The sequence below is a fragment of the Chanos chanos genome, chromosome 8 (genome assembly GCF_902362185.1).
Source record: "Chanos chanos chromosome 8, fChaCha1.1, whole genome shotgun sequence".
In the NCBI taxonomy this organism is placed as follows: Eukaryota; Metazoa; Chordata; class Actinopteri; order Gonorynchiformes; family Chanidae; genus Chanos; species Chanos chanos.
In genome coordinates, this window is record NC_044502.1 from 35,319,020 (window position 1) to 35,455,937 (window position 136,918).

The window sequence follows — 136,918 nt, forward strand, 5'->3', positions numbered from 1 at the left end:
TGGAAAAGTGGAAGAGGTATAGATCGCTTTTCCTTTGGATAAAGGGACTGATTTATTATCCCATAACTATGGGATCTATTCCTGTCAGGCCTACAGACAGCTGCCCTAAACACCCCCCAACTGCTGAGAGGTTACATACTTGTTTAACAGGGTGACGTGCAGAAAAACAGTTCCCACCACTCAAAAGACAACTTAGTTTTTCAAAAACATCAGATTGTTTTTCCTTTGTCCCTCCATGTTTGCTTAAATTTCACATGATCTAGGCTGTGTCTAAATGGGTAAACATAACGACAAAGTCACTGTATTTACTTTTTAAATGAACACATTTAACTGTAGAAAAAAGGTCATGAATATCACTGTTGCAAGCTTTTTTTTTTTTCTTTCTGAATCACTGTCACTGCTTCAAGAAACATAAAACCGTGCATGATACTTATTGTGGGTAGAACTAATCACCCAAATCTCAGCATTTCCAGTGGGGAGATTTAAGTTCTGAGGCCATAATCCTTCAGTTCCTTCCTCATGTCAATTTTAGAAATCAGGGCTTTGCCCATAACTGGTCACTAGTGCACTCAGGATTGCATGCAAGGGCCATATCTGAAGGAAATTCCTTATTATGTAAATTACAAGGACATGGGCTAGTTCTTCTGCAGCCTAGAAAGCCAGAAGTGGTTATATGAGTGAATCATTCAGTCTCTGCATGTATTGAAAGTAACCAGCAGTTTGAATGAAGTAGGCCCATGTATTCATACCGTAACTTAAACTGTTGTATATCAACCCTAGTTCTAAGGCTTAAAAAGGCAAAATGACAAGACTCTCATGTATGAAATGGGGCTACAATATTTTTAGCCATTTTTATTAACAGTGCACTACTTTATGGATGAGTGAAACATATCCAAGAGAGATATGCTAAATGGTTGTAGGCTTGATAAAATTGGTTTTGGACCACCTTCCTTCTTAAGTCTTGTTTGGTCTCAAACATAAGATCAGGACTCAGATGTGATCTCTTAGATCTGTTTTGTTTACATGACTAGACGATGCAAAAACGTTTTTTCCACCGTTTACTTTGCAGCTCAGTCTGCAAACATCCTTTCTGAATGTCTGAGCACAGTCTCAGTGCTTTGGTCTAAATTATTTAATCAGAAAACATAGTATTTCATTCCTTGATTTTGCACATCACCACATTTTTGGAGTTGCTTTACAATACAGAATACTGGTTTACAACATGACAAATCTCTCTAACGGGGCTGACATGCTGCTCTTTCTTATGTCTCAGTTGTGTGGTCCTGTGCAGACTTTGGAATTCAAGAGGGAGAAAAGTTACAGATAATACAGCACGACGATCAAAACACGCCCCTCACAGGTCTTACCGAAAAGAAGTTACTCCTACCTAGTAATGCTGAGATCTCCAGCACTGGGCCCTGTGGAAGGAAATACTAAAGAAAATTAACAGTTATTTCCATGAATGTGGTGATGTAAATACCTCAGTTACTGCAAGTTACTTGTTGAAGAAAACTTCAGAAATAAAAACTCTAAAACATTTGATTTAATTTTAGCATTCTCTTTAACAACAAAATTAGACCGAAAATGCTGTGTGCCAAATAGCATCTGTATATGGTTTTCACTTTATAATACGACTATTCTACCTTCTCCATCGAAACATTTCAACACTGCAATAATTTTAGTAAATAAAACAACGTAAAATAAACAATTGTGCATTTATGCAGTTTCATTATTCAAATTACCATATTCACACTGCTAGCCAATAAAAATAGTACATGTGCATAGTGTTTCATGCGCCGAATTAGGGCTATTAACATTCATTAACTGGTGGGCAAAAAGCAGCATCCACTCAATGTGTAGGTCCATGCAATTTAATGTCTTTCACGAGACAGTGCTGTAATTCTTCCTTCATGCACTTCTCTAGAATCCCCTAAAGACTTCGAAACGCAAATGTAAAATACTGCCGTAGCAAATTTCATTCTGATAATTTCATTTCAAACACTAAAAATTCTTATGACTATGTTCACAGCACATCCCACCACAACAAAACGCAAACAGGTCTGCTCCGCATGAATAAAAGGTAATAACATACAACACTGGATTTAAAAATACATAGAGCTGAACACGTAGAATTTGAACATTAATCGTTTAATTAGTTATTTTTTGTCTTTTTTAATAATGCAACTTTATGGGTTTTGCGATACATATAGCTGGGACAGAACAAAGAGCGTGCATAAATCAGTTTACTTACGTGGGACTGGTGTGTAGCTGGACCGACCCAGAAAACCAAAACCCTTTTAGACAGACCCAGACTATCCATGCATTAATATTAGTGGCCACTCCTGACACCCCGCCCCGATCAGTTTGTCCCAGTGTTTTTCTGAAATCTGTATTACATCCGATAATGAGATCTCAAAACTACCGCCCACGGATGTGCACCTGGTTTTGATCAAATCAAAGAATACCCCACAAAGCAAAATTCGAAAAAAAGACGTTGAAAACACGTTGAAAAGACGACTTCGCCTGACGTCTAAACACCGTCGAGATTTGGTTGAAAAGTAAAAGGTGAAAAGCCGTCTTTTTCAGATCATTGAAAAGACGTCCCTCTACGTCTAAATTTGGTTTCAAAAAGACGTCTTTTTCAAGCTGTCTCAACGACTTGAATTCAACCTAATTTCAACCATGAATTCATAAATATATATTATATTCATTACATTATTATATCATCGTATTATATTCATTTACTGAAAATAAGACAACTGACAAAAAGTACTAATAAAACGTTTATTTACGTCAGATACATCCGCCAGACCGTTCAGTCGTATGTTGTATATGGGAAAAAAACACATTTGCTTCCCTCTTAATGGTATGTCAAATACTGCAAAAACAAACAAGCCAACAAACAACAAAAAGTCTAAAAGCCTGCACAAACAACGCAACATGAAAACATTAAACGAATGTCAGCATACAATGAAGTATAACTACAGCAGTGAAAATAATTATTTAAGGTTGGAGGTATAGCCTCCACCGCCAGACCGTCCAGGGGCATGTTTAAGGTGGTCTGGTACGGCACGGGAAACATCACGTTCTGACCTGTCATCCCACTTGTCCGCAGCTGCAATGACAAAGAAAAAGATTTTAATAGACCTCGAAATGGACGTAAATCGGGCATGTGTTCATGCGCGCTTACCAAACGGCAACTGAGAGCGAGAACTGAGAGATACTGTGATGTACAATATATATTAGTATACAAGACAAGTTAATTACTTACTTAAAATGGACACTCGAAAGACATCAAAGTTGTGGCCAGCTGGAGCCCTTGTTTCTGAAAGAAATATTTTGAGCTCAATTTATATCAAGAGAAAAAACTATTTTAGCTGTATATTTAATAGTGCCTTTGCAAGACAGGTATGTGTTTTGTATTGTATTTTAAAAATGGGGGCACAAACACCACGCACCGCCTGCCTACCTGTGCTCAATTAAAACGGACCAACTTCAGACTACAAACCCAGCTGGAGCCTCAGAAATCCAGTGTGCTGGCTAGGCTAACATGACGCTAGCATTAGCTGGAAACGGAAACCTCGACTCTTTAGCTTCCCTTGCGACTGATTAGCAGTCAAACACGCGTTTCGGTATTGTCCAAATAGAGTTTAATTACGGTATTGTCAAACACACGTTTCTGTTTTATCCAAATAAATGGTAATTACTACTTACCCAGTTCAACGTGTCTCTCCGTCTCCGTTGCTCTCGATTTCGATCTGACAGACGACCGTCATTTGTCCGCCCTCTCTTCTTCTACGCCTATGTACGTGTAAACCTTTGTTCCCACCAAACATGTAATTTAGTTCCCAGCACAACGGAGGACAGTTTGATCATAGCCATTGCGGGTTGAAATGTTGAAATTTCACTTAGCATTCTTAGCATGTTAGCACTTAGCATCACCGCAAAAGTCACACCACACAAATGGCTTATAATTTATTTCGTTAGTTTATTTTGTTACCAAACTTCAAACTGTTCATTTCTTTCCTGAATCGATCAAATTCTCAGCTTCACATTTAAAAGATTTCACTTAGAGTTAACTTATACCCTACTTGTGGTCAGCATATATTGGTCTACACGTTTGTTTGCCTATCAGCCCCTACAGGTTTGCATGACCAAGCATTCCCAATGAACTTGTACCCGCCTGTTTCATCAACGTCAGAGTGTCCACAATGTTCGATAGCGTTGTTGGCAGGGCGGCTTGAGTGAATTTTGACGCTCTCACCGCTCCTGTACGTTCACACTGAACGCGGCGAGAGCGTCAAAGTGACCGGAAGTCATTCATTTTCAATGAGAGCCAGCGTCTTTAAGCGGCGAAGAGCGTCGCGGCGAGGGTGGTTTGGGCGTCAAAATACAGTTGAAGTTCGGTTAACTTTATGGTAATGAGATATGACGCGGTTGGGCGGCAACCAATAGAAACTTGGAAGTGCTCCGCTCTAGAGAATTGTAGAGAACACGACAGTATAAACTATTGTTCCCACAAAACTTTTGGTCCTAAGCAAAATGGAGGAGAAACTGATTATATCGGTGGTGGGTTTCCCCATGTTGTACTGTAATGTAGGTTATGCACGAACGTTAGTGTTAATTAAAGACCAAGGCTAGTAAACGTATCCTATAAACTCCATGCTGGAATTTGACCTAGCCTATCATTAACACAAAAGACACACAACAACAAAAAGCTTTTACGTAGTGTTTTTCATTAGTTAATTTTGTTACGAAATATGTAATTAGCATTGTTTATTTATTTCTGTCATCGGTCGATTTCGCACCTTCACATTTAAAATATCTCATAAGGTTAACTTATAGCCTACTGGTGGTCAGTCAGCACAAAGGTACCGCTCGACCTGTTTGTTTGCTTTATAGCCCCTTTAAAAACATTTGCATAACCAAGCTTTCCGAAGGACTAGTACCCGCCTATTTCATCAACGGCAGAGCGTCCACAGTGTTCAACAGCGTCGCTGGCAGGGAGGTTTGGGCGACTCTTGACGCTCTCGCCGCGCTCAGTGTGAACGTACAGTTACAATCATATTCGCCGCAGTAGATATGAGATTCGACTTGAAAATCGCCATTATTTGTCAGTGTGTGACGAATCTGGTGACAGAGGCAGACCAGAACTGGTATTGTTAACACAGTGTGAACACATATGGAAACCAGTTAGCTTGAAAACCATTTGGGACATAACACCTGTTCCTGTGTCAATGCATTGCTGAGGCATACTAATAGTTAGCTAGTGAAAATGCTATGGCAAGGTTACTGACAAAAGTCCTCAGAAATATATGTTTTAATCTTGCCAGAGAAACACAGTACTATCAGTAAGGTCAGACGAAGGCAGTGGATTCATGTAAGTCCTGGTCCCGGTCCCAATGGGGGGGGGGGGGGGGTGTCAAGCGGTGCTGAGGGTCATCCAGCTGTTTCACATTTCAGCCAATGCTATGTAGTAGAAGTAAAATGAACGTGGCCTACAACACTATGACATGTTTTTCCTTTTAAGGCTAATCTGAGTTAACGTAGGGTCTATTTAACTAGCTATACATTGGCTTGTGGAATATTTTTAGTTTGTTGAATTTAAACATCAAATATGAAAATAAAACATAACACTGGCCACACAGTGTAAACAGCATTGTAAAACAGCACTTTGACTCTAATTCATAAACTGACCTCCTGAACAGTGGCAAATAGCACAAACATGACAACATGTCTATCAAATAATGTCTAATGTAGTTTAATAAACTGGCACAAACAACTACCCAGATCATTGGGTAAAATGTATTTAAGGCACTACAGTAACTAAAGCCTGAGTTTTATAACATATCTGTGTCAATTCGTTGAAAACTGATAAGTATGAATATTGCATAAACAACTAAAATGTACCGAAGGCACTACAGTAACTAAAGCTTGAGTTTTACACCACATCTGTGTCAACTCATTGAACACGGATGAGCATGAATATTGCAGTTGAGATACTACTGTACATATCAAAACATCTAAACAAGCTAGAGATGCTCATGTTAATACATTTGGCAATGTTTATGAACAATGATCTTATATTATGTTCATGGCAAAGAAGTTAGCAGATAGAACATTATCAAACTCTGTTTGGAATTCTGGGTAGGAGCTATAGGTATAAGGAACCTCAATTATGGTTCTGCATGTATACGCAACAATCCTTCGACCAAAACCAGATTCAGCACTGAAGGTTACTTAAATTTGTTTTGTGCAAAGCACAGAGGAGCCTGTGTAAAAGTGCAAAAAGTTTTCCAGCTTGCGTTGGTCAGCATTCCTGATGTAGCGCTGCAAGTGGTTAAATATGGTCTGCTCTTTCTGAGACGGAACCACTGTTTCTGTTTGCAGTATTTCAATCACCTTCTTATTTGTTGCCTTTTTTGATTCATACAATGACAGCACATTAGCTTTATGAGGCAGATTCAACTGCACACCTGTCAGGCTGCGAGAAAAACAGTCTATTATATATTTTGGTTCTTGCAGAATGGCTTTATGGGCCATTGTTTTAATGGCTATGTGTTTTGCTCAGAAGGGAGGCAATGTGAACCCATTCTTGAGAACAGGTCAAGTAAATGATCTTTTTCACTTTCCTCCAGTGTGCCCTGAATTGCCTTCTCAAGAGTTAGCCGCTCACCATCAGACAAGTAGTCAGAGAAAGATGACATAAGTACTGCATTATCCACTGAATTGACACCAAGGACACAGGCCAAAATAAAAGCCTTTGACAGTCTCACTGGGATCACACCATGGTCTAGGAGTTCCTTTGCCCAAATCCTTCCCAGAGCTTGCCACTGCACCTCTGAAAAATCAGGTCTCAGCCTTGGCACGCTCTCCTCTTCACCTTCACAGGAATTGCTCCCAGAAAGCAGTGTATACTTCTCTTGAGACCCCACTGTCACCAACAGCCATCTCATTGTTGAACTCCATCTTTAAATCCATTTTATCACTTTTCTGTCCATGAAAACTTCCAGAAGATCATCCACAATCATAACTCGGCGAATGTGTGCATATCTTGTCGCTCTTGGATTTTGTGATCCCTCTACTGAAAAGAGAGGTAGTGAATCGACTCCAGCTGCAAAAGGCCCATTGACCAATGGGACATTCATTTCTGGGACCTGAATAATTAAAAAACAGAACATAAACCATTAGTTGCAACATTTAACGTAAACATTAACATTGAAAATAATATTTGTTCAAAGCAGACATTAAACCTATCAACCTACCGCTGAGAAGCCCTTATCCACCTTATTTGGTGGAAAGATCACATTAATATTAAAATAGATATGAAAAACATTAACATCTGTGATGCCTACAGCAAAACCTTCAATAAAATTGCTACAACTTCAAGAGAGTAGTATTCGTTTTATGCAGTTCATTTATATGCCACTGCTAACATCCATGCATTAGCGTTAGTTAATTTGCTTCCACAAATTTAGCGCTTTTAGCTAGGTTAGTTTGTCCACCATTAACAAAACGACGATAACAAATCACTTCAAGAGATGACATTCCGTTTTTATCAACATTATACATTACAACTGTGTTTACCTGAAAAGGTCCATGCCACATCACCGTCCAAAATAGCCAGGGCAAGATGAGCTACCAGAATTGCATGGTAGCCTGCGTGTAACTGTCCTGAATAAAGCTTTCTGAGTGAACGCAAAAGTATTGCGAGGGAACGCAAAAGCAGCTCCAAAAAAGGAAAAAAAAATCATGAACCTTGGGGGCTCCGTACCTATGGTAGGTTATTCTTGCCAAAATTAAAATAAAAATGCTAAAATGAAAGTTCAAACCCTGTTTTGCCATTTCTTTTTCAATACCTATGCGCACATATCCTGCAAAAATGAAATGAGATAACTCAAATTTCATTTTCATTTTCTTACTAAAATAAAATAAAATTAAAATATCTTTTTGTCATTTCACTTCATTAGGCTTTTCCTTTCAACAGACTTTGCGGTACAAGTTAGACAAAATGCAAACGAAAAGACAAAGTACAACCCTATAGCAAAGTCCCGGTTTGCGCTGTATCTGACAATATGAAAAGACAAATAGGCTATAAATGAGCATTGCGTTATCATTTCCCACTTTGTCTTTCCGGCTTCGAGTTCGCCTACACATAAATATATGTAAATAGCCAAATAATGTTAATTAGAAATTGGCGTTGCCTACGAAGGCACGGATGGTACAATGGCGGACACATTCTCAGAGACCGCACGCGTCCATTGCAGTGAATTTCGCTTCGCTCTCATAGATTGTATAGGGGCGATCTTCGCACTGATTGGGCAAGATCTGAGCAAATTCGCCAAACCGAGAGAAACTGAGATGGCGAATTTCCAACTTTATGCAAATGAGAACCGCGCGAGAACCAATCAGTTCAGTGTATGATGTGTTTGCCAACCTTCGACTTTTGAATTTTGAGTGACCAATCAATCAAAACAAGCCACTCTGGCCTTCTGTACTGCTATCACAAGAATGGCATATTTTAGACATATTTATATAATTGTACTTTTTCATCAGCAGTGATTATGTTCAAAAATGTTCAGAAAGACCAATTTGGGTGTAGTGTACACAGCTAAACACATGTTTTCATCAAAATGTAATTGTCCATTTGCTGGTATGTGATCTTATTTTCATGGCTGTATTAGGGCTATACGTGGCCCGAAACGGATGTCCATCTTGGGCTAAATTTGGATCAAATCAGCAAGACTAAACACAGCCCAATTTTCCAACAACTATTTTTGGGCTAAATAAAGACCAAGACGGGTCGATCAAATTTAGCCCAAAAAGCAACGTCCGTGGACTTCTGTGCTTGGTGGGAAATATCAGTAAATGAATCTGGCAAAATACCAAATTCAGAGTGGGGAATTCTAAATTAGCCAGCACAACATGAATACCCAGACCTTCCCATATCTGTTCTTTAGGTAATAAACCACAGCTGAACATCCAACAGAATACGACAATAATGAATACTGTTAGTTACTGTTATTACTGTTAATTGTTAGTAAAACTTTTAAAATTTGTAATAAAAACAATGTGGTATTGGACTGGTCTGTATTCTCCATCAGTTGTAAAATATGTACCATTTGTTTACACAGAAAGAATTCTTTTTACAGAAAGTTTTTACATGTTGTTTCACATAAAATACCTAAGACCTAAGTTACTCGGAAGTTTCGTTTTGACAAGCACATTGGACTATGACATGAGAGTAAAAGGGGAAAAAGTTGATGAACACCTTTCAAATCCGCAATGATGAGTCTACTTGTATTCATAGTCTTAATTAGGATATTAAAGCATATCAAGTTGAGACACGGTTGTTTACCCTCTTGATAGTTTTTGTGATTGAAGTCTTTGCCTTGAATGATAGGCAGAAAAAAATTCTTCATAATATTGCCAAGCAGCTGTCATTTATCTGTGTGGAGGGAGACTTCAGCCAAATATGAACTTGCCAAATGGTGGTAACCAAGCATCACCTCAAGCATCCCCTCCTGTGTAAAGGAGTGATCTTCATTTAGTCAGACATGCAAAAAGTACACGCTGATACACATTTATCAGTAGAAGCTGACACATTCCTGATTGGATATGCCACTGGAAAACATCCTACTTCACCAGTAGTAGAGAAACACTAATATTTAAATGTAATCCAGTGGAGCCATGAAAGAAAGCCATGCCAAGAAATAAATGTTAGAACACCTTGAGCACTACTGAGCTTGGCCAAAATGAAGATTCACAGATGAAATTTGACATTTAATTTGTGTTCAGCCTTGGAAGTGAGGAGACTGCTAACAGGTCTGTTTGCTCAGTTTTGAATGGGCAGTTATTCCACTACAACATGCATTGGGATAAAGATAAGGACATATTAGGTCCACTGCTAAGGTTTTGCCCCCTCCCCCCTCTCCTTACCATAAATTCTGGGGCTCTGCCTAAAGACATGACACTTTCGCAATCCTCTGTGTCTGTGCTGCTTTCACTCAATTCCTTCACTCCCTCAGTGTACTTGCCATTACACTGATTGCAAAAGGTATGACTCAGTAGCGTGCAAAGAAGAGCATGACGTTCTGTACAAAGTATTTGCATAGGTTTGATAAAATAACAAGAAGAACAGAATATTGAGCAGTGTTGCTTGCCTGTAGGCAGGCATTTTGAGAAACATGATGCTTATATGGTTGATCTGTTGAAAGTGAGAGCATCTACCACTCAGAGCAAATTTGAATGTGCAAGAGGCAACGGAGAAGAATCCTTTTACACTCCAAGAAAAACAAGACTGGACAGAGTGTTCAAGGGGAGATGAATTTGCACGCTTGAATTTTAGTGTACAGCTTGACAGAGAACTTGCTTCAACCAGAAAATGCATTAGAGCAGAAAATATGCCCAAGGTGTGCCCAATGAAGAAGCCAGCAAAAAAAAAAAAAAAAAGCTAGAAACCTACCCTCATATCATCCCCTTCACACCTCACACCTTCACTCATTCTAAGCTCTGGGGCTTGCACTGAATTTGACAAGTTCTAGCCTGTCAGAGGACCTAAAGCTCGCCTTGAACAAGGTTAACCCCCTGACTGTGTGTGTGTGTGTGTGTGTGTGTGTGTGTGTGTGTGCGCGTGTGCGCGCGCGTGCATGTGCGTGTGCATGGGTGAAAGAGAGAGAAAGGGGAAACAAAAATGGGAGTTTACTTTTACATTATAGCCGATGATTTATAAGATTTTAGATTACAATAGATGGAAGAAATTCCCTCTGCCCCCAGCCAGACTCTGGCAGCAAAAAAACCTCTAATGAAAAACAAAAACTGACACTTAATTTAATTCAAGTTAGGGCCTAATTCAACAGAGTTTACAGTTCATTTAGCCATGCACTAAGGATTTTACAGTAGATGGTATGCCCAATTCCTACCATGAAATAAAGATAGCTGCATGCCTGAAAGTGATTTAAAGCTTGCAGTACAGCTAACTGCCAGTACAAAGGAAATACTCAAGTGAATGAAGAACACAAAACATATCAAAAGCAAGTGTTTCTGTACAGATGTGGATGCGGGATCAATTAACCAGTTACTATCCTGTCATGTTCAACAGCGGTATAAAAAATAATGATCAGTCTAAATTGTTTGTTACAACGCACCGTGGAGGAGATGTGAGTGACTTTGAAAGAAGTGTGATCCTGCAGCACATTTTGCTGGACCTACAGTCATGAAGACTGTACAGCTTTAGTGAGTCCCAAAGGTTACAGTGATCAAAGTGACATTTGCATGGAATTTTGAGGAGAGAAAATCAGATGAGACCCACCGTGGTGGAAAGTACATACATCTGGGACGTTACATTAAGTAGTACAAAGAATACAGGTATTGAGCAGTGATAAAATGTCATGGTTAGATAGGTTATTGTCTCCTTTGCAGACAAGCGCACATGAAGCATGAGCTGAAAGATGTCTCCAGTAGTGAGGGGTTCTGGCTGCTCTACTAATGTGTGGGAAGCATTTTCTTGACATTTTTTAGGTTCGTTCTACCCAGTAGAGGTGGGCGTGAATAGCAGTGAATACAAAGCCATTCATCCACACTGCATTGCTACCAATAAAAAAGCATTTTTGTCTTAATTGTTGTGGTCTCTCTGAGGATGAAAAGGCCCTCATTCACTCAATAAAAGTGGTCACTGAACAGCTTGATTACAATGTAAGCCATATGTCATGATTTTCTCATTGCCCAGATCTCAACCTAGTTGAAAACCTAAGAAAGTCTCTAGACTGATATCTGACAGGGTCCTTCCCCCTTAAAAAAACATTGAAAGGTTGAATTTCTCATGAAAGACAGATGCTGTATCTCCGAGTTGTAATCAACTTGCAAAGGGACATTGTGATTTTTGGTAACCCATAGTGGCCCAAATCCCTCTTAAGACAGTTATGGTTAACCGTTACAGCAATCTTCGCGACTGTAATTTTTTGCAGATGCTCTTTTTTAGAGAGACTTCCAAGAAGTGTTACTTTCTGTCTCAGTCTTGGAGTTGCTGTGTAACTTTTTCTGTTATTCATAACTATTTTTTTCTCCTTGGAGAACTTTTGAAATTTTTGTAGACTAGCATGTTAGACATCTTCCAGTGCAATTAGCAAGCTCCTCTAAATGATTAAATTTTTCTTGTTACATCCAAAGGCAAAGCTGAAGTGAGTGGGCAGAATAATGGAAAGACTAAATAATATACAACTATCCATCTACGTATTAATAAAGAGTTGGGCCACCATTTGTCTTAGAAACAGTCTTTATCCTTCTTGGAATATTGTTATACAACATCTGAACTGTGTGTAGTGGAATATGAAATCAGTCTTCAGAAAGATATTCCAGTTCTTTGAGAAATGAGGGACATGGAGAGCTACTTCACAGTCTGCACTTCATGTTCTATAAAGGATCAGTGATGTTCAATTTTGTTGACTGGGGAGGTCACAGAAGGCATCTGAATTTAATCTGCAGTCCATGGATCCAGTGCTGAAACTGTTTAGTGGTGTGCATCACTATGTTATATCATCACTATGTTATATCAAAATGGGAACATCTGGAGGACACAGTGTTTCTATCACTAGGTACACCTGATTTTGTAACCTGGGGTCATATCCCTTGACTGTTCATCTGTCATGCAAAGCAATAATTGGAAGCAGTGACTACCAGTAAATGGCTGTGTATGCTTTGACTGATTATCCACCCTGTTTGCAATGAAAGGTAATATGCAATGAAAGTATTCTTGAACTCTTCCAAGCACATGCCTATTCAGATGTATGAAAATGACTAAAACAACACTCATTAGAATAATTTCTACTTACTTTCATCCACTGCTCAGTGGTCCACATTTTTTGTTACATCATTTTTTACAGCATTTTTCAAACTGTCATTGCTAATGTTTGGTTACAGAGATATACATTCAATTCTAGTATTGTGAGTGAGAAGCTAAACAGGTCATCAAGCTTCTGGACTCTTTTTATTCCTTAAGTGGAGGTGGAAGGGCATGTTCCTCTGTTTAAGTTTAAAAACAGGACATTTACATGTTTATTCAGCCTCACTCATCTATCATCTGTTCAGCTCTTCTTCCTTTTTGTGTTCTAGACAGCACCTGTCATAAGCTGGTGTCCTTAAGCTTGTTTACTTGACAGAGAAAATAGTGTGTAAATGCATGAAACAAACAGAACCAAATATTTGCAGAACAGATCAAAATTCACCCTACTGATAAGGGTGGGGTCTCCGCTTATATGTAATGTGTTCAAACATGGAGAAAGAGCTTCTATTAGAACAAATTATGTGGCAGCTCATTTCAGTGAGTGGAGCTCAGAATGAATAATATGAATATTCTCTGTTGTTTTAAGTCATCCTCCTTAGAACTTCCTTCAATGTATACCATTCGTTTTATCCTACCCTGCTGTATATATATATATATATGTATATATAATGAATGTAGCCATAGACCACTGATCTGTGTTGATCATATTAAGTAACTGTAACGAGCTCATCTCCTCCCCCGCCGACTTCAGCCATTCAGCCATCAGCGTCGCCGGTTTTGTAATCACCGGTCTGTTCACTCATCTCCCGCACCTGTCTTCACTTTCGTGCCCTCATTCACTCCCTTACTTAAACCTCTCTGTTTTCATACTGCGAAGTCTACACTTGCTGTACGTGTATTCCGAGCGGCTCTAGTTACCAACCTGATTTGTTTGTGCCTATCTTGTATTCTCTTGTTTGTTAGCAACACGAAGTTCTGTTAGTTATTTACTTATTGCAGTGCCGTGTTTTCATGGATACTTCTGGTCTGGGTTGTGTTTTTTTCAATAAGTTTGTTAATAAACTCTGCCATTCCGCACTTGCGTCCTGCCAGTTGGTGATTCTGTGACAGTAACTACGAAAAGGCCTTTGTATAATTCTGCATAATCTTACTGAAGATGCGATTAATTATTCACATTTTGTTCATACATCAAGCAGGTTTTTACTATTAAATATGATTCTTTAATCTTGGTCATTTTACATTTTTAAATAGTTAGTTCTCGCATGACATTCACAACAGTGGCAACTACATGATGTAAAGGCATCAGCCCAATATTTAAGAGAGTTTGTCTTTGAAAAAAAATGCTCAGTGAAGATTTGGCTTGCTTCTCCAGGTTTAGCAGGTTTGTCTGTTCTGTTGTAAATCAGTTTGGACCAGATTTTGACGTTAGGTGTCTATTTTATCCAGTTAGAGAACAATAATTTAAACTGTATTAACTGTTAATCATAAAAAGATCATTCTTTTACTATTTAATTTTTACTTTCTTTTACTGTTTAACTACTCTCCCCACATCTGAGGTATCACAAACAGGTTACTTTCCAGAGTCAAATTTTCCATATTCCATAACTGATTAAGATTTTTTGCACGCTGTCGTTACTACAAGGCTACATTCTCTCATGCACGGCATCATGTTTGAAAAGGTCATTTGTCGCACACTAGGCTGGGAGGTGTTAATAGCAGGTGAGCCACACCTTCTTCAGCACTATGGAAGTAGAACAGTACAGCGAAAAGCTCACCTGGTTTCAACGGTTAAATGAGGGATTAATGTCAACTCACTTTACTTTCCATTATTATCATATCAGTAAACAAGTTTCAACTATATCATCGTAGTGGTAAAAACGACTGGTTGCAGAGACAGGGAGTAATACAAAAAATAAATGAGATCATAGACGCGATGAAGCTCTTAATCGGTGAATAGAGCGAAACTTAAATGAATAAGATTTATTCCTTTTTTTTCCGAAGCAAGAACCTCCACAATGAATTTTATCAGCGCTATCCTCATGCTCACATTTGTCCACTACGCGTGGTCTCAAGGAATACAAAAGTGCCACAAGGATTTGGGAAACTATCGTGGTATGAAAACTCATACGTCTATATGTATAGGATATAGAAACGTGTGTGTGTGTGTGTGTGTGTGTGTGTGTGTGTGTGTATAAAACAGAAATGTGGTTACAGCTCATTTCATATGATTCTATGTATCGTTGTATGTTTAGGTATGATGGGAGGCGATATACGTTTCTTAGACCTACACTGACCCGGTTATCGGTGTAAAACAAATGTATCTTGAAATCAGCTACTTTGGGCTTGAACAGTAAATTCTAAATTGATCCAACCTTGTCATCCATCTGAGCGTTCCCGACGTGTAATAATGAATTATTACGTTCCAAATATCTACATAAAATCTAGACGAATTTGTTCTTTTTTTTTTTTCTTTTCTTTTTTAACATTCTCTGCACATAAACGGACCCGTATCACCAAAGAAAAATCTGTTTTTTACTCGCTTAGATATTGTCACATTCCTCTGGTTACTTCTTCAAATTCACAATTATCTTTGTTCCCAAAGCCTACCTTTTTCCTGTTGGCCACATCTCTTCTTATATACCACATGTGAGAACTTACTCAAGTGGTCATGAAGGGTTACATTTACCTCTACTTGCATCATTGTTTTAAAAGGTTTCAGTTGATCTTATCTTTGATTTCCCTCAATACTAATGATGAAGCCAAAAACGTTGAGGGAAATCAGATTTCAGAATTTTTTTTCTAGTTCACAGTTCTTTGGAAGCTCTCTGAGACTGTGAATGCATTATTACCATGCACAAGTCAAAACATCAGTGCTAAAAACAGCACAGCGCAAAACCTGTTTTTAATATTCAAAGAACTGGATGGTTTTTCTCATGAGAGGCCTTGGGTATCTTGAGATCTAAGTCTCTGCCTTGTTTGTCATGCAAAGTGTTGGTTCAGACCCATACATAAGATCTGTACTGTCAGCCAAGATCAATATTTCTGTTGTCCATTTGTTTTAATACTGCTCAGAAGGGTTCTCACCTTAATGATTTAATACTTTCATCTGTTCTGCTGCTCCCGTTGAATTTCCTCAGATTGCCCAGTTGATATATATGTCGTCTTGGACACGTCTGAGAGTGTGGCCTTGAGAGCTCAGCCCTATGGATATTTAGTAGATATGATCAAGCAGTTTGCCTTGACCTTTGTGGACCAACTCAATCAGAGGTTTGTAACCTACTCATCACTACTAGCTCTTTTACTTCACAAAATGTGTTTTTCTCAAATTTGTGATAAATTCTTATGTCATCAGAGTTCCTGATACTGAAAAGAAGTCTTGTTTACTGTCTTAAAAAACACAGCATGGTGGAAACAGGAGTCTAAGGTAGTCTTTTTATCTGATAAATGAAAACATTTCCTTGTCAAAATTGGTCCATTAGTGTTTACAGGCTGCTCATTGCAGGATTTGTTGTTTACTCTATTAGTTCCACCATGTTCATTGAGGATTAAAGTGATAACAGATGGCTAAAAAGCTGCCACATAGCTGTTAAAACATGAAATCCAAAAGTCAGCCTTTCAAAAACAGACAAGGCAAAGATTTACTTCTCGTCCCAGTCAAACAGGCTTAATTACAAGCAATGCATGCACAATGTATGATTCACTGTGCATCCACTGTGGATCTCTGTGTAAAAATGTATCCACTCTTTAAATAGAGACCAAAACACTGATGCAACATATCTCTGACTGAACCTCAGTATTTGCTATGTTACAAAATCTTACTGCTTACATTGCTTTTACATTGTACAAATATATGAAGCTGATGTTCTATAATCAAGTAGTGGAATAACAGTGACATTTCAAATCTTAAAAAGGACAGAATGTTACAGGAGAAGAGATTGGTGTGGCTGTTAATAGGATTAAAATATATTCTCTTGTAGTGGTCTCAAGATAATATAATGCAGGTGGGGCTGAAAGAATGCAATTCCACAGCAGTTCAGTCAGTACTATGCTAAACGATTGATATTTAAACAAATATTTAGATTTAACATTGAAATATTTAAAGGCAAGGGGTTAAGATAAAGGTAATGTGTGAGTAGCAGTCTCTGTGATAGCTTATTTGAATCTGGGTCTGATCTGAAAATGTCTGTGCTGTGTCATACATCAGGACATGACCTTGGTTTTAGTGCTCTGCATGCTGTCTGGCTGTTGTTTACCCTGCTCTTATTTTTAGAAAGACATGGGTTCAGTAAGCTGTCTAAACAAAGCCTTATGTGATCAACCATCAGTACCTTCAGATTTTATGTATGGTCACTGACATGACATCTTTTTAGTCATATTTTAGATGCCCTTATCAAGGAAAGAGACTAGGGAAGAGGAATGAGTTACAGTCTCAGAGCATTTGATGCCAAAGCCCTGCTCTTTTCTAAGGCTGTTGCACTAATGTAGATTGAGGGGTAGGGGGTGTTAATAACAGTTTTGATGTTTTGTTTTGTTTTTTTAATGATATGAATCTAAAGTGTTAATGTAGTATAAAATCATCGCAAATGCAGTGAGCAGATTCTTGTTAACTTAAAAAAATTCATGTTTAAATCCTACCTTCTTTTTTCTTTTTCATTTTTAAAACTTCCTGTCTAAATGGCTTGTGTATATTTTGTGTTTGCATGAATCATATGTGTTTCTGTGAGCATGGGGGTGTGCTCTTAAGTGAATGTATACATATGCCACATGTTTTTATTGAAAGTAGCTTTGGTTTATTCTCGTTCATGTCCAGGCATGCAGACCTGAAGTGAATGTATCATGCTGAAATCACTCAGTCAGTGCTTTGGATACTGCTTTCAGGAGTACATTCCTAACCAATTGAAACATAATGTCTTTAAGATAATAGATGATGATAATGACAGTATATCCGAATCTGTACATTTATGTAACAGGTTCTGGTGCTAAATTTGATTTGTTTCAGTGAATTGCCAGAAGCACTTGACTTTGATGGGACAGTTATAGGCATATACTTAAAAAAACAACATAAAAGTGTGAAGTTTTGTTTCATGCGGTATTACTTGTGTTGTTGTATTTAAAGCAAGGAGCATCTGTAAGTAATACTGCGAGGGATAAAACCAAAGACATATGTTTCTTATTATGAGTCCTCTGAAATTCACTGGAAGAGTGTGGTCCTTTGTTGTGTGTAATCCTGTGGGTTTTTTTTTTTTTTATCTTTATTTTGGCCCCTCTCTCCTGCCCTCATACTGATTCTATGGAACGTGTTTCCATGGAATTATTCTGGATTTTTAGTGACTGACTTGTTTCACTATTTTTGATTTTTGGGGTGTGTGTGGATTTATATACCTTGCAGGCATTGGTATGAGCCTGAACAGGATGTGAAAAGGCATAAGCGTGAAAACAAATTGATAAAGTGATTGATGCAGTTCTCATTCAATGTGTTATGCACATGTAGATTCTTGATCATTCCTTGAGATACTAATGTATGTTAGAAAAAAACAAAAACAAAAGTTTGGTTGAAACTGTGATGTGTATTGTTCTCATTTTTCATTTTAGATATGTTTTGGTATTAAACAGTTTGATTTTGTATTTTGATATTAGATTTTTTGGTTTGGCACTTCATAGACTCAAGGTTAGTATTGCGTTTACTTAAAGATATACCTTATAAATGGTATTGAATGAATTTTTGTCTGATTAACATGTGATTGTATGTATACCATTTGCATACACACATGCTCTCTTGTACACACAGATACTATCATTGTGACCGTTACCTGACATGGAACATGGGAGTCCTACACTACAGCGATGAGGTGAAGATTATGAGTGAACTTATTAGTATCAGTGAGGCCGGGGGCAAAGCCCAGCTAAGAAAAGCCATCCAGGACATCCGTTACATTGGCAAGGGCACCCACACTGACTGTGCCATCTCGGTGGCAATAGGGCAGCTCATGACGGGGTGAGTCAGTCATCTACCCAATCAAAAGCATATAATCTTATAGATCCATAAAATATCTACACATGTAGCTTGCTCAGAGGTCATAGTAAACAATATCATATCATATTGTAATATTGTTGTATTATAATACAACGTTATTGTTAGGGCCAGTGAGGCCTGGTAGAGTGAGGACCCAAAAGCAGACCCAGAGGACAGAACGTTACTAAACAGATGTTTAATGAAATCCTTACTTTCTAAAAAAAATCCAAAAGACAAAATCACAATGACGGTACCGGCGGACAGAAAGAAAAGCGGTAGTCAAAAACAGGCAGAGAAAATCTGGCACAGAGAGTCAGAAAAACCAGGCAGAGGTTCCAAAAAACACTAGGCAAAAACACAATCCAAAAATCAGGCAGAGGTCAAAAAACACAATACAGAGGCACCAGAACCAAACTGAGGTAACAAAAACACAAGACAAAATCACAAATCCAGGAACGGGCTAGGTCAAGAGCAAAATGAGCAAGGCAAACCAACAAAGTAATCATGAATATGGCAAGATGATCTGGCAAGCTAGTGGGGAAACAGACAGGGCTTAAATGCAGTGGCTGATAAGGTGGCAGCAGGTGAGCAGGAACCAGGCAGGAAACAGGGTAAAACATGGACCGGAGCAACCTTGAACAGACAGACAAGACATGATGACAGGACACAAGGAAAACATGGATTAGGACCTGGAAGAGAAGGGCTGGACCATGACAGTTATCTCTACAATGACGTTTACATACATCATACACAACCACTATATGTTGAGTTTCATGTTACTCTGTCAGTGAAAGTTCTGAAGCTGTTCCTCAGAATGATCTGCTTAACTGGGTGGTCAAACCACTTCCTCCCAAAGGCACTCTGACATTGTCACACATGTACATTAAAGCTGGGATCATGCTGCCATACCTGCCAACACTGACCTTAGGTTAGGTTCATTTGTACATAACTAATTTCAATCCATTTCAGTTGGGATAAAAAGTGTTCTCTTTCTGTTATAGTTTGGTCAGACTTCGACTGTTAGAAATATTTTCTCCTTGTTGAACATTCTATGCCAAGAATGATTTGTGAGTATGAAAAAAGACCCGTGTATTCTCAGCCACATTGTTTTGCTCTCTCCTATTTAACACTCTAGATCTCCACTCCATGGCAACAAGTACATGGTTGTGGTGACAGATGGCCATTCAATTGATGGTTTTAAAGAGCCATGTGGTGGTGTAAGCTACGCTGTGTCTGAGGCTAGAGGATTGGACATAAAGATTTTTGGTGTTGCTATCTCACCTGATCATATGGTAATGTGTTAAAGTACACGTTCTCTCTTTCTTTCTTCATGCTTTTCATCTTACTCTCAAGGGATAGCAAAATGGCTGCTTTCTGCTTGCACAAAAATAGTGTAAAGCCTACTTTTGGATTCTTAGCACTTGTACAGTCAACAAAATAAGTCAGCTTTGGTATCTAAATGTACCGGGGTGTGCAGCAGGGCCACTATGTGTATTTGTATCTGTATTTGTTTGGATGATAAAACTATTTATGTTTGTGTTTGTACAGAGATAAAGCCCAGAAGTAGTGAAGTTTAAAGCAGAGGTAGCTCAAAACAAACCAAAAAAAAAGCCTATTTTTAGATGTAAATCTGATAACTTGGTAGTTATCATTTATATCATATGTGTCTTATCCCTTATGTTTGACGGCAGTAGCTGTAAAATAAGTACAGATCACCACCGCTACCCCCACCACCATCACCATCACCACACCACCTAACGTAAGGACACTGAACAAACAGACCAGTTTTAAAAAAACATGATAAATTCTCATGGGATATCGACACTAAGCACACTGACACACCAACCATCAACACCACTAGCCCCACCCCTTGCATTTTGGAACCCTAAACTAGCAGACGAGAGACTGTGTTTATAAACACGCCGGGAAACTTTTGATCTGAGCTGATAAGGGAATGCGTATAAAATGCAAAGCTGAAGAAAACGTATACAGTTAACTACAGCACTATTAGGATAAACACAAGAACAAAGATTTTTCAGCTGAATATTTAGAATATGATGAATCATTCCAGATGTTCTCAACTCTGCTCATAAACAATGCGCTTGAGGAGTGGGAAAAGGTAGTGTAGTACCATCTACCATGCGGCCTATCAGGAAGGCTTTAAAATTAAATTTAGACATTTTAGAACGTGCCAAATAAAATCTATATCAGCTGTTGTGACTCTGCTGCGATGGACTGGCGGGTGTTTACCCACCTTTCGCACAATGAATGCTGGGATAGGCCCCCCGCGATGCTAAGTAGGATAAGCGGCTTAGATAATGAATAAGTGAGAGTGAGTGTTGTGTCTCTGTGTTTATGTTGCTCTTAGAAAGTTTGGATTTTGGAGATAAACACATGATACTCTGACACCCCAGATTCCCTCCTGGTATGCTACTCTGTACAGGATATGGTCATAAATTGCAGGCGATTTTGGTCAGTGTAGTTTGATCTAATCCCAAGTATTTGCAGGGCTTTGATAGTACTAACTTCATTATGAAAGTTGATTTATTAATGAATGGTAATTTTTTATGAATGTTTGGTAAATATCACCCTACTTTGTTGTGGTACTTCAGTATACAATGCATTCAGTCCAACAACAGTGCTGAGCTGATCTGCTGCTACCCTAGCAGGCTGGCCATACACACACACACACACACACACACACACACCCACCAGAGAGGACTAAATGATTTTTTGTTTTCTGTTATTCGATAGCATTTGCTATTCATTTTGAAGGTTTCCCAGTAGGGAACTGGGCTACAGGCACACCCCTTAACAGATATAAAGTATGGATCTTATTGCAATCTTTGGGGTCTCAGATGAACACAACCTCCTTCACATTCTCAGGATAGCACACTTGATGCCATAGCAACAGATGTTACCTACAAATACAACCTGTCTGCCAACGCCGGTAACCCATCAATGGTCAAAACCATCGATACCATTATCTCTACAATAGTAAGTTGCCTTTATCCCTCATCCATTTCATTTTCAAAGACAGAAGACTCACTTGAAAGTCTGTTGTCAACTGACATGGTGCTTAATAAATTCTCTTTTCTTTTTTTTATTTTTCTCAATTTGCTTCTATGATGTAGTATGATGACTCCGAGGGTTTGGTGAGTTTTCAGATTTTGGCATGACAATGATGTTTTAGTATTATTTGATAAAATTTGAAGGGTTGGGTATGAATTCTTTTCCCATAATGTTGTCAATACCTTTCTGCGTAAATAGTTTGTTCTCCACATAGTATAGCTTTCTTAAAGTACGTCTTGTTTGAGAAGTTGTTTGGAACCCTTATGATTCCTAAATTAACCTTTAAGTCTTTAAAATTTACTAAGTTCTTTTTATTGTAACCTTTATAATATCTATCAGTTATAATATTTATGACGAATATCAACTATTACTTTCATTTGCAGTGCTGTTCATATGACTGCAAGGTAAGTTTTTTTTCTTTCTTTCTTCTTTTAACTTTAAGTCATGTAAATGGGCTATTTTAGGAGAAAGCTGAGTACTGATATTTTTATTTACCTACCAGAATGATTCATTCTTAATGCATTGTGTCTCCACAGGCTTCCCCTGGACCACCAGGATCTGCAGGAGAAGGTGGAGAAGAGGTAATGTATCCTCATTTGGCATCTGTCAAGAGCTTTTCTAATACTTTCACATCTGTTGCTCGGATAGATTTGTGCCACATCTAATGCTTTAATCTGAAGGTGTGGAATGGTGAGGACATGAAGGTTTTATGATATAATCCGTATATGCCTATAGCTAAGAATAAAGAGTCGTAGGGATTTTTTTTTAAGTCAAGCAGCTGCTTTCCTATTCATGTATTATCAGTAACCATTGAAGTAGCCGTAAAAAGGATATCCCTTTAGGTATCTACTCAGCTGAAGGGGTCATCTTAATGCTGAGATGTCTAGACTGTGGTGGCCTTGGGAACCCATACTGATGTAACTGAGGTTTTATTCTGGTAAAATGGCTAGTAAGAATGATAATAATGCACAACAACAATAATCATTTTCATCTGCTGGACTGGAGCCAGACCTTCCTCTTAGTTAACTGACACAATCTTAATGACATCTCCATATATCTGTATTTTCTTTCTGTGAGGAAAAGAATCAGTCTATAATCAAAACAGTATAACAAGTTGTAAAAAAAAAAGTGTCAACGTATCTGAAAAATTGTTCAGAATAGTTTAAAGTCTTCAGAAATCTAAATAAATAGCCAAAATGTCACAATATGCAGAGTTTCTCTAGGCCCACACACGTTCTGTATAGATTGTTTGAGGTGAGTTATGTAAACATAGGGGGCCCATGTCTCCATCGGCACTGAACTTAAAGCTCGTTAACAAAAAAGTTCACAGAACTATTCTGCGGTCACTCCGAAGGACTTGTAAGACTGGGTTTCTTTCTGTATTTTAGACATAGTCTTTGAGTCTTCGTACCTGTGTAGGTGTGACTGATGTTGTTGATTTTATGTCTCAGCTGCTTTATAAAGGGCCTTCACTTCTCTTGTATCCCTTCCTCGGTGCATTTGCAACACTACCTTAATTCTTGCCCAAAATCACCAAAGCTATGTCATTACTAAAAGTATCCAATGGCAGCTTGATGACTTGCCAAAATATCACTAAATAACAGATGTGACCACTCCAATCATTTCGACCAGTTTCACCGACGGGTCATTTAAACGAGTTTTTAAACATCATGCTGCCAGTTCAGAATTTGTGTGTGTGTGTGTGTGTGTGTGTTTATTGCTGGAACGCAGAAAAACGAATGCACAAGCACTTAAGTCTCTTTATCACATGAACCCGTTCTGTTGATGAGGTAATGCCATATGTATACATTTAAGACTGGGTATATGGCATGGGCATGGCCTTGGCTCTCCTAATGTAAAGTTCATTCTTGCGTAAGCAACCATTCTGAAAAAAAATGTGAAAGAACACTCAGACCACCAACTGAGTATGTCTTAATGAGACCCTCATGGTGGTAACACATGTTTCCACACATCAGAGAGTTTCAGAGAGGACTTCTCCGCTGTAAAGTATCACTGGATATCTGTGTCATTTTTTGACTCCATGATTAATGAGACAGATTTCACTCTGTTGAGTAATGTTCTACTAAAAGAATTAAGAAAAAGTCACAATCATTTTACCTTCTCTCTTGATGGTGAGTTATGGTGTCACAAAGGTGAAATTTAAATCTGCCTTTGAGCTGGTTTTGATAACTGCTGTTTACACATCATGTCTTCTAGTAAAGCTGAACAGACTAGAGAATGGTTATGTGCTTTGGCTGTCATAGGCACTAAACAGAAATGGCAGCCTCTGGTAACATGACTGATCTTGTTGATCATTTCTGCCAAAAGTGGCTTGAAGGCAGTAAAGAGAGATAATTCAGGCTCATTTATTGAATACAAACTGCCGGAACTGCCAATATAAGGAAAATCATTTGAATTAATGAAGTGTGCAAAGCATACTGAAAGCAGGTGTTTCCATACAAGCCATAATGCTTAAGGTCAAATATAAAAATACAAGGAAGGTTATGAGAATATTTGCCAAAGGCAGAACCCACATTCATTTCTTCACAACTGAAAAGAATGCTGCAATTTGTGTATCTCCAGTCAGCCTATCAAATCCTGCAGAATCTTGTTTTCATTAAAAGGGTCTCACTTAATTCTTGTAAAAATGGAAACAACATTTTTGATGACATTAAAGCTTTCACTGTTAAAATTTAGTTATTGCGCTGCATGTTGTACATTTTGCCAGATGTATCTTGTAAAATAACATGATGGCAGATTGTTTAAGAAAGACCCTTCAACAGGAGGTTGCTCTGCAGGTGTATAAACTGAGACAGAAAATATGTTTGTAAGTTGTTGTAAACAAGACTGCTAAGTAAATGCATAAATGTCATCAATAAGTGCAAGCTGAATTAGAGAGGTCAAATTTACATCAAATAAATAAACGTATAAAATTACTTGTTTTCTTTCTAACCCTTTTTCAAAAATGTAACAACCCAAAGGAGAATTTGTTTTTGGAGATGAAATGAGCATATTGCTCTAAATCTAAAAACATAAATGTTCCCAAAACAGTTGATTTTTATGTTTCATTCAGGGAACCCCTGGAAGGCCAGGAGTTGCTGGGAAACCAGGAAGTTTGGGAGCAAAGGTGAGCTCTTCATCATGTCGAATAACAGCACATAGCAGGAATTAGCTCTTTCCACATCAGAGCCACCTACAGTGCTGACCTATGATGTCTGGTGTTCTCTTAGGGTGTCTGGTCTGTAGCAGACTAAAAAAAAAGACTTGAAAAGACATTTACAGCCATGACTCATCATGTTCATGACCTAGGGATGTTTTCTTACTTGTATCAGTCAAGGCACATGGCCTCAGTCCAAAGTTTTATCCTCGTCACAGTTTTGCAAGATCCTTGCTAGATATTTTCCGACAGATAAAATACCCTTATGAAAATGGAAATTAAGCATGTTGTTTCCATTGCATGTTGATCTAATCTTGTTTTTATTTCAGGGTTCAACAGGTGACCAGGGGCCACCTGGACACAGAGGAGAGAAGGTCATTGTTAGCTTTGTCTACACGTAAAAAATGCCATCATGCACATCCATCCATACTGTTATGTGACCCTAATATCATAAAATGCCTCATCTACAGGGTGATCGCGGTCCTCCTGGAGACAGAGTAAGTCTTTTCAGTTTGTGGTGAAGATAATCCAAAGTGAATTATTTTTCGGATTTGGGTTACAATAAATTTCTGACCAGCTGCTCGATGCTGCATTCAATCTGTCAGCTAATCCTCCCTTGAGGTACCAGTACCAGCTTTAATATCATCTCATCAGTCTTGAACAGCTGTAATCAACACAGGTGTATCAGCGTTTGTGACCAATTATCAAATTTTCCAGCACAAGTTACAGACTTGACTGAGTGAAGCAGACAGCTTGTGTGAACACATCATGACACAATGAAAAGCATATCTCGGAATTACTGTGATGATATCTTGGTTCTGGATGATAGAATAACCGGCTAAAGAAAAGGTCTGAAATTTCTCATGACCTAACAATAATCTTTGTAATGACTGCTGAGTTCTTGTATCTGTAGATGTAGAATATGCAGATCGTGTTCTTAAATAAAGTTTATCTATTGATAAACTGAATGGAATGTCAACATTTTAAAAATATTGTTCTTTTACTGACTTGTTTTACAGGGTCCAAGAGGACAAAAGGGGCAAAAGGTTTGATGTATTCATTCATTCAATCAGTCATTCAGTCATTCATTCAGTCAGTCAGTGCTGTCAGAAAAGCAGTCTGTCGGTCAGTTATATACTTTAGCACAATTTAACCATTTGTGTCTTAAAATTCTGTGTTTTTCCTTCTTTCCTCATGTTAATTAGATTTTCTGTGTTCTTGTGTATTTCAGGGGGAGAAAGGAAAAGATGGCATCGATGGGAAAGATGGCGTTATGGTTTGTTTTTCTTTATTATTTTCATTGTGTAAAACATTATATTATTCCTGAACACATTTTTTGTGTTGACATATTTTTAATGGTCACACACACTGAGCAGTGAGCAGTGAAATGTGGCCTCTGCATTTAACCCATCCTAACACCAGTGAGCACACACACACTAGAACAGTGAGAACACAAACACACTATGATCTAGGAGCAATGGGCAGCTGCAGGTGCCCGGGGACCAACTCATGGTCTTTTTGCCAGTGCCCCAGTCAAGGTCACTGATAGAAGTGCTAATCCTAGCATACCTGTCTTTGTGGTGGGAGGGAACCGGAGCACCCGGAGGAAACCCACCCAAACACGGGGAGAACATGCAATCTCCACATGAGGTCTGGCAAGTCATTACGTGAAGGACAAACCAGCAAATATGACAATATGTTAAACTTATTCTCATTTTTTTATTTTATGAGGAGATAAAATTTGATCATAAATTAAGCACAGTATAATTATATAAGAAGAACGAACTAAATCCATTTTATGCATCTAATTTTGGTAAGATGTAACAATTCATTATGAAGAATGGACCCCTACTTTGGGCACTCCCAAGAAAACATTTAGAAAGAGTTTACCGTTAGTTGGAAATTAATTTATGTAATGAAGAACCTTTCACTTACATTACTGGTCACAATAGCCAGGCCCATAACTTTGGGTTATGTTAGATTTTTTTGCAGTTTGCCGATAGGCTGATTTAGCAGGAACACTATGTATTCTCTGACGCTTGTAAGTGAATAATAGCTAACATAAGCCCATGCAAATAATCACCAAATGTTAGTCATCATCACTTAATTTACCATGTATTTTTCCAGTTTTATCAGAGGCAGAGACACTATAGTCTTACTAAAATTGCTTTTTCTTGTTTTCACAAGGAAGAGGAAAAGTGTACAGAGAACATGGCTCAGACACTAACTGTACTTAGGACAATTACACACTCATTTTGCATGACTCTGTTGTGTTTTTTTTTTTTTTTTTGCACAGGCTTGAAAGGAGCATCAGTTTAAATTACCAGCAATGGGAAATATGTGCTTGTTTGTTTTTGTATCTGGGTTATAGAAAGTCTCCATAAACTGTTACTCTGTAACATCTGTGTACACTGACACAGAAATCTTTAAACCTGAAAGTTGTTCATTTTTGTTTTTTTTTTTACACTCTGTTGATATCTACTCCATGTGTCCCATTACTTTTACTCTTACGGCACAGGGGGACACAGGCATGGTGGGCTTGTCCGGATGTAAAGGAGATGAGGGGGTGGAGGTAAGGACTTTACACTAACTAGTAAAAACAAAATGTTAATTGCACTCATTCGTCATGTGTTACTCCTGGCCCAGTTTTTCTCCTCCTTCTCCCACAAATTAATCACTGCGTTTCTAACATTGGCCCCACCTACTGGTAAAGCACATACCAAAATCTCGCCTAAACTTGTACTGCCTTCCTGAAACAGACTACCAGCCCTTAATCTCAAAACACTGTGTTTACTTACCCCTCTTTTTAGGCTTATCCCTGCTAATTTTCTCAGTCTTTGCCTCTGCATCCCTTTCCCCTTCAGGTCCATGTTGCCCATTTTCTGGCCTTGTGCTCTGTTTTTGAGGTATAAAAAATGCTGGCTCATATGACTCTGACAAGTCTGATATTGTGAGCACATCTGCTCATTGTCCAGTTGAGCCGCACTGAATTAGAGCCAAGACTTTTTTGGCGGCCAGAGGCAAGAGATGCAGTAGATCACTTTGTTTCATAAATTGCTACATGTTCCAAGAGAGGAACACACCATGCCTGTTCTTAGTGTATTCCACTTTAGTGGAAATGTTTTCATCCTTAATTTTGATGGAAATGTGTCATTTTTGGCATCATACTAACATAAGCACGTTCATACATTCCTCTTCTTAAACAGTGCAATAACATTAGATGCGGAATCCTCCTTCAATCCATGGTTTGATGATTTTTCTGTGAGTCATGGCCTGAGAGTGAGAGTCACCCCAGAAGAAATGCTCCTCTGAATCGTGCTGTCTCTGTCTTTCTCAAGACTCCAGACACTCTTTAGGGGATTGGAGCATACTGTACATGCTTGACAATGTGTTTTGAATCTAAGCTATGTTTGGCTAAAAAAAAAAATCTTGGCTATGAGAACTGGTCTGCATAACATTTATCAGGCCCTGTAATCCTTCACACTATTTAGAAGGAGGTTAGAGAAATAGTGTATGAAATGCTGAAGCTGAATTTTTTAAAATTAAGCTGATGCAGGGACTGTTTCACATCCTGAGTGATTTTGGAACTTTAAAGTTTAAGAAGTTTAAAAAACACTCACATCACCAGACCACTGCATTTAATTAGGCTGGTCATTTGGATTCTTTCAAAAAACATTTTATTATGTCATGAAAGCTGCATCTGATCAGCTGTTGCTTGTTCCCAAACACATAATATCTCAGACAACATATTCAAGTTGGATAAGTATGTGATGGATCATATGTATTTATAGAATGAAGTAGGATATCTTGTTGCTCTGTCTGATAGGGGCAGCAAGGTTCCCCAGGACTAAGAGGTGACCCGGGATCTTATGGGACTATGGGTCCAAAGGTGGGTCCAATAGGACTTTTGTCTGCAATTCCAAAAGTTCCATGAGTGACTCACTCTGAGATTTTATCCATATGTGATTAACATATAAGGTGTTTGGTTTCAAGTTTTAAATGTAAATAGTATATGTGTGACCTGTGTACTGGTGTGGGAGGTTCTCTCTAGTTCCTCAGAATTCTGCGGATAACACAAAATATGTGTTCTAATTGTTTTGCCACTTGTGTTTGTTCAGGGAGAGGCTGGACCACCTGGAGATCTTGGTCTGGCAGGCATGTCAGGTCCAACTGGACCCAAGGTGCATATCTCTTTAAATACTGTCTGTTCTGTCACTAATACTGTAGGATACTGAGCAGTAGGATAATGTAGGATATCCGCCAAAATCTCAACCCAGCTTTGAGAATTTTACTCTCTAGTCATATCTTCAGGAGGCTTTTTTCACTGAAAATGATTTGGAACATATTATTGCCCCAAATTTTCTTTTTCTATCCTTCTTCATTCTCAGGGAGAACCTGGGCCTATGGGGCCAGTTGGAAACAAGGGAGATAGAGGTGATGATGTAAGTTACCACTGCACATGCATGATCTATTCATTTTCAAGGCATAAATTCACTTGAGATCAGCATGGGACTACTCCAATAAAAGCTCAGTAATTACCTTTACTAATTTGTTATCAAACTGAAGAATCTAATCTGACATTTGTAAGACAGGCCAGTGTTGGCTGATGTCAGATATGGGGTATTGGTCCAGGTAACTTCAGTGGAAATCGTATGAAATTGACTGGTTTCTTTCAAAATATAGTTCAGATTTACTGAGAGGCCAAGTGTTCAAGGAGAGCTGAATGTCACCTGCATTGTGAGCTATTTGTAAATACATCTTCAAGCACTCACAGATTTTGCTGCTTTAATCAAACTGGGGGAATAAACAGTTTCAGCAGACATCAAACAGACACGCTGAGGAATTTCACTAATGTCCCATCTGGATAGCAGTAGTCCCCATTAGCTGTACTACAGTTGGCCTTTAAACCTCTGTCATTATTCCGTTTTTTTCCGTTTTTGTTCAGAGACCTTTAGATCAAAATCTGAACTTTAGGCTTGTTAACTTAAATGGGCAGCTTGAAGACTTTTTTTTGTCTTACTCTCATCTGATGTTATATTCATACGGAATTAGGGGCGGGGGGGGGTTGAATCAAAGCTATATTACCACATTCCTTGATGCAAGTATGATTGGGAAAATGAGTATGTTTTACCACAAAATATTAAGGAAAAATAAAAATAAAGGAATATGAAAAGAAGTTAAAAGATAACATCTTTGCTGCTGCAACCAAGAAATTAAAATGGACACAAGACTGACACAAGACTGAAAGTTTCCTCCCAGGTTGAAATGTGATTAAAGTTATTCCTGAGAAAGATCAGTGATGCTCTCAAAGCTTCTTTTTTTCTCCAGTTATTTCTCAAGTTAAATGAAAGAAGTCTTCAACATTCCAGTATTAGTAGCTGAGGACAGTTGAGGACCTTATTACATAACAGTAACAATCAAAATAATAATCAGGTAACATAATATGTCGTTGTGGAATTAAATAACACTAAAAAAAGAAACAACATTAAATGAGCCTCAAGAGTTTTATATACAAGAGTGCAAGGCAATTCAAAAATGAAAAACATGGTTTTGAATAACATTCCTGAGGTTTTTTCATTGTCAGACCGCAGCTTTTTTTCAGCGTATGCTTTATCAATCCCACATGTACATTTTGTTGCTGTTTAATATTACTGTGGAGAACTTTGTATGCTGAGCTAAGTTTGGAAGTTTTCATAATTTCTAAAGATTGGGGACATTGTCGATATTATTTTCTTGATTTGCTGTCTTGATTTGTTGGGTGTGGTCAAACTCAAAGTTTTGAAATTTTTGACTGAGAGGTTACTCCTCAGTGGTACAAGTATGGTGTCAGGGGCGTAACAAGCCAACACCCGGCCCCAGTGCGAGTAAAGGCCACTGGCCCATCTCACTTAACCAGAACGCATGGTGACATAATGTCAACAGTGAATGGGAGAAGTATTTTGAAGCACGTAGCTTCAAAATGACCGGCAACAGCGAAATACACTGCACAGTTGACGCTACAATCATATTATTATATTATATATATTATAGTAGCCCACGCTAACAGGCCCCAAATTGTCATGGGCCCCGGTGCAACCACATTACCTGCCCACGGCTAGTTACGCCCCTGTACAATCTAGAACGTCAAGATCGTTTTTTGGTGGTTCTTTTGTGTCTAAATAGTTAAATATATTACAAAAGACTGTTGGAAAAAGAAGGCTTAAACCCAAACTTTCTTTTACAGGGCGATATTGGAGCTCCTGGAGCTCCTGGTGCTCAGGTATGGTATTTTGCATCTGTAATCTGCAAGAAAAATGTGAAAAATCAACATTGTTGTCCGAGCATTTGCATGAACCATTACAATCGCAGTTTAGTAATGTCATAAATGGAATGCCTAATAATAAAATATTTAAGTTAATATTAAGTAAATTATTGGGGAAATGATTATGTAATTGGGTTAATTTGGCAGCCCTTAATTTGTGAATCTGTGATAACAGTTGAAAATCATTTTTGAATATGATCCGGGATATTGTAGCGGCTGTTTCCTCTGAATAGTGAACTATTAAATGTGATTTTTTTTTTTAATTAAAATGAGTATTGTGTGATTGGTCAGGGTGCAAGAGGAGAGAGAGGGCTGAGAGGGTCACCCGGCTCCAGAGGCGACCAGGGAGAGAAGGTACAAGATCATTGGATGTCTCATTGTTGGTGACAATGCAGTCACATAGCATGAAACAAGCGCGGTGATGCCTTTAAATCAGGTATCAGTTACCTGATACCTGATCCAAATGTTTCAAGATGCCTACATCTTAAATGCTGATCCAAATGTTTCCAGATACCTACATCCTCAGGGATTTCCTTGTTCCCATGTGTCGTAAACTTCCTTACCAACTACATCTGCCTACACCAGCCTCTCTGAGCATTGACTGTGTCAGACAAATGAATAGCTTGTTGATGTATGTTGATGTGTGTTGATTTCTTTGTTGATTTGTACTGCTACAGCAGGACCGCCCAGATTTTTTTACTTCTTGAGCCAAAATGGAAGTTTAATGGAAAGCCGTAGGCCAAACAAAATAAAAATGGACCATAAATAATGAAATGATAATACTCAGTGCAAGGGGAAAGTCTGGTTAGAGAGTAATTTCTTAATAATTTCACATCCCTCTCTGTATAGCCTGACCTCGTTTCACGGATTATTTTTTTAAACAAAAAATAAATCTGCGTTGGTAGCAAACAAGTTTAAACGTATTTTTGATGTTTTGCATTACATTCTGTCTTTTTCAGTCAAATGTATTTTGCCCATAGCTGCCTGATCTTAATTTAAGATCATAATAGTATTACATCCTCTCCCTTTACTGTCTAGCCTTGGTAGTTACATGCTTCGTAGTCCTCATACTGGATATAAATAAAGCACCTTGGATTCAATGAGAGAATAATAACTTCATATGCTGCTCTTTCATTTTTAGCCAGTAATAGCACTGATGTCATAATTAGCAAAGAGCACAATGGGCCAAATGAGTTGTCTGTATAAGCTAACTGCAGTCCACAGATCATAGTCTATTTAGGGTCGCCTTGCACTAGAAAGAAGATGCTAATTAAGGTCTTGCTCTATTTCTTCCTGCTCCCTTTTGTAGGGGGATCCAGGGCCTGCTGGAGCTCAGGGTTATGAGGGGCCACAAGGAGAAATGGGTACAGGGGTAAGCTGCCACACTCTAACCTACTTGTTTGCAGAGCAGCAGTTTACAGTGTTATGAGTTGGGTTTGGACTACTTGATGAAGTCCTGCTATTAGTTTTCAGGTCTGTCTACCTTCACTTCATTCTGTTTATCCCTCTGAACTGGAAAATTAGGAGCTGGACTTATTTTGATTCTAATGTTCATTGCATTCCTTGGAACTATTTTCAATTTGTTTTCCCATTCCAAGTGTTTGATTTGACTTTCATTTTATGGCCATGTATTGAAAAACAGAAATATGTGTAAAATAATTGATTGTTTTGTGTCTCTGGACCGGTAACAAAAATGCAAATAAATGGTCTGATGTTCATTTAGTATTTGTGAATGAGAAAATGGAAAATTGCCAGAAAAACAACTAATTCTCTATTTTTTTCTTACGAAATATTTTTTCATTCAAATTCCACAAGATGTTTTTGCCTCCTGGTTGTAAAATGACATATGTATGTATGTATGTGTGTTTGTATACATGTATATATATGTGTGTGTGTGTGTGTGTGTGTGTGTGTGTGTGTGTGTGTGTGTGTGTGTGTGTGTGTAAAATATGTAATGTAGAGAGAAAGAGTTCAAGTCAGACTTGGATCCCTATACCGATTAACACATTGTTGGCAGTTAAAGCAGTTACTTTTTGCAAGAAGCTTAACTTTTTCTCTTATGATTTTTAAATTAGGGAATAAAGTAATCTAAAGAAAAAATATACTGGAACAGTCATGGGAGCATTCTTTGTCGCTTTCCAGGGTCTTAATGGGGTGTCTGGTCTGAAGGGTTATAAGGGAGAGCCAGGCCCTGGAGGATCTGAGGTACCACCATCTATCTCCCTCTCTCTATATTTCACACACATTCATACACACACTCACATACATGTACAGGTTCTGTCAAGCCAGGGTTCCACAGAACACTGCGACATTTCCAGAAAGAACAGAAACTCAACACATGAGTATCATATGCTGTGACTTTCTTTGGAAGTACTAAGGAGTACAGCCAGTTGTTCAGCTGAACTAAAATATCCGTTCCATGAGGCATTACAGTATGGAAGCAATGACCTTGAGACATTTCAGTGGAACTCATTTGTTCCAAGAAGCACATCTGTAAAAGTAAAAACTGTGTGCTCTTTGTGACTGTGAACAAAACAAACAAACAAAGAAACTGCTTACAAAAATCACTTTAATCCATATTAACAGTGACACTTTGAAAGCATCCTTTTAATTTTGAGTGGAGCTTGGGTTCGCTCCAAAAGGTCATCCCCATGGACTTTGTCATTTTTATGGTCACCAGCCTTATTTTCTCTATAGAACATGAGTGAATTAGAAAAATTTTGTGCTCTATATAAATGCAAATGTAAAGGCTTGATCGTACTAGCCAAACTTCTGGCTCTCCTCTAAACCATAAGTATGCTATATACAGGCTCTGGGTAGTTGAGTTAGTGTTTTTTGGACATTTCCTATACCTACTTCTCATTACTAGGGTGTCAAGGGCTCCCAAGGACTCCCAGGACCCTCTGGAGGGCCAGGTCCGGCTGGTGAAAGGGTACTGTACTTCACTACCTCTTGTTACATGGTTAATTCTGAACATGGAAGCAGTTCACAATAAGGAATTACTCAAGAAAATTAAAGGCGAATAATCTGTCCAATTATTCTATTCTAAATGTGCACATAATACATGTGTTGACATATGTACCCCGATAATGCGTTAAACTAAACTCACACATGACAGCGCGCACACACATCTCACACAACTCACAGTTTAGTTTAGTTTAAACCAGGGGTCTCAAACTCCAGTCCTGGAGGGCCGGGGTCCTGCTGATTTTTGTTTTCCCCTCTTAGTTACCTGTTGATTTTCACCTTGAAAACAGGTATGGACACTCTTCAGCCAATCAGAGATTCTATTTAGTCGGTCTACAAGAAAAACAGCAGAGTTTGAGACCCCTGGTTTAAATGAAACCCAGAAGTCAAGATGGTCAGTTGTACAAATGCTTTTACAGAGCAGTTTTATTAAAATGAGCAGAAATCTGTTATTACTGTTCACAATAAAATACCCTATAAAACCAATCAAGCATAGAAAAACAAGAGGATAGACAGGCAAGGCAGAATACTAGGACACAATAAGGGAGTGATGAGTGAGAGATAAAGAGAGAGAGCAAGTAACCAACTTACCACACCACAGCGCACAATCTCACACTATACTTTGTGACTCACTGCAAACCACTGCACTTGGATCAGTGAGGTGCTCAAAAGAGTGACACACGTGTGCCCTAACTGCACCCCGCGACACTGCCTGGAGGGAAAGGGATAAGAAGGGAAAGACTCCGACATACAGAGGGAACCAGGCGTTTGTCAATGCCAGTCATACACACATATAACGTGACTTAAATGAACTAATTTTAGACAAGTGTCACTTCTCTTCAGCTAATTCCATTATCCTCTGTTGTACTATACAGCACAATGAAGTATGACAAACTTCTAACTGCTTTTCACTTCATCTCAATCCTTTAGGGTGACGATGGAACTCTAAGTGAGGGAGTACTGGGATATCCAGGATTTCAGGTTCACGGTTTTCTACTTGTTTCCAGACGCTCCTGGTTATTCTCAGTTAGATTTTCAAAGGGAATGGATCAAGAGTAAACTGGAACACTTTGTCATCTCCAAGACATTTAACTCACAGCAACATTTAACACACTTCTGCCATTTGGCTCATGCATCTTGCTGATTTTGGTCAGTTAAGGCTTATTTTGACTACTTATAAAATATTGGGGCTCCGCTGGATTCAGGAAAAATCTGTTCAACTTCCCTCCAGTTTGGATATTGTAACTGTATACCCTGGCAACAGTATAATGTCTTGTTTTGTCCAGACATTGTGGGGAAGAACTGCGGGTATTTGTTTTTCATATGATTTCAAAGGATGTAAGAAAAATGACTTAGTAAGAAAGGGATTTCTTTAAACTTTGTACAGCATTTCCAGATCAATCCTTCTTGTCTTTGTAAGAAGTGATTCCACATGTGCAAATTTGGTCACCTTCTATGGGCATAGCCAGGGGGCGGTTTAATAGGTCATTTGACCTACTCCCAAAAACAGAAGGTCCAAAGAAAAAAGGTCAAAGGCTGGCTTGCTTGGGGCACCCTATGATTGTAATAAATCCACTTTTTAGAAAAAAGAATCACTCCTTTTAGTATACTGGCCCTGCATTCACAAATTTTAGGAAACAACAGCAGCTGTTTGGAAGTATTGTGAAATTCTGTGAATTTGTCTTTAGAAAACAAACAAACAAAAAAAACTTTTTTTATGGCAAGTATAAATTTGAGGTTAATGTTAAGTACCATCACAGGAAACACAATAACTTTGTGTCAAACTGATAAATCATTGCAATTTGTTTGGTTTTCAAACTCTATAAAATGTAACAGACACATCTATTCATTGATGATGATGATGATGTGTGTGTGTGTGTGTGTGTGTGTGTGTGTGTGTGTGTGTGTGTGTGTGTATGTGTGTTTCTTTAAATTATTAGGGTTATCCTGGTTTAAGAGGAGCAGCTGGAGTAAAGGTAAAATTTCGTACAGAAATCAAGTCAGACAGGCCTAAATGTAAATTCAAAATGCTTGAATTCCATTATTATTGCTTGATAAGATAATCAGAAAGACCACACAAAAAGTACATGTAAGATGTTTTACCCCCAAACAATGGCAAACACATGTGGACTGGTCTAGGATTGCCAGTCACTGACAGGAAACTGAATGTTTAATTGTCTGTCCTCTGGAAATATTAGAAATCTCTGTCAATTCTTCTCCTAATCTACTCCCGTTGCTCTCTTAATGTGATATAATTCTTCAAATCTGAGTTTCCAAATGGGGCTAAGAATTGTGGCGACAGTAAAAACCACGAAGCTCATTTTAAGGTCTTCAGGCATGAGTACTGAATCAAACTTTTTTTTGGTGTGCGACAGTAAAAGTACTTGCCAAAAGCACAAACCATTTTTTTCAGCTGACACGTCTGTTGCAATGTAATTATATCCAGACCTCTAAAGTACTACAGCAGTTGGTTTTCATTAAAAGTTTGCATGTGAAAAAAATAGTATTGTTTCAGCAGACCAGATGCTTCTAAAGGACTTGTAACAGATGGACATTTACTAACATGTGGAACCAATTAATGTGATTGTTCCACAAGCTTTCTCTGGAAACGGAAATACACCACTGCATGTGTTCAGATGTTGCCATATATATACATGTAGAGCATAGAGCAATACACATCATCTATGTCAAAATCGCCCTTACCATTGCATACATATTGCTCTCACCACATATGTCATAAGTGCCACAAAAAGCCCGGTAACATTCAAGGCAATCTCTGCCAAAGATTAAAGAGAACACTGTCTGCTAACGTTTATGACAGTCCATTACCAAGGAATGGACAAAGGGTTTATCAAGGTTAGTGATGCCCTTTAAGGAAAGTGCTGCACTCAAAAGCATAAGAACGGCAGGTAGGCAGGCAGAGTTTCCTCCTTTTTCGCATTCAAATATTAATGCACTAATAAATGTTACCAAAAGGATTCATTTGCATACTTCATGTAGAGCTGTAAAATTAAAACACCCACATTCTTACTGTAAAATAGTGGGGGGGGGGGGGGGACTTTAAACTTTACAAACTTTCTATGTCAGAATTAGATGTTAGATATTAAGTCGCTGTGATTACAAAATGTGGCCAGGAAAAGTAATTATACACCCCCCCCCCCCCCCCCTTGCATTTTCTTATTCGGCCATAATGGGCTCCCATGGCCTTTAAACCTTTTGAAAACTTTTGTTTTTCATAAGTCATCCAAGATTACATTCACCTCCTCTGATGAAAGGCTCTGTTCAGCCTTTTCTTGGCATGCTGGAACCAAAGAACAAAGAGAGGAATATTAGAATTAAATTAATCTCTTCTATGGTAAAGAACACACCTAGATATGATCCAGGCCCTTAAAATCAAAATATTCTCTTTTAGTTGTTAAGTTACTGCGAAGCGGACTGGCGTTTAGGAAAAGAATTGGGATTTTGAGTGGAATTTCCCTTTTGACCCAACTTTCCAGTACCTCTCAAGCTTTTCTCGACGCAAGAGTGTTGTTCCTACTCCCATGAAGTACGTTGCTTTGAGAAATATGTGTAAAAAAATTAATGTTTTACTCATTTACTTTTGATGCATTGTTTCCTCAAACATGTCCTTTGTATTGTCAGCTATGTATCTAGATCATGGAACCACATTTCTCAAAGTAACTGTTCTCATAAAGTGACAAAGGTAAAGCAATGGGCAGACCAGGTTGGACAACCAGTTAATCAGCAAATTCCCTAAGATGGTGTTCTCATCCAGCTAAAGCAGTAATAGACAGCAGTTAATTTTACTTGTGAGAAAATCTCCTCTTTATCTTAGATTTTACACGGATTTGGTCTTCATGGTCTCCTTAAAAAGTCAATAGTGTAACAGAGTTAAAAACATAGAGGAAAAAACAGATCTTTGTTTATAGTTTAAAATAATGAAATCATACTAGTCCACTGGAAGAGGTAATATATATCCATAATCACTCTCATGTCTGATGTTCATAGAATAGCTTATCTTTTGGTCCATTTGTCATGTGAGTGCTGTGCGGCACAAGATGAAATCTAACATCCCTCTCTTCCCTTCTGTAGGGTATTCGAGGGCTTCCTGGACTGAAAGGTGATGCTGGGTTGCCGGGCGATCGTGGTGTTGATGTAAGCTTAACTTTGTCTCGTTTCTCTTCCTAATGAACGCATCATGTGTTTAGATCATTGTGGTTTCTAATAGCAGAGCAGTATTGCTGGTAGTGACCTTTGTCACTTTGATGTGCTCAGTTTGTCTTTGCACATCAGCTAGATAGAGCTTTGATTATTGTATTATATGACAAATTAGTTTATAAGAATTTAGCGGCAGCAAGTATCATCAAATTCAGTGAAATATCCAGGAAGGCTGTCTCTCTTTGAAAGACTGTGAAAGGCTGACATACTGTACGAGGTACATTATAATACATTATATTTCATAGGACAATAATACATGTCTTTCTTCTGTATTCCTCTTAGAATGACCAGCTTGGTAGAGGAGGTTCCAGAGGACCTAAAGGATATCCAGGCCTAGCTGGAGAAAATGTATGCCTGATCATTTACTCTTATTCCACCAGGACACTGTCCATATCCATCTGCTCTGCTTTTTTTTCTGACTGAACCTCAAATGTGTGGACCAGCTACAGTGTACAATTTAAAACCGTCTTTGATGTTGTTGCATGAAAAAATAAGTCTGTTTATTTCTGCATTTTAGGGGGCTTCAGGACCAGTTGGGCCCCCCGGGCCAGATGTGAGTACTTCTGGAGTGGAGATGGATGGTTGACATGTATTTAGGTTAAAAAGCTGGAAGGGTCAGGAAGAGGCCGAAACATTAAGACAGTCCTTCTACTTTATTTTAGCACATCAGCGCTGCTTACATTATGGGATTTTCCCTCTTTTTTTTTTTTTTTTTTTTCGAATGTATGGACAATGAATTGATAAGTTTGTTATGCATCATAGATATTCCAGAGGGAATGAGACATTTCCTACTACATACAACATTTTAATGCAGAGAGAATTAAATCCATGCAGCATTTAATTAAACAAATTCAACCAGGGCTGGATGATTTATTTTATATCTGGCTGATCATTTTTATAGCTCTTTATAATTCAGATCTGCTGTGCATGATTCAAAATACTAACACAAAGAAATGATACAGGAACACTGTTCTATTTTCAGGAATGTGAAATCTTGGAAATCATTAAGAAGCTTTGCTGTAAGTAAGAGGAAATACATATGGCCTTGTTTGTCTCTAAGAATTCTTTGGCTTTGATTTGGTACTGAGACACATTCGCACTTCATAATTCATACTCATCATACTTGATAATTGCTGTGTTTAACTGCAATCAAACAAACATCAAACAAAATTGAGTGTAATTAAATTTGCAAATTATTATAGGACTGAAATACATAATGCAATGCTCCATTCACTAACATCAAGGCAATGGCCCAGTGTCTGATACTGAATTTGCTAGGTGTTATGTCCTTGTTTTATTATTGCTGAAGTAACTGGTGACCACACAATACCATCAACTGCCAATCCTGGGCTGAAAAATAAACAGTTGTGTAAAGATTTTTTCATGAATTCTATTAAGAAATATGATTGCTGGCATTTGTTAGCACGATGAACCGCGTTAACTGTACTGTTGATTTTTGTGTTTCAGCATGCTGTGGTGAGTATCAGGACTTGGAGCTATGCTCTTATTTTGTTTTTTGTTTTTCTATGATGGAAACTACCTTTGTGTGTCCTTAGTCCTTAAAGACTAAAAATTACTCTTAACGATACTCTAGTCATCATAATGACTAAATAAACCTGTGGTTTATTGTGACCTCCTCTTTATGGTGCAGACTGTGAATGTGAACCTGTTAAGCTCCTTTTCATACTGGATAGCTCAGAGAGCGTGGGCCTCCAAAATTTCACACTGGAAAAACAGTTCATCATTCGCATTATCAACAAAATAACTCAGTTTAGTAAGGATAAGGTAAGTGTGTTGAGTTTCACTCAAAAAATGGTAAATGATGAAGACAAATCCTCAAATAGTTTAAATCTGCCTGAAAAGAGACTATGTTCTTCTGTAAAGTTTAGTTCCTCACTCACAGACTGTATAATCCAAAATATCATGCATTCAAAACTATTCAAATTCACACTTTTGCCCCAAATCTCTAAACGCATGCTGGCTAGAACTCTTATTTCACTAACTTGTCCATTTTCTTTAGGAAATAATTGTTTACATATGGCAGCCAGTCTCTGGCCTTGAGAAAACAAAGTTATCATTAACCCTTAATGTTAATGTTAACAAGGCTCAGGCTTCCTGTTTTTTGTATGACTTTCAAAAGCTGTTTTGGTTTCAGGCTAAACAAATGTGCCATAAGAAAATTTGTAGTGTGTAGTGGTTTTGTACAGAGGAAGGTACACTTATGTTTATAAGAACTTCTACTCTCCTCTCTTCTGTGTTTGTGTTAAGAATGAACCGGGCTCAAGAGTGGGAATAGTTCAGTACAGTCATGAGGGAACCCAGGAGCTTGTGTCCATGGAGGACCCTAGTATTACTACATTGTCTCAGCTCAAAAGGTTAGACACTTCAGTCGCCTTCCACCTCTGCTCTACCTTAACCTGTACCTTACCCCTTACCCCAGGGTAAGGAAGTAGCATATGCTTGAAAGAGAAACTGAAAGATGCAACTTGACTGACACTTGTGACGCTGTTCACAGCAAGGTGAAGAACTTAGGCTGGATTGCTGGAGGTACCTATACGGGGGAGGCCCTCGATTTTGCCCGAAAGGCATTTGGTAATTTTCAGGATGCCCGTAAATTGGCCATAGTGCTGACGGATGGTAGATCAGATACACGGGACTCTAAGCCTCTGTCCTCTCTGTGCAACGTTCCTAATATCAAGGTGAGTCGTTTTTTTCTAGAAATGTCTGAAACTTCAATTTATGTCAGAAATTTATTTGACCTTATCTTTTTTCCTTAAGTGTTTTTTCAGTGAATGGATTCATTAAATTCAAGCTAACTTTAATTGAATGGAAGAAATAATAATTACTACAGTCTAATGTCTGTTACCTTGTGTATATGTTCAGCATAATACTGTAAGTCAAATAATGAATGCTGACAACAACAACAACAACAACAACAACAAAATAACAGTCTTCACAGAAACAATTACCAGACTCAACTGTTGGCTTTATCTTATAATTCCTCAGTTTGTGACAGTATCCCTACAACTGGCTTTAGCAGGGAAATGCATATTCTGTCTTCACAGGTGGTGGGTATTGGTATTGGAGATGTCTTTCGCAGGGCTCCTCACACAACTATGCTGCAGGAGATCACCTGCCAAAATACAAATGCACCAGGACTCTACCTTAATATCACTGACTACTCTCAGCTTCTGGAGGAGTCCTTCTTCAATAATGTGACTGCTTATATATGCCAAGGCAAGGCCAAGTTTCTCCATGTACTGTTTTTTTCTCATATCCAACATCCAACATCTCAGAGAGTCAGCATGAACCTTTAAGTGGTATTGAATACTATTAAGATTTACTTCTATGTGGGTTTCATATATATAATGGAGTAAACAGGTACTTTATCTAAACACTGCATTTAACAACTTGATGCAGTGGCATCATGTTATGAAACAAATGAATGAAACTCCCCAACTGAGGCATTAGTGACATTCTTTAGGGAAAGTAAACTTTTTTTGTGTGATGCTTATTCCAGTTTCTTTGCATTTCAGATAAGAAGTGCTTGGATTACAAATGCCCAGGTAAGGAAGGTCCTACTAATATCAATTTCCATTAAAAATATTAGGACACACATGTCTATATCAGTTTATTTTGTCATAACAGCACTGAAAAAGACATTGTCTTCTTCCAGCTGACTTTAAGACTGCCGCTGACATTGTCTTCATGCTGGATGGGTCATCTAGTGTTGGTCTGAAGAACTTTGACAGTTCAAAGGAGTTTGTAATGAATATGGCCAGTAGGCTCCTGTCTTCAAATGAGGGTGGGCTCTTGCGCCTGTCAGTCATGCAGTATAGTAATACCCAGCGACAAAGGGTTGAGGTCCCTTTTACCAGCCAAGCAGAGGATGTACGGTCCAGGCTTAAAAGCATCCGCTATATGGACAAGGGAACAGACCTCCCAGCTGCCCTGGCTTTCGTCACTGGAATGATCCAGAAAGCAGGACGGCGCAATGCTGCTTGGAGGGTGGTCATTTTTACTGATGGCAGGTCTGTGTCTACAGTACGAGCTGACCTTCCCAAAGCTGCAGCGTCTGCACGAGCTCAGAAGATAGAGGTGCTGGCTCTCACCGTGGGTGACCTCTATGATGAAACTGGTGTCTCCCAGCTGGTTACTGGACAAGCTGACAACTTTGATTACCGTTATGTGGACAGTCACGTACAACAGGTCATGCACTATAGTGATCTGGCCAGAGAGACAGTCCAGCGAAGTCTGGCTAGGAGGCTGTCTCAAGCTTAAATGATTATCGTATGTTTCTGGAATATATTGAGAGGGTGTAAAATGTGTTTAAGAGATTTACAGAAAAGAGCGATTCGATAAAGAAATGTTAAAATTTGCGGTGGAACAGATAGTTTAACGTCATTGAAATACTTTAGCTCATTTGTCTCATTTAATTTGTACTTTTGCATGTGTGGGAATAGCGTTGTAATAGTTCGATCAAACGAGTTATTGTGGTGGTTACAAAGTAAAATCCCTTTGAAACTCACGAACTCTGTCTTAATCTATTTTTTCTTGTAATTGGAGTACATTTTACTGTAAAAAAAATTACTGTAAATACTGTAAAATAATTACACAGTCATTCTCATTCATAATCGTTTGACTCGGTGACGCATCTTTCCCAGAACGTGCGGATTTCCCCACCTGCCTGATTTGATGACGAGCTGTGACAACTAGAGGTAACGCCTACCTACCCGGAAGTAAAGAATATAGGTTTGTTATGACAAGTAGAGTTTGTTATTTACTATAATAAGGGAGAAAGTTGTTCTGTAAATTATGCTGAAATACCGCTGTCCTATTTGAGGGGACTACATCGATAACTTAGGCGAGTTTTAACGCATTTCTATAGGTGACTCGCGATTCGGTGACAGCTTGAACCAGCTGGGTTACGTTAACATTAGCTTACTAGCTTTGAAATATCAAAGACCGAAGTCAAAGTTTGTCAGTTAGAAACATGAAGCTTTTGTGTTAAATACAAGTCCTGGAGAGAATTCACCTTCATCTACTGAAGAGTGAAAAAAATGGATTGTACGGTATTGGAGCACGACGCCGTGAAGTTTGCAAAATCGGCAGTGTTGTTTGACCAGAAGGGAAAGTATAATGAGGCCGTATTTTTCTATAAGGTAAGATGTCTGTTCGAATTTAGGAAGCTAGTGAACTGTATTATATGAGAAATAATCCACACCGATTTTAGTTTTCATTGTATTTATTTATATTTTTGATACGTCAACGCTGTGCATAAGAACCAGAGGCTTAGCGATATCAGCTGTCAAATATACGTGTTCTGAATGATATGTACGGGCATCTGTGTCGTCTTGAAAAAAAATATTGTCTCTCTTCCACATTTTACACACTGGCCACAACTCGGTTACATTAAAAAGTAATCGAAAATGAACTTGTGTAGAAACGCTTCTGTTGCTGTCATGTTCGATAATATTGAAGATAGATCATTGGAAATACCCTGACGTAACCTCCAAAATGCCGTAAACCACATTTAACTTTAACCTCAGAATTTACATTTACAGGCATTAGCATTCATGTCTTTCAGCTGATATGTGATAAAATTACCGTTGATGGTCTGTGTAGTCTAAAGTCTCTTGGCATAATGTAAATACTGTTAAATGTAACGTAAACCCCCTCTGATGTGTATAAACTGTTGTTTTGTTGTTTTGTTTTGTTTTGTTTCGTTTTCTCCAGGAGGCAGCTCAAGCGCTCATATATGCTGGCATGGCAGGATCCAAACTGGAAGGCATTCAGGACAAAGTGAACGAATACTTGGACAGAGTACAGGCTCTTCTCAGTGCTGGTTAGTATACAGCTACCACTGGACAACTGTAAAGAACTCCATTCCTAATTTTCTCCAAGACACACCTACCAAAAACTCACACATAGGCAGCTCTATTTGATTATGGGTGTGAGTTGCATCCTGGATTTGATGATGACGTAGGTCAGAATGGTGCTTAGTCGTGTCACTGTAAACTAGAGGAATGTGCATTCCATTTTGTATTTAAAAGAATCTGAGCTGAATACAAGTTGAAGTCTTCTCACTTTCGTTTTTGTGTGTAACCCATGGGAGAACATAAGCTTCTTCTATGCTTTTTATACGAAATAATATGTATAGCAATATTTGCCACTCCTGGAATATTTTTCAAACCCATATTTACCATTTTTGTAACAAATAATAGCTGAGATAATGTGCATAATATTGTATGATTTGCAGTTTTATCTCAGTATAATAGTCAGTTTGTTTAAACTTGCAATCACTGCCTTTTTACCTCCTAGTGCAATTTTAACACATCAAATGTGTGTTGATTTAATAAGTTCAAGCACAGAGTACTGACCCTTTGAAAACCAAGCATCAGTTGGACTTGGAGCGGGCTTACTTTCTGGTGACACAGGCCTTTGAGGAGGATGAGAAAGCCAACAGCGATGAGGCTATTGAGCTCTACACGCAGGCTGTGGAGCTGTGCATACAAGCGGTGGGTCTGAATTTCCAATGAGAGAATGTATCTGAAATAGTATATGTCAGTCCTGGTCAGCATATGTAGAGAAAACACATGTCCGTTTAATACGGAGTCTGATAGAACTGAAGAAAATAAATTAATTTTACAGGGCCCAGGTGCCATACTACATTCAGCGAAAACTGCAGTGTCATACAGTGAATACAATTTTGAAAGTGCTTCCTCATTTATACTCCTTGAACCCTACGCAAATATTGCGGACAGTGTTCCAAACTGTGAAATAACAGAAGGGGAAAGTGTAAAATAACAGAAGAAGGGAAAAACTGCATGAAAATATTTGTTAAAAAAAAAAAAAAAGAGTTTGGTGTGCCAGGAATGTGAGGAGTATATTTAGGAGCTGACTAAAATAACAGGCATGTCATTTAAGTATGTGACTGGCAGTTGGGCACCTGTGTTCTGTTTTTATAAACTGCGGTACAGTAGTTTAAATAATATCTTCATTAGCATATAGTGCATAGATCTATGTCTATCTATATGTAGATTTTAGTCCACCGTTTCACCCCGAGACTTGTAGATCAACTGAAGTTCTTATTTTTACAAGGCTATCTTTGACAGTGGGTTTAAGCACACATATGTACAGCAAACACTACTCTTTGTCAACCAAGACTGTTTGTACAAATCTTTAGCACTTTTAATTTGTTTAATCCCAACTGTTAAAGTTTGATGCTGATCTGTCTGAGAGTCTGAAATTAAAATGAGTTAACCTGCATGTAGTTATCACATTAGTTTACCTTAAATTAGTTTTGAAATTGCTGCTAGTTTAGATGAGCTATCTCAGTTTCATAAATATATTTTTACATATATTTTATATATTTATATATATGCCTGTTAAGCTGTCAGTCTGATGACTGGAACAGGGTGTGTGGCCATACATAACCCCCTCTGATAGGCTTATTGATGACTTTGGTACTTAGAAGCTGCTCTGACTGTTGTTCAGTGAACTGTCTCTACTTTCTCTTTCTACCCAGTCTAATGAGACTACAGATCAAGCACTACAGGGCAAACTGAAGCAGCTAGCTCGTCAGGCGCTAGACAGGTGAGTTGGTCACTGTTGAAACATTGTACATATTTGCTGTAGTATAAATCAACCTGAAACGTGGACACTTTTCAAATTGCTGAAAGGTCTTAGATCTGCTGGATATTTGTGAAGGTCTTCTATCCGGTAAGCAATCTTCTGTCTTTTGCGTAAATGGTACTTTTTTTTTTTTTAGGGCAGAAGGACTGAAAAACGCCCTGACAAAATCCAGCACGCCCCAGGACAAGCCTTCCTCCTCAGCATCCAAACCTGCTGCCCAGGTGAAGCAGTACCTGCCCCTGGGGCCAGACTTCACCCTTCATGACCGGCCACAGCCTGTCAGAGCCGTGCAGTCCAGTGAGCCTCAGGGCCAGCGTTACACTGCCGAGGAGATAGAGGTGCTCAGGTATGCAACACACACTCAGTTCCCATAACAGCTACATACATTCCTGCAACAGTTTAGCTATGAAGTAATGAAGTAAGATTAAGTAGAGGCCTCTGCACTGTTCAGTATCTGTCTTCTTGTTATGTCGAAGCGGTTTGTATTGTTAATTGGAAAAGAAGCGTGGTGGTATAAGTCATTTTTGTCAGTTTAAATTTTTATGAAAATGGTCAAGAGTTTATAGTGTTGTCCATCATGATTTTAAAGTGGTCCCTGGTGTAATGTGTACTTCTTTCTTTACTTCATTTCAAAGGACCACCTCTAAGATAAATGGCATTGAATATGTGCCATTCATGAATGTTGACTTGAAGGAGCGCTTTGCCTTTCCTGTTCCATTTTCGTAAGTCAGTTTTTTATATTATAGATATATTTGTATGTATAAAAATTTACAAATGATTGAAGAGAGGTCTTCAAAAATGCCCTGAAACAGAAGTGACATGAAAGAAAGTTGGTTTGAAAGTTTGGTCCTTCATTGGATCTTTTTTAACTGCAGGGACAAACGTGGGAAGCTGGCTCTTTCCCCCAAACAGAAAGCCATTTTCTCTCGTTGGGTGCGGCCCGATGACATCTGCAATAACCCCACTATGATCTTCACTGTGTCCAGCTTCAGCATCAAACAGGTCAGACTAGACTGGACATTAGATATTATATTGCAGCACAAACCCCCGGCTTATGCTGTTTGGGACGATAGCTATGACACAATTAAACTCATACACACACACACACACACAAGTTTGTATTCATATCTAAGTGGGGAGCTCCCATTGACTCCCTGTTTCCTGTAACTAAAGAATACTAACTTATCTCTAGCCCTAACCCTAACCCTAACCATACCCAAAGAAATGTTTTGACACTTTTAGGTTTACCAATAACAACACTATGCTTTAGAAAAACTTTGTTGACTTAGTGGGGAACAGCCCCACACTGTCTCTGTTCCCCACACCATGAGTGTGCAGTCAGGTCGTGAGCCCTAGTAAGATAGCTTTACCTAAAACACTCTCTCTCTCTCCTTGAGACCACTTATTTCAGTGATAGCACTTCCTCTACAGGAATATTGCTGTTAATGTAAAAGAAGAATGTATCAGTAACTATGTTTACTTATTTCCTTTTTTTGAACAATTGTTCCCTTTTTGTGTCCTCAGACTGTAGTATCAGACTGTTCATTTGTGGCCTCACTGGCTATCAGTGCCGCATATGAGAGAAGATTCAACAAGAAACTAATCACGAGGTACAGTGGTCTTAATACTCAGCCATATTTACCCTGGTTTCCTCAGATTCCAATATTTCCTGTCTCTAATGTATCGACCCTCTAGAAAAAGACCCACTTAAAGGAGGAATAAACCCTAGTTTACTAGATAAACCTCCTAAATCCAGCACAAGGGTGTCTGGGTGATTAAATAGAGGTTCACTGATGTATTGTGTCTGGTTCTGGTTGTTTTGCAGCATTATCTACCCTCAGAATAGAAGAGGAGAGCCAGAGTATAACCCCTGTGGGAAGTACATGGTCAAACTGCACATCAACGGTGTGGCCAGAAAGGTAACAACACATATGGCCCTGTGACAAAAACACAACCTTTGTGATTAACACATACAAGGAAAGTTTTGTTATCAGGTTTTCATTCTTTCTTTCTTTTTCTTTCTTTCTTTCTTTCTTTCTTTCTTTCTTTCATTTTTAATAAGACTGTGATGCTGTGATGCATTGCAATTAAAAGTTCAGATCTTTATTTTCAGGTGATTATAGATGATTTTTTGCCAGTGGACCGTAATGGTGAGCTGCTCTGTTCCTACTCAAGCAACCGAAATGAGCTGTGGGTCTCACTAATAGAGAAGGCTTATATGAAAGTCATGGGAGGGTACGATTTTCCAGGCTCCAACTCAGTGAGTGTTCCTTCAGAAATCAAATTTGTAACAAAATACAGAGCATGCATACCAATATTTGCTGTGAAACCTGCACTATATGGAGTCCTCTATATACGACACCTTTATAACAGTTTTTGACCTTTATAACAGTTTTTTTTATTAATTTTTTTTTTTTGGTAGAATATTGATCTCCACGCTCTCACTGGCTGGATCCCAGAACGTATTGCAATGCACTCTGACAATCAGTCCTTCAGCAAGGATGACGTCTTCCGCATGCTTTACCAGAGGTAGGCTATCCAGTTATCTATGACACACCTATGCACATTAAGAGGATCAAAGATTTTTTTGCTTGATCAACTAAAGGAAAAAGGACTTCATTCCTATAGTATGTTTGCTCGCATGATTAAGAAATGTCTGATATGCTTATGTTTATGGTCTAGTTGTAGTTTCATGCTGCTCATAGTTACAGTGCTCTTTTAAGAAACTTACTCTCAGTAGCTCTGATAGTGAGATTTATTAATGTGCCTGTTTCTCTGAAATCCATCACCACAGGTTTCACAAGGGAGACGTGCTTATCACTACAGCAACAGGGGTAATGACTGAGGAGGAGGGTGAGAGGTGGGGCCTGGTACCCACACACGCTTACGCTGTTCTGGATATCAGAGAATACAAGGTGTGTTTAAGGTTTTGTTTTTTTGTTTTTTTTTATTAGTGTAAAGGCAAGAGTGACAGCAAATGTGCTAACATCAATGTTAAAGGTCAGGGTTCACTGACGTTGTTACTAGCTGTAGCTTCTCCTGCAATGTTAGATCAGTCCCTCAAATCCGCTGCTAATATCATAGCTCCTCTCTTCTGGTCTCAGGGAAAACGCTTCCTGCAGCTAAAGAATCCTTGGAGCCATCTCAGGTGGAAAGGCCGTTACAGCGAAAGGGATGAGAAAAACTGGACTCCAGATCTACTGAAGTACCTCAACTTTGACCCCAAAACTGCTCAGAAGTTTGATAACGGTAAGAAAACAAACACTGATAGGGGCTACTGGGGTATGGTACTCGGTACCAGATTGGACCGCAGCAGACCTGATTTGTCACTTGGCTGTGTTTCAGGGGTATTCTGGATTATCTGGGAAGACCTGTGCCAATACTATGACGTCATTTACTTGAGCTGGAATCCTAGTCTTTTCAAGGAGTCTTCCTGCATTCATAGGTCAGCCTAATAACCATCATATGCGAACATTTTATGCACTGGTCCCCTAGGAGACAAAGCTGTCTGTGTGTGTCTGTGAAATTAAGCCAGAACATCTGTTATTTGACTTTGCAGTAGCTGGGATGCAAAACAAGGGCCAGTCAAGGATGCCTATAGCTTGGCCAATAACCCTCAGTACAAGCTGGAGATACAATGTCCACAGGGAGGCGCTGCAGTCTGGGTACTGCTCACCAGACACATCACTGACAAGGTATAGAATCAATTTTAAACGTATTTGACTCCATGAAATGCGATGCAACTCTGCTTTTACTGTGAGACCTCATGTCTGTCATTTGCCCTGTAGGATGACTTTGCTCAAAATCGGGAATTCATCACCTTAGTTGTTTACAAGACTGATGGAAAGAAAGTGTACTATCCAGGTAAGTATTAAACAGCCCACACTGTCATAGAACATGTATGTGAAAACCTTTGTCATCTACCTATACAACTTTATCATTGTAGGAACATAAGGTTAGAAATGTACATATTTGATGGTCAGAAATTTAAAAAGCCAGATTTTGCTGTGCTCTTCTCGTACTTTATGGTTTTTCAGTTCATGACACAATAGCTTGTATTGCTTTGCAGCAACAGTCTCCTCTTAATAGACTCATGGATCCCTTTATTGTGTTAGATATTTCCTGTGAGTCAGTGTGCAGATGTGTTTTACAGATTTTGTCCAACTTATATTGTCTTCCACCTTACAGCCGACCCACCGCCCTATATTGATGGTATCAGGATCAATAGCCCCCACTACCTAACCAAAATAAAGCTGACCAGTCCTGGCACTCACACCTTTACTCTAGTGGTGTCCCAGTACGAAAAGCAGAACACTATCAACTACACGCTACGGGTGAGTTCAGAGTCTTAACTGCTGCACACGTACAGTGACTGTATAAAAGTAATTCTCTGCCATGAGAGGAGGGACTGTGGATGTGTAAGATCTGACAGGTTCAGAAGTCTTGCACTGATGCAGTGGTGCAGAGATTTGCATGAGTTGGGAAAACTTGATGTCTCCGGTGAGAAACAGAGAAAAAGGAGAGACAGGGAGAGAGGAGAGAAGAAAAGATGAAACACAACCCAGAATGGTAAAGTGAAATAGCAGGAGAGAATTTTTTTTTTTTTTAAATTCTCAATGTTAGTATGTGTCACTGTCAGAAAGTATGATTTTTTTAGAAGGGTGTGTCAACACAACAGACTCTGCCTAGGGCTACATGTTTGATACCTTTCAGAGTGAGGCACTTCTAAACGTTGCAATATCTCTCTTATTGTGTGTGTAGAGTTTGGACCACTTTGTGCATATAGAAATATATGAAACACCTACACGCGTTTGTGTGTATGTCAGAAAGTGTGGAGGTTCAGTCATAAGTAGTCTTTTCAGAGTAGTCTTTTCATCAGATTTAAAATTACTAATGAAAAAGAGAGCCTTCCTCTTCATAATGCATCAGATTAAATGTTGAATAAATAAATATCCTTAGTACTGACACCACTCTAAATGTTACTGTTCTTTCATCAGGTGTACTCTGTGTGCAAGTTTAATTTCTCCAAAATACCATCACCCTTCACACATAACAAAAGGGTAAGTTTGCATATATAGACCTCCAATCAACAGAATATTAATACTCTTAACATAACCAGTACGTGTTTACCGAGATTATTGCTATTCAAAGACATGGTTTTGTGTGTTTCTTTGTCTCTGACTCAATATACAGATAAATGGTCAGTGGAAGGGGGCCAGTGCAGGGGGATGTGGAAATTATAAGGACTCATACAAACACAACCCAATCTATCAGTTGAACCTGGAGAAATCAGGTCCCCTGCTTGTCGAGCTTAGAGGCTCCAGGTGAGTGTGGAATTTTACAAGTGCCCACTGGATGGCGCATAACACTGCAAAAAAAAAAATTCTCCAAGTCGCAATGCGCAAGCTGCTGAGGTCTTTATTTGAGCTCGGTACATATTTTTGTGCAATGCTGTTGTGTGTTTGAAAATCATTTCTGAAACACACTAAAATGTCCTCTAATGACAGTGGGCTGTGCTGTTGATCATCTATGGAACTATAAAAGATGCACATATTTCATTATATCTAGAAACTAAACATTAAGAGAATTCCTGGACTTTTATGGATCTCATCAGCGCACCATTAACTTCAGATTAACCCTCAGTCAACGTCATATGACAAAGCAAAAGAAGAACGCTTGAGTCGGTAATGTTGTGTAATTGAGGAGAACTTTGTCTCAGTTACTAATTGTTTATGAATACTCCCCCACACACCAACAGAAGGCCTGTTGACATTCAGAAACGGTGATTATTCTGCCATAGTAATAACAGAGTGTCACTACTCATTTGTTGTTGGGTTTTTTTTCTTTGTGACACTGCTGCTCTCTCTCTCTCTCTCCTTCTCTCTCTCTCTCTCTCTCTTTCTCATGCTGTAAGCAGTAAAGTGTATTATCTATGTAAAGAGAGGATATGTTTCGATTGAAATTTTGGATTGTCCCTTTCAGGCAGTACAGTGTGGGCTTCGAGGTTCTGACCGTATCCACAGTTGGAGAGCCAGGACCGTCGGGCTTCCAGAGAAAAAGCAGCGGAGATTACCGGTAAAAACCTGCTCTCTGCAGTGGAGAGGCTGATCCAAAGTCAAGCCCCCCCCTTAGCAGATGCAAGCTAGAATGGAGGGAGGTGGAGTGTGGGTGGAAGAGGTTAAGAGCTGACGCTGGCTCTCATTGTTGAGGCTAGACAACAGGGATCCTGACTGTTAGATTAAAATTCATGAAAGCATTATGACTGCCTCCCAGATTCAGGGTACATGTTCTCCTCAGTGTTCGTTCTCATCTGAGTGCGCCTTTGACATGTGGAGATCCTGCACATGTGTTGACAGTGTGTGTGTGATGTGTGATATGACTTTTTTTTTCCATTATCACGCTTTTCCTCTGATTTCATGCATGTTGGCAAAAAGGGTAAGACCATTAGGACTTGGACATGGGGATGTTACAGCAGAATATGTGAAGGAGTTAGTCTGAAAGAAAATCCATGATATGGATTCTTGATTTCTGTCATTGTAAAGTCTTTGTAAATCGTCATTCCTTGGAGTAATCAAAAAGACTGATTTTAAAGGATGTTCTTGTGGGACAATGACATCTCATACTCATCACACATCATACTAACATCTCCTCTTCTTCTGCTCTCCTTGTCCTCAGATGTGGGTTCTGCTACTTGGAGTTGGAGCACGTCCCTGCCGGCATCTACAATGTCATCCCCACCACCTTCTTGCCCAAACAGGAGGGGCCTTTCTTCTTGGACATCAGCAGTGCTTCTCCACTGCGAGTGTCTCAGCTCCAGTGAGGAAGAGCTCGCCTCTCTCAGGCTGGGGGAGGGGGAGCACAGCCCAGCTGGATCCTTGGAGACTGTCCCAGTTTTCCTCGCAGCACGTCTGCTGTGGACCCGGGTCACTTCTGATGTCACTGCTCCATAAAATGATTTCTAATCTTTGGCTTGTGGTGGAAGACATTACTGTTTACCAAAAAAGACTGAATACAACCGAATGATGTGTTTACCAGAGCTACCAGTAGTTTGGCCATATCTCTTTGCCATAACATATATTTGAGATGTGGTCTCAGTGAGTATTTTCAGAGCGTTCTTGTGTCTGAAGTGCATGTAAACAGTGATCAGATATACACAGTTTTACTTTTTTGGCTGCTCAGAACTGTCGATGTGAAGGAGTCGGCACATGTGCACTTGACACAGACAAAGACATTTTTATTTTGACTCAGGAGACAGCAAGAAAACAATGATTTATTTTCTTTATTGTATCTTAATGATGTATTTTGATAGCGTGCAAGACTGCGGATCTGCAAAGCCGTGCCTGATGCACTGAGAGGTAACTGACTTTTTCAAAGGGCTTTTCCCAGAGTCATGTCAATGTTCTGTCTATGCCAGCTGGATGACTTTAAGTTCAGAACTGCTCTCCTCAGCAGAGTCCGAATCTGTTCAACCTCTCTGCAACCAAAAAGGCATTAACACACTCGCCTTTTGCAAACACCCTTTCACTTCAAAGATTTATCAGCACCTCTTGGGTAATGGATTGCCTCGCCATTACCCTTGTGTTTTTCTGTCCTTAACAATGTGTGACAGAATGTTGGCCACATCAATAATGTAAAAAACAATCAACAAGACGGTGCAAGATACTGTATGTGTGTAAGGTACTGTGTTCTCACGACCATTTTATTTCTTAAAGATGATGTTCATTAAACCAAGTAATAATGTTTTTCAGGAGAAGGTTATTTTCCATCTTGACGTCTGAAAGCTAATAATACTAGCTCTAATGCACTTCAGGTTTATTTTAATGTGGTCTTTGTCATTTATTTCGACTTGCTGCTAATTTGCTTAACATGATGTGTTTTTTTTTCCTCCTCTTAGAAAAGAGGCTGCTTTGTAATGAACTGGAGCCGTGGTGCATGTGTGCACATGTGTGTCATGGATAGTGAAAAGTATATGAAATTAGGTCTTTCATGGTAAGAACAGGCATCCTTTGAGAGTCAGCTGAGCCACTGGTCTCTGTTTTGTCTGGTTCTTTGAAAACGCTGTGCCATCAGACTATTACGGCCTTAACTGAAGTCACAGGACGCTGTGAAAACAACAGCGGTTGCTGGGGAAAAGATAGCATTTAAAAAAGAGAGAGAGAGAGAGGGTTTAAAAAAAAAAGAAAATTATTGTATTCAAACCTGTCCTCATAAATTACGGTTGGTGAATTTAAAAAAAAAAAAAAAAAAAAACAATGGTTCAAAGACAAATGTTCTCAGTAAGTGCACGAACATGAAGGCATGCCTGGTCTAGTCGAATGGTTTTAACCTCATTATACTCTCACCCTTTGCAGCCAGGCTGGTTACAGAGCCAAACCAAGATTTATTCAGGGGGTTGCTCCAAAGGATTTTTGTATCCAAAGCCAAAACACAAAACCTTGAGTGGTCGAACCATATTGAATTTCAGCAAGATCATACAGACCACATCCTTGTCAGTTCCAACACTGTGGTAAACCAGTGAGAAACTAGTTATGCTAAAGGAAACAAAAACTGAGACTAGGAGAATATCAGACTGTTCTGAGCTCTCTAGCCGACTAATATGGCACATAATGTGAAAATCCCAAGAAGAGGGAGCTGTGTCTTGTGTAGAAGCCATTATCCCATCATTGTTGGCAAATTATTGGTTAATCCTTTTTTGCATATTTCATTTGTAGGCAGAGGTACAAAACTGGTAGACTCCAACGAATAGAAAACTTTCAGGACACAGCAGCTAGAAGCTTCATCCCAGTACTTGTTTTTTTTAAATCCCTGTATGAGAGTTTGAACTTTGATTGTTGGAATCTAAACTCTTTACAGTAACACTGCTGTTAATGTCAAACCCAACATAATAGTAGATCAGTAACTAAGTCACATATTTTTGTGTTGGATTAGTCTACATGACTAATGATTACTCGGAATACTTGGACTAAGAAAATCTGTCACTCGGTAAAAATGAGAACACTCAAACCTATGACCAATTACCAATGGAGCAACAGTAAATATAATTTTATTTAATGCAGGAAACAGTTACATAGGCTGTGAAAAACAATGGAAAGATTCATTACCATGAACAACACACTTAAAAAATACTGGTATTTGGGTTTTCTCTTACATTTTTAACCCTCTTTTTTTCTGCTACGCACAGAGTAGTACACAGTGACTGATAAGACACACAAAGAAATCAAGAGGCCAGTTAACCCACACAACAGGTCTAAGGTACACAAGGCCACAGATACACCAAATAGTCTATATGCGGACTAGTCAAATGTGCATCTAAATTTGCCAGCAGCTACTGTATAATAAAAGCTTAATGGTTAAACAATAGTTCTTCATCCATATTAATGCCCTCAACCTATAACCATTGGCCATTGTAGCTGTCAGTTAATTAGATTGCTTGGATGGAGTGGGATGGGGATTCTGCACTCCTACACTCACTTCTACCAGCTAACTTCAAGACACCTCAAGTATTCTGAGATTAAGTTCACAGACTGGAATGAGAGTCACTATAATCACCTTCAAAACATCCAGTTAGAAAGGTTGTATTGCTTATTTACTCGTAGGTGTTGGATGTAAGATGCAAGGGTCCCCAAGTAGAGTGCCACGGGGAGAGACAGACAGGAAGATGGATAGCACAGGAGGTGAGACATGCACATTGTCTATGTGTGTCAGGAAGCCCATTCATTTGCCAGAGCGTGATGCTGGTGAGTAGCAGAGGGAGCAGGTCTCCAGTCTTACAGGAAAAAGCATAGGGTAGAAAGGGACAGGAGTAGGCAGGGTTGCAAAATCTCAACCTCTCTGAGGGTACGCTGCTGTTTCACCCCTCCCTTTAACACAAACCACGGTCACAGTGCAGGTGTGCTGCCCCATTTCCTCACAACTCAATTATTGCACCGTAAAACGGACCAAAGTTGCTTTTTGGGGTTTTTTTTTTGCTTTTTTTGTCTTTTTTCTTCTTTTTTTTCTTTTTTTTTTTTGTAGATAGCAGTCCTTTCTGGGGTTTTTTTCCTTCTCCTGAAGATTGCAGTTCTCCTTTTTTTTTTTTTTAAATTCTGCACTCTTCCTCTTTTAGAGACTTGTTGTTTTCATGTGCAGGTATAGTCCATGCTGAGCTGAATCTGATGTGTTCCAGGCAAATGCTGAGCAGAAACCAGTGTTCTACTTAAGTATATTTCAGAAGATCTACACATAGTATTGGAGCGTGTATAACTCTGGTATTTACAGGTCAGTAATTTAGTTACTGTGGATATGGCAGAGTAAGAGGGCAAGAGACTTTATGGCATACTTTCTGCTCTGTCTTATTTAATCACTTCAACATTTCATTTTACTTTTCACCTCAAACCCAAGGGCACATTCCTCCGACCATGTGCCATAATACAATTCTATCCAATTCTGCCATCTCATTCCTGCTCTAATCAAAATGTGCGCAAAAGGTAAACAACACAGAAAACATTTTTAACATTCAAGGACTCTTTTGACCCTCAGGGTCTGGATCACCTTTTAAATGTGCGGATGGAGAGCAGTCATCCCATGATTGTTTTTTCACGCCAGCCACTGCCAAATGGAGTAAATGGCCAGTTCCAGCAATTTCCAGTGTCTTCGCAGCACTAGTTGGGTCAAAGGACTTGTGTCCTTAGCAACCCGTATTCTCTCTCCTGAAGCTCTGTTTGAACCCTCTAGACATTCCAAGTTGAATGTTTCATCTCTCCTCATGAAGGTCTTAGGTTAAGTTCAGTGATGATGGGAGAATTGGGAGGTTTCCAAAGTTCACTGGAACACACAACTGGTGGACGAGAGGGATATGATGGAGGGACTTTCGTAATGTAAATGTCAGGTCGGACACATTCACGCCCCGTTACGCTCAGTTGATGAGGAGCGTGTTGGGGGAGGAGAGCTGAGCCAGGCTGAGACGATCGCGTTCAGCGTTTTTGGAGCTATCCGTCCGGCCTCGTTTCAGGGACAGAAGACGGAAACTATCCAGACCAAAGCTCTTCTTAATGCCACTGCTGCTACTGTTGTTGTTGTTATTCAGAGCATTATCAAGCTCAGCCTCTGCTCCCTCTGCTCGATCCCCTAAACACACACAAATATTGTATTTCAGTTACTTACGATTTGCTTTAAAGCTGCTTAAAATCTCCAACAAATTTGAAAAGAATAAAAAAAAAAAAAAAAAACAGCAACAACAACAACAAAAAAAAACTATCCTATTTCTAGACAAATATATTTTGGCTTGTACTCCTGGCAAAGGCACCAAGTCATTTTCAAAATGACTAATCTGCTGTCATTAGGAGCAGATGCAAGAGGGGCAGCCAACAGACTAATGACCAATTACATCTTAATAAGTAAACCAACACATACACACACACACACACCAAATAAAAATACTTCAAACCATATGCACACATTCCCAAGATTATTGTTCTTTCTTTGCTATACAAAAGCAGTTGGCCTTTATTGATCTACAGTCTCGTCATGACTGACCTCGTTCCAAGTCACACTCAGGTGAAGAGGCACCGCTGCACTCACTACGAGGGCCAAGGATGGGGGACATCAGGCCAAAGTCAGACAGCGAGATGGTGCTTGGCAGGTCCAGGCTACAGGGTCGAGACGATGGGGTTGGGGAGGAGGAAGAAGAAGAGGAGGAAGAGGAGGAAGAGGAAGAGGATGAAGAGGATGAGAAGGGACAGGGTAGATCAAGGGGGTTATTGGATCCTGAGCTTAGGCTGCAGGTGGACTGAGTTTCTGAGTCTTCCTCTGACATGGCACTGGTGCTGCAGTTTTCATCCTCAAATGTCTCAGAGGCCACTGCAGAGAAAAACAGGGCATCGGCATGAGATAATGGAAAGACATCCGAGAAAGAAACATGTACTGTGAGAGCATCTAAGACACACAGTTTGAGCCAGCAATCGCATCCATTAATGCACTGTCATCCGTCATTAAAAGGCCAACACTACTGACGTGTTCACATATACTTCTGACATACGGGAATGACAGGTTAGCGAGGTGAACCCTGGTAACTGTTTTGAGCACTGTCACATCAAACAAACAGGTCAATTAGGTTGTAACAGATGAGAAACAGTAGTCAAATCACTTTTTTATAACAGGCCTTGGTAAAAGTTCAACACACATAACTTGACTGTATCATGGTTTTAAAAGCATCCCTGAACTCTGTTCACACTTCATTGTGCTTAGAGATTGCCCTGTAAAATGACAATGAATCCACAGAGGTCCAAAAGGTTACTGGGATGACTCTGTTGATGTGATCAGCCTTTCCTCAAAATTTCTCTTATCGGGTCAATGAGTCACATGAAACACACAAGACACTATCAGAATACGGCTTAGAACAACCACAAAGCAAGAATAAAAACAATTACATCTTCCCTTTTTCCAAGTCTTAATCAATAATTGCCCCAAACTAAAAAAAAAAAAAAAAAGTATCAAATTTTCCAGATGGACCACATAGTCAAAAATGCTGCTGTCTCTGAAGTTGGCAAAATCTCACTGGATGAAAAAGGACGAAACGGGCCATTTTCATACCCATGGACTGTGCTAGCCAGATGAAAAGGGTTTTAAATACTCTGGAAGAGAGCCCAGATATGCATTGTGCTGGGAGGGCTCTTAAACAGCTGTCGGCCAATGGCATGGAATGACAGCATCGGCAGTAAATTGCAAGGAAACACTTTACTCCGCATCCTTTAATCTCAGACAGTTCATCTCTGCAGTATTCTTCTCCTTTCTGCAGCCAAATTACCTCACTTTTTTTTTAAATAAACCAGTGAATAAATATACATCTAGGAATCCCTGTGCAATATTTTTCAGAATCTTTTTTTTCCAGGAAAGCAATTGCATGTGTTTTTCTCAACAACAAAGGCTGAGACGAAAACAACTCAGTTATTGAGGCTGATCAAATTTGAGCAAAATATAAGGCCACTTGTCTTCGAAGCAAATGCAACTAGTCCACATGACCAAGAATTCGCAGGATTCTTATGAAACCAAATGAACGAATACCACCAAGTACTTAGTGCAACACCACTTGAAAGAATCATTATTACTGAAACCAAACTGATCAACAGAGGTGAGACAGGCAATATTTGTGGCTAGAGAGCAACAGTGAGAAACATGTTGACTTGGAAACCCCATAGCTCCTATTTAAATCAAAGTTTTTAGCTGTTTCATTTGAATTGCTTATGCGCTGTCAAGTGTAAACCCCTGTTATGCTAATCAGTCTGTACTCACTGGAGATACCATCTGATTCCATTTTGAAATTAGTTAGATCTTCTCCTGCCACTGCATCACCCTCAGCACCAACCCCACGCTCTCGTGGACCAATTGCAGAGGAGCGTCTGCGTTCATGAATTTCGTCTGAGATCATTTCCAAATTCCTCAACGCAGTCTTGTATTCCCCTTTAGCTTGGGTCAGCTTGGACTGTAGCTCATCCACATTCTTTTTACGGTGCTTGAGGGACACAGAACCAGAACCATGAGGATTTGATGAATGAAGCATGGAAACAGAAGGTAAAAGTATAGATATAGATACATAAAGAAAGGTTCTGAGTGAGACAACTGTTTTGATCATGAAACAACACAATTCAAAAATTTATATCCATGTAATGGAGTCAAACAGAAAATAAGTAAAGGTCATCCAGATCTACCGCAATATTCTACCTTCAAGTGAAACACAAAGGACGACTCAATAGTTCGAGCAGAACATACCTCAAGCTGGAGATAGTACTTTGCCTTCAGCTCAAAATAGGGCCTGTAAAAGCAAGAAAACTGTGTTTGGGTGGGAATTATAACCAAAAATCATCTATGGAAAGAGCTGTACATATTGTCATGGCAACCATTCACTGTCAGAGTAAAGGAGAACTGAGGTAAAGGATTAGTCTGGGACTGAGAAAAAAAAATTCTGAGCTTCAAGCACTAAATCCACTGTGGGATTGATGCCTTCACATAAACTCAACCATGCAACCTGACAGTTCCCAAAAAAGGGAGCTAACAAACATCAGACAAGCAACAATGAAAACACATGGCTCTCTTGTCCTAATCCAAAAAATCCTCACTTATAGTCCCTCACTATCTGTCCCAAGCACAATAAGGAAATTCATGTTGTACCAGTGTCTAACCTCAAATCAAGACATGTTCAACATCAAACACAAATTCTATATTTCATTAGACCTATGAATAAGAATTGAGTTAACCTATAACTGGATCTAGAGTATTCTTGCAGGTTTCTGTCTCACTCACTTAGACTTGCTGATGGTGCGCTTCAGCTTCTTCTCCAGCTGCTTCATGCGGCTCATAGCAGCATTGTATTTAGCAGCTGTCTCTTTATGTACCAGTTCACTGCGTGTTTTTGTCTGTTCCGCCTCCATCACCTAGAACAGCAAATAATACGACAATCCTATAACAATGAACAAGTTCCGCAACCTTTATAAGACGTGTTCTGAGCAGAGTCCGTGTACGGTATACCGTATACTGTCTGTATACTCACTCTCTGTGTGGCGTGATTGAGCATCTCTTGCCAGGCAGAGTCGAACTGTCGCTTCTCATCCTCCAGCAGTCTCTGCTCTGCCAAAGCAATGGTCTCTTTAGCTGCCCGTAGCACCTCAGTGGCTCTCTGGAAGTCCTGTGTGGCTCTCTGAGCCTCCAGCTGAGCCTGGGGAATAGGTAGAGGCCAAACACCCATTAGCCATACATCTCTAGTGGTCTGCCATTTGGACGACAGCTTAACTCTGTCACGATTAAATATTTACTAGGCTCTATCTGGCAACCTGAACGGGGAACCCTGCTTAGAGGACCATCTGGTCAGGAACCTCACCATCTCAAAACTGGGCATAACCTTGCTGAAGACAGACGAGTGGCCAAGCTGCTATGACTTGCAAGGACAGACACAATTCTTGGAAAAAATTCAAAATTCAGGTTGCACAAAATAAAAAAATAAACAGTTCTTATGCTGGATGAAAACTGAGACATGAACATACATTCACGCTTCCTGTTTTAGATAGCACACTGTCTGTGTCTGTGATGGACAATGTTCTAGTCTTTTCAATAGACCTCAAAGGAAAACAAGACAGGACATCCCTAACATATAAAAATACACATACTTTAAACTGAATTTTCTGTCTGTGGTGAGATCCATCACTATGCCAACCCAGAGCCACATCATTAGCACTCTTACAAAAAAATCCTTGCTATGGCTAAGACGGCAAGAAAATGGGTCACTTAGTAGATAAGCACATGTTAGCTGTAATTTTAACTTGTCAATTACAAAACCTCACAGTTCTTACACTTACAAAGCAGTTCCTGCGTGGGACATTAAAAAGCCAAATTTCAATAATCCTCTCCTATTTTTTCTGCTTTTTACTCTCTAATCTCCTCGTCAGAACCGCTGACAGCATAAGCTCAAAGAAAACTTGCATGCTAAGCCATCTTTATGCCTGTGGGTACCAGTCAAGTTTTTCAGCTTTACACGAACCAACCAATGGTATGTGGAGCCATGGAAGAGCTTTGAAGAAATTTATGGCCGCGTACAAGTGTCTTCTCTCGTTCTCTCTCTCAAACGTTACAGACAAGATAACTCAAACATGTGTTTAAGCCAAATATCAACTGCAGGTTGCTAAATTTTCAGGAGTTTATTGAGGAGGCATTTCTCTACCACTGATGAAGTTCAGATACCAGTATGCAGAAAGAACTCTAAAACCCTAGGATGGATATAATTCATATGGTCATATCCCAAAAATAAACTGTCTCTGGCAGAGGCTTTTAAGTAAGTGGACTGTGATTTTCACTGACCCCATGCTGACACTGAATCTAATCAGTCACGACAGTCCAGGCTGGATGATCAGTTAATCCACGTGGATGGTTCCACTGCATCAGCCCTTTTTCTTCAAATGTAAATAATGATCAATTATACAACCCCAGTTTAAGTTCAACCGTAAAGCGGCAAAAGGCCTTCAGATGATGAAACTCAAGTCAATTATGCTTTCAAAGCAGCAAGGAAAAAACACAAGGCTGGACCTGGCTTTTTAAATACCACACACCAGATCATAAAATTTTACATTAAAATGCTTTATTTAACATTCCTGTTTGTCGTATCAGTTAAGCTGTAGGAATACTGTAAGTCTAATGGAAATCTGTCTCCATTTAGTCTTAGACACTTTCCCTCCACGGACTTTATCATTCACTAGCCTCTGACTGCAAACTCAGCAGTGTTATGCTCCATGCAGTCTGCCCCTTGTTTTCGCCACATGACTGTGTTCTAGCAGATTTGCCACATTAACAGGCCTGTATTTGACCCTGGTGAGCTTTGTGTGGATACAGTGAAGTGGTCATGTGCATGCAAATGACATATAGTATGGTTTTCCTAGCGTTCAAGAGCCGAATCCTCATGACATTTATCCATACTGTAAACATCTCTCAAGCTGCAGTATATTACACTGGAGCGATATTCTGGAGCAAGTTCATACTTCCATTGTCCACAGAGCTCCACCGAATTTTTGATCCCTAAATAAAATTCTGCTTAGCTCAGAGGAGATGAGGTGAGTGTGTTACAATCTCTGAAATACATTTGTTACTTGGAAGCTTTGAAATTTTACCCAGTCGCGATGACCACTGGAATAACTCTAGACCCATTTTCACAGCAAGCCCAAACTGCACATGCTGGCAGGCTAGATGAGCAGAGTTGACAATTATTGCCAAGCTGAGAGCTCTGTTGTGTATATATTCAGTGTGAGATCTGATGAGGAGCAGTTGAATTACAGCCTGTGATAAAACAGATAATGTTTTCTCTTATAGCAAGTGTCTGAGCCTAAGAGTGAACTGATACTAAACTAATATGCAAATCAATATATATTTGTAAAACAAGATGTTGAGGTAACAGAATTAAGTCTCGGGGCTGGTCAGGTGGTTTTGGTTTCCTTACCAACACTCTCCAGCTTCCTTATTTCTGTAGTGTGTGCATGTTAAATCAATGTCATGGGGTATCGTTTGTACCTATGAAGGATGGTTTTTGAGTTGGAAAATTGTGTTTTCAAAGATGTGAAAGATCATTTCATGCCTCTCTTTCATGGCTGTCCTCCATTTCAACACCCAAATGCCAAATTTGCTTCACCCCCCACGCCCCTTCAAGTTTGGACTATAAATAGCCAGTGCACATCAAAGACACTCTGGCTGTGATGACAGTGTTCTGTCACAAGCAGCTGGCAGAGGAGAACAGGGACAGAGATACACCTGTGGTAAAGTGTGTCTATCGGAGATCACACAGTCACAAAAGTGGGTATATTCAAGATCTTTCTAAGAAACCATGTTTTGATATCAAGAACTCTCTCTTTCTCTCTCACATTGTATTATTCTGAACTAGCCTCTCTCCACTTCTTTGTTAACACAGTACCGCAGTGTAATGAAACATCATTTCCCTAACATTTGTCTCTTCTGCTAAAAGTGTCTGTTTCAGGAAACAAAAGTCTTCCCTCTTGATTTTCAGGTGTCGTACGAATGTTCCAAAAGCCTAGGATCAGAGCTTTACTTCTAAAGTTTCCCATGCAAGCAAAGACAAGAGATCTCTTATCATCAAACTCCTGACAGGAGAGTTTTCTTTAACTGCAAAAATAAAAAGTGGATCTTGCTAGGGACTAATAAATTATTCACCACTCACACTCTGAAAAGATCTGACAGAGAATTTGATTAAGGGGCACGTGTTGAGATAAACTGCCTGAAATAAATTATTCCACTAGCCTTCCTAACCAACACGTTTGAGATCCTTTGAACTGAGTGACATGCAGTCCTTAGGCTAGGTGTGTGTCAGTGTTTTCTGAGACTGAATGTACCATAACCATTTCAAAAAGGTCCTTTTTACAAGAGTTTGCTTAGCTCATCACATTTGTAGGGATAAAAAAAAAAATCAGAATTCTGAGAAATCGAAAAGTTTAGGGAACTTCTCTTTCGTTATAAAAAAAAAAAAAAAAAAGACCTGTAGATTTTTTTTTTTTAATCACAGAATACACAACAGATTTTTTTTAATCCACGTTGTTGAGCCAACTATGACCCAGATGAGGCTGTGCTTTTTCAAAATATATTTTGAGTCGTCCTACATTTCTTTGAAACCTTCGCAAGTTGACCCAACGTGAGGCAATTTGTGAAGCTCACAGTGTGTCTTCCTCATTTCACAGGCAGCCTCTCAGAGGACTCATTAATCATGCTTCACTGCAACCAATCAGTGACTCCGCATGAAACATCCATGTCTCTAGTCTACTTCTTCAGAATCAGAACGTAGAGAACCATACGGAGGCACCGCTGTAAACTTTAGCACTATCCAACAAAAAGACACACTACGAGTTGATTGAAAAATTCTGATGAAAGAAATACAACCAAACAACCAAAACAACCAAACAACAACCAAAAACTTAGGACAAAATCTCTAGGACCAAAGTGCTTATAACTGCTACAATATAACTCACTAATGATGCCATTCCTCATTTCTCCTGCGTATAGTCTCGTCTTATGTCTTTGAAAGACCGACAGGCTAGGTATAGGGGCATATGAATCAAAATCAGATTTGTTTAAATCTCCAGTCATGGGCTGCTGATTGTTGAGAATATTACTGTGCTGTCATTCAGCGAGGGCTCTGATGCCAACTCCAGCCAGCTCACGAGGTTACCTAACGCTCGACGAGCAGCAAGGGGACTCAACGCTGCAACATACATCTGATGCCCCAGGAGAGAAGGAGGGTAAAGCAACTCCTCAGCAGGCAGAAATGACCTTGTCTAAAACACCCTACCCCACCTGAGCCTACAGGCTGCTCTACACTAAACAGCAGAGCCTGTCAAAGCCCACACTACGAGAAGAGAAAGAGGAAATTGACGGGCATGACGACTATAAAAATATTGAAAGGAAAGACAGGAATGAAGGACAAAAAAGAAAGAAAAGAAATATGGAAAGAAAGAAAGAAAGAAAGAGTCTTCATCCTGGTAGTTTTCCTCCTTACTCAGACCCCTAAGGATCTGATGAATTTTCTGAAGCGCTTCATTATGATCTGTCTCTACTGCACTGGACACGCAAGTGTAAAATTTTCACAATCATGAGAAGCTTCAAATTTCACGCCTGAACTGCGAAGTAAGGGACCAATAAGAACACAGTAGTAGAGGGGTGCTCATGAATTATTGTGTCACCATTAAACACCACATGTAACAGCTGCGTGATAAAGAATCCTGTTAGAGGTACTGCATTGAGACACTGCAGAGAGAGAGGTAAACCTAACCCTCTTAATGCAGAGGGTCTGAATCAACCTGGCTTCAGTATCCCTGCAGCGCAGTAATCACCATCGATAATGAAGCGCACAGCAGAGGAGAGAGCAGACGGTTCTCCACTGCCACGGCCTATAACCATCACCACATATGCATGCCCAGTATCCATTACTCTCCTACTGATTCTCTCACCGAGAATATTCTGCAATGAGGTTTTTATTATGCCAGAAGAGAGGCAAAACAACTCATTTTCATACTTCAGGTAATACAGAAATGTAAAAACAACAAAAGATGGAACACAGCTAATGAAGAATATTATGAGCCACTTGAAAGAACTGTCAGATACACGGTAAAAGGAATAAAACAAACTGTACAATAGGGATCTGGGTGTTTGTGATCAAACTGATTTGACACTCAGTTCTAGGCCTGAAGTGGCAGAGGATGGAATAACAGAAACATTTTAAAAAGAAGAAAAAAAACAGTAGAGTTTCACAAGCATCATCGAATCTAAAGCTATAAGGTCTTGCACTGTTTTTTTTCCTTTTTACATCATACTGTAGCAGGATCGTCAGAGAAAGCTTGTAGATGTAGATAATAAAAACCTTTTGAAAGTCTTACTTGCATAGAAACCCAAGATCCACTGTAACACTTTTATAATGTAAGTTCATCTAACCCATCACATCACATCCCATTAACAGCAGGAAATTATATAACAATCCTCACACATTTTTCCAATCCACGGCTAAAGCCTTCTCAGCAGCGGTAGCAGCATTGCTACTGGTAATACACAATTACACCATAAAAGCTTAGGTAGGGGATAGAATATTTCAGCTTCTCTTACTAAAGCTGTTTTCGTGTGCATGCGTTGCATAACTAATCTGACACTGGCACACAATAACCTTTCATCCTCTAATCAACAAGTCTATTAATTACGATGCCATCACAGATTACAATATTAAAATATCCACAGCACCTAAGTATTGCTCTGAGAGACACAGAATGAGGAAAAGAGAGAGAGAGAGAGAGAGAGAGAGAAAGAGAGAGAGAGAGAGAAAGGGGGAGAGAGAGGGGGAGAGAGAGAAAGGGAGAGAGCAGGAGAGAGGTAGAGAGACAGAGAGAGAGGGAGAGAGATAGAGAGACAGAGAGAGGGGGGGGATAGAGAGACAGAGAGAGAGAGAGAGAGAGAGAGAGAGAGAGAGAGAGAGAGAGGGAAGCTTAAGGTGACATGGGTGACATTTATTCTGTCACCATTATGAGTCATCTCCTTTGAGGCAGTTGCCCTGGGAATCAAGGCTGAGGTATGCTGAGCAGACCATAAGGTTGATAAACAAAAAGACTCAAACGCCGACACTCAGAGGTCAGACTCAGTGTATATTAATGCACCCACTTGAAGCTGAGAGTCTATTTTAGTACAGTTTGGCTCAGTCATACTATGGACGTCATGATTTTAAACTGGATTAAACAGATCAGTCCTTCATTCCTCTTTTCAACCCAGCAACCTTACATGTTTGGCCCTTGCCTCTCCTTGCCACCAAGCTTGCCAACTTGGCAACACAGACGTACATAAATGCACAATAGTAAAGCTTAATACCAGATTTTAACATCCAATCATTTTTTTAGCTTGTTAGTACTTCCCCTGAGGTGAAATTACATAGAGGAAGTGAAAATCTCTTCAGGCAAGAACAGGTCACAGTGACAAATTTCATTAACTATGTTCAAGTCATATGTATCTTAAGTCATATAAGTCCCTGTCATGTTCAAACATGCAGAACACAAGAAAATACAACTATTATATTTTTAATATCTAACCTAAGGGTGATGTTTGTTCCTCTCTCACTCCTTCTTCTTGAAGATACCCGTTCATTTTCAGTAGAATGGAGAAGTGTTTGTAAAACCTCTACGGAAAACTACGGAAACTAAGCTCCCACATGTTACAGCGTGTATAATTAAAGCTTTTTTAATGCTTTTATAATTGACATCTGGTCAATAAACTGAATTAAAAAAAGTTTTGGCTTTTAAAAAATGTCCCATTAGTGCACTGTAACCTCCCTGTGCACCTCACTCCCATTTAGCACAGCAAACGTGACCAAAAAAAAAAAAAAGTCTATGCTTCATCAGTGAAATAAATAGGCCAGCAAAAAAAAGTTTTTCTCCTCTCCAAGGAATCTTGTGCTTCTAATAAGTATTACATTGTCCTAGTTTTGTGGCAAAAAAACACACCTGCTTGTCAATTAACCTCACTTTGGGAACTTTCATAACCAGGGGAGATACAACTTTAGAGGAGGCTGTGCTATTGGCAAGCCTTGCGCGTTTTTCTCCCTCATCCTCTCAGAAAAGTCGACACAGCTGAATTTCTCTTATCTAGATAAGCAGATGACAGCTGTACAACTCCCACAAAAGCATAGCGTCGGGAAGCGAGGAGCCGAAATCTGAGAATTGTCAGGATTTCTTTCACAAAAGGGGGAACTGTAAAGCTTTTCACGGCCTTCCTGAATGAGCACCGTCGTTTTTTCAGTAGCGTTAAAGAGAAAATGGATGATTCACAGGATCAGTGCAGGACAGTTTAAGCTATTAACCAACCAAAGTTGACCAAGAAGAAAAGAACAGGTGTAAAAAACTGCAGGTGTGTGAAACGTCGTGTGTAAGAAAAATCATGACAATGCTACGACTTTAGCCATTGTTGGCAAGTCTTGCTGTGCTGCCCAGTAAATTAAAGATGGAGACTCTATGGTCTTAGCACTATCCCAGCATCACATTGTGCCTCACCTGTCGTGCTACTCGCCGAGACTCCCAGTAAGGCTTGGATTCCTCTACTGCTTTTCCGATCTTCTTAACCAGTTCATCCAGCTTCACGGTGGCCTCCACCAGCACAGAGCGAAATTTCTGTCGAGCATCCTACAGTCAGAGAGAAAAGGGACATAATTGTCATCAATATATCCAAAGCTATTCAAAGACAATACAGAATGAGTAAGACAAATTCACTGAAGACCATAACTGAGATAACTTCAAAAAAACGTAAACAAGACATGTCGTGGCAGCGCTTTCGTAAAGACCCCACTCTAATCTACATCAACAGCCAGAGGAAATTCCTCTACTTCTAAAACTACTTCTAAGAATTTCCAGAGGCAAGGACAGAGGCACAAAGCTTCAAGTGTCCATAAACAAAATAGCTCCCATAAATTCAATTTATCTGATCTAATTAATAGGGCAGCTGTGTGGCAAAGTGACTAATATACAAACAGACAATTGACAAAAAGGGGACAAACTGTCCCTCTTTATTAAACTTCCAGGCACAGTGGCAATTGACTTTGTGGGTCACTAGTAAAAATGCCTTTACAATAAAACACGTTGGCCTGGGGGTTGGTGACGTTAAGGGTATACGTCTGGTATTAAATCTAATCTAAAATCTCTCAGGAAGACCTCTTAAGGAATTCTATGAAAAACAGAGTGGCTTTTCCGAGCTGGGAATTTTTTGTGGCCGATGTGACGTCAAATACGCAGCAATGAAGAGAACAAGCATAAAAATCCTCAGGGTCTTTCTGTACACTATACAAATGCGAAAAGGCAATGAAATTATCAAGTGATTTGTCATTGTTTCTGTTTCCCAACCCATAACAAAGAGGCTGTTGGGTACATATGGTCCTTTCTTCATTAACAATTCCCCTTTTACACTGACACACATTTGCACTAAATAAAATACAAAAACTCATCAAAGACTTCTTCCTGTGGTCCTATGAGCCTCCACTCACAAGAACACAGAAGGTCAAACAACTTTTGTTTGATATTTTTAAATGGACGATTCACTATTAACACTATTTGATGATGGATGCTCTCCTCCTGCATCCTGAACCTCTTGAACTCAAATTTTAATGGGTTAGTTAGATTAAATTATTTGATAATAACTACAAATAATATCTAAGTGGACACCGTATTATTTTATCTTCTAACCTTCTGAGATATGAAGGAGGGGAATGAGTAAATTTTCTGTGACAGCACACTGGTAGCACTAAAATTTTTTTGTTTATGACTGCTACTGATAGCATCAAGTACATCTCCTTTCTTGGCAGGCCAGAAAGGTTAGACACTAATCCAAGAAATCTCAAACAATTATTCTTACAAGGTCCTGAGTTCTAAGAGCTATTTACCAAAAACAAAAGACTTTGAGCTGTGACTTTCATGGAAGTGTCTTACCTGAAAAACTAAAAATAGACTACAAAATGACCATGCCACATTCTTGTTCCAAAACATGCTAGACTATCTGTTGTCAATAATGTCAAAATTGTGAGGGCAAAACATGCCGCTACGGAGAAGGTGGCGATAAAAGCAGTGAACTAAACAGCAGACGTTCAGTCTGTCCGTGAGCTGCCGCATGGCACACTGTATTCTGCTGGCTTACTGTGTGCAGAAGAGTTTGGGTGTGCTTAGCACCTTTGCCCTTTGCTGACACAGTGACCTGCGTTCTTTAAAACATTTAATGTTCTTCCACAGTTCCACATTTTTATAGGGTTTTTGTTGTTGTTGTTGTTGTTTTGTTTTGTTTTTTTGTTTTTTAATTTCAAAACATCAGGCTTTGACAAAAAAAGTGACTCACATTCTTTAAAAAAAAATCTTTTCTCTTCCATTCCATAGTTGTTTTTGATTTTGTTTTTCAAAACAATTTCAAAACGAACTGGTTCAAAACATTCACACTACTGTACTTTACAGAACTGTAAGCCAAAAGATGGGCTGCATCTTGAAACCTCATCCTAATTTTATCAGAACTTCTCCCAACAGATCTGCCCCTGATCTGAGAAAGTCATTCATGAGAACAAGACAGAGAGACGACATCTTTGGTTTTTCACAAGATGACCACAGAGCCAAAGGCTTAAGCATGGTTAGCTTTAACAGCGCGATGAGTGAACCAATCAGAGTCCAGATCACTTTCATGCCATTGTCTGACCCCCATGATCATAGTGAACATACAGCTGAGGGTAACGGGAACATGTTTGTACGTGTGAAGGGCCAAGATACACCTCAAAACAGACAGTAAACATACAGAGTATGTCCTTAAAAGCTGTTTTATAACATCTCTGTGCGCTGAAGAATTTCGCTCTTTTTTTTTTTTGTGTCTCAGTGTTTCAGATAACAGACACGCAAAGACGTACAAAGATCATCAACTGAATCACTCAGCTCAAGCTATTCGACCTGAATTTCATTTGGATAGTAAAACTCCTGGTTCAAAGTCCAAACAAGATGCAGGTTTACCTTTAAAAGAGAAGCTCTTTCTTACATACATACAATAAAGATAACATGCAATAAAAACAATAAAAAAAAAAGTTTAACTATTTCATGGCCAACATAATCAACAAATCTTGGTTATGTTTAAAGTGTGTTAGTAGGAAACTACTGTATTGGTTTAAAAAAAAAAATCATACTCATACTTATTGTTGTGATGTCATTTCATTCTATTCCTATGTAATATTCATGCCTAAAGATAGTTCATCAATGACAAAGACATGCTTACAATGCAAACTGATAAACTGGTAAGTAATCTAGTTAAACACAATCTTTATGTATGGTTGAAATAAATTCAGTGTAGAATTAGTATGCACTCTTAGTAAAGAGTAAGTATTTAGATAAATACCTCTAGTTCTGTTTCACACCTATTGATGTCATCTGTGGACTGATTGAGTTTCTCCAGCTCCCCCTGTAAGAATAAAGCAAGGGGACAAAGTCATAAATTCAGCAAGAGGTTGATGGGCCCAGAGAAAATGCCACATTATTGATGGGAAAGAGGAGATTGTGTAACTAAACAGAAAAAGACAAAAAAAAATGCTCTATTTGGATTTGTTTGGCTCTTGTTTTACATAACACTGGGATTATCAAAGCCTAACTTCTATGACATATACAGTGATTAATTCCACAAGATTTAAAATCTAAAAATCTGTGGTTGATTTTCATCTTCTTCTTATTCTTCTTTCTCTCTCTCTCTCTCTCTTTTTTTTTTATACTGTCTTCTTTCATTGCTGACTGGCAAAGTTACAGCTCAGGTCACAAGACTGAAATTGCATGTGCAGCCCTTTAGGTCAATCTTGAGATTCTTGAGATGAATGGAACGAGACCTAATTCCAGGCTGTATGAGCAGTGATTTCATGTGCAGACCGAACCTCGCTAACTGTGAGCGGCAGGAGCGTCTCATAGCACGACAATAAGCAATTGCAGCACAATCACAATGTGTAGGCAGAGAAATGCTTGCCAGCATTTCACAGCACATACATAAAAAGCCCATTAGCAAAGAATGCACAATCGGTTCGATAATGTATATTTATAATAGATTGGCTACCTGAATTCTAGGGTCCACTTCTTCCTCCTCAAATGATTCGCACTCTTCGTCCGACCTGTTCCCCTTCTCGAGATTATCCATTTTCCACACAAAAAATCTGAGGGTACGGCACAAAGCCACTATCTCCTGTGCAATGCGAATTGCGAGTCAGGATCTATCCCTACAAAACACCTCTAAGAGGTTCCACGGTGACAGAGAATTCCGTTTATTTTGCAGGGGAATGCACAGACATTAAAGGAACTGAATATCGTTGTAAACTAAATCAGAATTTCTGCTGAGAACTTAGACTAAGAGCGGAATTAGCACTGTCTATCCGTGCTGTGCGTACACCCTGGATAAGAGAGGCGATGGTGGAGTTGCCTCCGCCCCCTTCTCGATTTCGCGTGCACTGTGAGATATCAATCACTGTCCACTATTCGTCAACGGAGAGCTGACAGCAATTCGAATGACTTCTTAGATAGAGAGTGCTCGGCCTTTCGGTTCTCTGGAACTGATCAAGACCCCATCATTCTAACCCGCCTCTAATAATCACTTGTCTGAGCTTTAGACAAACGTCATCACTGACAACATTAGCTTGCCTTCCCTTATTACTGAGTCCCTCATTAGATTATAGGCTTTTTTACAACTGTTATTTCTTTGAAAACATCCAGTGTCTCCAGTAACTTCGAACTATAAGCATCCTATTTATAGCGACATTTAGATGTCGACACAATTATGAGCGTAGGGCAATTAAACATGACGCAGACGGAATACATCATTTCAGATTCTTAAATTAAACCATTAATAAAATCACCGTCCACTTTATTAGAAACACCTACATTGGACCTGGCCATTCATAGGCCACTCTATGAGGTATACAAAGATGTGCAAACTCATCTGTTGCCACGAACAATTGCAACCCCCGCTCCCCCCCCCCCCCCCCCAACACACACACACACACACACACACACACACACACACACAGACACACACACACATATTTATTTACTTACTTTTATTATAGTATACTTTATAATATTTGTTTACTCACATTTATTTATTTAGTTTTGGTTTGGTGCAAAGGGACACTGTATGTTGAATACTGTGCTATGCTTCTGAATTGTTCCAAACAGTTCCTTAGGACACTGCTTCAGCAAAACAAGCACAAATAGGGGTAGAAGAGGACCTTCAGCTGACCCGACGCAACAGACGTCAACAAAGTTTAAGATTCTATGTCTGAGGCTGTCCTCAGAGCCAGGATAACATCACCACTGTTTCACAGACACAGATAAACAGTCAAAGAAACAAACACTTTGTTTTCATTCCTGCTGACAACTGAAGAGGAACCATGGGATTGGAGGAAAATGATAAATGTTGGACAGTTATGCAATACAGGCAGACACTGTATCAGAGAGTTAAGGAAATCTTACCAGGATTGCAAAAATAAATGAAAAAAAAAAAAAAGAGGATGTCCGATACCATGAACGCAACCCTTTCCGTTCCCTGGACAAAACGGAATCATGTCTTTCATACAGTGACGACTATTTTAAGTGGACCATGTACCGTGAGAATGGGCTTCATCTAGTAATCAGAAGTGTGCCTAATGTTTATAGTCTGTGAGCTACCTGTCTGTGGTCAATAAAAGTGATGGTTATGATTATGTAAGTCAATCAAATCTCCTCTCATTTGAAGTTAGGACTGGATTAGGACTGGATTTCCAGTGTGCTTTTTATTATAAAATCTTAATCTTGTCCATTTTGATTCCATCGTTCAGCCACACATTTGGCTAATAACACAACAAACACATTTAGTTCATGTAAACAAACCAGATTATCAGAGACATATCAAAATTACTGGGCATATGTAATATAACACACTTCTAATAGCAGAATGAAAGGGAAACTTTTTAACATTCTGCACTTCATAAATCAGTGGTTTATCACCATTTTTCATCATTAGAACATTTCTACCTAAAAACGCTATGTCACCGAGTTATCTCTTAGCAAGAACACTGATATGTCTCAAATAATACATTCATTATCAATTCACTGAGACACTGATATTCCTTCAAAGATCAACAGAGTGTGTCTGTGTGTTTGGATGTGACACCCATTAACACCAAAAACTTGTCATAGACAGTACGGCAGACAATATCCTGTATTACATTACTATAGCCTCACAATAAGCATCTCCGTTTCCTAAAGCAGGAAAGACCTTGTCGCCAGCACTGTCAGTAACAAGGGCACCTTTTTTTTCAACAGTGGATGTATTAAGGAAGGAACAGGGTGTACATTAGTCCTCTGCTCTGATTATTGCTGTGACATTAGATAATTAATTGACAGCAGCGCGCTAGCTGAGACCTTGAGAGCATTTGTGTACATCCGCTGCAGTTCACAGTGTTCTCTGCGCTTCCTGTGAACAGGAACCGTGAAACTGGGCCATGTTCACGCACAGGTTAAACTGCAGTCTCGACCGGGCTATCACCTTTCAGAGAGAGCAGCTGTGCACTGGAGACGCAAAAGCCAAACCTTTCAATACATGTTCAACATCCTTTATATTTTTGGTACATGTACACAGATCAAGATGTGTCATCCCTGATTTGACAGACTACACAGGACATCAAAATAACACCACAGGATTTGAAAGGACAGTGAGACAGTCACTGCCATTGACAGTCACGTGTCAGGACATGTTTTTCACTATATATATATTTGGGAGCTCCACTGAGCATGCACAAAACCACAGCGTGGGTAGAGATTGGTGTTATCTCAGGGGTTTTCCAATCAGCAGGGGGAGCCAGAGCAACATGTGGTCACCTAATGCACACCTGCTGAATAATTTCAATATCAGTAAAAATTACTGTTCCCTTTATGGAATTAGATACTGAATATGAAAGAGTGTAGGTTCTGTTCGTACATTCAAGTACTTGAAATAACACATTACAGTAAATCACACCTCTTAAAGCTTCAAAAAATAATTTCCTGTAAAAATCCCAATGATGAAAATTTTATCCCAGTCATGAGTAATGTTTTGCTCCCCTCAAGTGGTCAAAAATGGTATTAGTGATATCATCAGAGTACCAGCAATTATCATTCGCAACCACTCATGAGTAAAAAATTGCCTTTAATCTTTTTAAACTTGGGGTAAATACTGATATATATGTAGCTATTGTTTATTTACATTGAATTAAAAACATTACTCAAAGACATGACCATAAACACACCACACTAAAAGCATTGGGTTTTTTTTTCCTCCTAAGGCCTCCTTCCATATCTGACACTTTAAAAATGATCAGCGCGGGGGCTGCACAGGAACATATTAATTAGGTGGCTTTCTAAATTTACTCTGGAGGAAAACACGAGGGACACACAGTCCCTCTTTCTTGTTGACGGTCTCCCGCAGCACGTATTCATTCACCACAGTCTGGAATCCGGCCTTTTCAAACAAACTGGCCAGATCCTCTGAAAAAAAAAAAGAGAGAGAGAAAGTGATATGGTTAAAAAGCACCAAAACAACAGTTCACCTCACCATCTCACATACGACTGACCTCTGGAGAAGAAAAAGGACCTGGTTCCATCTTGCCTCACATAAAAATTCTCCCCGAGCTTATTCCCAGATTTAAAGCGAAGCATGGCATGGTCGTAAAGACCGTAATCTCGGAATAAGACCACCCCACCTGGCCTTAAAACCTGCGAAAGCACAAGAATGCAAAAATTCATACCCATTGCACTAGTGACACTTACACTTATTAACACAATGTAAGCGCATCCTGGATAACACTCCATTCACTAAAGGGGTGAAATCCTGGCAGTATCACAAATAAATGATATTAAGATTATTTTATTTGTGCCATACAGTAATTTGTCTCAGACATTACAATTACTGCATAAATTAAAAGAGTAACAGACAGTACATTCACAGAATATTTTAAATCGCTAAGCTAATAGTAACAATGCCCTCACCTTACAAAGATTCTCCAGAGCTTGTTGCATCTTGTCAGGATGAATAGCAGACAACACAAATATGAGTGTGATCACATCAACGCTTGCTGTTGGGATGTTGGCCTGAAGATCATCTTTGGTTAAGTCACACTGAAAGGCCAGACATCGCTCAGTAGAGTATAGAGGGTTTTGCTGAAATAAAAAACAACAACAACAAAATACCCAGTCAGCTAAATAAATTACCTGATTAGAAGCACAGACCGTGTTGACTACTGGAAGGCAAAATTATAATATTTAGATATCCATATCCATAAGTTGTTTAATCAGAGGTACATACAATCCATGAGGTTAACCAGTCTAACACTCACCTAGCACACCCCTATGACAGGAGTGTTTATGTATGTCTGAGATTTTAGGTTTGCTGGATAGACAAGGCTGAAAGAACTGAGGACTATTGGACAGAGGTGAGAGAGATAAGTGTTTGTCTCCTATTACCTTCACAAATTCAACAGCCCGAGGTGAGAAGTCACATGCATAGACAAAGATGTTGAGGTCCTCCTCCAGAAGAGGAAAAATGCAGTTTCCCACACCACAGCCAGCCTCCAGAAGTACCAGCTTCTGTGACTCAAACTTTACACACAAAAAAAACAAACAAACAAACAACCAAAAAACATCAAAATGCTCGTGAGATGCGGCAAGCAGGGCTTTAAACACTCGTTAATATCGTACAGAAGTTTTACCTCTCGGCACGCTTTCAGTTCCTCAAACTCTCTGGTGGTCCAGTGCCTATCCTTAAAGAAGTTTGTGGTATTTCTTTTGTAAAATAAATCCCAGTTTTTCTGAGCCTCCTTCTCGAGCTTCTGCTGCTTGAACTCTGACACTAAAACCCGGTCATTTTTAAGTTTCTCCAACTCCTCCTCAGTCAATGTCCTCACATTTAATTCTTTTATTTGGCCATTTGTCGATATGGCCAACAAAGTGTTTGACTCCACTGAGGTCTGTTTACATGGTTGTGCCATTGTCAGTGTGCTACTGCTACAGCAAATCTAAAAAATTACTAGCTAGACGTTGGACATCTCATTTTAAACATGATTACGAACACTCGACAACTGGGTAAAATCTACCAAAACTAAGCAAGTGACAAGATAAACCATTTAATGGAATTTTGGAAAACAAAACAGTATTCCTCTTTAAAAAGAAAGACAAAATACTGTTCGGACATGTGTCGGCGAACAGGGCAGCGGGAAGAGCACCGTGAAGGCAGAAACAGTTTATCTTAGTAGTTGTCGAAACAAATTGTTTTTCAAAGTAAAAGCACAAGCAAATCTTTTGTGTCAATTAAAAATGTTTGATATCCTCAAGGCCTAGTTGCAATGAAATCAAAAGGGAGCAATCTCATCCACAAATATATCACTCATCAGGGCTACAGCAAATCCGTGTTTCGTCTGGATGATTCTCAAGTAAAACACGAATTTTCAATGAATGCTGCAGCTGTGCTCAGCGCTTTAGAGAGCTGTTAGTTGATAATCATTGGGGAAAACAATGGCATTTCCTCAAAGACGATAACCATCTGGAGACTCCTGAAATTTTTATTTTGAAGTACTGCAATACTAGCATGGTTTAGAAAGTACGCCTAACTGTTGCTAACTTCATTACTTCCTCGTGTGTTATGGAAGTAGGGCGAAAGTAGTCTAACTCTTCAAAACATGGCGGTTGTAGGCGCTGTATGCAACTTCAGAAGATGTTCCACATTTTCTTTGAAATCTCTTACTTGTGCACGGGTAAGAACTGTATTTTTTCAGTCCGCACATATCTGTTGCCTAGGTTACATTTCTCCTGTTAAAAATGGTGAAACTGCTTGCCGTGTATGTAAATAATTATTTGGTGACCTCTCCCACTTTTGTGTTTTTAACGACTTGTTTTGGATAAGCCCGGACAACTGGCGAAATTTCTTTTGTTTATGTTGCTGGGGATATATAATAATAATTGCATATTTAAATACTTTCGGCGTCTCTTGCCATACGGCTATCATTACCTTTCACCTAGTGCCCTCTAGTTCAAGGCTCGGCTATCCATGATGCATGTTACATTAAGACTCAGTCTTAGCTGTTCGTCGGTGTTAGTAACGATTATCTTACCCATTTTTAACAGTTCTTTGGGAGTGGAACCAACCCCTTATATCAGAATGGTCCTCCCCAAGCTAAATTCTTCCCTGCATCGGAAGGAGCGATGCTGCTCCCTGGAACCTTCAAAAACAAAGTAGCCTTCATCACGGGCGGAGGCACTGGGCTTGGGAAGGGCATGACAACCACTCTTTCTACACTGGGTGCTGAGTGTGTTATAGCAAGCAGGTTAATCTCTCTCTCATTGTCTCTTATTGTTTCTCATTGGTTCTCTATTCTCTCTTTTTCTGCAACATGCATGCTGAGCACAAGGGCACACAAGTGAGTTTTCCACAAAATATTAATCAAATAGGGGTTTTTTTGTCATTTCAGAAAGCTTGATGTCTTGAAACAGACTGCAGAGGAAATCTCACAAAAAACTGGAAATAAGGTTTTGACTCTTCCCTTTAAACTTTCTTACACACTATTGAAGCTTATATGTACAGCTTTATGTTTAGTACAATAGACACACCATTGCAAATTTACACATCTGTGTTCCGTATCTCCAAAACAGATTTGATGTTGAGTTTCTTTCAGGTTCACGCCATACAGTGTGACGTGAGAGACCCAGCCTCCGTGGAGGCTGCTGTCAGTCAACTCATTAATGACATAGGTCTCCCTGATGTACGTAGGTATAGAGCTCACTTGCCTGTAAAGTGGTGACACTGTAATTCCCCATCTTTATCTCCCAAGGCATTGGGTCAGAGCATTTGTTTTTGTCTGTGTCCTTCCTCAGGTGGTGATCAACAACGCTGCTGGAAACTTTATTTCACCTTCAGAGAAACTCTCTGCCAATGCATGGAGGACTATAACAGACATAGTGCTCAATGGCACCGCCTACGTGACCCTTGAGATCGGCAAACGTCTCATTAAAGCTGAAAAAGGTAAATGATGCTTTTAATGTTGATTGACTTTTTTAATAATTAAGAGCAATGTACCCATACTAAAACACAGTTATTCTCTCCATGATGTTCATAGAAAAGAAACAGAGATCTGGTTGCAGTCATTGGTGGACTAGTTCCAATGCTGAATATGTGAGAACAGGACGAATGCCAGAGGGGATCTTGCATTAATTTTCCACATAGAGTCTCTCTTTTGATACAGTATTAGTTTGGGTAATTTAGATTAAGAAATGAACAGATGGGAAGTATTTTATTGGTGGTTTTTTCATTATTATTATTATTATTATTATTATTATTAACTTAAGAAGCTGTTCACCACAGGAGGGCACTGCATACACAGGAGACATTCTTGCACTGCTTTTGCTATGTCACTGAAAATCTACATTGTTGTTTGTTTTTTTTAACATTACAGGGTAGGACATATATTTAACAATACATTGAAAGTAAGTTCACCTTTAGAGACTTGTGTGGCATTAATCTTGTCACCCAAGTGAAACAACGTACGGCTGTTTGGTCAGCAATAATGTCTACGGCGAGTATTTTTGAGCTTTTCACGAACAGCCGTTGACCTCTATAGTTAGACAGATGCTCACTCTAATGAGAGAGAATTTAGTGCACAGAGCGTGATGATAGTAGCGTTCTGTATCGTCCAGTGCCCAAGGCTTAGTTTGGTATTACTGTACACGCTTCTCCCTCTCTAGTCAAAGGAATGGTTCGATGAACTGGTCGTTTTAGCTATACATCACGTGCATGTTTGACTTGTTTGGTCTGCCGTATAGATTATTTCCTTTGCTTTCTCATCTTAGTCGTTCTTTCAATGTGTCCTTTTCCTTTGCCTCTCAGAAGCACAGGTCCAGCCTCTCTGCTGATTATTTTGACCTTTACCTCTCCTTTGAACATAGTAATTACTGAATGCACAATTAGTATGTGTTGCATGAATGCAAGACGCATAACAAATCGCGTGTTTTTGTTTTGATGATTTTTAAACACCCTGACAGGTTCAGCATTAGTCTCCAACATGCCTTGCTGAATTCTGGAATTGTATGTTCATTCTGTTGTCATGTCTCAGTGAGTTGAATAAGACACGTCTACAAGTCACTGTGATTAACAGATTTTATTTGGCATTCAGGAGAGTTTGCATGGCTGATAGCTAGGGAAGTAATTTCAGATAACTATCAGTTTTAAATGAACACAGTGTGCCTCGTGATTTTTTTTTTGTCCTAGGCACAATTTTCAAATAAGGATGGTGTTTGTTTTCTGTCCCATTTGATGAAATAATTTTGGCTTTTGCTCAAGGCAAAGGCACCAAGATTAATTTTTGTTCTCGCAAAAAAAAAAAAAAAAATTCAACTGTTTTTCTTGTTTTGTGGCGGTGCTTCCAGGTGCAGCATTTTTGGCCATCACAACAATCTACGCAGAGAGCGGCTCAGGCTTTGTGGTGCCCAGTGCAAGTGCCAAAGCAGGAGTGGAGGCATTGTGCAAGTATGTGTAGCATCGGTCATGTGTGGACATGCTCCACTCTGACTGCCTCTGTAATAGACTGCAGTGAATCAGGAACACTGCTCACCACGGCCCCTGTGGACATGACTCACTGCTCAATAAGTCAAACGCCACACTACACTGATGTATTGTTAAACTGGAACGTTAATTGAGAGTATTGAAGGTGCTGGGGCTGTTCGTGTCCGTAGTTTGGATAGGACATGAGGTAGACGGACAAAAAACACTCTTAATTTGAATGATCCATAAAAGGAGATGCTGTTTCTAGTGAACTTGAGGAGGACCATCAACATGAGCTGATTAGCGAGTGAATAATGCTCTTTTTCTGCTGTACGTGCAAACAGATTGTGTCTGGCGCAAAATCCCCTTTAATGTCCCCACAGATTGATAAAATGCATTGTTCCCTTTTTTGTTTAGGATGAACAGAGTCAGTAATACAATCTGACAAAAGTGCTTCTCCGTTTGTAAACTAGACCTCTTTCTTTTCCCTCTTTCCTCTGAAGTGCCTCAAGCACTTTGGTGGCACTGATGGTCCATGACTTTTCCCTTTTTTTCTTTTTTTTTTTTTGGCTTCATCTGTTTCACAGGAATAGGAGGGAAGCATCGTAATGATTAATGGCCTCTCTAATTCTTACATCTGCTGTGTCTGACAGGCTTGTAGGTAGAGCCAGGCATAGCAGAACTACAGAGTAAAATACTTGTATGCTATACATGTTTCCCACTGAAAATACAAACACTGTCAAACTCTTAACAAATGTGCCCTGACAGCTGGTATGGGTAAAGTTTTCTTATAGGCTTCTATCAGCCATTGTGTCAGTGCCTTTTATATTAGGCAGTAAAAGTCTTTTTTTTTTCATTAAATGGAATTGCCCCCATAAGGAATAAATCATAAACTAAAAAGTTTGACCTCTCTCTGAACCTTCTAAAATTGGCATTCAGTTTCATTTAGGGAGGTATTCTCAGCCAAATTTCATCCACATATGTCTCTCTGTCCTTGGCGAACAGACACCATATTTCTATATATGCAAGGCATTGGATCGTAAAGCTAAGAAGAGACCCAATCTTACAGCCCTTCTCCCCCTCTTTGTCATTCAGAATGACCCCAAAATGATACACCCCTCCCTTATCCCATATCTTGTTTCTTTTGCTATTGTTAGATAAACATAATTGAAAAGCTTTTGGTTTCCCAGAGTTACATAATTGCATTCAGAGCCACTGAAATCTATTAAGAGATTTAAATGAGAGGGGGACAGTGCATTTTTCACTGCCAGCTGCTGAAACTAAAGACAGATTGGCCTCCTTGTGCTGCAGGTCTCTTGCAGCTGAGTGGGGAAGATACGGCATGAGATTCAACATCATTCAGCCTGGGCCAATCAGGACAAAGGTACTCTCTGAAAGTCTGTAGCCCTTTTCACTATAATCATAAGAGACGTCATGTAACAAGCTGGACTTACTGTGAGCTGACTGCTCGTTGCTGTTTGCTCGACTACCACAGCATGCTGTTTCTTTCTTTCTTTCTTTCTTTCTTTCTTTCTTTGTTTTTTTGTTTTTCTCCTCTGCAGGAGATTTGTGTCAGTTTATTGTGTCTTTCACTTAGGTTTTCTTATGCATCTCCCCACATCGCTCCTTGTCAGCAAATGGAATTCTGTTTAATGCCTTAACAGCGAGGACATCGTACAGATTTGGTTAACGTTTGCTTTTTATTGTCACTTAAGGGTGCCTTTAGCCGGCTGGATCCCACAGGTATGTTTGAGAAGTCAATGATTGGCAGAATACCCACCGGTCGACTGGGCACGCCCGAAGAGATCGCCAACCTTGCTGCTTACCTCTGCAGTGACTATGCCAGCTGGGTGTCAGGAGCGGTGAGTCGTCTGACCTTGTCTATGCACATTCTGTCGTCTCCACGCTGGACCTTACCCCCTCCACTGCCCCACTGGGCCTCTCCGATTTCCATCGCGGGGACACGGCACCAAGGGCATGCCCTCCAGTCCCGTCCCCACTCGTTCAGCTGACTGATTCTGAACAGTGCGGGCAACTCCTATCTCAGCTGAGCAGTTAGAGCACAACAAAGGTTTAATGTAAGGTGATAATCATGATGTGAGATTGATCGATAACTGAATTCCTTATGGTAAAGATGATATTGGATTCGCTACTTATAGACATCGTTTCCCGTCTTGTGGCGCTCACACAGTCCGCATGGGAAAGAGTCAGTGTTGGCTGAAATGAGTTTGTGTCGCCGGTAATGTCTCTAAGTGGTAAGTGTCTCGGTCTGATCCCATTGTGTTGATGTGCCTTTTTGGTCAGAGTCAAATTACCTCCTTTTCCGGCCTGGTCTTTGTGTTCACGTATAGTCATACTATGTGCTGTCGTTGGCCAAACCACAGTAGCGCCCTCATTCACACCCTGATTTGAATTTTTTCCACGTTTGAACGATATTTATTCTCCTAACAGTGGCCTTCCGTTCTTAGGTTATCCGAATGGATGGTGGTGAATATGTGTCCATGGCTGGGGAGTTCAATGAGCTGAAGAGGGTAATGTACTTCTCATACTTACACACTGTCAGTAGTTCTCTTACTGAACAAAGCCAATATCCATCATTTAAATCCATAGCCTAATGACTGGATTCAAAACAATGTTTGTTTTTTAGGTCACTAAGGAACAGTGGGCTATGCTGGAGGCCATGATTCGGAGCACTAAAGGATCCTAAGTGAAGTCCATTCTGAGCGCTGAGTTTGTCGCTCCACACTAGAATTAAAGACATCACCTGCCACATTTTGGTGCCTATATAAATGTCTCTACAGGAGTGAATGTATAGTTGTATTGTTGAAATATGGGCATTTCGTTAACATGAAATGGCTTTTTAGCCATCCACATGCCTCTTTAATCAGAGATGTTGATATCTGTTTACCTGTGGGGATCTCTGAGAACAGTAAATGCCTGCCTTCTTACAGCAAATCTCCCCTTTCTCACAGTGACTACAAAAGATGTCTGAAAGCTTTTGTCTGTTAACACGTTTAACTTTTGTATCTTTTCAGAATCCCATTAATGATAATTGTAATTATAATAAGCGGGGTTGTGTTGTTTTAGGAGGGTCAATAAACATTTTCATAAATCATGCAGGCATCAGACTTTCATTTGTCACATTTATGCATTATGCCATCATTTTATCCCGCTGGGTAAGAAAAATAAAAAAAGGCCATTTTGTAGTTCTCAGTGTACTGTGCTCTTTTTTTCCTAAGACAACATCTTTCTGCCTGGTGTTTTGTTTTTTAAGTGTTCACCACCACAGTTTACCAGATGTAGTCCAGTGACCAGATCTAGGCACTCTCTTCTTCTTTTCATTCTCCCTTTTGTTTTCTCTTATACCCTTCCTTTTCCATGGAGACGGATGAAGTACATTCGTGTTTTGATTGAGCAGTGTGGATTGTCAGATGAGATTAACTGTGTTGGAGGCCTTCCCTTGTCTTTAAACAAACACCGCTTGACAATGTGATGGCGTGAATCACAGTCTAATGTGTAAGGCGGAGGGAAACCCTTTCAGTTTCATACACAGTTCTCCGCTGCACTGACCTATTGACCCTTGTGGAACAGTGTTTTCCACTTTCCTCAGGGTAAATGTTTCTTCTATTCATGCTTGTTCTTGTTAACATTGTTCAAAAAAAATGGATGCTGTGGCAGGGTGTTCAAAGCATTTGGACTTGTTCTTTCCCATATGAGCAGCACAAAATTTCACCCCATTATATGACTCCGCACACTGTATCCCTAGGGTTAAATGTTTGTCTGGTTGCTTGTGAGATTTAGATTTAGTTTTCATGCTTCTTTAAGAAAAATGAACAAACTGTGGAGATACACCTCAAATTCCTTAAATATATTAATCTTAAAATTGTGTTTCTGATGATTCTAATGGACACACTATCGGCATTGCAGTCAGGTAAACACATTTTTTCACACCTACTTTTCGTGCAGTGCATCTCCAAGATAAGACACGGCTGTCCATTCAACAACCTGACGAGATCAGCTGTTCAATTATAAGATAACATCATGAAGCTGAATTGACTTAAAGTCTATGAGTAATGCCATTTTGTTTTGGCTAGTGGTCCTTTGAGCATAAAGGTTTTTACCTAATCCAAAATGTTTCTATCTGCATAGCCCAGGTTAGGAGAGTAATATGCAAATGATGGCTCTGCAATGAAAATATGTCCTTGAATTAATGTGGTGAGTCAATATGGCTATTGAATTTTTGTGAATTAAGGGATGTTCTCCGCTTTTTCTTTTGGAGAGCAATCGTTTGTAATGGTGAGTAATAAATCATCAGAGGATATTCAAAACATTCCAAACAGCTTTATAGGTTTCTTAGAGGATACATTTAATTTGAGCTGGTCTTGAAGAAAAGGGTCACCACACCGCTTCACACAAACAGGTTTTTTTTAGGCAGTAACTCAATACGTTTAATAACGCACACATTACACTTACACAGTGTTTCTGGTGTTGAGCATAGTGGAACATGGCATTCTTTAACAGTGCAAAAAAAGGTTTTGACATAATTTTTTCGAGACTGATTGAACAGCTCGTGGGCAATGCGGTTCAGATAGATTGTATGTGCTTACAGAATCATTAATTCCTTAATAAGAACCTTGCCTTCAGCTACAAACATGCACTGCATAAGTATATTCAGATTGTTTCAGATAACATAATCCTTCCATTTGTTTTTTTTTTGTTTTTTCACATGTTCATTCAACCTCTTACACTCTTGTAACGTGTTATTGCTTTGGCTATACAATATTGTCAGATAGAACTGTAATTCTAATAATCGTAATTATTTAAGTTATGACTTGACGTGCAATTTATTAAGAACTGACAGGGATTCTGTGATACTCAGGTCTACATTTCATCCTTGAAGATGTCATGAATCGTGGGGTATTATTAATATTATACTGGTGTGCAAGATGTAGGTCATTAATTATTGTGTCAGTCTCGTTGTTATAAAATCTGTACACGTAGAAACGTTGTAGAAACAACAAGATCGAAAATAGCGTGCCACCAGCGTCTCGTTTACGTCCCTACGTACAATTCAGTCATTGAAATTGACATGTTTCCGAAAGAAAAGAGGAACGCAAAACACACCCTACATCTACCTTGACACACATCACGAGTGAGCGGGGGGGGGGGGGCGTTGACAGGGATGGAATGGCTATGTGAGCGAGGGCAGCGTTGTGACGAGGCTCGGGATCTCACACGTCGTCTGCACACAGAATCAGCGCTAACTCTGTTCTGTACAGCTTCCCACCGTCTGACAGGGCCATGATAGCGCTCTTATACGTGGGAATTTTGCTGATTTCTAGAACCTTTAAAAAAAACAAACAAACAAACAAACAAAAAATCTTTTACTCTTTTTGGCACTGTGTCTCTCTCTCATCCATCTTTCGCTAAACTATCACTTGATTATGTTCTCCAGCAAAAGAGTTTCATCTCTCCTCCTGAAAGCTGTTTCAGAAATTTATGAAGCAGTTATGCTGGGGGGGGGGGGGGGCATAAATACACAATTGTACCAGATGATCAGACATGCCTATAATTCAGTTTTAAAAGGCAGCTGTTATGGCCTCAGTTTGGAAACTGAGAAAATATGTCATTTTTAAGAGGAACTGTAGGCTAGCATCAGCATGCAAACCGCATAGAAAGAGCAAGAGATTGGATATTTGACTGATGTTAGCATGTCTTTATATGACTGGTCAAGGAGACTATGTGTGTCCTTATGAAATTGGCTCAAGGCAGCAGATACAGCTCATGGTGCGGCAATGTCTAAACAACGTTCCTCTGGATACAAGAATAAAATAAAACTGTCACATACATCCTTCAGACGCATGAGATTTTGGAAGCTCACCTTCTTGTTCTTCTCACACAAATCTTTGAGGAGGGCGTCCAGCTCGTTCTCATCCATGTAGCCATTCTTGTCCTGAGAAAAGGGCAGAGAGAGACTGAGGCAAGAAGAGCACAGATGTGTGACAGAATCTCGGGAAACTTAATGTCACACCATTTTAGAATCATTTCCTTTCATCTCTGTTTAGACATTAGAAAAGCTGCGTTCTCTGCGGGAGAGAAAGAGAAAGAGAAAGCGTGGAAGCATTGAGGATTGGTTTTTCACACCAAGTCAATGCAATGACATGCTTTATCTCAGTGTGTGCGACTAAAGAGAAACAAAATAACGATGGTAAAGTCTCTCAATGATCATCTCAGTTTGTACATTTGGAAAAAAAACTCTCTGAGACGTTAGTGCCTGTGGTAAATCTGAGATAATGCAGTTGAGTGAAGGCTTCACTTCCTGTTTAATGAGGCTTTTTTTATGCAGAATATGAGGTGTAGTGAACACCTGATGTGTGCAGTGTCCTGAAGGCTGGTAGCAGTGATATTAGGAACACAAAACTAAACCGTGACAATGCTCATTTGCAAGCGGTAAATGATATGGCAAAAACAGATGGGAGCATAATCTGGAGCAGTATTCAGCCAGTGTTTTTTTTTTTTTTTTTCTCCTGAATAGCACTATGGATATTTGATTAGTGCTTGCGCCAATATCCCTGTGTTTTTTATTTGATACCTGAACCTACCAATCTATATATATATATATATATCTCAGAAATGCTGCCTTCAACAGGGAATTCAGCTTACTCCCAAGGTCACAGAAATCATTTACAGACAAGCTGTGGCCACAGCTTCAAAGAGGGTTAGGGTGATACCCAGACAGAGCATCTTCTCTGCATACTAATAAACAATGCTTTCAATATCTTTGTCCCATGGGAAACTCAGGAGCCCCTCTGTGGACTGGATGGACATTCTTTAACCTAGAGAGACTTAGATTCAGTGCAAGCTAAACATCTTCTGTGTATTATAGCATTGTGAGTCAAGGACATTTAGAGGTCGTTCCAATTAAATAAATCAGTGACTTACCTGATCGTATAATTCAAAGATCTTGTTGAATTCTTTTCTGTCCATTTTCACTCCCTGGTGGGAAGATTTGAAGACATCTGTGAGTTTCTTATTCCAGTGGCTAATATGTCTAATGATTAAATTTGAATATCAGCTGACCTGAAACTTAAGTAAAAAGTTCTCTTGATCTGGCAGTAGTCTGTTGAAATAAGAGAATCTTGCTTTGCTTAGAGTATTAAGACATTCTTGGTTATCATTTTCTTTTAATGAAAAATGAACATTAATGCAGTATTGCAATACAAGATTGACAGTTGCACAAACCTGGCCATTTCTGACAGACACAACTTCCCATCGTTGTTTGAATCAAACATTCTCAGCTGAAAGAAGAGAACATCTCAAAAGCATGAATGCGCTGACTCACTAAACTAAGGCACTAAACTCAGCCATGAGATCAGAAGCCCTCTTGAGACAGATGCTAAATTTTTCAATCTGAATTTTAACAGAGTTGTGCTCACCGTGGTTGATGTGTATTCCTCTAACTTCTTTTCATCGTATGGTCTCTTTGCCCTTTGAAGCAGGTCTTTCAGAAAATTCTACATTCAAAGTGAAACAAAGGTGATTGTTGTCATCTTTTTTTTTTTCGCTCATCTATTTATGAAAATTCTTGGGTCAACGTGTTAAAACAGCAACAAAATGCAAGTACTCATGGTCGACCCAGACATTTTCTCTGTTTTTACAGACACATGGCACTGAAGAGCTGCACTGCCTATTCAGCACGAAGGCCGCATTGCAGAGTTTGTAATGCCCTTTTAACCCTGCTGCAGATCTATCCATGAGCTTTCCCAAGCAGAAAAGGGCTTGGTGGTGGCAGATTGCCCTCATTATCAAGTCACTGACTGAAAACCCCACATCTGCTCTAAACTGATATTTTTTAAGTTGCTATTTTAAATTGTTCTAGTTGTTTCCGGTCACTTTGCTTCGTCCCCTTGAGGAATGTGCACAGTGTATCTACTGTTGTGTTCAGAGGGGGAAAAAAAACAGACCTTAAGATAATCCATTAATTCATTCCAAATAAATTGGGACTCAAAGACTTCAGTCTTAATGGATTCAATGCAAATGAGTTTCCTGACATGAAGCTGACATACAGGTCTACTTGGATGAGATTAACCCTGTCAAGAAACCAGCACCTAGAATTCTGATCCAGTCACCAGTTGTGACTTGTGCTCCATGTGGCATTCCAACCTTAATTATTGCTAACTTCCTTTTGAGCCACTTCATAAAGGTCAATGTTGAGTGACAAATCAATAGGGAATCACTGAAGCAGTAGCTAGTATTTAGCTAGGTTAGTCCCCCAGGTTTATCTGTCAATTACAGGAGCAGCCTAAAACAACATAGCGATTTCATTTTCCAGTCTAGGTATGCTTGCGTTTTATGAAGAGAGTTGAACTCTCATCACAGTTCAGAGTCTTCAATGTTATTCCTACAGCACTTCTCCTCACCTTAAGTTCATCAGCTTCAATGTAGCCACTGTGATCAGCATCATAATTTCGCCAAGCCTATTGGGAAACACGGAACTTCATGTTTGCACTTGATATGATGGATAGAAAGTGTCAGAGACATTCCAGACAGCACAGTTCAGTACAAAGCAACTTCTAAGTAAAGTGCACTCTTAAAATTACACAAAGGAAGCCATGAAAGTCACAAATACACAAACTTTGTCATGTTCACTGAAAATTGAAGCTGCAAAGCCATCTGGATTTTTTTCCAGAAATGCCTTACAGCAAATTAAAATCTTTATCATCTTGAGTGTGTCCTAACCTGGACTCTGAGGTCCTGTACAAGGTCTTAGATATATAGTATGGAAGAGACATTGTAACTAACCAAATATAACTGCATGGAGCATTCAGTCTTACCAAAAACCTGTTTTAATGTATCAACATGGATATTAAAATGGACATCAGGGAGCGCAAAAACATCAAATTTTGTGAAACAAATACCTCCATAAATTCTGCACAGGACTTCAGCTGTTGTCTGAAAAATAATAAGAAGTTTTCCTCTGTGGGCAATATCTGGACTAGCTGTAAACAAGGAAAAGAAAGACAAAATGAATAAAACAATCTTGAAAAAAACATGAAAGAAAACAAGTTCTCAACTGTTCTGCAATATGTTTCTTGGCTGCTACAATTCCTGAAATCCTGGCAAGTGTTCACACCTTTTTTGTAGGTGAAAATCAGCAAAAACTCTAGACCTCCAGCGTCAGATTTGAGTAACCCTATTTATTCCTCCTTCACTGTCATACAATGAAAAGGTAACACTGTATGAAAGCTGTATGAAATCAACTTCAGTGTTTATTTTACCTTAATGCATAGAATTTACATTATATGCTTTTATTAATATATAGATACATATTAAACTTTAAAAAAAAAGCCACATTGTAATTACAGCAAGTTAATGTACCAGTGCCTTATTCTCTGTGGTCATCAGTATGTTGTAAATGACTTGATTATCTCTTCCGGCAGTGGTCTGTGGTCTACCATCAGTGCTCAGTGGTTTGAGACATATAGCTTTTGATGCATATTTTTTCAATGCTTATCAATGCAACTCCATTTATTTGCTTTAGCCTCTTGGAGACATATTTAGAGACAGAAAATTAAAAAAGTACACCAACCACGAACATGAATGCTTTTTAACTAATGTTTCAAACCTCACTGTGTTTGATTCATACCAGCATATTAAGCATAGTATATAACAGTCCTAGTAGAGCCAGTACGTAAGACCATAAATTAAATACACTGGTACTCGAGGGTTCACTCTTTCTCTTACTGGCCTACATGTTTTGAGGCCAGACTTCGCGAGTTTTTTAAACTCAATGTACAGCTGACATACCAATAGGCCAAGGTTGTACAGTAGTGCAAAAGAACTTGCATATCTTGTTCAGGTGCTCTTTTAACCCCAAAAGAATCTGTTGTCATAGAAATGTCTCAGTGTTTGAAATGTTAGTAATCTAACTGATGATGATTTGAGTAGTCTCTCTACTGTCCTTGGTTCATGTTTTTCTCCAGAACTCACAGTTATGCCCTAACTGATATCACTTTTTTTAAAGGACTATGTCTGTTTGAGAATTACAAAGATATTAAGGCACCTTCCCACTTACCTCAATAATTCCTATTTTTCCATCTGCATTTTTCTCATATTCCTCAACAAATGCCCTCATTTTGTCAGTTAATTCCTAAAATGAAACAAAGAAAAAAGAAAAGAAAACAGAAAAAATAAATATTACATTCCAGAATTTTGTAATGGTTATGTTGGTAGAGTAGGTTTTGAAAGGGGACTGATGCAGTCTCTTCACCATGTAAGAGTTTCCAAAATTAATCAGATATTTCAGTCAATTGTGAATGCACAGGAGTTCTAGAGGGGAAAAAAGTGAGTGACGAAGGTGAGAATCTCCATATTTGCTTATCCAGCAGACCTCATTGAGATTCCCCAGGATATACAGTAAATCATTGCAAATTAGACTACAATTGCGTTGTCATCTTCACCCCTCCGAGCACAGTCCTGATTGAGTTTTTGCATAGGTCATTCCATTCCCGTCTGTACAGATACAGGCGCCAAGCTCTGGTTACATATGCATAGTGCACAGCCAAGCAAAGCACTGATGTACTACAGTTTTGCAGAGCACACACTGTCAATGCAAGTATCAGTGGATAAGGCTGATGAGACAAGGCATACATCAGTATTAAATGCTATGACATGGCAAAATTGAAAACGTGAGTCTCGTAGTTCAGACCTGATGTGAGAGCCTCTTCATTACGTTTCTAAGGTAATTCCACTCAGTTTCATTAACTGATTGTCTATGCATTTGTAGAAATCACTGACAGATACTGGTCTCAATCCATTACCTGATGTTTTTGACCCTAACTTTCTTGCCATCCACCTTTCCCTCCTGTTGCTGGATTACGCTGACCTTATTGATATTTGCACCTGCTTATCTGGATGAATAACGATCATGATATTGCGTAACCGTGTATCACATCTGATAAACACTGAAAGCTAAGAGTGACAGACTGAGCAAAAAATCTATTGATGTCCCTTTGTGATGAGAAAGGATGACTTTGCAATTTGCACACAACTTCAAGGACAATAAGGAGCAATGTTAAAATCAGGTCCATCGTATTACCTTATAACCCTGACATCATATATCTATTAAAACATAACCTGTCTCTCAAATAATTCTTAATTTCCTAAAAGAAAAAAAATCATTCTTATTAATTTGGTCACTGGCCACATATTTAAACTGTGGATGACTCTATGTTTCTGTCAGACATACTTCAATTTTCAACAAACCAATGACACTTCTCTAAGAGCATTAATCTTCCTCAGCCTTAATGCATTTTCAGCAAAGCACCATCTCTCAAGATCAATCAATGAAAGCAATATGTTGGTTTTGGTAGAAACACAAATGATAAATGACAATGTCACCTTTCAAAGTGACGTTGTCCAAAAGTAAATTATTCCGCGGTGTCAGCTACTCACAAACATCCACAGCACATGACCATTTGATCTGACTCAATCATTGACATTTTCCTGCATTCCACAGCATTTGGGCCTAAAGTTTAAGGGTGAAATTGACATATCCAGACATGTCAGGGAGAACCTAAAGATCTGGAACACTGCATCTGTGCTAGAAGCTCCCTCATTGATCTTATGCAATAGAATTAGAGGTTGCTGACAAGAAAAGGGTAGCTCCTGACCATGGGCATTGCTGATGACAAAGGCTTAAAAAGAGGGAGAGCATTTAAACGTCACTGAAGCTTGATAAGTCTCTGAGGAATTCACCTCTGAATTTTCTGTCGTGCACAGCAGCTCCACTTACTGAAATTTAATAGAGAGCCTCAACTGTTCAGCCCATTTATTGGGCTGGTTCAGATTCAAAAATCTTTCTGAAGGACTGCCAATAAAATTGGAAAATGAAAACCACTCCCATCAAGTGGGTGAAGAACATTAAATTTGAATTTGTCAAATTAGGGACCACTCAATGTTGAGTGATGTCTCTCCATATTTTACAAGACTTATCTCCCCATTCCCGAGTGTTTACCTAAATGTGTTCTTAAGAACAAGAACCTCAGTTACTCCTGAGGCAGTAATCACAATAATTACAGCCCATTAAACTGTTGGCTGCTCACTACTGCAGTAGCCAGCACTTATGATTGCAAGACATTCAGAAAGCTGTCCGTACTCTTTATCATATTCAATCTTGAAAACTAATAACAATGTATGATTTCTGACATAAATAATATATAAGCACAGCTCAAGGACATCATTTTGCTCCTGATCAGAGAGTAAACACCACTGATTGCATGAATTAAGTCACAATATGTTTCCTCACCAGCAGGCTATTTGAAAAGCTATTTTCAGCTTGGTTTGACACTATTACCTTGGCCTAAAGACTAACAGCTTATTAAACTCTGCCAAATGTCACAAACAATATTGAGCTGTTTTCATCTAATCACAAAATGAGGCAAACTGAAAAAAGCAAAACCCTTGCATAGAAGTTGCTCAGCAACACCCATCTCTTTGAACTGAGATGTAGGAAAATCAAGTTTAGTGCTTGTGCCCTTCAAAAAAAATTGAAAAATTGAAAATTTCATGAGTAAACAACAAATGGAACTGAAATGAAGGAAAACACATAAGATCAGTACTCAGAAATGATCAAATCAGTATATTCTGAGTGCCATTTTAATAGGGCATACTTTTAAAAGCAGCAAAGCTATGTGTTTATATCAGGCCTATAGTCTTCAGCTACACTGAAGTAGGTAGTTTATTATCAATGGCAGTAGAGTAAAGACAGCTAGAGCAAAACCTTATGATTTTCTGTGCTTTCCATCCATATTTACGAGAAGGGCAAAACATATAAACACAGCTGCTATGACGAACAGCCACATCTGTGCCATTCGCCATCTTATACTGAGAAGTGAAATAAATACTGCACAATGTTACCAGAGCGTGTTATAGCACTGGACAATTAAATCATGTCCATCTGCCTCAGTCGTTACTGTACATGTCATCGCTATTTGCGCTGTAAGCCAGCAAGCCCGCTCTATCGTGCGAAAAGTTTGCCACAATATGACCTTAAAGACAGAAATTACAGGGACTGGTAACATTATGAGAATAACACTTAATCTACATCAAATTTTGCTAATCCATGTTTATAAAATTGCGCGTTAAACGCATACATGCATACATACAGACATACATACATATATAAATGAGCGGTTTTGCTTTAGATCGGGTTGTCTTTCATGTTTTCTATATTTAATCAAAGAAGAAAGAGACACTTCCCTATTAAAAATCGTATAATAACCAAGTGTTATAGTTACATTGGATTACACATGACAACGGTCGACTAAAGACAAAACAGACAATGCAGTTGGCATAGAACTGGACACATTCAGCCACCAAGGACATGACATCACAGCTCAAACCAGGGTGTTATACATGTTATTTGTGGTTCTAAAACAGAGGAAAACTGTCGACTTACGAGTCCTGCTTGTTTCCGAGCTTGTTGAAGTTCTCTGATAAAGTTCTGCAACTCTTTTCCTTCGATATATCCATTACCTGAAAGGATATCGCGAAATCAGTCAAATACAGTACAAATGAAAATATGTATGAAAGACAGATATTTTTAAGTAAGCAAAAAATGGAGAAAAGTTTGTGACGATTGCTCATCTTTATCAAGCGAAGAAAAACACACAATATCAGGAAAAATGTGTATCTTCTCATATTTTTTCACAATTTTATTGCACATGTATAAATTCATTTTCATCTTCTGTCATTTGTAATGACTATCAACTACTGCCGTGATGTAAAGAAAAACGTAAATGATTCAAAACGAACACTTCTGAAGTATGGCTATAACAAACTCTATGGATAGCGCACTCATAATCAGATGCCCAAAAAGACAAAAAGAAAAAAAAATCCAATTTGCGACTTTCTCCTTCTCCCAAATCTTTTCACTTTCCAGAAATCCCACAAGCCGCGTTAAAAGCAAGCAAATTACCATCATTGTCATAATGATTAAAGATATCCAGGAACTGTGAAGCAGATATCTCAACTCCTTGCAGGTACGCGTTTGCCATGGTGCCAGCGTTTCTTGCAGACGCTCCTCCTGATGCTCAATTCGGACTGGTTTGCTTTGATCTGAAAATCTCCGTATTTAACGCTGCACTATTGCTCTGATCCAGCAACACTGCCCTCCCCTCGGTGTAGGAAGCGAAGCCACACGGCAGCTCACCTCTGTCATTGCGTGCCGCAGGTAGAACAGGCTCACGTAAGTACGCACTGGGGTGCACGAGGATGTGAGAAGAATGTTAATGAATGCATGAACCACATGCTTTAATTTCAGAGGGGGGGAAAGCCTGACGGAAAACAAATTGTTTCTCAATGAAGTTCGAAATGTTGTGTGCGCAACATCAGAGTTCCAGTGGCATCATTCTTACAATTGAACATGCAGCACACGCACTGAAATGGGTGTCTGTATGAAAGATTACCTTGAGTTTGACTTCACATGGTATTGACACTGTGCTTCTAGTATTTCAGACATATTGCTTTCCCCCCTTTTCACAACATATCTGGGTGGCCCTGTGCAGTTTAATACATTACTAACATAACACACAAACATTTTTTTATATACTGACCTGTGATGCACTGTTCTTTACACAATATGGTGAACAAGCTGTAAATCTCAGCAGTGTTTTTACTGCACAGACTTATTTTGTTCTAGCGGTGATTTATTATATAGAAATACAGGAAGATAGCAGAAAGCCATAAAGCACATGCATTTATTGAAGCTTATCTCCTCACAAGCTCAGCTTCAGTGACTATGAGAATAAAGCTTGCATCCCCAAGTTTCTGTTCCCAGTAAATCTCTCCAAGGACATTAGGGGCCAAAGGGAACCCAGAAAGAGAAATGACGAATAAGCAGCTTATCCAAATCTTTTCATATGGAAGCAACATTAACTGACGTTTACAAATGAAAAAATAAGAAAAAGAAAATTTAGTAGGAAAAAGAAAAGCAATAATATGAGATGAATTGTGAACATCTTGAGGTTTTGGGGGGTTTTTTGTGTAGGTTTTGAATGCTGTCTTTCTTTTCACCAGTCAGTATGGTATGATGCATTATTCTATGTCCCAAAACAGCACTGTGTGACAGGACCTCTCTTTAAGTGTTTTTAGAGGAGGTTTGTATGGGTCAGCAACCTTTATTGCTTTATGACATTTTTGGGTACCTGCTGTGAAGAGGAGCTGGCCTATACAGTCAACGACCAAGTAATATGGACAGCATGGGAAATCAGACAAAATGATTACTGAGACTTTCCATTAGAGTATTTGGAATTTTCTCTCATAAAGTCTCATTGACCGTGAAAAGATGAGCAGCAATATTCATTTTGGCTGACACTGATAAAGAGCGGTTCATTCATTTTGTATGGACCAGGTCTTTTCACAAAGATTTTTTGAAGGGTTCATTATAAAGATCTTTTTTTTTTTTAAGACAATAAAAATTTGATCCAAACACATATTTATACACAAGGCAAGACTTATTATATGACACAGATGCACTATTTTAGTGAGTTAAAAAATTGTTCACATAACATATTCCCATAACTTATGTATTTACATCACCTTAGAAGTACCCTGTAAATACAGCAGAAGTTCTAGGTCATTCCTCATAGTTAAAGAGGATTCAATGAGCACTCATCATTAAGTAATGTGGATCAGCTAGTTTTCATTCAAGACAAATTTACCCGTGATCATTACTACTGCCATCTTGCCATTTGATGATTATTACTGTGCTATGCAACTTCATAATGTCTTTGACCCATTTTGTGGCAAGACAAATCACTTTGGTGGGAGAGAAGGGAAGAGCTAATGCATCAGATAGACCACAGTGTTAAAAGAAAATGTTTCAGAATGTGCAAACAATAATATTACCAACAAACACCTCTTAACAGTGCTGTTGAAAGCATAGCAAAGCACTATAAGCAAACACTAATCACATTGCCCTATGAAGAGAGTTTGTGAAATGCTTGTCACAGGATTGTAATCACCTCATTTATTGGTTTGTATTTCACATAAGCTATGATACCACTTTGGCATGAGGTGTTATGTGGTTTAGCATAGTACATAAATGAACAGGTCTCAGCAGTCAATCATAACTGTGTGCTGTACTTACATAATTTTAGAGTGCATTATGATTATGAATACAATTGTTTGTCGTAATTTTCCTAAGTAATCAGTTGTGCTCTTGTATGTATTGGCAAACACAACAGAACAATGCCCAAAAAAACACTTAAAAAATGAATGTCTTGGCATTGTTCTACAATGTTTAATAAGTTCATATACATATCCATTACGTTTGTCTTTGTAAACACCAGGTGTCTCCAAATGTTACCTACAACTTAATCACTTTCATTTAACATTATATGCAATGCATTGTATCAGGTAAGGCATGATGGCACTGCCATTTGAGAGTTATCTTATGGTAGAGACACAACAAGAAAAACAGAACGTCTGACATCTGATTCTGTTGTGAGTTGTGAGAAAGCAGTGAAACAATGAAATGAATAATACAACTTTGAAAGAGGAAGATCCACATAGATGAACAAGTCAGAGCAGGCAGAATACGTGGATTGTGAATTTTTGGTGTGAAGTGCATTTCAAGTAAATATAACTGACTATATATAACAGTACAAATCACATATTTTTACAGCCCAATCCATATGATAAAAAGAAGAACAATTTACCCCATATATACGTGCCTTGACTATTAGTGAATGGCTTTTCTTTCTCATTCTTTTGTTTTGAGAATGGGCACCTGACCATTGCAGGCGTCTAAAGATACACTGGCATATAACATGTAAACCCCTGTAGGATGCCAGTAAAGACAGAGAGCTTGAGAACAGCAATGTTGCAGTTTAACAGACTTGTTTGTATAGAGTCATGCATTGTTTTACATTGCAGGCATCACCAATCACTCAATGGTCCTTATTCTCACACAATGCGTTAGCCCATTATGGTTCAAGATTGTGTGTAATAGCGCAAATCTAGTTCTTTTCTTTTGACATATGCATGAGTGAGTGCAGAGGGGAAAAAAAAACCACAGTCCATATGAGATATGGAGAATTCATGTTCTTTTCAACTCTATTCCCTATTAGTGCTACTACTGCATATAAAACACAGCTATCAGAATTTATCCTAAAGCCTACTCCCCAGCTTTCAATTTACCTGCAAGAGTAGGTGGTAAGATCTAATATTGTTTGTAGAGTATTGTAGAAAAGGCAACGCTTTGATTACTTCTTTTCCTGTTAAGGAGATGCTGGATGCTCTTCTTCTATTTTGCTCTGTCTGATATCCAACCTTTATCTTTCGCCTCTTGTTTGTTTCCATTCTTTCAGAATTCCAGTACATTAGTTCAGAGAGATGTGTAGTGACCCAGGTGATAATTGTTCTCCATATGTTTTTTAATGAGGATCACTCCAAGACAAATGGGTTCTGGCTTAGTCATGTCCTCTCACCCCACAGGTAGGAAACAGACAGCCAGCTCCCTGGTCAAACACACTTGCATTCTCAGGGGTCAGCAGAAGGTTCTGGCATCTTTCTGTTCTTTACAAGGATTTAGGGTAATGCTTACGATATCCATTCTAAGTTTAGGAGGAAAACAGAATATTTCAGCAAGAGACTATAGTGAGGGTACAAGAGAATATTTTGACAATAGCCATTGTCTGCATTCATTTTCATTTTCAAGCTCTGATGTAATCTAACAACATAATGGGTCTAAATTATGACAGGAAAATTTTCTCTCTTTATCTTAGTCTTTGTCTTAGTCGCTGTGTTTTTTGTTTTTTTTTTAAATCCTCAATTTGATGGCCGTGAATATCAATCTGAGTGAGAACGGAGACTGCATGAGATAATGGCATATGAACTGATAACATTTTCTTTTTATTAAGAAAACTTTTAACTATACAACATAGACACAAGGAGCTACACATACTTCCATGTTGCATGAAGATATATATAAATTCAATATGCCTGACTTTCCTTATAACAGTAAAAACAGTGATATCTGAGTCTACTGTTTCAAGCTTTGATGGCGAGACATAAAAAATAATAATCTTTAAAAAATAATAATAAGTGAAAACAGCCGCAAATCCCTTTTTATGAATCCATGGGCAGTTAAGGTATTCTCCACAGCTTTTGTTCTCTACCACTGAGTGATACCAGACAGTGAACATGTAAGGAAATAAGAAATTAATATACTCGTTACATTTGTATGTTAATCTGTCACATAGTGCTCGTGTTTTGTTCATGGAAGACATCATTAATTAACACTTGGATAGGACTGTGGAGTAACAGAGTGCTCCTTAGAGGTTAAAGACAGAGTGTACTGAACCTGTCCAGGTGTCAAAAACAAAACAACACTAACCAGGGGAACTGATGGACAATCTGTCATTGTATTAAATTGGCAGATAGGTGTAGTGTGAGCTACTCAACATGAGGCAGATCAATATGAAACACACCAGCAGTGCTTGGTTGTGAATGGCGCTATTTCACAGCTTAACTAGTCAATAGGCACACAACATGTAAACAACAGATCCACTCTGAGCACCTTCTCAGGGATCATGAAAGCAGTATGCCTATATGATTTAAAAGGATTGTCAAATATGCATTTGAATTGACAATTAATTTCTTTTGCCTGAAAAAAATGTGCTCTGCCTTACTTTGTTCTTGTGGCCGAGAGCCTTGAGAAATACAATAAGACATGTTGCCTGGGGAGTCCTGTTTGGGCAGAGTCCCTCTCCCTATAATCTCCACTCTCTTTCCCTGATGATCAGGTGCCTATGCAGCTGAGGCTAGATTATAGCCGATATTGTCTGCTATGTGCAGTGTTATATTGGATAATACTACACAACTTGTGCTTTGACAGAATCAACCTGTATCAAATGTTTTGAAAGAACAGCCTCCTCCAAGATGAGACATCACCCACCTTGACTAATATGTCTGCCATGGAAGATTGTAAGTACTTGGACTTGGACAAATTGGGAGACAAGGAGAGAATACATATAAATTATCTTTGAATATGAAAGTTAATCTTCCATATCACATAACACTTAGACATGAAAATTGGTGTCATGATTTTTCACTGTAATGAGGGATAATTATTCTCAAACAAACCACACTCAGAACTTGGATTTGATTGTAATGTATTGCAGATATGTGGATTTCACTTAGGGCAAACCAGATGAGAGAAGATGCAAGAAATACTCTCTAACACGGTCAGCTGGTGAATAATGGACACATCTTATAAAATTTAATCATTTTAACCACTGCATGGCTAATACCAAACCATAGTGCAATTCTCAACTCATTATTCTCTGAGGGGTGCATTTCATGCCCTATAATGATGCAGTGAAGCTTTCTTCTCGTAAAGATCAGTATCAGTGTGAGTTTGACCTGTGCTTTAGAAGGAGGTGGTGGGTTGGAGGAATTTTTGATTAAAGATTTAACTCAGCCCAGAACAATAGATAGGTCATCACAATCTTCTGCACTACTGAGCCACAAATGTGTAAAAAGAGACAGATTTTAATGCTGACTGCAATTTTTCAAGATAATGTCCCTTTCTTTGCATATAATTGGTATGGATACGCTTTGCATTCACTTTCAGGTTTTCACTTTCACACACACTCAAGAGGCTTACAGTTGTCATAGATCTTCTCATTTAAACCCCATTGAAATGTCTAAATGATGTTTTTCTTTTCACTGTCATCAAGTCAAATTGCAAAAAGCAAACCTTGTGTTTGTCAGAGCGAATTAAAAAAGAGAAATTTAATGAGAGTTAAAGGCTAAAAAGCAGTACAATATTAAATTGGAAACATTTAGCCTTTAGACTTGATGGCATCAAAACTGATGTTTCATAAAACATTTTAACCAGTGCTATTATGACTAGTCTTTCAATTTGCTTTGTGTCAATTATTTTTCATTCCATTTGTGTGAGTCAGAATGCGAGGATTAATTCAGCTTTATTCTGCTCAAATGAATTTACCTTCATAGCTCCAAGTAACAACAGCTGAATAGCCGTCATCACACGTTAACATCATTTTAATTCATTATGATTAATTAGCCCGTTCTTATCTTCCAATTCATTTAAGAACATCCAGTTTCACAGTCGTCCAAATTAGCAGTCATATTTGTGGTGCGATGTCTTCAAGTTTGTGTTTAGCTACCAAAAGGCTGATTGGCTGTATTGTAAATACGAACTAAGATGCTGAGCAGCCGGCCTTTAACGTATGATGTGTAACTTACAACAACAATTGTGTGTGTCATGGAATTTGAGTCATAGGTCATGACTCTCTTACTTGTCTTTCCATATTGATTCTCAGCACCTCCCATATCACAGGGGAAGCTCAATCATGCAGTCTCATTCTTACCAAGGCAGAAGAGCCTCATCATCTCTGGAGCTCCTCAGTGCCAAGGCCAGGTCCCTGTGTCCTAACCCCAGGGATAGCACTGCAGTTTGTCTGTGTATAGTCTTGAGGTAATAGTAAGCGGGTGTGAAGAGCAGTGGTTTTAAATGGTTTTTCCTGTGCCTTTCAGCCACTTTCTCCTATACTTTCTTCTTCCATCATGCTGTTTAGGGTCACTGTAATTTTTCACTTAAATAATCTATATGGTCTTTCCCCCTAGTTTTTGTTGTTGTTGTTGTTTTGTTTTGGGGTTTTTTTTCCCTTTAGAGCTACAAAATGTCATAGGCAAAAATATGAAACTCTCTTGGGTGAAAGCTATATGTTTCCGAGTACAAACATACAGTCAGCTCTTTGACATAGCTGTTGTCATACAGTTAAAATTTTGTTAAATTATAAATATTCAAAACTACCAGTAAAAGAGAAAAATACAATAGCTTGGCAATAGAAAAATGAGGAATACTGAAGTTGGTTTCTGAACGCGAAGTTTACTGCCACAAGGAAAAATATGAATTCTGACTGAAAGACAGTTTCTCCTCAGTGGATTAAATAGTGACTTTTAAATTAAATAAAGTAGCTTATGAAAGGATTACAGTGAAAAAAAAAAGACTAAACACTAGTGTTACATTGAACTTGAACTTGAAAGTTTAATGGGGAAGTTATTACTTAATATAAATTTACAAAATTCAATATGAACATTTTTTTTGGTTTTGTTTTTTTTTTTTTTTTAAATTAGATAAATGGACTAGATGATAGACAAACATGCTAAGCACACCTGCCATGGCTACTGTCAGTGACTGTGATACAGCCGTCTCTGGTGTCAGTTGGTATTGATAGATTCAAGCTGGTTGGAACGAGCGATGAGGGTTTGGAGCACCTTCTGCAGCATCTCCGCCCTCATCTTGCTGATCTGAAGCACCTCCTCATGGTTGACCTTCTCCTCACGGCTGTAGTCCAGGGACACCTTGTTGGTGATGAGTGAGAGCCCAAAGACACGGAGGCCACAGTGTTTGGCCACCGTCACCTCGGGGACTGTGCTCATGCCTAGGGGATGGCGAGTGGGGGCATAGAGAAAAGTGCTGTTAATTAAATGGCAATTACCTCCGTGGTGCAAAACACTCTACGGGAGCCCTGCGCTGCATCATTAATAAAGAAGAACAGGTCTCGTTCTCACCGTTAATTCTTAATGAGCAGGATTCACTCCCCGCTGCATGCCTGGCCAATGTTATAGGCAATAAGACACACATATATACACACGTTGACCACACCCCCACTCCAGGGGTATCCAATCAAACAGAACACAGTGCTGTTGTCATAGCGATGGCTTTTTACAATATGCAAACCTTTGAGAGGTGCTCTTTGTTTCTTAAAAACACTCCTGATAATGACAAGACTTTGTATGTATGATTACCTATAATCTGTACAGGGTTTAATCTGATCTAATCACCAATTTTAGGCACTCGCGGGTTGAGTGTTGTCGGCTTAATCTAGTCCAATTAGTAGAACCCGCCTTTGCTTGGAGATCCGGCTGCTTCAACAGCACATATGATTTATTCACAAGCAGCCTTTGAGACGAACCAAGCTGTTGCCATTGCTTTGTGCTCTCAGCACTAAACAAACAGAGAGGGAGGAGGTGAGATGTGTTGACATGTTGTCTTTCGCGGCCAGACACCAACTTGATAAATTCACTCCACTTTGTCGTTCTGCAGGGAATAACACTTGACAATTTTTAGTTGAGCTAACAAAAAGGAGATTATCTGAGTTTTGGGAGGGAAAAAAAATCACTCACGAGCCAGTATCAATGACGCATAAGGTGGCTTTTTAAAAAGAGAACCCTTCCCTAAACTATGCTAGATCCTGGCTATGTTAGATTAGGTTAGGAATAACCAGTATAGTGAATGAAGGGGATGAATGTATGCCCACCAACTGCACACACTTACTTACTGTACACACTCACCTACTGCACACACTCACCCACTGCACACACTCACCAACTGCACACACTCACCAACTGCACACACTCACCAACTGTACACACTCACCAACTGCACACACTCACCAACTGCACACACTCACCCACTGCACACACTCACCTACTGAATCACTTCCCAGAATGTGCAACATACGAGCCTCAGCGACTGTCTCAAAGTTTGGCCCACTGACCATGCAGTAAACACCTTCACGCACAAAGTTGGAGTAGCCTAGCTCAGCACTGATGTCCAGCGCCAGTTTTCTCAGTTCCTTACTGTAGGCATCAGACATGCAGGGGAACCGGATTCCAAATCTGAAACACAAACCCAAATCTGAAGCATAAACAATGATAAACACATAGCCACACATTTCATAACGTGTTTGTGGGTGAATTTGTCGAGTATGCCGATTGGTTTGTCAATAGATATTAAATAATAACTCCTACTGTGTGAATTGATTAATATCAAATAAATAAAGCATAACAAAACAGATTAGTTTTAGGTACACATTCCACCCTTCTTTCTCTCTCTCTCTCCCTCTATTTTTCTCATTCTCTCTCTGCTCTCTCAACATTCCCATTCCTTCCTTCCTCCCCACCCTCCCTCCTACCGTTCATCATTCGGCCCACACAGCGGGTGCTGTCCAGCAAAGCCAGGCAAGTTAATGTGATCCTTAATGATCATAATGTCTCCCACTTTGAAGTCCTGACACAGGCCTCCTGAGGCATTTGTTACCATAATGGTCTCCACTCCCATCAGCTTGAAAATCCGCACAGGGAACGTGACCTGAAGAGAACATAAGCAAACACTTGGTCACAATGGGATTGGCCACAACGGAGAGGCATTACGACTAAGAGCTTTCATTGTGACATTTCCAAACGTGAGAGCAGTTTTGTATTCTTAATCTGCTGCTGGTGGATGGCGTATCACATATATCAGACATGCTTGGTTAGGTCTGGTATTGTCTCAGTCATGTCATTACATGAAATGGAGCAACCTTCAGCCCCACTCGCAACCACCTTCATCCACTGGTCACATAGGCTGAACAGTGAGTAACATCTCTTTTTATACCTTATACTCATGGAACTACATATACACGCACAGACGCAAACACTAAACACACACACACATACGTACACACCCGTGAACACAAACCACAACTACACACATGTACATGCACACACACACACACAAAATGCATTACAGCACAAAATGTGTGGCATAACATGAAGTGACCTGTGATGGTGCCCAGCTGCACCTACGAGACGGCTGATAAAGGGCTCGCAGGCTCTAAATGAGATAAATATAGGATTTTGGAGGAGAGCCATTATGGGTTCTGTCAGTGAGGGAGGCAGATGACTAATGAACTAGCAGGCCCAGTGTAACACAGCTCAATGGGGATGTCACAGTCTGTCAGCCCACTCTCCAGCTGATGAACCTGAGACAACGTGTGAAAATGACACCACCGTTACCACCATCATGGCCTCACACCACTAGGTTGTGGGAGAAGGTAAGAGGGAATTTTAGAGAATTAAGCTAATATTATACCTTTAATTAAAGTAGCAGCATCCGCAGACTGAAAAATCTCAAAGAGATCAGATGTAAATTCACAGTACCTTATCACTTCTTCATGCCTTATTGTTTTTGCTAGTCATAACCTTGCTGAAAGAGCATAGAGAGCAAATAAATGTTCCTTATGGTGTTTCTGTCCTGATAGGTTGCAATAGTTTCATAAGATTACTATAATTTCAGATCATTTCCCCCCCACACAATTTTATCTAAAGTTTCAAAGAATACAGTAAATTGAATTTTCGCAAATTCCAATGTGCATTCATACAAGCGTATCTCTGTGGTCAGAAAAAAGATAATGAAATTTGGGATACTGTTTACAATATCATTTGGACATATGGATGGCGGTACAATGACCTGAACATTCTAAATTACATCAGACCACAAAAATCAATAGCAAATGAAATTCTCTCCCCCTCTTCTTCTTTCAATTTATCTTTTCTCTCGCTCTCTCCCTATTCCTGGTTCATTCTTTCATTGCAGAGGTAAACACCAATGAAGTGTGGGCTGTTACTGTGAGTATCAGATTGTACCCAGTGGTCAGATAAAAGCAGTCATTGTGACAGACTACATCCGACTACAGACCTCATCTAAACATTATAGAACTGCTTCTCTACTCAGTCCAGAGCACTAACTGAGGTCAGGGAAGGGTTATCCATGTAAACTGTCCAATTAACCTTATCCATGGCACTGTGGACAACTAAGAGATCAAAGCTTATGAAGTATAAAATGGCTGGTGACTGTAGTTTGCAAGTGTGGTTTTGCTGTCATAGCAAATTGCCTTGGCATAATCTAAGCCATAGCAGTAACATTGTTCACCCACTCAGCCACTGTGTCGTCTGTATCAGCAATGGATATTTATGCTGTGGAACAGAACGCAGATTTGAGGGATAAGAACCTGTAAACTTTTGGATTTTATTCATTAAAATTAATCCACCAAATTTTGGAATAATTGTTGTAAAACTGAATCATATCTCACAAATGAAAAAAAAACTGTGCTGTTATATCTAATTTTGATCTTTTTCTCTGTCAGTGATGTATGGAGCATGAGAATTACATCAACAGATTTGTGTCATCAGGTAAGAGAAATGAGAGAGAGAAGATTGGAGAAAGAGGGGAAAGAATGTCAGAGAAAAATAAATACCATCGAGATCCAAAGTTGCATCAGTTGTTGCCAACACCCTGGAATATATTTAGAAGAAATTGATTTTAGTGTCTCACTAGATCTAAAACGAGGTACTGATGTTAGCCATTTTGTAGAACTGTAGACTATTCTCCTGCCACTCATTTAAATGTTATTCATTTTTTAGGGCTCAGGGTTCTGTTGTGTATGCAGCTGAGGGAACCATTTTTAATTCAGATATTTCTGTTTAATAATTTTGTAGGTAATATGCGTTTCTTTGAAAGGGAAGAGGAAACAGAGAAGATCCCTCCCAGATGAGATCCACACTAAAAGAGGAGAGCACCCTGCTCTAAGAGTCTCTCTGCCGTCATAAAATGAATGTTTTGCTTATGAATGTTAGTATTGGTAGTACTAAATTCATCCTGAAATTTGAAACAATAAGCCATTTTTTGTTCTATTCATAGAGCCACCTGGAAGTTTTCAAGAAGACTTTTAGAGAAAAATGATTTTTAAGACGTGTGTTCATTCACAGTTGTGACTTTTTTTTTGGCTTCATTCTCATTTCTCTCTTGTATAGGTTACGTACTTTATGGAGACGATGTCTATAGCGTGGAAGCTTACGTCTGTCTATTGTGGTCGATCCCTGTGTGAAGGAATGTTTGTCTTCTCTTGCTGTGTCCTCTCTAAGTCACAATCCCTGTGCTACAGTTCCATCGGAAACCTTCTGATTTCAAGTCAACCACCAATAAAACATGCTCCTTTCCAGGACCTCACCTGTAAGGACGCATTCCATATTCACCAGCCTATTTTATTAGAAACACCCAGCTCTTAGGTACACCTCGTAGGTGTACATTTAGAGACTATGGCCCATCTGTTACCATTCACAATTTGTGTTAGCCATCCTCCAGCCCTTCATCCATGGTCAGTTTCTGACCACAGGACTGCAGTTGGCTGGATATTTTTGGGTGGTGGACCACTGTCTACCCAGCAGTGACACTGACACATTTAAAAACCTCAACAATGCTGCTGTGCCTGATACACTCATACCTGCATGACAACCACTACCATGCCACCACCATGTCAGTGACACTGCTGTGTTGAGAATGGTCCATGGTGAGAACAGACCCAAATAATATCCGGTCAACAGTGGTCCTGTGGTAAGAAACTGAACATTGATGAAATGGTGCATGGCAATAGATGTTTTACAGACTGTAAGCGTACACCTATATGGTGTACCTATAATGTAGTTACACCTCATAAAGTGGCCAGTGTAGGTATGTAGGTTCAAGGTAAGAGCTCTACTAAAGTGTAAAGTGATTGGATGTGATAAGGGCCCTTGAAATGAAACACAGTTACAATTGTAGTGCAATAGCTATGCTAGTTACAGTGTGGAGAGGCAAATAACCCCATACGCCCACAGTCTACTGTGACTTAGACAAATTTAGAAAATTCATAATTTTAACCAAGCCTTGTGCTTTTTATTGAAAATTACTGAAATTCTTCTAAGCACATAATTTTTCTCCTTCTTTTAAGAATTCAGTAGTAGGACATAGTAGTAGTAGCTCTACTGGACTGATGAATTGTTATTTATTTGTAAATACATATTCCAACAGTGAGCTATTTTTTATGCTTGAGTTCATCTTTATACCTTTGTGGAAGGTGTTATTTACACTAGCTTCAAAAAACCAGATTGATTTATCTTACAGAGCGCAAGACATAAAGTTTAAGCTTGATTAGTATTTGTTTGAGTTTATCAGCACTGATGTATTCCATCTTAAAATTTACATCTTATCCCATGAAAATCTAATGTCAAATTATAAGAAGAATTTCCCATACTTCGAAAGCAGACTTTAAGAACCTTTTTTCAAAAATAGATTCCCCTAATGCATCCATTGAAAGAAGCGGCTGAAAAAATATAAAATATTGGCCCGTTCCAACCATCATAACACAGTGGTGTGGTTTTTTCATTCTAACTGTTGTAGGTAATCACTGACGTTTATGTCATTGGATCATTTGATGTGTTTTGTCATTTAGCAATGCAAATACTGAGATACATTTCTTGTTGCTGTTATGCCAGTGGTTTAGGTAGGTTACAGTTAATAGTTCACAGTAAATGTTAAGTCAAACACTAACACCATTTAACTATAACCATTCCCTGACTTAAGATTCTGAGCACAGACAAAATACAGTTACCTTACATCTATTCTCCTACATAACCAAATTCATGCATCTTCAGATTCAGTAAACTCAGAAATGAGGTGTCATTACGCTGACCGAAAAAAAAAAGGCAATGATTGACAGATTTAATGCTTTAGCCTTACATTAAGAAAGTTCTAACCTCACTGTAGAGGTGCAAGGTGGCCATGACATCTGATTGTAATGCATTGTGTCATGTTGTCAGTGCTGCAATTACTCTGACAGTCCCTCTGCACCATCAGAGGACGTAGATTCCTTGGCAATTTAGCGAAAAGTAGATCCTTGGCACTTGGTGTGACAGATAAATAATTCCCAAAGACGGATGTGTGCAAATTTGAGTTCTCTTCTTTCAGGCGGCTGTGAAGCAGGCCAAGAACTAAGAAAATTTATGCTGTCCTCAGTGAAACTCGGTCAGAGGATGAATTAGTGCGCAGAGGGACACAGGCCTGAATGCCATTCAGCATAGATTTTCAATCAGCAAGCTGGCTCTGATATACAGCACTGAAACCTCAGGTTCTGAATTATTGTCTCAAGCTAAAAACATACGATTTCATTGATGTGTCCCATGATAAAAGTTAGAAGCAAGAGCTCTTGATATTTATGTATCTCATTAATATTTGATGAAATCATTCATCTGGTTTTTTTTTTTTCAGATATATTGTGAAACTATTTGTGGTTGCTGAACCACCCTAATGCATTTTAGAGATGAGAGTGTTATTTGAGAGTGTGTGTCTATACAGTTTCAGCTCTCTCTGAGTCTCCATCATCATGCCAGGTGGTTTCAGATTGTGACAGATAAAGTTAATGGACCAAGCAGAAGGTGCCAGTTCCTCCCTGTTTTACAAATAGGAGTTTGCTAGAGGCTCGCTTGTCCTTGCTGAGACAGCGATGACCCAGGATAATGAAACAGCCAAAGCTTAGACAGATATGAACCATTTTGTTTTGCTATTTTGAATGAGTTGGTGTCTACTACTATAAACAAAGGACAAATTTATAACACCACACCTAAATAATTTCTGCACATACACATGGGTTGTAAATAAGAAGAACTGAATAGGGTTCATCAAAAATGAGCATACTGGCGACAAAAATAGCAATAAGACATCCTTCCTATTATCTGAATCACAGTAGGCAAGGGGTAGCATGAAAATAGAAGCATCACACAATGAAGGAAAAAACACTGCTGAAAAAGTACAGTTCCTTTACTTGAGTAGGGTTGAAATCTGAAAAAAAAATCTCTTCAAGAACAGGATAATATTGTACAAATTCCACTGCAGAAAAACTTTGGTGTGTTATTATATAGTAAATGTTCTGGTGGCCTTGAATTAAAATGATAAAGAGGAGAACACAAAGGTTTACTCAAGTAAAGTAACATGTCACTTATCAAGCTCTGTTGTCAGTTTGAACTCACCTTGCACAAGGAGTACCCCTCATAAAGGTGGAATCTTCCCTGCATGAAGACACAGGATTTATCTTTCACATGACCAAACACAAGGCACCCCTCATGACCAGGGACTGTGTGTGTATGAGAGAGAGAGAGAGAGAGAGAGAGAGAGAGAGAGACTGAATTAACTTCTCTATTTGTACAGAAGGGAACTACTTGTACTAGTTTTGCATATTTTGTGACCAAAGTTGAGTATGAGCAATTCCTTTAAATCCCTGGAATTACTGGTTAAGAATGTTATTCTTTGCAGAGAAATCCCTACCTCTTTATGATGCACTTGAGCATACACATTCTACAAAAAACAAAGCACAAAAAAGTACAAAAAATACAAAAAACGGCTCTCTCACACAATTTTTATCTTTAATACATGATGGTTCCACTCTTGCACTGCATGATGAACAAAGCATTGTTATGATTAAATCTAAAATATAGTGCTGGTAGGATGGCTCTATCTGATAAGCCTCCAACAAGGTAATGTGCTTACTCTTTGTCCTCCCTTTCAAACCACAACCATTTAGCATTTATCCCTTTAAATCTATATATTATTCCTGGCTCTAGTATTCCATACAACACAATGCAAGGAAAAAGACAACCCGTGTTTTTCTTACACACCCTCTAGAAAAGAAGCTAAAATGTTTCCCTCATACTTTTCCATACAATGTTTGAGTATAATGAATGTTTGACTTTCCAAGGCCCAAACAGCATCGAAAGGTGGTTCTTAGATGTAGCTTCAAAGTGAAATAGCTGCCCCTGCACGGCAATTTAATTGAATCTATTCATCAAGGTCAGGACACTTCATGTCTTGAGCCTTAGGGATGCTAAACCTCTTGGGAAAACTTAGTCATTACTTAACTCAGTGAACGTCCAGATTTTGTTTGTAAAGACCTAGTGGCTGAGAGTGAAACATCGCTCTAGCTATTTGTTTTGAGAAACGTAAGGATATGGCTGACTGGATCGGATGGAGAGGAGATTATGTAAATTTGACCTTGAGTTCCGCCTGACAAGATTCGCTTGGGCCAAAAATCTGCTGTAAAATGTATAGGCTCAGTAATTGTGTCTGCTTCTCTCCTTTTTTATGAGTAAGCATTGACGAATGGTCCTGGGAAAAACTGAAGGGGGGGCGGGGGGCTTATTTCACCCATGAAATTTATTTAATAAAATCTTCCGAAATTAATGACCACGTTAACGTTTCGATGAACAAGTCTTGATATGATATTTGTCATAAAACTTTTCAGTGTGGTTCAGGGTGTTGAAACAAATGCTATCATGTGAAAAGTTAAATATAAGCTTACAAGGGAGATTGTTCATCAAGTGTTGTAAAAGTTATAAGACACTGCTGCATTTATCATACACATGCAAATGAAAATGTCATCATCCCTTATTTTTAGAGTCAGTTAAAACTTTAATGAAAGCAGTTGTGCCTGAGCTGGACAAGTTTATGTGGAGCTTATGTTGCAATATTGCATGGATATATATATATCCTATGCATTGACTAAAAATATGGTAGAGTGAGCCTATTTATATTCTGAGGAGGCTTAGCAGCCTGTTTAACCTAGTAATGCAGAGCAAATGGTTGTCAAAGCAACACAAAGTGTCAATTAGTTTCCATAATTAAAAGTCATTACCACAGGGTATAGAGTGAGTTTGTCTTAACCAACACTGACAAGCTTAAATTAACTTCAGGATTGGAGAGAAGATTCTAAGAAAAACTGAAATTAAACTCCATATTAAATATTCCCTAAGCACCGTACAAGAGTACCTCTACCTTTTATTTATGCTCTTCACTATAAACATCATTTTATTATTCTTCATATGTTCATATAGGGACTCACATACACACACACACACATACAAACGCAGTAAAAGAACTGTACACATCATTAGCTGCATTTGATCACATATAAGGATTATATATTCACTTCACCACTATAAATATTTAAATATGTCCAAGATATCATGATAAGAAGGCCCTGTGGCAGGTACAAGGGGCTATTTTTACTCAAATAATGATATTTTATTCATGTGAACCACTTACTCATTCTTGTTCCATTTTACAAGGAGGTGGGAATAATTTGTTAACTGTAAAACTCAATGAGCAGCATATTTAAACCCTCACTTCCTTCCCACAGGCACAAAGCAAAAACAATAACTCTATATTTTGTTTGCTGACGTTTTTATGGACTGATTTGCCTGAGTAAAATTACAGCTGGCTGACTGTATCAGCATAATAAAAAAAAAAACAAACAGCTAAGCTCATCTTCTGCTTTGCTCTACTGCAGAGCTTTTTGAATACATTTTGGAGGTTCGCATTATCCGTAATTAACATAGATGCATACGAAAAGGAAAGACAATGTATTCCAGTGAAAGGATAGGCTAACAGACAAAGAGCCTTTCAGTGTTCAATAGTTTAACTAACAGCAAACAGAGAAATGAATAGGCAATTAAATCCTCAGTATAGGAACTCTTGGATAAGACTGTTGGAGGATATCATGAAGTAGGAGTGATGGTATCTGTCAACATAGTGTATGCGCAGCGCCGAGCAATGAGAATTAAACAAACAAACAAACAAAACAAGCACTGATGATGAACAAATAGTCAAGGACCAGTTACGACTGTCTGGAGCTCAATTAATATCCTTTCGCCGCTGTTTTTATTATAGTAACAGCTCAGCTTAAAACGAAGGCACTGAGCAGGGAAGTCATATTGCTGTGGACTCTTACCTGTGCTCACAGGGAAATTTGGAATGTCTTCATACCGGAAAACCTGTTTGTTAGACACGCTGTCGGCAAGGAGACCGAGTCCAGATCCACACACCACAGCTATCTTGGGCCTGTGTCTCGTTCGGCTCAAGAGCCATTCTGTAGTCAGCTTACAGTCATCAAACGAGCAGCAGCTGCTCCAGGATAGACGTGACCATGCAATCAGAGCAGATTAGACTTAAACATAATAAAAACTGTTCCATGATTCACTCTCTCCTCAGAAAACCACTGATCTTCCCTTATTTTGCTCCTTGAAAGTGAAGTAGTTTGAGATTTGTACTGCTTTTCCTGTGTAGAACTTGTTCTCATTTTCTCCTTAAGGTTTATTTGTGTAATATATTTAACTAATGACATAAGGGTCTTAATACAAACATGTACATAAAACTTAAGACATTTCTCAGACCTTAGCCAACCATTCGGGGAACCTACAGAATTGATTTAGGCTTACACCAACACATTAAATTGAGCTCACAAATCTTAAACCCTTAGCAACCCTTTACTGGTTGCATAAAACATGTCACAATGAGGACTACATTTAGGAAAAGCTGATGGATATCAGAAAAAGAGTATAACACTAACATAATCTAATTTCTTCCCAATTTACAATTTAATTTAATTCTAACACAATCTAATTTATAGTTTGCAAGTTGCAGTGACAAGATAATTTATTAGCTCGATTTGACGTGACATACACAAAAGACATACATATTACTTTGACGCTGCATAAAATTTATGCAACCATGGAACAGAAGAGTACAAACAGTTACTTAACATTATAAATTACAGATGTTGACTTATGTTCACAGAGGGATCTACTGTATCATGGACTGAAAACATCTCAACAATACTGATTTGCTGTTCACTAAATCTAATTTTACCCTTTGCCAAATTTAATATTCCAGTGACTTTTTTAGTTTTACAGAGACCAATCCTTCTTTTTTAGCCACACCTTTCAATACTTAGGAAGAGCTGATAAACTTCTTACAAAAATCATAATATTACGAGTGTAACATAAACATACACACATATATTTATGAATAGATAGCAGTGATTTACCATGAATTTTCTTTGGTGTGCATGCTCCCAGTCTGTATAGTTTACTGTCAGACACTCGAGAAATGATAAGAGCTGTGTACTGTGGAAATAGATAAGAGAGAAAGAGAGAGAGAGCTCTGAGAGACAGTCATTCATATGCATGCCTGGTCTCATCTCATTGGCTGAGTTTAAAATGGGAGAGGGAATATTAGAGTGATTTCCACAAATTTACAACACAGTGCTGAACCATCACGATCTGTCTCACACACACACCAAACAAACCACAAAATGTGTTTGTTTTGGCCTAATCTCTCATTTCTCTGTGAAAGGTCATGGTGCAACGTTTCTCAGTTGCTTCGACCTCGCAAACTGCTCCTTGATGGCTAGATATCTTTTGGCTTTTTCCTCCAGTTTAACCATTTGCACACAGAAAGCATTTTAGAGCTCTTGGAAAAATTATGCCTGGGGATAAAAAAAAAGAAAATGAGGTTTTGGAGAAGGATTTTAGTGCTTTTCTTAAAAAGATGACCATCCTGTCTTCCTCCCTCAGAGCTGGCAAGTGTCAAGTTGTCCAGTGTCCATCTACTGATGAGCAGTGACGCATGATCCACTGGTCACCTCTCTGTGTCCTTCACTGAGAGAAAGTGAAACAGACAAGGATGTGCTTGATTTTATCTTCATTAAGTCAAATGGTAACACAGTAGGAAGATTATGTTGAATCATCTCTGAACGGCATTCTTATAAATGCTTACCAGCTTTGTGTTTGGGGATGCATTGGCAGCCTTGGTGTAAATAAGTATGTGTTTGTATGGCATCTAATTTGTCTTGGTAGAACTGTGTTGGGAGGAACACAGAGACACTCTTTGATGCTGTGAATCTACCTTGTGTCTAGAGGGCTCAAGTCAAGTCGCATTGGAGGAGATTGAGAAAAGAACATCGCTATGCACTTGTAAATTCATTCAGTGTATCCAGCTGGACAAGACATTCAGAATGTTGGACTGAACAACTTTTGCTGTGCTTTACCAAACTGTATGGAGGCAATATTCTTCTTTCAAAAACACCTCTCTTTGTAAATGAATGTTCCTAATATCGTGTACTTCTAAAATATGAATATGAACATGAATAATCTAATTTTTAATTTTCTGAACATCCAATGCTGGTGAACTCTCAAGCACAATAGAAATGAAGCTGTTAATGTCTGTGACAGAAAAGAGGCTAGGTTAGAGAAGCTTTTTTTCTCCATGTGCGTGTAACAAACTCCAGTGCCCAGGTATAGAAAGGGCATGAAAGCTTAGCTTATTTTGCTGCTTGCTATATGCATCGCATGATGTATGGCGTGTCTTACATAATTATATGTTAATCCATGGGACAGGCAACAGCAGGGCATTACATAAAGACACTTCATTTCATTGGTGGTAACACCATACTGTACTGTTGTCTCAATGGTTCCAAAATACACGTGTAGAAATCTAAACGGAATGTCTATTTTCTGAGATGGCTCTGGTTACTTTGACAGTCTTGATTTTTAGGGAGGTTGTACTAGTGAGCTACAGCACAGCTTCTGCAGAATGTTTTTTTTTAAATGTTTTTTTTAATTCTACATATCATGTACTGCCTCTGCTAATGTGCATCTGCTTCTTTCCAATACAAGTGCACACATTTTCTAGTGTATATGTTTGCTTAATGAAGGGAAATGGGTAGAGGGTGGAGTCCTAAACCCTGAGTCCAAGGTAATGCCTATCAATGAGTAACATGAGCCAAAATAAAATTATGTAACAGATGTTACATGAAGCCTGAGGAGTATGGCCAACTGACCAGCTGAAACAGAAGGTAAATAGGCATGCGTTGCTCAGCAAATCCAGCTCTAATGGGGTTAGTTAAAGTTGGGATTATTCAGAGCTCTGTGTTAGCTAGGAATGATCATCTGATGGAAACAAAGGGGAAGGTGGCAGCTGATTATCCAAATGGAAATTGAACAGATGTTACTTCTATGTGTGTCCGTGCGTGCATGTGTGTGTATGCGTGTGTGTGTGCATGTCTCTGAGCGATTGAGAAAGAGACAGAAACAGAGAGGCAGAGAGAGATTTTGAGTGAGCTTGGTGATTAACCTAGCTCTCTAATCAAGGGCAGACCAACTCTACCAATGTGAAAACACAACAACCATTCTTAAGGTCCTCTATCAGCACCTTTTTCCATTAAAAAAAGGGTATTGTTCCAATATATGAAATATCTTGGGGAATTTCATGTACTTAGCCCAGTCATTTACACAAACATACCCAAGCCTTACTTGTTAGTTTACACTAGCATGCACTCTTGGCCAGATAACGTCAAAAACATCAGCCTTTGAACCTTCTAAGAACAACAGTCAGATAGATAAGGCCTTAAAGGAATAAAACCACACTGCTGTCTGGCCCCTTATCAAATGCTTCACCAGTAGATGCTGTCGGGATTTGGGAAGATTCATTAGAGACATAATCCAGAGATGTACAGGAGTAATATGCAGATAAATCATGTTGCCATTCTACCATCGCTGGCAATGATAAGTATCTGCAGTGAATGGAAAGGGCACTCACTGCAACCTCTGAAAACAATTTAATCAAATTAAAGGTGTTGAATGCTTTGTCCAATTCCCATTATGTAGTATTAGAAACCTGACATTAGAGGGATTATTGAACAGCTTTCATCTTTGCCAAGCAGACATCACAGTTCACATGATGATGTCTGGCTCATGGCAAGAGACTGTGTGAGACTGTAACCTTTGGTTCAGAGTCTGTCACTTATTCATGTCTGTCTCTGCCAACAGAGATACTGAGGTCATTTCCCTCAACAAACAAACTGTTGCAGACTTCGTGGTGTGTGTGTACACATGTAGTGGCATAAAGCAAAGGGATTTTGCACCTTTTGCCAAAGACTGGCATGGAGAAATCTGTGTGAGAGAGATAGAGGGGGGGGTTACGAGAGGATAGGTTGAGGTTGAGAACAGAAGTGTCAGACAACCCATATGTTGTTGTGTTCACACATATTTTGCTGTTGTATCTATTTGAAGAAGCACAGGTACGACGATGTAGAGATAGTGGCAGAGATTAATTTGCCACAGAATCTGCTTTGAAGAAAGGTAGGATTTAACATAAATGTCAAGTTGGCTGTTCTTTCACACAAAATCCACCCAAGGTGGTGCAAAGGCAGAGATTAGTTTTCAAGTTTATGAGTTGACAGGAAAGACACAGTCCACGAGACCAAAACAGACTGTCAGATCCAGGTGTTCAAACAACAGTCCCCTGCTGCCAAACAGACCAAAAACTCTCACTCCCTCACACTCACACACAAGCGCACAGACACACACGCACACACACACACACACACCACACACACACACACACACACAAAATCTATCCACCATCACAAATCACCACCAAAAGCAAACCAAATTGAATTAAAATTCCAATTGAATATTGAATTGAATTTTCAAAATCAAATAATTTCACCATGAAACACAATATGTGCCTCCCTCCAAGGACTTGGGTAATGAAGGAAGCATCATAAACACACATTTCATGCTCCTCATGCTAATGCAATGCTGGATGTCTGCAAGAGCCTGTCATCATCTCCCCACACCATGGGAAGAGCCCTGCTGTTTTCTCCAACCCTCAGGCCTCTCCCATAGGAGATTCTGCATCCCCACTGTGTGTCACTCACCCAAACACCAACATCAGCAGGGTTCATGAATGTCAAATCTTCCATGTCACTTGCCCAGTAGTTTAAGTATGCGAGAGTGGGCTCTGGGCCTCATTTTCCAGTGGAGACACAATGTCTATCTTCACACAAACAAAGAGTGAGCAGGACAGGGGAGAAAACAACAGAGTCCTGCTTTAAACAGGAGGCAATCAAGCTACAGATGATCATCTAGGTATTAACTAGATGGTAAAGGGTAGGCAAGGAAACAATGCTGACATAGGCATGTGTCCAGCCTTCGCAACACAACAGGTGTGACACTTCAGTGATGAGAAATCATACGGATCCCCTTTATGAATCAACCCTCAGACAGTCAGGAGCACAGAACATTAAAAACATGGTGAACCAGGGTAGGGACTGGAAAGGTGATCTGGGTATGGGTAGTTGTGTGTGGGCAAACGTGACCCAGTAACACTGTTGTACCTTCTGTAAAAACACCCAAAGTTTGGGACAGCTGTACTTGCATAAGTAGGTATAAGTAGGAACAGCAAAACGCTTTCCAGGCACTGAAGCCAGCACCCAGTCATCCACAAAGGCTCCCAACTGCTGCAGCCCACATGAGCATAAGGCACATCCAGTGACCAAACCTGCCCCCCCCCCCCCCCCTTCCCTTTAAGAGTGGAGATCAGGAGCAGAGGAAAATCTTCATCAAACAAGCCCGAGTTCCTCGAGAGGGCTGTGACCGGGCTAAAGCCGAGACCAAAGGGGACAGTTTGGTGACCTCGTTGTCACAACCTCTTGGTCAAGCGAAGTTGTTTGTACACAGTACCTCCATGTAGGAGATGACTGCAAAGTACCAATCAGATGTAGGGACCAACTGCATCAAGACAGAAGCACTGAGGCATGGAACCAAGGTACATTAAACTTCATGCCAGTCCACCATTTCAAACTCCGCACAGTAATGCGACAGTGAGCATTTGCAACAACATCTCATCAATCTCTCCAACGCATGCAAAAGCAGCTCATTTGCATTTGTTTGCACACTTCCTAGTGGAAGACCCTGTGTGTGGCAGTCGGTAAGGTGGAGGAGGGAAGAGCCCCGCTGTTTTATTCAACCTTCAGGCCTCTCCCATAGGAGATACCGCATCCCTACTGTGTGTCACTCACCCATGCACCAAATGCCAAATTTTCCACCAGATCCCCTACCCAAGGTATGGAGGTATGCTGATGAAAAACTAGCACCTAACATTATGGGAGTCCAGAAGGACAGCTCCATATGTCAACCATATGGGTGCACTCTTAGCACACATCAGTTTAATAAGCTCTTGATTATGACAACGTACTATACTGAGAAGACTTGAGGAAAAAAGGTCTCTAATTAAACAACATTTAATCTTGACTGTTTTAATCAAACTGTTTTAGGGCTGCTGCATAGTATTACACAAAGCAGTTAGCATTTGCTTTATTGTATATTATGTCAAGAACCTTTTGCCAAAAGGTTCAATCTAAGATATGGTGCTTGAACTTCCTTTGATTCCATACAAAGAGCATGAATCATACAATTATGTACAGTGGCATTACAAAAAGGCTTAAAGGAGCATAAATGCTTTGTCAGACCATCTTCTAAAAACCACTTGTCCATGGCACCACTCCAGTGAGCTAATTACTAAGGCCAGATTGAATTTCGTCAGCACACTGGACTCAGAACAACCTATAATTACACATTTGACCTATGTCATTACCAAGAGGGCAAAGGTTAATGATCTGTTTAAAAGTGCAAATGAAAAATTTGTATCTCAAGGAAAAAATCCCGTTCTGCAACCTCAGGGCTGATCAAACAAATGTTACAGAGCAATAAAACAATATACAACTGCTAGGCTAGAATAGACCAGTAATGATTGTTCACACTACGTTAACATGCACTTAATCCTGAATTAGAAATCCTTCTTGCAAATAATTTTTGTAACACCAAGGAGTAATCTGACATGGAGCCAATTTTATTGATTTTGTTTCAAGTCGGAATGCATCCAGCAAAAACTACCTCCACAGAAACCACTGAAGAGAACGACTCAGAAAGCCATTAAAGGAAATTACAGAATGTATTCCTTGCCATGCTTACCAACTAATCAGAGAAATAGCCCAGATCATGTGAACCTTTGTGAAAATAAAGGGAAAAGTCCTCTTGTCCTCATAGTGGAGGGGTTCTCTGAGAGCAAAGCTGACAGACCTCTTGCCATCATTCAACCACTACATCCAATCTGTCAAGGTCCAATCTGATCATGTCAACAGATCTGATCCAGAGAACCAAAATCATACATACTCTATAAGATCACTACATCTTCAGAACTGTCTCAACTCATATCTACAAATTAACTGATGAACAACTCTAGATCCTTCAAAGAATGCTATGTGTTACATCAAAAATTCTAATATGTTTTTTATTCTAATGTTTTACCTCCCTCATGTCAGTCAATCAGACAGTTCTCATGTTTCATATAAATTCTAAATTAATGTGCTGTATCCCTCTTTCATTTACCAAGTGAAATGACAGAGTAGAATATAATCTACCCATTTGACTGTGTAGTGTTTCGCTTAATTTTTACTCAGAATTCTGAGGTGTTACATTCCAAAGGATTTTTGTCACCATTTCAGTGCCCTGTTCTCAGGCGCTGAATATCTATATACTAACTTCATAGATAAAGATGATAATAGTTAAGACAAAAGATGATCTGTCACATTGTAGTATATTGTGTAATGAAGTTCACTCTGTCTCAATTCTACAAGCAAAAGGTGAGACAGGACACAGGATTACCTTAAGTGTAGCTACTGTGAAAAATCCACCACAATCTATTGCCTGACTGTGAAACTGATATCTTAGATAAAACGCGTAAGTGTATTTTCACCCAGTGCAATGTAATATAAGAGTCGAAGGAGACACAACTCAGCAGTGTCTTTTAATATCCATGCTTGATGCTCACACACACACACACACAATTTATTCGATCAGTAATGCAGGAGTCAGGATGAAAACTTATGCCAGTCTAAGGTCCTGCGGACATACTTCCCGATGCAAAATATCTTGTTTAATGCCATAGAACAAGTATCACAAATCCTTAATCTTAATGATCCTTGAAAGCAACTTTCTGCTGGAAAATTCTTTTTAGATTCATTAAGAGTCAGGAAATGGCTTTTTGACAGATACCTGTGAAATACTGAGTCATAGAGTTTCAGTTCATCCATGGAGACTTATATATCTGTGAGACTCATTAACTTGAATTCCATGAACAGTATGTATGTGGATAGAGAAACCTTTGTCCCACAAGACAGCTTCAGACTCTTATCTCTGAAGAAAATCAACTGTACAGGCAGTGTCAAAGGTTTTAGTCAGTCACGTACATCACTGTCTCTAAACTGCTTAGATATCCACTGCTAGTTTTGAGGGGAGGGGGATAAAGAGGTTTTATGACATTGTTATCTTTACCATGGTTCACTAAGCAACACAGCCAAAAAGGTGTCAATTTTTGAAATATGATGGAACGTCCAATCTAGACCAGCTGATTGCGTAACAGAAGGTAATTAATCAAGGGCTACATTCTCACATGTTAGAGCTATGCTCAGGAGTCACTAATGAGACTGTTGCCCAACAGCTCTTAAGGGAAAAACAGTGTTTGTCAGAAAAAAAAGGTTTGTTTTCATTATCTAAATGAAAATATGGAAAGATTCACACTTATAGTAAAGTGAAGGACTGATTTAATGAAGAAGTATGAAAATGGTCAGAGTAATAGCATCACTTAGATATGGGTATACCTGTTGCATATTTGCATGATTCAGTGTTTTACAGAGCTATAAAACATCACCAGCGGCCTCTGCTTTTGACACCGGCGTGTTTAGGCTTTAACACTGCTGAATATTACTGTTCCAACTGCTTAAATCAAGACTGAAGAGGGTATTAGTCTTCTGTTTTGTGAACCTAGACTGGAGACAACTCATTCATCTCTGGAATGAAGAGTCTTTCTATTAACACCAGTGTCTGAAAACAGACAAGATTACACAGTGAAGTAGGACAAGCTATGGGTTTGCCCAGGTCAAACTTTGCAAGCTCTGAATTATCAGTCTGTTCTGAGTCATTGCTTCAGCTCCCAAATTCCATTTCCTATCTTGGCTGACTGTTGCATGAATCCTCAGAGAAAGAGAGAGAGAGATAGAGAGAGAGAGAGGCAAATACTGTAGAGGCAGGACATTTTGGATTTTAAAAGAAGGCTGACTTCTGAATGTACAACATCATCTCACAACAAGAAGTACTTTTCAAAACTTAACCAGTAAACACTGATACAACATTTCCAACAAGCTTCATAACTGTTGTGACAGCAGGAGTTTAGCTAATGTCATCACAGTGCATCACACAGCAAGACATAGTCACAGTCACATCGAAAGACCACCCACTGACCCCACTCTGAGGAGTACAACAGTGAATCACACCTATGACAGAGAATAGGACACAGTACTTCAGGGGGTTAATTAGACCAGCAAGTGGTGTCCACCTTAGCATGAGGATTGATTACTCACTACGGCGTGTATGCAGGGTGTTCCCATGGCAAAAGGTCAGACAGGCGATTGGGTAATCTACGTGCTGGTTGGTCTTGCTGTAGATTTACAGAAAATTTTAAGTGTGAATTTCTAGTTTATTTTTTTTTAATTATTCTGATGTACACTATTTTGCGTTCTGGGGGATTTTGTTGTAGCGTATTTAATAAAAATATGCTTGGCTTGTAATTTGACCCATCAAAATGAACTCAAACATCCTATCTGGAGTCTTCACTCCACAGACCAATACAGCAATTCCTCTCATATTTTATATTAATAATAAACATTTGCTAATTGTATAAAATCAGAGTACGTAACATGGTGAGGACACTCAGAAAAAAAAATTAATATAAATATAAAAATATAACAAAGCAAAATATTTTAAAAAATGAGTTAGCCTCTTCTCTAAGTTGTTAGCCTTCCACAATTAAGTGATAAAATCCAAAACCAGAAGGACATGAGAAGTCTCTCAAATATTCAGATGTTACCAACAGCTGACAATCTAAGTTTTAGTGTATGTAGACAAATTACACTCACAAGCCACTTTATTTGCTGGTGTACAGCTAGAGACCAATGCCCATCTGTTGCCAAGCACAATTTGTGTTGTCATCCTCGACCCCTAGTTTCTGACCACAGGACTGGCGTTGGCTGGATATTTTTGGGTGGCAGACCACTGTCAACTCAGCAGTGACACTAATGGGTTCAAAAACCCCCAGCATAGCTGCTGTACCTGATACACTTGTACCAGCACGAAACCCAATACCATGCTACTACCATGCCACTACCATGTAAGTGTCACTGCTGTGTTGAGGATGGTCTGCCAGTCAAATAATATCCAGTCAACAGAGGTCCTGTGGTCAGAAAGTGGCCGTTGATGAACAGGGTAGAAGATGGCAGACAAACTACGTGCGGCAATAGATGAGCTACGGGCTGTAATCGTACAATTATTGTACCTATAAGGTAGGTATACCTCATGAAGAGGCCAGTGAATGTAGGTCCAAGGTAGAAGTGAATGGTGAAGTGAATGGTGAGTGTATAGTACAGTGAGTTCTAAGAATGTTACTCCTGTATTCAACAATGAAAACAATGTCCATTATTTCTGCTGATTTGTGTCAAATGAGGTGCAAGCCAGGTAATGCATGATGCAGTATGCAAACACTAACTGAGGGATGGGTCGCTAAACAGTGTGCATACGGAGAGGCTGTGTGATTTACAAAATGTAGCAAACTGCCCTCAACATAGTGCTGGACGGTATACCAGTTCATCCGGTATACCGGTTTTAATTTGCCATATGGTAAGAATTTTTCATATATCGCCATAATGTAGTGTCGCTGAAACAACAGAACGCAGCAAATTATATCATATTGTTCGCCATTAGAAGCGCTATGCAGAGTGTATTGAGAAGGGACCCTAACTGCATGTACCCTTCTTACTAAGCGTTATAACTTTATAACACAACAATTAATTATAGGGATGGGCATTTCAAGCAAAAATACTATTCGATATTAACTGGGAACTATTCGACCCTTCCTCGACTCGCAATAAAGGAAAATGAGACTTATTTCTGTATTTCTCACATAGGTAGTATCAGTGTAAATACAGCTCAAAAGATGCTTGTGCGAGTTTATCGTTTCAGTCAGTATCACAACAAACTGTTTAATACATCGAGGGAACATGTGCGCTGACCTCACCTAAGCTGATGATGATTTTGAACACGTCTAAATTCTGAACATACCTGAGTGACGGCAAAGCTGACATGAACATTCATTCTGGACAAGTCCGTCTTCATAAAGGCTAATCTGAGCAACTGGTCAGGCCTACAGCCTATTCCATATTTTTATTTAGAAAAATGAGTGTCCACATGATCGAGATGAAGACGGGAGCACAGTCTGTTTACAATAAGTCCTGCCATGGAAAACACCCTCTCTGAAGACGTTGCGGGCATACACAAGTATGCTCTTGCTAATTTTGCAGTCGGGGATGTTTGTTTTCGTTGGTTTGTTGCCCTAGTGGAAATTCCAGTTGAAAACCAGTAGAAAATCCCAGTAGAAAACCAGTTGAAAACCAATAGCAATTTCAACTGGTTTCTATTGGTTTTTATAAGGGAAACTGAAACACATTCAACTGGTTTCACAACTGGTTTCTACTGGAATGCCCAGTAGAAAAACCAATAGAAATTTCTACTGGAATGTATTGGTCTGAACTGGTCTCAGATGGTCTGTATTGGTTTTAGCTGGAGACAACTGGGTTATTGAGTTCACGTGAACTCACGTAGTGTCTGAAATGTTACAGTTGGTATTTAAATGGATTAAACTAATTTCAGCTCATGGAACCTGGAATTATAGTGAATACATCACTGCATGTAATTTATGTTTTAACAGTTTACTTCCACCACGTCCACACAGGCTGAGAACACACACACCTTTGTATACTGCAATCTATATATACACCTTGATAATAACAATTTAACAGAGAATACTGAAATTCAGGCAACAAGTAAATGTATAAGGAATGCTTTTATTGTCATCGTAAATGTACAACGAGAGTCAGAGTGCCAAGCAACATAGAAGGAATTAAAATATAACTACAAAATGTAAACATAAAGAAAATAAAGAAACATAAAAATACGAATATAAAATCATTTAAGTGGCAGTGCAGTGCCTCAGGAAATGTTTTGTTTGATTGATTTAATAGGCAATACAGCACGTTGGAGGATGGAAATTTCGAAACATTTAAACGGCAGTGTCAAATTCTAGGCTACTTAATAGGCCTAAACATGGTTATAACCAGACATACAACGTTCGCTGGTGATGGTACAATACAGAATTTCACTTTTAAAATCATACTTTGTCGTTCTTAATGGCGGTGACCTCCCATCCAGCGTTGCCTTTGTCGTTAATAGCGGTGATCTCCCTGAGGGGCGACGCTGTTTCTGTCCTTGGTAAGTAATGCGTAACTTAGCCTACTACCGTGCGCCGGCAAAAACAAGGGAAAGACGAGACGATAGTTGCATAAACTATTCGATTTTTTATCATTTCATGACTATTCGAGAATTCGAAAACCATGACCCATCCCTAATTAATTACTCACAACTTACTCTTATTAACTGGGCAAAATATCACGGCACACGATAATTTGACTCATAAACAATTTGTAACACTAATAATTACACCATGGAAAGGCATACTGGGTATTGGCTGATATAGCCCTTTTGAATACTTGAATACTGTACCTTGAGGGATAATATTAATGCGCATTAAAATTTGGAATGTTTTATTTGTTAAATGGAGTACCAAGGGAATTGTGACTGATCAACAACCATTTTAACACTTGAATTCTTTGGCTTGAAGGATAACATATTGTGAATTCATATTAAGCTTGTTTCTTACTTGTGCAATGGAACGTTTGAGAAATATATCTTTGAATACTTAAACGCTGAGAATTTTAGGTCAGGTGATAGTGTCTATCTTAAAATATTTTGTTTTAAAAAGGGAGCAATGTTGAAGTTGTTGGCATATCTATTTATTTTTAAGTCCTGTTTTTACTATGTTGCAGTTTGCACAATATACTGATTCCTTCATATATTGTATTATTTTGTGGGGCCAAGCAAACCCTACAGTAATCAAAGCCCTCATTGTATACATGAAGAAACTGTTATATTTTTATGTACTCCTGACAGTAGAATAAGCCACTACAAACCTATACAAAGGCCAAGTCATGCAAAAAAAAAAAAAAAAAAGAAGTGACATACTGTGAAACCACCAGAATTGTAAAAAATACCGTGAGATAAATTTTTGGTCATACTGCCCAGCACTAGCCTCAACACATTGTTTCTTTATTGTTGCTGTACATAACAAACAGCATATAGAACTTACATAAACGAAAATCAACAGTAATTTGAAAGGCTAACTGGAAGAGGTTGTGATGTGGCTTTGTAAACTAGTTTCTGAATAGTGTCTGAATATGTGTCAACTTTGCAAGAAACTAATGTCTGAACTTAGTGAACCAATGTTGGAGTTGCTTAAATAAATGACCATTGTGAATCAGTCCTCCCAACAATGCAGTGGTTGACATATGAAATGCCCATCAGTGGCTATAGTCTACACATATCCGTACCACAGCCTCCACTTGGTAGCTGCCCGTGACATCATATAATAACAAAGTTTCAGGCCTTTCCTGTCATAAACGAGTATCATGCCTCTCAAGCTGAAGAAAGAAAACAGTCACATACAGGAAAGAAACAAACTAGATTAGCTACAGCAGTGCACGCACAGTGAATGCCATTGGTGGGAATGACAGCTCAATGATTGGGAGAGAGATTAAAGTCCCTACACCCTGGTTATGATCCAGCAGCCTCCTGTCAGGAGACAGCTCAGACAGGCCATACGAGGTGGAGCGGAACAGGCAGATGGAGTGATAGAAAGGTGACAGCGGAGCCAGAGGTGCACTCCATAATCTCTCCTCAGACAGTCCCACACAAATCCACATCCCTTAGCCACATATCGGCAAAGACATAATATTCTCTTTACTCATACGAGAGGAACCTGTCAGAGCCAAGACACATAAGGGACAAACAACCAGTCAATGGAACACAATTTAATGTTTGTCATGAATGGCAGTGGAACTTTGTGAATTGTGGAAGTGCTCAGACTTCATCTTGTTGGACAGTATAGTTCAGTATAAGGAAAACTGATTGAGATCACTGACAGAAATCTGATAGGTTTGGAATCTTATTACAAAAGACAACATCAAAAATCTCAGAAATGATCCCTTAGCATTGTTGAATATTCAGCTCTGATTGGAGAATGAATGGTCATTATTTTTGCATAATGACAACTGATTAATGACTGAAATTTCACATATAATCATGTCAGTCCACCTGAAACATGCCAAGTAGTACAGTCACATACGATGAAGTATTGGATACTTTCATGCACTGTGAGCAATTATAGTGTGACAATGACTTGCTAGATGTACAATATCCCATTTATATACAGAATGATTAAGCATTATATTTTAGCTAGAGATTTTAGGAATCAAAGTAGTGCCAATACTTTCATTCCAATACCTTTTTCTCTGTCACTTCAACCCACTTAATAAAAGTACTCTCTTAAAGTTCTTTTTATTCAAAGATATTCAGTTAGAATTTGCTCATTTTGTAAATATATGAGGGGAGGCGTGTTGCTTTCAAGGTGTACACCAGTTGTGTTTCATTAAAGAGGAGAGAAGTGGATTTCACTAGTTACCTGACAAGCAGCGAAGGTTAATGCTGGTGTATTTCAGTACCACGTTTCATTTCATTCTGTCTCCCCTGAATGGGAGCTCCACATGGTTTTGCATATCTTTGAATTCATTTGGGGCCGATTAGTGACAAGGCTTGTTGGGAGCAGATACATTGCTTCATTCAGGATGTGTGGGACTTTTGTTCTTCAAATGCCAAACACTTTCATCCTTGTCGCAGCAGAGTGGCCTCTTCAAGGGGAGGTCAGGGCACAAATTAAAACAAAGTGAGCCACAAGCCTGGCAAGATCAGAAAAGGCCAGGACACTCAGGAGTGTTTGGAGGCTCCAGCATGTGACAAGAAAATCATTTGGTAAATACATGAATTAATTAATCCTCTAATTTCCCCATCATGCTTCCCTCCTTGTTCTGTTTCTGTGCCACAGAGGTTGATTGCCTAAAATAGATATGTGAACAGAAATATATTAGCAAAGTATGTGTCCACTTGGAGATAATGAAACCATGTAAGAATGAAAACGCTCTTAAATTCTTTATTTAACATGTAAAACACTATGCCATTATCATCAGGGATTCAACAGTAATTTTATGGACAGTAAAAGTCTTTACCTGTTTTTGTGAAAGACTACACATGCAGTTCATATGGGCAATGTTTCTGTTGATTTGCTCTGAAAGGACAAACATTGATTTATTGAGCACAATGGGTAAAACTAACAAAAACTCTGAGAATAGGCCATGGAAGAGTAGCGGGAAAGACCTAGAGTGACAACCCTTTATTGACTTAACAACAGACGAAATGTTAATATCCCTTTATGAACAGTGGCCCATTATGTCACAAAATATAGTAGGTCAGAGACTTTGGCAAACCTCATTTCTAGGAGATCATGTATGGTCAAACAGTAACACTTTCCACACCTGCCTTAAAGCAGAATTAAAGATACAGGCCACAAACATTCCATGCGTGGACAAGGCAAATCCACAGATAACACTGTTTATCTTCTCCCCTTCTTGATAGCATAACCCCAGTGAACAGATGTGGGTACCTGAGGACATACATTTGTGTTATCATTGAGGTCAGCAAATGACCTCCAGCAGCCTCACACTGGATACATGGTACAGGATTACAAAGAGAGAAGATTAACAGGTGTCAGTAACGAGAGCAGTGATAGCATAGGAGAAGGCCTTTGCAATCTGCCAACAAATTGGTGTAGCCACGCTAGAGGCATATTGTCCCTGCTGTATTCCAGCCTCAGCTGATAAAGATGGTCCAAAAAAGACTGGCTGGCCAGGTCATAGTCACCCAGCAGGTCATAGATCCACCAGCTTCTGTGACCATAACAGGTTGAAAACGACCTTGCGTGAGCTGGATCTGAAGTTAAGTTTCCGTATTTCATTTTTTTGTCTTTTACCATAAAAGAAAAATCAACAAACAGCTTGGAGAACTTTACCTTTAGAAACCTGATACTAGTAGGTAAAGAGTTGTGTACACCTTTAGCAGTCGAGTCACCCCAAATATATACTGAGTTATTCATATGCCAAATCTGAACACTGAACAGAAGTTTATCCCTTTTGACATATGGGTCATTGGAACCCTTACCACATTGTTCATGGGTAACTCAGATGAAATTTCAGTCAAACACAGAATCTGTTCATATTTTTGTATATTTTGTACCAAAATGCACAGTTGCCTTGGTTACCTAAAACAGATTCAAAACTATAGTGATACATGGCCCATTGAGAGCTGTGGAAAACAAGCACATTAAACAGGACAAAGCACTGTCCTCTACAATTAGTTTTTGAGACATGATGTGAAGCAGTTTTCACTTGGTCAGTCATGCATTTCAGAATGTGAACAACAAAAGAACATCGGTAAATATTGACCTGCTGAAAATATGTGAGGAGCTGAAGTTTTAATTTCAGATTCATATGACCATATTGTATCCTAGGGAATTTTTATACTTTTTTGTATTTTTCCCCAATAGACGCTAGTATTTTTTTACAGGCTGGTATAGCAGAGAGACATCTAAATATGTTTTGCTGCAATCCAAATGAGATGTTGAATTTAAATCGTGTTTATATGGCTAATCCTATTACCTTTCTTTTTGATTTGTGCTTCTCAAATTGTAGTTTTAGCATAAACCAAACTGACTGATAGGGATTACCATCTAGGCGACAACTTGCTGTGATAGTAACATGAAGAATAATAACACCTAAAATAGCAGTAGTAAAATAATAGTTATCATAGGTGGGTTATCAGAACCCACCTATCCCCCTAAGCCTAACCCCCCTTCCTTAAAAAAAAAAAAAAAAAAAAAAAAAAAACCTTGTCTTGTATCTATGTTTGTCTAAGAATTCCAGGGACGCAATACGAAGGAGTAAATTGACGCTCAGTCTTTTTAGTGATGTCTGCTTATGAGGTACTAGGAATCCGACAGATGCACTGATTGTAAGTTGCTTTGGCTAAAAGCGTCTGCTAAATGCTAAATTGTAAATTGTAATTGTAAATTGTAATTAAATAGCCTATATTCACATGCCTTTTTTTTTTTTTTTGAGTAGGAATTTTTTATGTTGGTATGTTATCCATTTTCTTTTCTTTTCTTTTTTTTCCTTTCTCAGGGAAACTGTGCTACTAAATAATGAGAGTGTCAACCATATCAGCAAGCGAAGCAAGCGTCAAATGGAGTTTTTATTGTTTTGTAGTATGTTTGTTTTTTGGGGGGTTTTTTGCTTCGCTTTTTCTTTTCTTTTCTTTTCTTTTGTGCCAAAGCTTTGACTAAGCGTTTGTGTCACTGTGTTATAAAACTGAAACCCTGGATGCCAGTGTTACCTTACTCGCTCACTTTAATGTTCATGAAAACATCAGATAAGCTGGTCAAAGAAAAAATGACACATTACAGGTTCTACCACAGCTAGTCCACAGTATACAGAGAGTGTTACAATTACTTTGTCCATGATTCTCTTTAACATTTGTACCATGAAAGGTGTTCATCTGCCTCATTGTATCTGCTCTTTAGAAACGCATAGTGAATGGATGCTATCATAAATGTCATTGTGGCCTCTGTCTGTCCCCTGCAGTGCTAACTGAAATCAAGATGGTCACATGCTAATATTATTGCTTATGGAAAACAGAACCTGAATAGAGATTCGCTGGAAAAGGACTGATTCATTTATTGCCCATGTTCTGCGTGCTTAGCAAGGTACTACAGAAGGTAAGGATTTTGTCCCATTTGAGAGATATAACTAGGCCGGAAAAAAATACTAAGAGTGAAGGGTGACCACATTGATTTAGCATGCCTAAAACTCAGCATACAGCCAGTGATATAGTAATATGACTATTTAAAAATCAACACTAACAGCAAATCCAATGTAGAAATCATTAATGATCAGTCTCTGCATATTCAAATCATATTAATAAGTGCAAACGACGTGATTAAATGTAAACGACTAAATCGGATCTATCTCTTTTTATGTTCTGCTAATTATCCTAAAAGAAGTGTTAAAATATATGATTTGCAGATTGGTTACAAGAGCAAGAAGTCAGTGTACCTGACACAGGTTTCAGAATGTGAATCACGGATCTGACCTGTGAAGCGCACTGTATCTTCACGATCTCTGAGAGGGAGCTGACACTTGTTTGTGCAGATGACGCATTCAGAGCGCAGTCAGACGTGAGGTTAAGTTATCGTGTCTCAGAGGCCCCCTTGCTTGTGTAATGTTGTCTCCAGCATGCTGTTAGCTGGAGATATGCTGAGCCGAGCAGTTGGGGGTGTGTTGTCATTTTCGTCTCTGCAGTGTTTGTACCCCTGCGTTATAATTTCATGCATGATCAGTCACACACTCTGTTGCTCTGCCAGCCGCTTCAGACAGATGACTACACACACGCGCGCGCGCACACACACACACACATACAAACACGCATGCACACACACACATACAAACACACGTGCGCATACACACAGACACTTATGCCTCATGTTGGCTTGATAGAAACAGGTGTTCCAGTTTAGTATTTCAGGTGTTTCCAAGGTACTTTTCTCTTTATATTATTTTAGTATGAGACAAATGATGCAATATGTAATGTGACATAATGAAGCTATGTGTTGGTGATACTGCATAAAAGAAATCAAAATTCAAAACTATTGTTTATCTCTAAGCTAAACAGAAAGCAAGTTATTTTGCATGCCATGACTCAGCCGGATGAAGACTTACAAACAAATTCATTTAATTCACTTCGATGGTGATGGAAAAAGCCTACTACCTGATCCTGAATCATGTATTCAAGAAAGGCAGTGTACACATCCAGAATTTTACGCAGTGTTATATGTTTTGCAAGTCAGTAGCCTGCAGAACTGTTAGCATTATAATAAGCATTGTTAGTCTTTTCAGAAATATTTCAGCTGAAATAAAGGTAAATGAAAAACACTGTTATATTGCTACTATTGTGGTATAACCCAATGGGGAAATGACGACTCTGGATTGTTTCTTCAGGGCTTACTATTTCACATTCATTTTCAGGAATTGAGATTAATGTAGAATAATATATTTTGCTTGTTTAACATACAACATTTGCCACCATGACATATTCATCAGAAGTAATGCATTATTATTCTTTTTTTTAATAATAAAACAATGATACATCCCATCAAAAGAGTTGAAGCTACATTTACACCAGGACGAACCTTCTACAGCTAGCAATAAATATAAACCACAAGTTGTCACTGGCTGTGAAATAACACATGAATCTTTTTTCCCCATGTCTTCTTTTTGAATAGCAATGAAGCATCTGATTAATGCTTGGCTAAGAAGACAAGTCAGCCACTCTACCGCCACTGAAGTTGCAAATTATTGCTCCAGTTGAACAAATTTCATTCATGGAAACTTGCTAGGTGATGTGTCAAAATGCACAAACTGTAATGCCCATCAAAGAGAAAGCATTTCTCCCATGCTTCACCAAGGTATCGGCTAGCTCTTCCTAGATTTCTGTATTTATCTAAAGACTAGCACACAGATGCAGGTCATAAATCCAGTGAGATTTTATAGGGTGATAAGCTGTTGTTCCATCAACGTGGCTGAAAATTTAGCAGCACATAGAGGTGAATGAGAGCAGTGAACACAAAGAGAAGGCAGCCGAGGGTGAAAATGAGTCCATAATTACCTTCCTTTCCGCCAGCAGGATTTTTTTTTTTCCAGAGACATAAATTATTTCAATCCAACCTCAGCTTTCATTTACTGTTCATTATTCAAGGAATAGTGCAGTAGACAATAGAGCTTAACAGCACTCCACAGCATGCCAATAAAATACTCAGTAGACAGTAAATGCAGGCCAGCAAATGTAGGTAAAGCCCAGATGACAACAACTCCTCTTGGTCCAATCAGATAATGATAAGACACTCAGTGTATCAATGAAGCGCTATGCAAATGTTCTGTGTAGTATTATATATAAATATTATATAAATTCTCTCTCTCTCTCTTTCTCTCTTTCTCTCTCTCTCTCTCTCTCTCTCTCTCACACACACACACACACACAAACAAAGAAAGAGAGCTGTTATTTTATATGAACTTTGGCTGTTGAAGTGCCTATCAATGCACATCAATTGTAAATTATAGCCTATATAAAACTGTGCTATTAGTACATAAATCACTGAAGGTTTATTGTTGTTTCTTCTTCCTTTTTTTAATGAAAGTAATGTCACACTTTCCTCACCCTAAAAGCATTAAAACATGACCGGTTCACTACCTCCATATGAATGCAAATGTCTCTGCAGTGATGAAAGTATAGCCGAGGGGAACAGGGGTCATTTCAGATTCCTGGTTTTATAGTTTCTTTTCATGTGGTCCCTGTTGCAGAACAAGACCTGAGAGCTTTTTGCCCTGCAGCACAAGTGTCAACGGCTGATCTTGGCAAAAATCTATTCTATTTTCCTTTAGTTTACCCCTGATATCCAGGTCTTTATTTAGAAAGCGAACTGCTGTGAATAGTCAGGGCCAAAGGGCAATAGGAATTTGTCAACGTTAACTCTGGGAAATGGAGACCCACAGCTTAAGTGAACGTGTGAGAGGAATGGGTCAGTGAAAGAAAAGACTGGGGGTAGGGTGGGGGCAAATTTTGAGAGGTTTTACTAAGTGGATTCTGTTGTGCAGTTTGTGCAAGACTAACCATAAAGCTCTGCCAAGGTTTTCTGCAGCTTTGCGAGAAGGAGTGAACTATTCTGTGGAGGGCTTTCTTGTTTGCGTGTACATGCTTGTCTCTTTCAGGGTGTTTGGACTTCCCTAGATGTGACAGTAGCAATGCCACTGTCATGGACGTTTACAGCTCTCTCCTTTCTGATGTTTTAGCATTGTCAGGACTCACAGACACTGACTGCCGCTCTCCCAACCGTCCTTGTGCTCAGAGAGCCTCTAGTGACAGGTGACAGAGAGTACTGACCAGAGACGGCAAGTTCTGACACGTGCTCACAGCTGTCCATAATGACAAGAGTGAACAGAGAAACACTTGCGTCTGGTGCTGATGGTGCTATAGTGGTCTGTGAATCAATGTTGACATCCAATCATAATCATTGCTCTATTTCCAAATGATAATTAGAGCGGCTTCTAGCACATCAACACACGTTCATCCATGAATGGACAGACAGGCAGACAAACACACACACACAAACACACAGAGAGAGAGTCATGTGTAATTTACTAGCTCTTGAATATTGTGTGTATGGCATTGATTTTGTGCATCTGTTATTTTTATGCAGAAAATTGAAGTTGAATTGAATTGAAGCAAAAGCCACACCCAAAAAGACTCTGGAGATATATCAGTGTTTAAACCATTTTTGTACAGGCAACCTGTAAGCACATCTTAAGTGTGTTTTAAGAGATTTTTTGACATTCATATGAAAGGACAGATCAATTAACATCACCTTGCACAGTTACATCCACGGCAGTTATTTTACAGGAAATTATGAACTAGGGGGGGTCGCTCAAAAAGACAAATAATCAAATCAAATCATCATGTCTCCCTCTGGCTTTAATCACAGATTGTAATAGTTGGGAGTTATTTTGGCACTGGTTTTGAGGGAGAAGATTATAGCTTGTGAGAATAAATTGTGATAATGATGATGATAATAACTGTATGCATTCTGCAGCAGGATTCCAAACCCTCCTGAATGTTTTGACTTTAAAATTCAGTGTTGAAGCAAAGGAAGATAGGTCACAAAGAAAGAGGGAATGGATCCTGCCAGGTCAATCAGAGAAGTGCTGTGTCATGGCGGGAGAAGAGCCAGTGTGCAAGGAGTTAGACAGCTTTGAGTTTGGTCAGGTACGAATCAAATTCTAGACGCACACTCGATGAGAAAACATCACCCACTGTATTTACATGAATTTACCAGCCAAACTATACACACATTTTGAGGGTTACTTTGTATTTGCATACATATAATGGTAATGTATTTTTCCAGTAAGTCTCAGTTTATATTGGCTGATGTAAACTTATGACCTGTAGTGAGAGAAGAAAGGAGGCTAAGGAGCAAGCAAAGATACATGCTTAAGCCTGCCACATCATGAGTCAAATAGTCTGAGACTCACAGCACTACAGTGAGGGCTTTAGGTAAACGTTACATGTTGAGCCATTTGGCAACTGTGAGGTTCCTGAGCGGCAGGTTTGCCAACTTCTGTTCCTGGGTCTCAGCCTTATTATACCACATAGAACTGGTACTCATGACAACTGTGCCCCAGAGATAAACTGGAGCTACCAAAAATTTGGGCAACATATGCTACCAAGAGCTTTGTCTTCCTTTGTGTGTGTGTGTGTGTGTGTGTGTGTGTGTGTATGTGTGTGCGCGCGTGCGTGCGACATTGTATACTCCAAAACGATTGTCCCCTAATCCTAGATCAAGCATCTGTAAGAGATGACACAATTTTTTTTTTGAGAAATGATATCTTCACTTGGCAGAAAGCTGCAGAAGATGGATTGAAATGTCTGGCTCAATATTGATGAAAGGCTGGCTGCAAGATGTTGAAGTTCTTAGACATAATTACCAGTGATACGAGTGAAGACAAGAGACAGACGAAGAAAATGAATCAGTCTGAACTGATACATGGGGATTTAGTTTGAAGTGTGGCCAACAAACGGGCTGTGTGTGTTTACTGTGTCTGGTTTGGCAAAAGATTGGGCTGCCAAACTCTATCAGGAACCTTCTCAATCAGCAGCCTGTTACCTGCTTAATGAAACATCATAAGACTCCCTACATCATGGTACCATCAATTTCTGATCTGATACTGACAGGAATGGCTTGTGAAATTAATGTGATAGTAGACTAAATGAATTGGCTTTGATTACACTACAAGACAAAATGCATTATATGTGACACAGCGAGAATATGAGTGGGGAGTCAGATGAAAGTTCAAAAAAAGAGTTCCTTTCTTTTTTTGTCTACCAAACATCTTTAACTTTTCAGCTCTTATTGTTTACTGTTTTCATCACAAAGAACTCCTATATTTGAAATCAAATACAAGATGTCAGATTCTGTGAGCAAAAATATGTTAAATATTAGCATTTTCAATATTAAATCTAGCCTGGAGAGTACGTTAGTACTCATAACAATCCATATGGAACGGCAGACAGAAAAAAATCAAACAATTTGTGAATTTGTGTTTAGAACTTAAGTTGCTTAAGTTGAAGAAGATGTTGCTCAGGGTTTTGTGGTTGACATAACTTACTTCATATTATGAGAGAAACCTTTCACTTCTGGTAACAGTCTGATCATATCAAAAGCATATTTACAGAGGTGAATGTAATGAGTTTATATAAATGCAGGAACAAGGCCACAGCAGTTGTACTGACATGTAATTTGACAGATGAGATGAGTGTTGGCTCTCTTTAGTTTTCTGGTAAATCTGTGCTGAAAGGAAGTGTTGGATTAAATCTTTAATATTTAATCTCTTTACATATTTGTTACAGATTTATCATACATGTCTAAACATGGAGATGGATATGTATATATGAATGTGTACTCTTAAATTATGGGACAACATGTGTTTCTGTCTTTTTCAGTGGTGGAAGTTTAAAATTAATCTCTCTCTCTCCCTCTCTCTCTCTCTTCTCTCTCTCCGTCTTTCTTTCTTTCTCTCAGTTTTTAATCCAATTGATAACTTCTTTTAGAAAGTACAGGCAAAAGATAATGTCAGAAGACATGAATGTGGTTGCTTATGAAAGAAATGGTGTTCAGTTGAACATCATCCTGTCTCATCCTGTGCATTTTGGCTTTGGTGCTGCTTGTGGTCCTGCTGACTTTCTCACTGTGGCATTTCACTCACTTCAGTCTTAGCTGTATTACAGATCTCTATATTTGTAAACTTCAGATTTCTAATGCAATATTTCTAGCACTGCTACAAGGCAAATAGAAAGCAGTTTGCAGTAATGTACTTAATCAAACTTAATTATGGGGACAAAGGATCTAACACAATTCTACATTGGGATAGTTAAGAATATGACAAAACACTATTTTGCTCCACTGAACACTATAAAACCAAGGTTTGTTTGTTCATTTGTTTGTTTGTTTGCTTGAGATAATGCACTTTTTGGCGTATTTAGCAACAGAACAACTCCCAAGGGAGTTTATGTTCACAGGAGACTAAAATATGCTTATATAATATGTTCTGCCAGGAAAATAAAACCTCATTCAATTAGTAATTATGTAACACCATATGACATATTTAACACAAGCTGTACTGGATTACACAAAAAAACCCCATCTAATCAAGGTCAGTACAGTGCTGGAGCATTATACGTCTCCACTTGCTCTATATAAACAAAATGTGTTCAAAATCTGGCCTCTTGCTCTAGGGTTCAACACACTACGTGCACAAAAATATAGCATAGTGACTGAGAAGCTAGGTAATTAAATTAAAGGCAGAGGTAAGTAATTTTCCATCACAACAATACAAATAGTTAGAGATTTATTCACTCACATCTTAAACTTTCACATAAATAAACTTTCAACTAACAGTTATCCACTGAAGTTAGCAGTGCAGAATAACTAATTGGTGAAAAATGTAACTGCAGTTCCACACCATGACAATAAATCTTGATGTTATGGAGACATTCTATTAATCAAGTCATAAAATGTAAACATCTGATTTTTCTTTTCTGATTTTCTTTTTCTACACAAAGCCTTGACTTTTCTTTTCTTTTCTTTTCTTTTCTTTTCTTTTCTTTTCTTTCCTTTTCTTTTCTTTTCTTTTTCTTTTGTGGTCTGGACATCTCACACTTATTCTTATTGACATTTCTGCCTTATCAAATCAAAGACATCCCCAGAGGGAGAGCTAAAGGGAGCTTTTCTATGAAATTATCTCCCCTGTTAATCTGCACTGAAACAGGTGGGTTGGGGAGAGCCGTGACATCAGTTAATCTCCATGGTAACGGGTGAGTAGAAATATTACCTGCATTGACTGAAAGCCTGTAAGCAGGGATGGTTTCTCAGTGAGTGTACAAACTGTGCACGCCTTCATTACAATGTAATGCATGTGAGAGGTCCAAAGGTAAGATTGTAAAGAGTAATGATTTGGGAACTTCAAATAAAGACTTCTCAAAGATAAAGGGATGTTTTTTGCTTGAGTGCAGTTTGAAGTACACAAAGTCTTCATGGGGTTGTAGACATTGCTCATTGTCCATGGGGACCCATTT

The 136,918-nt window shown here is 39.0% G+C and overlaps 7 protein-coding genes across 7 annotated transcripts; 3 read left to right on the forward strand and 4 right to left on the reverse strand.

Moving 5' to 3' along the window:
• Positions 1–14,448: 14,448 nt before the first annotated feature.
• On the forward strand, positions 14,449–42,790 carry LOC115819637 (collagen alpha-1(VI) chain-like). Its single transcript, XM_030783139.1, has 30 exons — positions 14,449–14,500; positions 15,919–16,048; positions 18,570–18,776; positions 19,930–20,086; positions 21,681–21,791; positions 21,929–21,949; positions 22,403–22,447; positions 24,940–24,993; positions 25,353–25,403; positions 25,494–25,520; positions 26,255–26,299; positions 27,542–27,595; positions 27,888–27,929; positions 28,850–28,912; positions 29,142–29,204; positions 29,412–29,465; positions 32,634–32,696; positions 33,467–33,529; positions 34,194–34,256; positions 38,384–38,446; positions 38,792–38,857; positions 39,027–39,062; positions 39,492–39,528; positions 39,977–39,985; positions 40,161–40,294; positions 40,778–40,884; positions 41,025–41,200; positions 41,573–41,746; positions 42,046–42,075; positions 42,186–42,790. Exons 1-30 carry the CDS (start codon positions 14,449–14,451, stop codon positions 42,788–42,790), a joined length of 2,802 nt encoding a protein of 933 aa, XP_030638999.1.
• A 779-nt stretch (positions 42,791–43,569) lies between these two features.
• On the forward strand, positions 43,570–53,860 carry capn7 (calpain 7). The gene is made up of 21 exons (XM_030781994.1): positions 43,570–43,671; positions 44,246–44,354; positions 44,870–45,027; positions 46,038–46,105; positions 46,281–46,490; positions 46,780–46,866; positions 47,020–47,146; positions 47,669–47,754; positions 47,970–48,063; positions 48,258–48,404; positions 48,567–48,673; positions 48,939–49,059; positions 49,249–49,393; positions 49,490–49,589; positions 49,704–49,839; positions 49,933–50,008; positions 50,333–50,478; positions 51,142–51,204; positions 51,338–51,468; positions 52,127–52,219; positions 52,820–53,860. The coding sequence occupies exons 1-21, from the start codon at positions 43,570–43,572 to the stop codon at positions 52,962–52,964; spliced, it is 2,451 nt and encodes an 816-aa protein (XP_030637854.1). The 3' UTR covers positions 52,965–53,860.
• Positions 53,861–56,206: 2,346 nt separating this feature from the next.
• sh3bp5b (SH3-domain binding protein 5b (BTK-associated)) lies at positions 56,207–72,028 on the reverse strand. Its single transcript, XM_030782084.1, has 9 exons — positions 71,741–72,028; positions 71,042–71,104; positions 68,185–68,313; positions 60,669–60,833; positions 60,422–60,552; positions 59,891–59,933; positions 59,414–59,633; positions 57,659–57,982; positions 56,207–57,250 (listed from the first exon to the last, which is right to left on the reverse strand). Exons 1-9 carry the CDS (start codon positions 71,819–71,821, stop codon positions 57,039–57,041), a joined length of 1,368 nt encoding a protein of 455 aa, XP_030637944.1. The 5' UTR covers positions 71,822–72,028; the 3' UTR covers positions 56,207–57,038.
• A 2,930-nt stretch (positions 72,029–74,958) lies between these two features.
• mettl6 (methyltransferase 6, methylcytidine) lies at positions 74,959–76,873 on the reverse strand. Its single transcript, XM_030782463.1, has 5 exons — positions 76,401–76,873; positions 76,156–76,290; positions 75,682–75,852; positions 75,267–75,408; positions 74,959–75,180 (listed from the first exon to the last, which is right to left on the reverse strand). Exons 1-5 carry the CDS (start codon positions 76,677–76,679, stop codon positions 75,038–75,040), a joined length of 870 nt encoding a protein of 289 aa, XP_030638323.1. The 5' UTR covers positions 76,680–76,873; the 3' UTR covers positions 74,959–75,037.
• A 449-nt stretch (positions 76,874–77,322) lies between these two features.
• Positions 77,323–83,395, forward strand: decr1 (2,4-dienoyl CoA reductase 1, mitochondrial). The gene is made up of 10 exons (XM_030782359.1): positions 77,323–77,441; positions 77,812–78,011; positions 78,156–78,213; positions 78,360–78,446; positions 78,559–78,706; positions 80,107–80,206; positions 81,533–81,605; positions 81,937–82,083; positions 82,690–82,752; positions 82,869–83,395. Exons 1-10 carry the CDS (start codon positions 77,367–77,369, stop codon positions 82,926–82,928), a joined length of 1,011 nt encoding a protein of 336 aa, XP_030638219.1. The 5' UTR covers positions 77,323–77,366; the 3' UTR covers positions 82,929–83,395.
• Positions 83,396–85,452: 2,057 nt separating this feature from the next.
• calb1 (calbindin 1) lies at positions 85,453–94,278 on the reverse strand. The gene is made up of 11 exons (XM_030782696.1): positions 94,200–94,278; positions 93,681–93,757; positions 90,297–90,371; positions 89,140–89,220; positions 88,642–88,698; positions 87,658–87,735; positions 87,464–87,519; positions 87,302–87,341; positions 87,164–87,217; positions 86,103–86,174; positions 85,453–85,566 (listed from the first exon to the last, which is right to left on the reverse strand). The coding sequence occupies exons 1-11, from the start codon at positions 94,276–94,278 to the stop codon at positions 85,453–85,455; spliced, it is 783 nt and encodes a 260-aa protein (XP_030638556.1).
• Positions 94,279–101,278: 7,000 nt separating this feature from the next.
• On the reverse strand, positions 101,279–112,887 carry pnp4b (purine nucleoside phosphorylase 4b). Its single transcript, XM_030782679.1, has 6 exons — positions 112,774–112,887; positions 111,679–111,851; positions 108,926–109,029; positions 103,237–103,412; positions 102,750–102,940; positions 101,279–101,700 (listed from the first exon to the last, which is right to left on the reverse strand). Exons 1-6 carry the CDS (start codon positions 112,794–112,796, stop codon positions 101,477–101,479), a joined length of 891 nt encoding a protein of 296 aa, XP_030638539.1. The 5' UTR covers positions 112,797–112,887; the 3' UTR covers positions 101,279–101,476.
• Between the last annotated feature and the right edge of the window lie 24,031 nt (positions 112,888–136,918).

What these genes read in the sequence shown, in the direction of transcription:
- LOC115819637 (XM_030783139.1), top strand. Translation starts at nt 14,449, where the DNA reads ATGTTTGAAAAGGTCATTTGTCGCACACTAGGCTGGGAGGTGTTAATA. An exon ending in CAGGAGAAGGTGGAGAAGAG is followed by an intron (nt 22,448 to 24,939) that starts GTAATGTATCCT and finishes TGTTTCATTCAG; the next exon opens with GGAACCCCTGGAAGGCCAGG. An exon ending in CTCAGTTTAGTAAGGATAAG is followed by an intron (nt 40,295 to 40,777) that starts GTAAGTGTGTTG and finishes GTTTGTGTTAAG; the next exon opens with AATGAACCGGGCTCAAGAGT.
- capn7 (XM_030781994.1), top strand. Translation starts at nt 43,570, where the DNA reads ATGGATTGTACGGTATTGGAGCACGACGCCGTGAAGTTTGCAAAATCG. An exon ending in TTCCGCATGCTTTACCAGAG is followed by an intron (nt 48,674 to 48,938) that starts GTAGGCTATCCA and finishes CCATCACCACAG; the next exon opens with GTTTCACAAGGGAGACGTGC. An exon ending in TGGATATCAGAGAATACAAG is followed by an intron (nt 49,060 to 49,248) that starts GTGTGTTTAAGG and finishes TTCTGGTCTCAG; the next exon opens with GGAAAACGCTTCCTGCAGCT.
- mettl6 (XM_030782463.1), bottom strand. Translation starts at nt 76,679, where the DNA reads ATGGCACAACCATGTAAACAGACCTCAGTGGAGTCAAACACTTTGTTG. An exon ending in AACTGAAAGCGTGCCGAGAG is followed by an intron (nt 76,291 to 76,400) that starts GTAAAACTTCTG and finishes TTGTGTGTAAAG; the next exon opens with TTTGAGTCACAGAAGCTGGT. An exon ending in GGGCTGTTGAATTTGTGAAG is followed by an intron (nt 75,853 to 76,155) that starts GTAATAGGAGAC and finishes TTTTTATTTCAG; the next exon opens with CAAAACCCTCTATACTCTAC.
- sh3bp5b (XM_030782084.1), bottom strand. Translation starts at nt 71,821, where the DNA reads ATGGATAATCTCGAGAAGGGGAACAGGTCGGACGAAGAGTGCGAATCA. An exon ending in GGTGTGAAACAGAACTAGAG is followed by an intron (nt 68,314 to 71,041) that starts GTATTTATCTAA and finishes CTCTGACTGTAG; the next exon opens with GATGCTCGACAGAAATTTCG. An exon ending in GGAATCAGATGGTATCTCCA is followed by an intron (nt 57,983 to 59,413) that starts GTGAGTACAGAC and finishes TTTTCTCTGCAG; the next exon opens with TGGCCTCTGAGACATTTGAG.
- calb1 (XM_030782696.1), bottom strand. Translation starts at nt 94,278, where the DNA reads ATGGCAAACGCGTACCTGCAAGGAGTTGAGATATCTGCTTCACAGTTC. An exon ending in GAAAAATAGGAATTATTGAG is followed by an intron (nt 89,221 to 90,296) that starts GTAAGTGGGAAG and finishes CCTTGTTTACAG; the next exon opens with CTAGTCCAGATATTGCCCAC. An exon ending in TGTGTGAGAAGAACAAGAAG is followed by an intron (nt 85,567 to 86,102) that starts GTGAGCTTCCAA and finishes TTTTTTTTAAAG; the next exon opens with GTTCTAGAAATCAGCAAAAT.
- decr1 (XM_030782359.1), top strand. Translation starts at nt 77,367, where the DNA reads ATGGCGGTTGTAGGCGCTGTATGCAACTTCAGAAGATGTTCCACATTT. An exon ending in AATCTCTTACTTGTGCACGG is followed by an intron (nt 77,442 to 77,811) that starts GTAAGAACTGTA and finishes CATTTTTAACAG; the next exon opens with TTCTTTGGGAGTGGAACCAA. An exon ending in ATGACATAGGTCTCCCTGAT is followed by an intron (nt 78,447 to 78,558) that starts GTACGTAGGTAT and finishes GTCCTTCCTCAG; the next exon opens with GTGGTGATCAACAACGCTGC.
- pnp4b (XM_030782679.1), bottom strand. Translation starts at nt 112,796, where the DNA reads ATGCACACCAAAGAAAATTCATG. An exon ending in TGTGGGCCGAATGATGAACG is followed by an intron (nt 102,941 to 103,236) that starts GTAGGAGGGAGG and finishes TTTGTGTTTCAG; the next exon opens with ATTTGGAATCCGGTTCCCCT. An exon ending in TCTGGGAAGTGATTCAGTAG is followed by an intron (nt 101,701 to 102,749) that starts GTGAGTGTGTGC and finishes GCCATCCCCTAG; the next exon opens with GCATGAGCACAGTCCCCGAG.